The following is a 144,179-nucleotide window of genomic DNA, read 5'->3' as shown; positions in this document are numbered from 1 at the left end:
GGGCTCAAGTCCTTAGAAACCCACCTCTGCCAGTGGCACATGAGCTGGGCTTCACTGACGCCTTAAAATAAAAATAATAAAAGTTACACAGTGCAGAACCTGTGCCTAAAGAAGAAACCTGCGGTTTCAGCGTGGTGTCGTGTTGGTGCTCAAACTCAATTCCAGCAAAAGTGTCCATGTATAGATACATGTGAAACCAAATCAAAATAGAGTTCTTCCACAGGCTAAGCACCTGAAAATAATGAAAAACTATATCGAGATGCTTGTTGTAAACAAGCCTTACTTTTTTCTTCACACAGTTCAAAGGGATGCTTCACCAGCCATTTATTCTTCCCCAGTTTTTCTTTTCCTGCACACCCAGAGCGCTGTGTTGTCTCAAAATAAATGTCATTATAACTATCAGCTTTACAACAGAATGCCATGAGCCATGAATTTTTAATGCCCTGTCTGGAATTCAGAGAGCAAGTGTGCTGCAGGAACAAAGCACCAAAACCCCCCAATTTTGGTAAAAGCAAAGGCGAGGGTGGTATTTGCGCTCTGAACACTCCAGTAGGACAGAGCTGCTTGAGACAGAACTGACCACAGCCCGGGTGTGAAACACAACGGGTCTTAAGGGGGAACAGGGTTTTATTTAAGAGAATGAAATAAGTCTCTTTAAGCAGTGGGACGCTCTGCAAGGTTTTATTTGCCTCCTTTCCCTTCTGGCACATGCCAGGGCACTTCATTACCCTCAAAGCTTTATCAGTTTTGGAGAACGGTATCAACAACGCAGCCTCACAGCTTGGAGGACTTACAGAACAAGATAAGGCAAAAGACGCAGTAAAAAGGCAACAGGCAGCGCATGAAGAATTGAGAGCTGCTCCATCAGTGCTTGCACACAGCCACCATAAATACCCTTGGCCCGCTCGGGATTGCCATGATAGCTTTCACCAACAATTTGTGAGTAAGAAAGTAAGAAAGTTCCTACCTAAATCAGCTGGTCTGGAATAAAAAAAAAAAAAGATTAAAATTGATTCGGACTATGTTATGGTTTTATGGATGTTGTCTGTATTTAAAAGCTTCCTCAGCTCTGTTGAGGATGCTGAACTGCAGCCTCCTGATTGATGGGCTGGCACACACTGCACTGCAGCACTGGCTAACGAGGCCGGGATTCACTTTTCAGCTAACAAGATCAGAAAGAGACAGGTCTTTTTTCCTCTGTCCCAGAGAATTAGGATCACTGCTAGATGCTTTGGCTCTGCCTTATGTAAAGGCAAGGGGGGGTTAAGCCCGGCTCTGCAGGAGCTGGTGCTGTGGCCAGAGTCATGGTATTGGCCACCAGGTCCGTCCCGGCCCCACCAGCACAGGGGGGAAGGTGCTCCCCAGCCAGGGACGGGGAGAAGGCATTTCCACCCCCCAGTTTCAGTGTCTCCCCCTCTCTCCCTCCAATCACCACTGGGAAGAAAAGACCAAATTAAAGCTCCTGCTGTGACACCACCACTGCAAACAAGGGCTGTCAGAACCCCTTGTTTTGTTCAACTTGAGTTGCTCTCTGTATAGTTCAAATCCTTTAAATCTCTATACAGAAGTGTTTGATGTAGGGTTTTTAACCCCAAAAATGCCTCCAAAAAAAAAAAAATCTTTAAGTCAAATAGAAGTAGCAAACCATTTCAACAACAGTTTTCAGAAGTTCTCTGGTCCATGTAAGTACCACGGAGGTTTATTTCCCCCAGGCCTAACCAAGCCGATCAACAGCTGTGCCACTCATCTCACACTCCCCTCTACTCTTCTGCCTTCTTGTAATGGAGAAATGTGGGACAGAAGAGAAATAAGGCACCATTAACATTGAACAGCTCTTTGAGGAAGCAAAGGGATTCTGATTTGTCAGCAAAAACGTAGACAGAAAATCCAAAGCTGTTGAAATTACCAGTGTTGCACAGTGACTAGTCGGCGTTAATTCACCTATTGAATTTGTTATGGTGAGATAATTAAAGGGAATTATTGTGACAAGACAATTAAGGGGAAAAAAAACCACCACGTGTACTACCAGAGAAGGCTTAGGACACACTTATGTTATGGCTTGATCTATGTTATGGCCCACATTATATATCCGTGACAAGTTATAGTTGGCACAGCAGTATTTTGGGAATTAAAGAGTTAAAAAAAAATTCCCTGTCTCAGGAAGTACACCTCCAGTAAATAAAGCAACATTAACAGGCATTTCTGCAACACTAATGTATTATTTATAGCTGCTTTAACAAACCACTGTATAAATATTTCTCAGTGACTCTTCCTGAGAGGAAGGTACCACATCAAATGTACACTGAAGGGTTTGGGGGGCTTTTGTAGTGGTATTCAAAGGACAAAACCATCCGAAGTTTAGAGATTTGCTGCTAAATCTTGACTTTTAATTATACTCCTGTGAATGAGCTACCCATCTGCTCCGAGACGCTTAGTGCGGCAGAAGGGATTTCAGGGGGACGCTGCCAGGAGAAGGGCTGGGCTTTGGGGGTCAGTGGGAGCAGCAGCCCCGTGCCTGCATCACCCCCAGCTGTGGGGCAGGGACCCCCCAGCCCTTCCCCAGCCCACGTGCCCTGGGAACATCCCGTGTCAGGACAGGGAGTGCTCCCCTCGCCAAGACCTCATCCAGCAAACATCTTCAAAACCAGCTCGGCTCCTAAGTCACTTAATCACTTTTTAATTCTGATTTCCACTGATTCGCATGAACATCTGTTAAGCCCCTTCCTCTCAAGCACAAAGATTGACTACATGCCAATGGCTCTGCTTGGGTATAGATGCTAAATTCTCCAAGATACTGGGGCCCCATTTCAGATGTCTCAGCAAGTGTAAAACGCTGTATTATTTATTCATTAAATAATGGTTTCTGACTCCCTCCCCACAAAGTCAGGAGCAGCCGTGGATGCTCTTGCTCAGCACCGTGCCTGGGGGCCTCCCCAGCAGCAGGGATGGAGCCGGAGCAAGCCACAGCTCTGCCTCAGCCCGATTTTGCTCATTTTCCTCACAGGGAGAGATGGAGGGTGCCCAGGACTTCCCACATTCTATAGCTGGGTCCAGAGGCTGGGAAGCATCTCCAGATGCTGTCATTTATTAACTCTTACACCAGGCAAACCAACAGAAGTCTAACCTAGCTCTTCAAAAAGGGCCACTCAACAGCCAGGTGAGGTTAAAAGGCAGAAGGTTTGAACCGCTGCCCACAAAAAGGGCCGATGAAGCTGCAGACATGGTTTTGCTGCTGTGCCTGGAAAGCAGAAGCACAGAGCTGCAAAGCAGCACTGCGCGGGGCCCACCGTGGAAAACAGCTCTGCCCCCCGCCAAGCCCAGCCCAGCATCCCACCAGGTGGGCAAACAAGCATTGGTGAAAGCGAGAATGGCATCTCTGCTCAGATCTGATCGCATAGGAGCGCTGCACTTATTTTCATTTTCACTGCTTTTATTCTCTCTTATCTATTGCTTCTTAACTTAAAAAAGCTAGTTATAAAGCTGGCGCAGCATGGCTCTTCCCTGTGCATCACTCCTGGGCCTGAAATGCCTTTCCCAAGCAGCTCCTCTCCAGCCCATCATTGGTTCATCTTCATCTGCTCTCCCAGAAACCAGGGAAGCTACGTGCTGATTCAGACAGGGACTAACGGAAGCCGCCTTTAACCTTGCTCTTCTTTTTTCTTTCCCTTCTATGTTTGTCTTGTTAGTCCTCAAGGAAGTAGGATCAGATTTAATAATCAGCATATCAACCAGCTTTTCTTCTTTCCTTGAAGAAGGAAATTATTTTAATGCTACGACTATCAAACGGGGGGTTTCCCCTCTAAAAGCCTGGTTTGGCTAAAAGGGAAATGATAAAGGGATCCTAAAATGAAACCATTACTTAACACAAGCAACATTTTAAAAGTTTCTTTCTCACTGTTAGTTGTAGCACAGGTTTTTGTAAAAACCAGTGGTTTTTTTCCAGAGGCATGAACCAGACACATCAGGAGACCCTAAGGCACTTCTTAGCCACGAGCTCACACCAGCACATTTCACTTACGGCTTCACTTGTTCAGCTGGAACTGGAGTTTTCAACCCACTCGTCCTAAAGTGAGCAGCAGTTGGCCATGGGGACGTGGGCTCCCAGGTCTGCTCCTCCCCCAGCTCCAGCCAGTTCTGCAGCTCTCCCAGGCTCACCCCATCACCTCCAGAGCACCAGGACAGAAGTCCAGCCCATGCTCTCACCCAGACCAGGAGCACCCCAGAGCCCCAAGACCCACTGACCCTTCCTCATGGGAAGGAGGGTCCAGCCAGAGGAAAGCTCGGTTCTTGAAACCATTTCTGCAGAAACAGGAAAAAGCACCGGCATGCACAGGTCAGTCATTCAGACCAAAGTGTAGAAGACAGATGGTTGAGCTTCTGCAGCATGAAGCCCCCAAGGTGGTGGCTGGCAGTCAAGGAGTGCAGTGGCTGCAAGCAGGAGACTTCCATGAAAACCCAAGTGGCAGTGGAGGAGATGCAGAGGAGCTCTGCCCACCGCAGGCACCTGTGGCACGTAAGTAGCATAAACTGTGTTTTGCTGCTGGCAAAACAGAACAAGAACAGGTTTCGTGTCTGAATTTGGTGTGCAGAACCAAATTCCTCCTCTTCCCCACCCACAGCCGTAGAGAACATCCCTTAGAACTACGGATCGAGAGAAGCTGAGCTCCCCAAAAAGTCTCTCTCATTTAATTGCTTGACATATTTAGAATGCAGATCACATTTGATACGTTTTCTTTTTAGCATCATCATTCATCCTTTTTATTGTTGCTATTTCAATGGAAACTCTTGAAATTGCAGTCACATGAGTGAACCCTGGCTGTGGCGCAAAGACAAAGTTGGGTCCACGAGGTCGGTTTTATTTTCAGTCATTATGTACCAGTGCAAACTGCATATTGAACAGAGAAAGGCCGATTTTGCCTGTGCAATGCCTGACAAATGGTATTGCTCTACCTAGAGAGAACCGTAACTGATCCGAGCAGCCATTGCCGGAGGGCATGACGCACTTCAGAGGCTGAGCATCACCTAAATAAAATACAAACCCACATTATCAGGGCAGACCTGACATTATGCGGAGACAGATTTTGTTCCTGAAACAGATTTAGCTTGAATTTCTGCCCTTCTAAATACCAGCATTCATCAGGTTAGGTTATTTGCCAATGCATAATAATGCCATATAAAGACTATTAGGGAGGCTGCAGATAACAGATTAGCGCAGAAAGCGAACCCATGTTTTGAACAGCAAGACAGAGCATCACTGGCACATCTCCTGCCTCTCCCCATTTTTGGCCTTGCCAGAAGCAAGCAGACAGGAAAAACGAGGGGAAGAGCAGCTGTTGGGGTCTGTGGGCTCTCTTTGCTGTGCAGGTTATTATAAATATTACATTAGAAGCATTAGTGAGACCACACATAACGGCAGCTGGCCCAGAACGTTTCAGCCTCAGGCGTGAAACGGAGACGCAGCAAAACATTCTGGTGTGAGGATCAGCCCCTGCCACTGCAAAGCGAGAAATTAAGAGAAGGGAATCTTCCTTTGTTCTTCCAGCTTCAAAGCTGGGAAACTTGACACCAGGCCACTGCAGTGGCAAGAAATTGAGTGACTAGATTCTCGGGAAAATGGTTTAGGAGATGAAAGCGGACATGAAAAGCTGCTTAAGTGGGACTGCAGGGGTCAAGGGCCCTAACGTCCAGGGAAGGGTGTCAGGGGCTGGGGGGGTGTGCTGGGGCACCTGCACCGCTGGGTGCATCTCCCCCTGGCACAGCTCAGCCTCTCCACCATTCCACAGGGCTGGGAGTGGCACCTCTTCAGCTTTCCTCCATCCTCTGCTTCCCTCGAACCCCCAACGCCCTGAGCAGGGGGCAGCAGCCGCAGACCCGGCCCCACAGGGCACAGCTGGGGTGAGGGGGGATCAGGGCTGAACACAGGAGAGGAGGGCTGGGGGCTGCCGGACAATCACAAGCCACAGGTCTGGGGGTACCAGCCAGACCCCTTGTCCTCAGGGGAAACAGAGGACCTGAGCACCCCCATAACTGACAGGACCAGGGCAAGGGCTCTGCCCCCACCACCCAAGGCCCTAAACTAGAGTCTGACTCCCGGGTGATTTTTGACTTTCATTTCAAGCCTTTGCAGGATGAACGATAGCCACAAGCCAGCCACAGTGGCCAACAGGCAGACAGTGGCTGCTGCTGGGAGAGAGGAGGGCTCCTCAGCATGGCCCAACACTGGCCACCGTGGCTCAGAGCACTCCAAAAAAACCTGGCACTCGCATGCAAAAGAAGATTGGTTATAAAACATGTGCAAAAACCTAGTTTATTTGATAATCCTCATTTTTAAGGAGAGTTTTTTGTTCGGGGGTTTTCACCTGTCCATTAGTACCATCGGGTACATTGTGGTGGTCTCCCTGCAAGATCTTTCTTTTCATACTTCAACAATTATAGTTCAAGAGTGTCATGCGGAGGAATGGCCGCTTCACACATTAATGTGTCTGGGTGAAGCTTTTTGGAGTCAAGGGGAGTAATAAACAGCATAAACCCATAAAATCAGGGTCCATTAGATTCCACTGAAATTTGTCAGCCATCAATCCGTAGGGGAAGTACCAGAAGGTGCAGACTAAGACAGGAACTTTACTGCAAGCACACACCACAGACCCCCCAAAAGGTGTGCTTTATTTCCTTTTTTTTTTTTTAAGTTGAATTACTCTGTCTACAGAACCACACAGTTGCTCTAACATTCATTGCTCTTCCTCGAAAAATTGCTAAGCACAGAGTAGATCAAATTCAATGAAGCAGATAAGCCCAAGAACCAGAAGGGGAAAAAACCCATAAAAATCAAGTTTAAGAATAGTAGAATGACTTTGCCTTAATGTCCACAGGAAAAAGAAAACAATCATTCCAGAGGAGATAAACAGGAGCAAACTTCCATCCAGAATGGAACCACACAGTTAAGTTAAAGCCGGGGAAAAGGGGATTTGCCAACGGTAACAGTGACAAATGCTTACAGAAGAGACAGTGGGAGCTGCTGCAGTTTAACAAATAAAGGATAATTAATGCAACCCAGAAAGAGTCTTTATGTGATTTCACATTTTAAAGGGAGGACTAGGAAGTGAAGATTAAATTGAGGTGGGAACGTTAACGCCACAAAAGTACCCTAACCAGGATGTTTGGGCGAGCGCAGCCTGGAGGAGGAAGCACATCCCCATTCCAGATGCCAAACATCCTCCAGCAACGGCGGCGATCTCAGTGGGTCCCACTCGTTGGGCTTCAGCCCTTTTCCTGGGGGCAGGGGAAAGGCCAAATGTGCTGCAAAACACCCTTCTGCCTGAAAATTAATGATGTAATCAGATCACTAAGAGTAGAGTCCTTTAAAGTTTGCTTCTCTTCAGAAGTAATTATTAACAGGTTACCGCATTTTACCCTGAGGATCTGCATTTTTCACCTCTGCTTTTAAAATATTTTTCTCTAGATATGAGTAGAAATAGTACCAAGATTCACATGACTACAGTTTGACCTAGCCCACAGTAAATTATAATAATAATTATAAAATCCTTCCCCAAATTCTGGTTTAGACCATCCGCTACCACAGCAACGAGCACCACACTAGTGAGCTGGGAGACACCTCATCTCCCAGCCCAAGCTCAGCTGAATCAAGGCTTTATCTGGCAAGATTAAAGAACTTATTTCAGGAGAGAGGAAAAGCACTGTGCCGTTAACAGCACTGCTGCGCAGCAAAGGTGAAGGTATAAACAGCATTGAACTAGCTCTTGGTCTCATTTCTGTAATGATGCCAAGTTTGAGTTTAATTGCTCTTTCCCACAAACCGCTGCAGGCTCAGCTCTCATCTTCTGCTGCTCCTAATGAAACCTTTCCTTGTCACAAAACCCCACCCAGAGGATCACATTACCCGGATACACCTGGACAGCACCGAGACTGGGGACATTTACTTGCCCCTCTGCCTACCTGCTCCAGGAGGAGCACACCTGGAGGAGGGGCACCTACATTCCAAGGTGGATTTTCAGAGTCCCCCACCCCTAGGTCTGGGCAACCGTGTTACTGACTCGAGCCACTTCAGCTCAAAACCACTATTGCTCAAACCCACATATTGGGTTTGGAAATGATGCACGGCAGAGGAATTTCCAAGAATATTCAACTTTCTTTGCTGTTTTGGGTTGGGTTGTTGGGAAGTCCCCAGCTGTTCCTGCTGAGCAGCAGGGCTGCATTTGGAAGATTTTTATTTCTGTTTGAGATGTCAGCAAGAACACGCAGCGAGCTCTGAGCTGTGACATTTTCTCTTTGGATGCGCGTTTCCACAGTGGCAGCATCATGAGAAACAGGAGTCAGGCATCAGCGCCTTGGAAATTCAATAAGGAACATAAGGAGGGTTTGGTTGTTGTTCTATGTTACAGCACAGCTGGGAGAACCCCAGACATTTACCCATCTACATACAAATCCTGGCCTGGTTTCCTAAAGTCCTGTAGCCTGTTGAACACTGGCTGTAAGCTCAGGCACAGAGGGCAGGTAAATCTGGCAGCTCAGAGCTTGCACAGGCTGCAGATCTCTCCCCAGCTCCTCCACCAACCCCAGACCAGGGGCTCCTGCCCACCTGGGAGCTTTGCACCTCCAGTAGAGACACCCCCAGTTCCCTGCACTTACATCTCTCCTCTTAGATAATTCACTTTTAAACACATCATACTTAAATATAGGACACAGAAAAACTACTTAATACAAAAGCAATCACCATAAAGGTGCTTTTAAAACCAAAGTAATATTAAGCAAGAAAATGCCTAAGGCTGCTGTAGCTATTGAGAAGTGTCTTGCAAAAAAAAAAAAATTTAGCCCTTCCATTGTACCACAAAAACCTGGAGCATCAACACGCAACCCTGAGCACTGTGCCAGGCACCAAGAGATCAAATTCTTGCCGTGACTTACAGGAATTTAGATATTGCCAAGTCTGCTTCCATTCACAAAGCAAAAAAAGTTTATATTTGGGTAGGGATGGTAATCGATTGACTCAAGTGAAATGCTTCAGTGTTTTTCTCTGAAACCAAGAGACTAACCAAAAGAATAAGCAATGTCTTTTTTTCAGGATGAGAGAAATTCTTATCATTATTCTCCTCTTCAGTTTGCTGGTTTGGCATAGTAAGGAAGAACATAAAATCTAGCTATGAAGATACTGCTGTGGCTGCGCCCTTCCAGTTTAGTGACCAAATTCCCAACGAAGTAATGAATGTACCCATAGAACAGGAAAGAAAATGGACATAGAACCAAGGAAGAGACATCACTGGAAGTTCTTCAGAAGGGAAGATCAATGCAACTGGGTTTACTTTTATATGCTGGCAGATAGAAAGAATGTTTCTTATGAAAAATAAAGATCTCAGTGTAGAGCCAGAGACTATCGGGTCCCCCTGAGCCTCAGACTGATCTCGGCAATGCCCCCACGGGTTGGGGAGCAGCTTCCTTGCTCTGCACCCCAAACAGTCCCATTGCCACAGCCCAGGCAGACCCCTGGGACTGTGCTGCCAGCCCCCACACCTCTCCTCCAGCTCTTGATCGTTCCTTGCACAGGCAAGCAAGAGGCAAGAGGCTGCAGGAAGGGATCAGTCTAATGCAATTTATATCTGGGCTTCTGCTGACTCCCTGTGTGATGCACGTCGCAGGAAAGTCATAACAGAATTTTGTGACTTCACAGCTGCTACAGCCTTCTCAAAATAATTCCCACAACCAAATCAGTACCCATGGAAAACAGACTAGAGAGGATGCAAAAAGCAATTCCAACTGATAGGGGGTTGTACACATTCATCCACATCCTGTGTTACAGCCAAACTTCCCTCAGCATAAGTCAGGAAAAGAGGATGCGGGGGAAGTTATAATTACATCACCTTGTTAATGACCTTGTACCACTCAAGCTCCCTGGTAGCCAAGCAGAAGAGCTCTGAACAGCAAGCCAGGCTGAAGAGAAATATCAGACAAATGAGAGAAAGTAGCCCAACCACAACCACCCAGGGCAGCTGCAGATGAGGACTTCTAGTAAAAATAACCAGTACAGTGGTGAGGCTCAAAAGAGAAGCCTCCAGTCTGGGACCAAATTATCTTTCCTTCATCCAGGCCATCCTGTCAGAGCTGATGGAAAAACTCTTAGCTCCATGTTTGGCAGCATTAAGAACTTCAACAGTTCAGTACAATCTTGCCTACCAAAATCTCCCTTTACAGGAGAGTAAGCTGATGATGAACAGACAGTGCTCGACTCCCATATTTTGGCAAATCTTGAGAGCTCATTTGCATTTGATGACAGCTGTGATGCATGGCACTATGTTACAGTCAACAGACCATGTGATACTCAGCACATAGTAATAATCCGGAGTCGGGATAGCACGGTTTCATATCACAGGGATATCAATTCCACCTGTAATTGTCTATAGAAAATAACCCACATGTAACTTTCATAATACCGATTAAACCAGGACTCCCATTTATTAAACTGGATTAAAAAGCATTTTTACAAGCTCCGCTAATGGTCCTTAAGTACCTTCAATTAGAGCCTGGGCAGCACTGATTTCACAGCTCCAGATTCTCCCACGACACCTCTGCTCCCGACGTGCCTGGGACACGGCCCCACCACGCGTGCGCTCACCAGCTGGTGATTCACTGGTGCTGGTTCGGAGCTGCAGTGACAGGCTGGTTCCCCGCCCCCGGCACGCTCATTGCCACACTGATTTCTGTGAACACCTTCTGGATGAGCACATCCCTGCTTCTCCAGATCCTCACGCTCTAAGGGAGCAGAGGAGTGTGCGGAGGGAAGGCTGCCCGGACGGGGGAAGAGGCACAGTGCAGGGATACTCACCAATAACCCGCCCTGCTCCAGCGGTAACAGACCCCCTGTCCCCATGGGAGCTTCCCTTGCTCCCTTCCACCTCATGAATGATCAGGTTCTTCCTCCACTTCAAGTAACACCCTTAAGGATGAACGATGGTGGTGTTTTGTGGGGGGCAGTTACTGCTACTAACTGCTGTCGAACATAAATTAATATTGCAAACAATTCATGTCACCAAGTGCACTGATAAGGCACTTAACAGCAATAAGAATTACTCTACAGCACTAAAACATTACTTTAAGAAGTTCGTCAAGGTGCAAAAAGCCACAGAGGTATGAAATTGTTTCAATCGACCGCCAAGAAAGGTTTGGCTTTGATTTTTTTTTTTTTGGGGGGGGGTATTTCTTTCAAAATTGCCAACCAGCAAAGCAAAAACATTACACAAAACAGACTCATTTATGTTGCATTAAAATAGAGGTAGGGGCTCGTTTTCTCTGCCAGATCAGCGAGTGCAGCTGCCTGTTTTTATTTAAAGCCCTAAGTCTGGAGGTGAACAGAAATCCTCATGCTGAACACTGGCACCGACGGTTCGCTTTGGGTCCTTGAGAACAGAGGACACGGAGCCGTGAGGGGCTGTTGGCTTCCCCGAGGCACACGGGTGAGCTGACGCAGGCTGCGCTGGGTAGGAGTAGCACGAGCTTCACATCTAAGCAATGCTGCTGCTGTGAGGGAGCGTGCACAATATCAGTATTGGTACAGCCAAACTCCTGTAGAGGATATTTCAAAGATACTAAAAATTAAAATAAAAACTCATTGTGGGAAGACCTAAGAGGAGAAGTGGCCTCTCAAAATTTGGAAAGAGTGATCTGGACCAGTTAAAGACATTGCAAAGCCTTGTTTTTGCCAGCAGTAAGATCACGAGCTGGGACTGCCCAGTGTTATAAATTAAGAATGACAAGGTCTGTCTAGTTTTTCAGACTAGGAAACAAACCTTAAACTAGATCTTGTAACACAGAGGACATTTTAAAACATGCAGATTATGTGATAATGCAAGTAACATGTCTACACATCTTCCTAAAATTGGAAGCTGACTTCAGCCCTCCTGCACAAGAGATGAGACATCCCAGCTGAAGCAACAGACAACACAGACAAGGAGCATCACCTCAAGTTACACATTCCTTGCGAGCTCCTGTGGGTTGTGAGGAAGATGAAGAATTTGAAGAGGAAACTCACTGTAACTGTTCAGCAGTGGTAACCTGTGCCTGAGGAGTGACCTGGCATGAAGGCCCGACTGCAAAAAAGTGTTAAACTGAGTGACAGCAGGCATGTCAAAGACAGAAGGGAGGGAAGTTTTCCTCGGTGCCGAGGTACAATAGCGCCTCAGCATTGTTTTGCAGCCATCCTGGGATGGGAGGCCCAGGGGCCACCTTTGGGCAGCAGAGCTGGGCTGGGCTGAGGTGCCCCGTGCCAACACTGACAGGATTGGTGCTAGTGCCAGCGGACATAAGGAATCTGCTCATGATACTTTGACAGACTCCACATAGAACCACGTATTGCAGCAGGACTCTGCTTAATCCACTGCTCATTCAGTTTTTCTTTTGTACTTAAGCAGGTGTTTAATTCACCTCAGGGGTACCATAAAAATTCCCCAACAGATTGATGCAATTTCTCTCCCTCTTCCCCACAGCAGCACAGGGAACAAGGAATGGGGGCTGCTGTCAGTTCATCACCCTTTGTTCCTCCTCCTCGGGGGAGGACTCCTCACACCCCTCCCCTGCCCCAGCGTGGGTCCCTCCCGCAGCAGACAGTCCTCCATCGACTTCTCCCACGTGAGTCCTTCCCACGGGCTGCAGTTGGGCATCTGCTCCCCTGTGGACCTTCGTGGGCTGCAGGTGGACAACCTCCGTTACCAGGGGCTGCAGGGGAACCTCTGCTCCAACACCTGGGGCGGGTCCCCTCCTTCTTCACTGACCTGGGTGTCTGCAGAGTTGTTACTCTCACATAATCTCACTCTTCTGTCTGCAATTGTTGTTGTGCGTTTTTTCTCCCCTTCTTCAATACCGTACCCCAGAGGTGCTGCCGCCACCACCGATGGGCTCAGCCTGGGCCGTGGTGGGTCCATCTTGGAGCCGCTGGCATTGGCTCTATTGGACATGGGGGAAGCTTCTGGCAGCTTCTCACAGAAGCCACCCCTGCAGCCCCCCCACTACCAAAACCTGGCCACACAAAGCCAATACAGTCCATAATCCTCCTGCTTCCAGAGCATGGCCCTTGTTAGCAGATCTCCACTAATTCCTCAACAGACATCCCGCTCCATCGGGCATACATCCGCTCAGCAGTCTCACCCCCCTCGCCTCCTTGTTCCAGAGGCACAATCAGCAGCACAAGATAGAAAATACTTTTATTCTCATGTTCACCGCAGCGTATTTAATGCTCCACTACACAACCAGAAAAGCACTAGTGGGTTTCCCAGGGAGAAGCATGACTCGGGTGCATTCGGGCCGGTGCTCCCGGCTGATGGGGGAAGGCCGGTGACACCCTGCCAGACACAGCTCTGGTCTCCCCAGGAAGCAAATACAGTTACAGATGTGCCAAACCAGGTTAACGCTGGTGTGTTAAGTGCAGCCAACTCAGATCTGTGCTGCCAGCAGAGAAGAGGAATTGGGACCTCAGGGGCAGTGTGGCATAAGGCAGGTTACTGGAAATTGCATCCTCAGAAGGATGAGCTGAGCCAATGAAAGAAGTGGGCAAATATTTCACTCAAGATTTATGTGGCTTTGTGAACTAGGTGACCTATAAAGTGAAAAGTAGTCCGTGGTAATTCATTCTACTCTTGTAGCCCTAACGAAGCTGCATCTCTCACAGTGGCAAGAAGTAACCTCTCCGATCTAAGAGCTGTGTTACATCAGCATAAGATTAACGTCTGATTTTTCACATTTGAATGTTATTTCCACAAGTTTAGTAAAAAACCTAACACTTCTTGAACACAATAGAATTTTCACTGGATACCCATTTCCCTGTTTCAAATTCAAAGTTGGAGCAAGCTCAGATCAGAAGGGTACGAGGACCTGTGCCTTCTGGAAGCACACACAGTGAGGAGTAATTAAGTTCTGCTCTAAAATGAAGAGTGCCTGACTACTGCACATCTTCCACACAAATCTGAAAGCACCAATTTATTGAAGTAACAGCCCAAAGAACCAGAAAGAGCAGAAGACCCCAGAAACACCTATTTGAAGGGGAACATTTCCCTGGGGCAGCAGCACGAGGGGTCCTGCTGAAACACCTGTAAGGAAAATCTCCCTGCGTGGTGCCTGAGAAACCCTGGCGTTAGGAGCAGGATGCTGGTCTCTGCCCCAGCAGCCCCACACCATCAGCTGAACACCCCAGCAGGTCACTTCATGCCAGCAGCAAGCAAAGCCATGCCCAGAGACCTTCCTACTGCTCCTTCTAAACGTGCTCTGGAGCAGGGGGAGGCGATGGTTGGATGTAGCAGTGCTGTCCAGCTGCAGACTGGACTCTCAGTCCCTCTAATTTACCTTCAGCTACAGAAAATCTGTGTCTGAGAAGCTGCTGATTTTCAAAGTCCACTAAAGAGCAGAGAGGCATCTGTTCACCGGCTGCCTAAGCAGAGCCAGGATTGCTGAGCAGAGGGCAGGCAGCATCTCTGGGTGCTAGACATCACCACTGGTCTGGAGATGCCTTTGTGGTGACCAGAGCTGCTCAGCTGAGCCTTCGGGGATGCTGGGACCCACCAAACCCACACAGACATCAGCCAGCCCTGAGCAGAGGGACAATTCAAGTGCTGCACGAAGCTGTTCATGACACAAACATCTGCTGTTGGAGAATCAAGCGAGTCCTACGGAGCAGGGAGAAGCATATGACCTGCACATTGTCTTGCCTAGAGCTGCATTAACTCCTTTGACTTGTCCTCCAGCACAGGGCTGGCCCCCCCCCCTCCCCCCCCCTGCAGCGAGGTGACAGAGCAGGGAAGGGACACCCAGACTTTGGGGAGCAATGGGAAGCGGTACCCAGGGAAGAGCACAGACAGCAGACACATAGCAGGGGATGCTCAGTGCCCTGCAAAAGTTCAGCAACGCTTCCTGAAGGACGGGCGAAACAATCCTAAAAATGGCCCCGATGAAGTCAGATTTATCATGCATGAGATTTGTTCTCTACGTTTCTAATACATTTGATAATTCACACAGCTTACCACAGGAGACAGATGTCTCTCCACCATTTCCTCCTTAGCAGGATATATAAACATCTACTTTTTCACCAAAGTCATGCACTTGCCAAGAGAAGCAATTTTCACTTGTACTTTTCACCCAATATATCTTAATTGTAAAAGCAAACAAGCTCTTATAGCTTGTTTTACTTATACCATTTATTAATTTGTTCTTAAAAGCTAATCTCCTACTGAGTTACATCTCCTTAGTATCACAGCTATTATTTTAATATGGAGATTAGATCATTTATGTTTCTATGTGAACTTACTAGGGCACTCCGGGGTTGTTTCCACACTAATTTACATGCTTGCACAACTGATGAGGTTTCAGATGAGAGCAGCACCCAGCAGTATCTGAGGGGCAGCTTGGTCGGGGTGTCCTGGTGTGAGGTCCTCATTTACTCCACACCAGTGACACATGAATGTAAGCAAAAACGGGTTATTTAGATATTGAAGATCTTTAGGAGGAAGCCATCTACATTCCCTTCCCTACAACTTTTCCCAGCATCACCAGGTGGTCTCGGTGACTGGCCAGAGAGACCATATCATGGACAATAGTTCCTTATTTATGGTCCTTGCAGGAGCATATGATCAAGGTGGTTTTAGATAAGAGCAGAGAAAAAGCTGTTGACAAGAACAGGGAAATTCATACATGGTCAGAGCACCACAGGCCCAGAGCTACATGCACCTTCCACACGATAGGCACAGTCTGTCCTCGTTAGGGTCAAATAATCAGAAATCAGAGCAGACAGAAAGAAAATAGGCTGTAAAAGTGTCAGAGTGCTCAAAGGAGGTACAATTCTGGCAAAACATGAAGATTAGCAATGGAAATAGAAATAAGTAATTAACTGTTTCTTCCAACCTTACATCAGCTGTTCTGGAGAAAGGGGGAGAGAAAGGAACTCGCAGGGCTTAGAAATAGAGAAGCCAGACCTCCTGTCAGCTCTGCTCCTTCCTTAAGCACCAGAGTCCTCAGTCTGCACTGTCAGACACAGGGGTAGCAGTCACTGAGCAACGCTGAACTGGGTTGCCCTGTCCCCAAAGCCCACCGATGGGCACGGCTGCGGGTGGAGCAGCGATGGGGATCTCCAAGCTGCTGCAGCGCCTTCACTATAACTCAGCCTAGCTGAGCCTCTCATCCACTCCTTCCCCATACTTTACAAGAAAAGCCATCAGATTAACTAGGTGTTTTGTATCTTAAAAAAAAAAGCACTGAAGCCAAGGGATGGGTCTCCTCACAGGGTGGCACAGGAACTAGTACAGGGCAACCATCCTGTTGACGCAGCGTCCCCTGGGCAGCATCGCTGCTCACAGGTAGTGCTGTACACAGGCTTTTCCCTCCAGCTGCTCACAGGCTCCTTGCTTTCTCAGCTGGTCTTCAAAAAAACCAAACTATTTGCCACAGGTTTTCTTCAGGCCCCCTCCTTCGAGTTGTGTATCTGGATGCATTTGCCTCCCACTCTCCTCCTGCTGTGGCTCTGCATAGTCTCGGCCTCCCTGGACTCATCTGAACACCGTCACATCTGGATGGCATCGCTGTCCCGCCTGGGCCTCGGGAGTACAACCCTGGCACCGCATTTCCTTTAGCAGTCTGAGATGTCACCTGCAGAAATTCCATCATTCTTAACTGTTCCCACAGTATTTGTATGTTTTTACACCTCCCAGCATCTCTCACATACAACACCCATTACTATTCATTCTTTTTTACCCTGGCAGCCTGGCAGTGCATCCATACACCCTAAACACATGTTAAAGCTGCTATTTTTTGTTCGTCCCTCTTGAAAACATACAGGAAAACAACACTAATAGTGTGCTGAAAGACAAAATAGAAGTAAACTGAAATATTAGGTGTATTTTTAATTTTTTTTTCCTCCTTAGAGAGTATTTAAGCCTTAACAAGTCCCAAAAACTAACTTCAAGATGGAGATTTTTCATTAAATACCATCAGCAGCAGGATTCAATGCACCCACTGCCTTGCTCTGTATCACTTTTAACTTTATTTAAAAGCACAGCAATGCCAGCACAATAAAGATTATGCAATTTTAAAGAGAAAAAGCACCTTGTGAATCAGAGATTTCCCATATGGAATGAAATCCCCTCCCCAGAGGGAGCACAAGCATGCGCTGCCTTTTCACTTACAACCGATCACCTTTGGGAAGGGGCAGACAAGTCAGTAGCAGGAATGATGATGGGAATTGAAGCATCAGATGAAGAAAAAAAGTAAAGCAAAAGAACAGCCACAAAAAAAGTTTTCCTCATAGAGTACGAGGACCTCTGCTTTGTCTGTGAAACCATTCACAGTCTGGAAATGCAGTTCTCACATGCTCTGATCTGCTCATACACACATCGACATCAGTCAGTAATTCAACAGAAGTTCAGTTAATTACGTGGGGTTTCATACAGCAAATATCATTACCTAAATCAGAAGAGGACAGAAAACACCGTTCAGTTCACATATATTTTCAGCCATTTTAAATGGGAATGAAAATGCATCAGGGAGAAGTAACAGGCAGACGTGGAGATGTCATGACCACGAGAGGGGCATCATTAACATTCCTCCCCTCACACCACCATCTAAGGGAACACAGCAGAAGAGAACCAAATATTTACTGCCATTATCATAAGAAGAGGATTAACTGTTATAAAGTGTAATTGCACTGTGCATGCTGTGATCCCCCATGTCGCACGAGGATAAAAAAAACCCCAAAACTACTTTTTTTTTGCCGCCTCCCTCCCATCAGTTACACCTCGGTACCTCCCCTGAAGACCTCAGGGACTGAGCAGGGCAGCAGAACCCCCCCAGGGAGGTCCTTGGTTTCCAGAGGGTAACAGGGAGAAGAAAGCAAACCTTCCCCAGCAAACTTAGCTTCCCATTGCCCTGTACTTTGTTGCCTCGAGCACACAAACCACACTGCTGCTAAAAAAGCACTCACCAAGTTTTACACCACCTTTCAACGCCTACAGCCACAGTTTTTCTTAAGGAGGTCAGAAACTACCTGCTGAAAGCAAGCACGGGCTGTACCGCGGTCAGGGAAGGGCTCGGAGGACACAGCCCATGGTTCAAACCTGCTGAGTTGCCCCAGCACAACTCCCACAACCAACCTGCCCACTCTCCTGCCAGCCCCACGTCCCCTTCCTAAGCCAGGAGATGCAGGTGTTCCAACTCTGTCACAAACAGAAGCCTTGCAGCCTTTTTTATCCTTGTCAGCTCCTCGGGTTTGCACACACATTCTTACACCTCTCCCTCCAATCCAGCTCTCGAATCACATTAAAACACAGTAAGCTAGCCAAGCTTCCACAAAATTCCATTATCATCTCAAAGACCAGAAGGAGGAACCCAAACTCAAACCCAGCTACTGCTGAAGCACCCATTCACGTTAAGCCGTTTACTCACCCCTCAGCCAGGAGCCACCAGCACTCCCCACCAGCACCTTGCCTCAGAAGGGCTGGGGGGCTCTTCCCCTGCCTCTTTTGAAGGGCCATCACCCCTCTGCAGGTGATAATTGTCATCTTAGATTAGATGCTGCCTAATTAAGACCAGCTAATTCTGCTAGACTGATTTTGATCATTATTGATTATTAAGGATTTTTGCCGCCACAGATTTATTTAAACTGGACTCAAGAGGAGGAATTAGCATTTTAAATTATTTGGGGAACTCCCTGCCCCCCCCCCCCCCCCCAATTGCTGATTTATACATACCATCTGTACCTTACGTGCCTAATTTTATTTAAATATAAGTATTATTTAAAATATTATTTTTAAATTAACATATTATTTTAAAATATTATTTAAAATAAATTATTTAATTTATATTTAAATATAAATATAACTTATAAATATAAGTTTTATTTTAAATCAAGCCTTAGCTGCACTAACGCAGTTGTATCTAGTTCACAGGGGTCAAGCAAACTGCTCCTGTAAAGGCACATCCCGCTTGCTGCTGCAGCGCTGTCATCACCGTACTGTCGCTGCCTGACCTGGCACTTCATTATTAACCAGAAAACAGTCTTTAGCAAACGACTCAGTCTCTCTCCTACATGTGCAAAGACCCGGTGCTCTAACTCGCTGCTGGAGGCACCAGACCTCTCTGGGTGCCGCCGTCGTTGCACGGGCGGATTGCAGCGTCCCCACAGTGCCATTTATTTATGTCAAGCAAACTTCTCAGGCCTAAAGTTTCCTTTCCTGTATAACTATGAAAAGACAATATTTCAGCTAATTTAACACAAACTAAAGGAGGTGTCTGTGGGGACAGGAGGGTGGTGGAAGGGAAGCCAAAGGTTGTTTTGCTGCTCTGTTTTGGTGGTGAATGCTGCTGACCCTGCAGTTGAAATCACCCCTAACCCACGGATGCTCGGTCCCACAAGCATCTTCGGGAAGCGTTTGCAGCTTGTGCACAAGCACTCTTCTAAATGTAGGGCTCTTCAGTAAATCGTCTTTTAAAAGAGAATTAGAAAGATTAATTTAGGAACAAAGGGGCATGTTTTAATTGTCATTAGATACTTCAAGGCATGTTTCATGGGACTATTAATAAAGTGCCCCAAGGGAATGAAGACACCAACACATCACATCGACGACAAGAATTAATGACCCCATAAAATACTCCCTGGTGTACCTTAAAGCTAAACTGGCAATATTTATAAATTAATAATTAACATTTCCAAGCCTCCTACTGGCAGCAGCTGTATTGTTGAAGAAATTAGTGACAGCCTTAAAACAACAGAACAAACCAAACCTAAAACAAACAAGAAAACAACAGTGTCGCAGTGCTCACAAGATATTTTCTTCTTTATCAGTTCCAGCCCCTTGATAAATGACAGCTGTAAGCTGGTATTACCAGGCTGGCAGCAAACTTGTTATTTCTGAACTTGTTCTCAAGATGCAGTATAATATATTGTTGATATTGATGTTATGTTGACAATCCTTTGACCTTACAAAATTTCACAGTAGAAAAATGCATAGGCCATGGACCGAACTTCAATTTTTTGTTTTAATGACAGGCCAGTGAAGAGTGAAGGAGCAGTTCCCAACTATGTCTCCATCACTATTTTTCACCGTCGTCAAAGCTGAGAAAAAGTGTTTGATAAATGACAGTATTTTTAAATCTACCCAATCAAAATGTGTTTTAGCCTAAAACTCTAATGTTAAAATCTCACATTTGTACATATTGTTTTGACAAGGAAAACGTTTTGCAGAATTTACTTCACCAAAATGAAGCTCGCTGAAGTCAGTAGAACGCAAACACAAGAGTCAAAGCTTGCTCATAATAACAGCTGGCCAGGGAGCGATTCTATTTCACGAAAAATGTTGATGCTGTAAATATTGGTAAATGCTGATCTGCCCAACAGAAGTGTTTGGAACAGAAGAAGTTATGACTGGTTTAAGGAAAAAAAAATGGCTGCTTTGTGGTTTCCTCCCCCCCAGGGCCCGGCTGCTGGGAGGTGGTGTGCTGGAAGGGGGGACCTGGGGGCTGCAGCACCGTCTTCCTCATTTTGGCCAAAACCATCGGAAGAGTTTGCGGGTGGGAAGTTGGACGTGTCCCGCGCAGCAGAGTGTGCGCTGCGATGGGGTCTGAGTCAGGCCAATACTCAGTGGAGACTCTGTGGGACCCTGACTGCAGCCGCTCCCCAGCCAGGAAGAGCAGGCCCAGAGGATGCCAGATGAACGCCTTGTTTGCCACTTTCCATCGAGTTGCTCTTCTTGCCTTTCAGACTTCACTTCTCATGCACGGTTAGACAATTTTTCAAAGAATTAATGTATTTTGCCACGCTCCTAAGCAGGCCACGGTCCCTTTATCCACAGCCCCAACCATTGTCGCACTGTTACCAGGCAGAGCTTTTCCAGAACAAAGCCCACTCTCCCCTCTCCTTGGGGGTCAGCAGGCTGAGCAGGGCAGGTGTGCACAACGGGCTAGCACTTAGGGCAAAGGGGCAACGGGAGCGGCTGCAGGCTGATGCCTTGTGGGTGCAGTTAATGAGTACGTAATGGACATCTGAGGCAGGGAGAAACTTATCCCTCGAGCCTAAGCTTCATCATCATATAAATGCCCGTTACCAAGTGACCTTGAAGAAAGTGAGGGTCTTTCCTGCGAGTGTAATCTTACCAAAAAACCCCAACTCAACCTCCCTAAAAAACCAGAAGATATAAGTGTCCCGCTCTAGTCTGGCTAGTATCAAATAATTGAACAGAGGTAGCATGAATCAAATTTGCAAGGTGTTTGACAAAATGTACAAAATTCACATTAAAAATACAAGCATTCTCAGGGAAAAAACCAACCAACCAAACAACACTATACTGGATTAATAACTGAGTAGCTGATATATGGAAAAGCAAACATGAGTGAGACCTTACCCCCCGGTGTGCTCCTCACCATGCCTAGTCCTAGAGACGCTGCTGTGATATCTTCATTAACTGTCGGGGAGGAAAAAAACACTTCACATGACCACATCATTTGTGGTTAATGGCAACAGAAAAACCCTCTAAAACACTTTGGGAAAGGTGAGCCCACTCAAACACGGCACTGCCAGGGCAGCCAGACCCAACCTGATGCACCCTGTAAGAGGGGTGCAAGACAAGGTGCCCGGGGGAGAGTACAAACTGCTTTAGAATTTATTGTAATGCAGCACATTTAAAAAGGGAAGGGTATCTTTACTTTTTTAAGTCTTGCATTTTTCATTTTGTTCTTTGCACTTCATTAAAAACACAGATTTTCTTGCTTTTTCCAGGCTTTCTCTGCTTTGACACCTCGCATTCTGCCATTGTTTTAGAAACCATTGTTGAAAGCACATTTTTTGTTCCAGCTGTAGCCGTAGAGCCACGTGAACACAATACGCAGCCAAATTGCGATACCTGTCCGAGGGAGGCTTGTTTGGAGAGGAGCTGCACAGCCCCTCCACACCCCCCAACCTGCTCTGTCCCCCAGGAGGACACGTTTGCTTTGTGGCTCAGTGAAGCGTGAGTGGGAAAAGCCCCTTCGGTTCCCTTGCGAGCTGACGTGCCGGCGGATGCAAATTATTGCCTGTTTATACTGCAGCACCATCTGCATGTCCCCTTTTTGGTATAAATTATAAGCTTGAGCACAGAGCTTGGACCACAGATATCAAAACCCCATCAAGATCACTGCGTACGCCAAGAAACCATCCCGCAGAACCTCCTGTTTCCCAACCAGTTTTTTTGGCAGGGGGAAGGAGCAGCAACGCAAGGAGAGGCTGCCTAGAGTGCAGGCTTTACTATTCAATATTTTCCCTCTCTGGGAAAGCTGCTGTTTTGTGCTTGAGATCTGGCAGCATTCCCCAAGCAGAAGTGGGACTGCTGGAGAGGAGAGAGAAAGAGGCAAAGGAGACCTCGGTACCGAGGTACATCGTTCCACAGCCCCTTGATTTATCTCTCCGTCAAGGAGAGTCAGTCAGCAATAAGTTGACAGGGCCACCACACACGTCTCCGCAACTGCAGCACCTCCGGGCACACATTGAATTTTCTTCTGTAACTAAAGCAAGGGACAAAGGTCAGAAAAAAATAGAAAAATTGATCTCCAGTCACAACTCTACATGTTCCTCTGCTTTAAAAATTATGATGGCAATCAAAAGAATATGTGTAAAGCTTAAGAATGGTAATTTCCCTTGAACATCTTAAATGGGTTTTGCAGATTTCCCTTGCCAGGAGCAGGAGCGGGATTCACAGCCTGCTTGCACGGCGTGTGCTGGGGAGTGATGGCTCAAAAAAGCCCATTGGTGTAGGAAAATAAGACAGAGGGCAGGCAGGCTGTCTAAAATTACTGATAATATTGAGGGAGACAGACATAGAAATCAATAACTATAGGAGATTTATGTGGTAATAAGCAATAATGCCCAAGATACTGACTCATTAGGGAAGGTAACTTTTAGTTTGCTTATTTATGAACAGGAATGCTTGTTCATGTGGTGGTTCCAAAGAAAAACTTGCATTATTTTTTTTAAAAAACCCCAAGTCTGTCAAGTTACACAGCAAAGTGTTCAATACCAATTGGAAAATCAGGCCACCCTTCTTCTTCACTTTTCCCCTCTCCCACACCAGCTTCTCACGACTTACCCGTGACCAGAAGGTTCCTGTGGGGCAGCCAACGCCCTCATCCCCACGGCAGAAGCGGGGGCTTGAGTGCCCCCATAGCTGATGTTGCTCCAGGGACCTGGGTGAAGCCACCTGGATCCCGGCACCCTCAGGACCTCCCGTGTGTTTCCACCCGGCGCAGGCAGCGGGGCGAGGGCTAGCGGCACACCCAGAGGGATTTTAACCTCCAACGTTGGCTGTTGCAGCAGCGAAGACCTACAGGTTGGGAATCACAAATTAGGCATCAAATTTGCTTGGGGCCTGGAGCATCTCAACAGGTCTCGCGCAAGCAGGAGATGCCAACCACAGCCCTTATCTAACGCGCGGTCTGTGAAGTGGTGGATATGTCTGGGACATCACCAGACCCACGGGAGAGCAAGTGCTCGGAGCTGAACCTGTCCTCACGTGATCAGGATTCTTGCCAGGGCTGTGCATGGGCATTCCCCGAATGGAAGGGCACCTCTTTTTATATGTAAATACTGCTTGTATAATATGCTCACACATAAACAGACACACCTCTATATACACACCCTTTTATATATACAAAATATATATTTTAATATGTATATTTATATATAAAATATATATTTAAATATATATCTATATATAGAAAGAAATATTTAAATATGTATATTCACATACACAGAAACAGAACAAAAGTACAAACTGTACATACTTACTCAAGAGTGGGGGAAGCCATAAAGAACCTCTTCAAACACCTGTGTTGATTTTATCACTGGTATTTTCTGGGAAACTCAGCAGAGGGTCGTTGCCCAGGCCTGGGGCAGAGCAAGGCACGGGAGGAGGTGACACAGTGACGTGCCAGCCCCATGCCACCTCCCCACGCCCCTGTGCTCTTCGGGCCACTAACACCAGGGCATCACAGCACAGCCGTCTTGGACATAAACCAAGAACAAATCAATTTTTAAAAAAAATTTAACATTTTTAGTTTAGGAAAAGCTGTGTGAAACCTCCCGGGCACACATAATGGTCAACAGAGTGTTAATCTAATGGTAATAAAATTGAAGGGTTTGAGCCTTGGTCTGAAAACCAAGGCCTGTGAGTTTTTCTCTTCAAGGGTTTACAAAGGAAATTTGGAGTATTATTTCACAGAGGAGGTAGCGGAAGATAAAAACTCGAAAAGCAACTTCCCCATGAAATGGCTTTAACTTTGCATGTCAGGCCTCCTAGATGCTTAAACCTCTAAATCACTTTGAGTGTTCAGAATCTGGACTCTGGCACCGCTGTATGATCTGGCATGATGGCAAGTCACTGGATGACAGCCCAGAGAAGAGGATACAGCGAGCAGTTATATCATTTATTAAAGGTTTATACTGCAGACACTGTTTGCTAAGCCCATTATTGCATAGCACACAGGCGAATTACAGTTGTGATGTTTAAAAGGATTTTCATGTTTCAGTGTCTTCTCCATTCTGCTTTGTCATAGTGCTCCATTATAAATTTTGCTAAAAGGACTTGCACATTTGCCAGAGTATTTTACATCACCTACTTGCTGCTAAATTATTTATAGGAGTTAGGCAACATCCACTGTACCATATGTTATTGGGATAAAAACAAACACACACAAAATGATAGCTTGAAAACAAATTTTATGTAAAGAAAAATTATTTAACTCTAAAGAGGAAACTGAGGCTTTCTTTCCTTGTGTAGTCAGTTTATGTAAGTAGCTTCACATCCACAGCTGACGGTGCACTGACCCATAGAAACAGGTTACATGCAAAAGGGAAAAAACAGCTCAACGCAGACGGCTGAGAATCTGTAAGCTGTCCGAGATGAACTGTGCAAAATGATTCAGGCAAAATGATTCACGGGAAAAATGAACAAACAAAAAGCCCCAGAGGATATAAGCGAAACTGCTAAGGGAATAACGGCCCACAGAAACTCTGCCCTCGCAGCCTTCGCGGCAGCAAACGGGCAGCCCCAGCCCGCGAGGCACCTCCAGACGCGTTTTCGCGTTGGCCACGGGCCAAACGCAGCGTCGCGGCGGGGCAGGTGAGCAGAAGCCGTCACCGTTTTGGGGTCATTCGGTTTTTCGTCAGGTACTTGCAGTTGTGTTTTCACAACAGGAGCAGCCCCTGAACCCAGCACGCTGTACCTGAGCTCTGCAGGCAGTGCCAGCGCTCACAGTGATTTTATTTATTCCCCAGCAGTTGTAAGCGATGCCCTGGTCCCCCCATATACCTTGGGGGGGCGCTCGTAGCCCCAGCACCCTCTCAGCCTCTTCTCTGCTGCCCTGTGTCCCCCAGACGTGGGCTGAGCTCGATGGGACAGGGGGGCTGAGAGAACCCCCCAACACCGTGGTTCTCTCCATTGGGGTTGGTGCACGTTTCCCACCCCACGGCCCTAAACCCCGTGGGACACAGCTGAACGTCCCTTCACTAAGGTCCAGTTGGCACCAAAAATTTCCATAGCCTGCCAAAACTATAAGTGAAATGCCTCTAAATAACCTCGTCCTGTATTAAGGGCCGCGAAGAGACCCGCTCTACTGAAACACATTTCAGTGACCTTAACCTGCGACGGTCATAAATAGGATCGAAATGACACAAACACTATAGATGTCTTAATAAGCCCATTCTGTGGAGGGTCGAGGCTGATATTTTGTTATTCATGACCTTGAGGTGCTAATTTCTTAAGCAATAATGAGATGTAGCCTACACATTTTACAGCCAAGAGTGCAGTAATGGAGAGAGATTCTTTTCACCTCAGGAAGATTTACTCTAATTTAATACATAACAACCCGAAAACGATCCTGGATTTCACACCTTTTTTCAGTGCTACCACCTTCTGTAACAGTGCAGCAAATCTAAATATCATTTCTTATTTGAGGAATAATTCTGCAAAGCTGCTCCTTAGCAGTAAGTGCAAACTGAGCACGGATGCGCATGAACACGTAAACTGTTTTATGAAAAATCACGTTTTATAAACACAGGATTTCGGTTAAAAAATCCCATTTAAGAAACAGTATTTTTTTTTAAGGTAAATTACTTCTTTAACCTTTTCGCAAAAATAAAATGTGTTTGGCCAGCACTGCTGAGAAATAAATTTGATACAATAAGCCATACAACACTCGGAGCTCTAACGTTTGTACCTTTAGTGTTTTGACTGACACTCTCACAGGATTCATCCAAAAAGATAACAAGATTTTACTATGTTATGAAAATTAGCAGCAAACCACATAATTTAGTTTACAAATGGCTTACACAGTTCAAGACTGAAAGTATATTATTTTTTTCTATTATGTGCAGGAGTGCAATTTTTTTTTTTCTTTTGAAGTTTAAATAATATAAAAAAAACCCAAACCACCTTGATGCATTTGTGAGTTGGATTAAGAGGCAGAAGAAAGGAACGTGCAGGAACTGCAATGAACTGAGCATTAAGCATATTGGCCCCATAATCTCTTAATAAATTGCAATAGTGGGTTTTTTAATATCCCGAGTCTCCCAATCTGCCCAGCCCTGTGTGACTTACCTCAGGGGTAAGAGTTGTCCCTCTTCCCCCAACAGTGTGGCACCGCGTGCCTGTCGTCACAGCCCTGCCCGTAGTTTGACTATTTTTCCCTTCAGCATCATGAAATGGGATGCTCCTGAGAACCCACCGACGGCAAAGCCTTGCCTCCCAGCCTGAAGCCTGCATCTCGTTTCCAGTGGGACTTTCCTCCACGCTCGCCCTGCAGCGTGGTCACCCACTGTTGTAAATCGCTGACTCAGCAATCCTTCTGCTGCACCCATCACACCGGCCTCAGAATCACAGAATCAACTACGTTGGAAAGGACCTTGAAGATCATCTAGTCCAACCGTTAAATCATCATTAGAATGAGGGAAAATTCAGGTTTAAAAACTTATGTGAACGGCTCGACACGTTGTGGCATGGGATGTTGGAGAGAGAAAACTCCTTCCCATGGCCTGTGCGCCCTGTCAATGGATGAAGCTTTTGGTTTGGTCTGGCAGAGCAGGGGCAGGGGGTCCCCCTGCTCTGCACCCCCCAGGAGCCCCAGCTCGCCACTGCCCTGGCCCCACATCCCAGAAATCCAATAAAGCCAAACAGAAGAGTAGAAATCCTTTTGGCAATGAGATTGTCTGGCTATGAATAAAAAAAATAACCCAACAAAAACAACCAATCCAGCAGAACCTGTTGAATTCGCTGTGTTACAGAGGGCTGCCCATCGCCCTGGGCACTGCTCGTGTCCTTACAGGTTCTCCAGCTCCTGTGGAGACCAGACCTCTGGCACAGGTACCTCTGAAACCAGGCACACGGGGACTCAGGCCTGGGAGGGACCTGCCAAGCAGCGCTGGACACCAACGCTCGGGCAGAGGCATCGCCTTCCTCATCTCTGCCACGGCCCTTGCTGATGAACCAAGAGCTTGTCCAAAGCTCTTCATGCCACTTCACACCCAGTATGCCACTGGTCACTGACTGGCCCCAAATCGCCCACACATTAGATCAGTCTCCAACACTGATGACAAAAAGCTATTGTTTGAAGTATTGCCCAATATGTATTTCAGGCACACAAAGTAATTCCTGCTACATTCATGTTTACTTAAAACCTTTTCTCCCACAGCGCTGCTTTAACTGAGTTGTCATTATCACTCCAGAAGAAGGAAGAGATGTGGACATCTGCTCCACAACCAGCTGCTGCCTGCTGCATTTGTGCCACCGGGATTTCGCTGAGCTTCCAGTTAAATCCCTTCCAGCTCTGCCCTGATCCCTTCCCGCGCTTGCCTTCCCTCTCCTCGGGCAGCAGGGCTCTGCGGTTCCAGTGGTGGCAAGCTGAAGGACCTTGCCTTTTGCCACCTCGTTCTGGCAGAGAGGGGAGGCAATTAGCAAGGGAACATCACCACTGTTTTGCCAATTCTTTCCAAATTCCGTGCCACTTCCCATTATGGAGCCTGATGATCTGTGAAAGCTATAAACCATCCACCCAGCAGCAGTGGTGGGCTTTTAAAGCCTGAGCTGCTGCCAACTCTTCCAGCTCTGCAGCAAAACACCATTCCTTTCAGCTGCTCAGCTTCCAGCTGCCAAAAGCAATGGTTTGCATCTGTCAGTGCCATCTTGTTTCTCTAAATTCAAGTCTGTCACCATTTGGAAGCATCACAGTCAACAATAAATGGTCCGTGGGAGGCTGCAGTCCAAGAAACCACTCCAGTTAATCTTCATTTCAAGTTGAGGGTTGCAGATTTCTAACTACCTTCCCAGAAAAAGCTGTCCTTGAAGTGGAAGGGTCGTGAAATGTGCGAGGAATGCCTGCAGTTCCATTCCTTACAGAAGTGGCATGTTATTTCAATAAGGTGTCCTTTACTTTGCCCCTCATTAACAGATTGCATTGATTACAGGAGGGAAAAGTTTGGGGCATTGCCCATAGATGCTGTCCAGCCAGCTCCTCCTCTTCTGACAAGCCTTTCAGTTTTCCTAACTTTTCTTGCCCCAACCCAGACAAAATCCTGATTTTGAGTGGTCTACGCTTAACTGAAAACGTTACGGTAATTTATGTTCATCTCCAAATTTTTAAATAAAGATCTATAAACAAACCTCCTACAGAAATATTGAATTATGTTCCTCTGTCTCTGAATTTAATGAAACAGATATGCAGCGACGATTTCAATTAAGCATCCCAAAAGTCTCTTTTTCTAAAAAGTTGCCTTCCAGTTTTGGTTACAAGGCTCAGCGCTTCCCTGCCAAGGGCTAGAGGCGGCAGCACTCACCTCCCATCATGGACACTGGGGATTCCCTCCACTCCCATGGGAGCTCCAGGCAGGCTGCTCTCAGCGACCTCCCACCCAGGCAGGCAGCTCTTCCCGGTGACAAATTGGGCTGGATTGTACTTCTCCATCTAAAATTCAAGAACAGCATAGCCATATGATCTGTTTACTACTGCAAAGTTTTCTCAGGCCGTTTTCTTCCCTTTCCTGATGCTTTGGATTTCTACCGCTCCTTCGTATCTCCTCAAAATGAAGTTCAGGGCAGTGCGCAGGGCTTGGGGACTGTGGCTGGAATCCAGGCTGTGGGCTCTCAACACTTGGGACACTCCCCTGCGATCACAGGACCACCAGCTCCTACCCCAGACGTACCCTTCAGCAACAAACAGCCATGAGCTGTGATTATTCTGCCATTATTCAGCCATTCTCTGCAGAATTAATCTCTTTAGGGGGCTGTACTGAACCTGAAGCGTTGCTCTGCCTTCAAAATATCTGCAAAACCTACCGACTTGGTCTGGCTCCTCTGGAAAATTTACTAAATACTGAAATGCAGGGCAGAAATGGCTGAAGAGCTCCCCACAGGGAGGTGAAGGAAAGCCTTGGAATAGGGTTGTGTTGTCTAGAGCTGCTCTCAACCCCGGAATTACAGAGAGATGCTCTGGGAGAGGGACAGAGTGGAGGGATGAGAAACAGGTTCTGGATCTGTCTGTTAAAAATCAGCTGCACTTTCACATATCTATTTTATTTTTTTAATAATTACATAGTTATTGAGAACTGGCGGTTACGGTGTGGAACCTGACAAGGCCTTCACTCAGGTAACGCTCTGTTCTGATATGTGTGCACAGACATGTTGATCTCAAGTATTTTTTCTAATGTGATAGAAAAGGAAATCTGAGCATCCTCCCTTTCACAGAATCACAGAATCAACCAGGTTGGAAAGGACCTTGAAGATCCTCCAGTCCAACTGTTAACCCAGCACTGACAGTTCCCAACTCCACCAGATCCCTAGGTGCTATATCCCTCAGCTTTGATCTGATCTATCATCTCATCTTGTGCAAAAAACCTAGGTTTGCATAGAAGTTGCTAAGAAAAATGCTGCTGTGTGAAGGGAAAGCTGGGTTTAGTACTTACGAGAAGGGCTACGCTGGGTCCAACCACAGATCCAACAGTCCAACACCTGCCTTCAGCAGGCCGAAATGCAGACAGCCAGGTTATTGGGGACTGTATCTTAACCTTGTTGGCTACTTCCATGGTATAGTGAAGAACAGACCTAAATTTTTGTTACTTTGGTTTTAGCCTGACATCTTCTTGCTTAAGACTTCTAGGAGGAAGCATTAACTGAAAACGGGGCAAGTCACAGACCACTCGGGAGAATATAAAGCACGATGGCCGCAAGTGTTTTATAAGATAACACATTTACCTCTTGGGATCCAAGTTCCTGAAGGCTTCCTATGTGGAAATAGACTTTGAAATTAGACTTCAGAGTGCTTTCATGTCACCAGACATAAGCATGTCCTCATTTCAGACACACAGCAGTCAACGAAAATGCTCCCGTTAACTTCAATGTGTTTTGAAGCAAACCTGTGCTGTATACTAAAGACTTGTTATGTAGTTGGCAACACAAGTTTTTGCACAAGATGAGATGGTAGATCCGATCAAAGATTTCAAATAAAGAGAAAAAAGAGATGGGAGAAAGGTAACGCACATGCCTGAAGTTTCACATAACAACCACGTTTCAGAAAAGTGGTGGAGAAATTTTAAGTGAGGAGTGCATTAGAAGAACAGTAATATATAAAAAATAGTTTCAAAAATTAAATGTCTACAAAAGATTATGCATTATGAGCACATGAGTATTAACATGGTTAGTGGTTTGCTTCTAGTAAACCTAGAGATGAGTGCAAAAAGACGTTTCTTGCTATGTAGAATTGCCCTGCCATCAACTTGGGAGAAATTACTCCTGTTTGCTTATTTTCCCCATGGAATACAATACTCGAAAGATCAGATTCCAAACATGAGAGAGAAAACCACTGTCACCCACTGGCTGGGTACTCAGAGCAGCGCTGTCATGGAGCTCCCCGGCTGCCCTCACCCACAAGAACAGCCGCCTCCTCCTCTTCCTCCTCCAGCTGTGAAGACAAAGCATCCCCCACCTGCTCTGCAGCCTCTCTTTTTTGTGCATGCCACCCCGCAGCGCCCCGGCACCCCACATCATCCCTGCACCCCGCCCCATCCCTGTATCCCACAGCTCCTCTGCACCCTGCAGCCCCCTCCTCCTGCGGGTGCACAGGGCAGGGGGTGGGATGTGGTGACACGAAGGGCCCCGCTGGTCCCACCCCCCCAAACCAGGGGGTGCAGCTCCTCCTGAGTGGGGCTCTCCAGGGAGCGACCTCGGCCTTGGCGCCTGGGCCAGGTTTTGACAAAGAGGATCAGGGCGCTGGCGGCCGTTTTGTGTTCAGTCATTTGGCACTGATCATTTTTCATTACTGTGATGGCTTGCTTGGAAGTTATTAATGGCTGGAGGAAGACCAATTTTCTTCCAATTTTATTATGACACATCTGCAGTCTCCAATCTGACACACTAAATATTTATGAAGTATGTCATTTCTCAAACATACAAAGTCCCGGTTCCCTCTAATCTGCAATGAAATTAAAAATCTGCGAATTTCGCTGCCACATTATCACTAGCTATTGTAAATGCGATTTGTATTAGCAGTTCTGAACCTGATATATCCGAACTCTTCCAGTTCCCTTGGGTGGTTTTGTCAGTATCACCCCACACTTTGTGTTACTGATTAAATTGTCTTCCAGGCAGCCCAGCCATGACCGTGCTGGAAGGGGGGGAACCTGCACCCACCGTGGCCTCAGTGTGGATCCAGCCCCATCACCCCCAGTCCTCCCAGTAGCCAAGGCAAGCGTGCACTCCCAATAGCCAGCCGAGGCTGTATGTGTACCGTACACATCCATACGTACACAGCTGGCTGCACAGAGCACTTGGCCTCAGCACCAGAGGTTTCAGCTCTGCAGTGGGAACATCTGTATGTTGAGGTAGATCCAAGGCAGATCCCACCAGCAGCCAAGCTCAGGCTCTTACTCTGCCCAGTATTTGCCCCTGGATCCCAGTCTCCCCAGTTGCCAGCACTGGGGCACACAATTGGACACAAACCCCACTCCAGCAGGTTTTCTCCCCCAGGAGATGGACCTTGGATGGGCTGGTGACTCTTCTGATGGGCCTGGAGGCAGCTGGCCAGGTTGTCGATGGGGGCTATTTGCATCCTTTGTGCATACAGATATGCTGATTGCGGATCACTTACTGCTTATCCCCTCTTACTGCTTGTCGCTTCACCGGACAGCAGCTTCTCTCTTCCACAGAGGGCCCAGCCCCCCCAACACTTCTTTCCCCAACATCTCTGTACGGACCCGCAGCAGCAAATCCAGACAGATACCCGAATATGCAGCAATATCAACGCTGCCAGTTGCGGAGAGGCTGCTCTGGGCAGAAGCGGTGCCTCAGACCTCTTGTTACTGAAGCAGGGAGCTGCCCGAGGTGTGACGAGCAGGTGCCATCCCCCGGTTAGCTCCAGGGGTGCAGGAACCTCCACCCAGCTCTGCTCGCTCGCATCCCGGGGAAATTCTGTCTGGTTGTTACTCTGAGATATCAGGTAAAGAAGCAGCATTTTACCTTTGTGAGGAGAGGCATGAGTGGAGCCTATTTCTTTCCAGTTTGTGCTGTTTGGTCCCTAACTCCTCCCTCAGGCCTCCTCTGTCGCTGGCAGGCATTAGCGTATTTGGTGACTAGTCCAGAGTGACCTGTACTAGCCAACCGATTGGTCAAACAGAGCAGATACCTGCTGGGCTCACACTGAGAAATTTTCCTCAAAAAACTCCTAATTTGTATCTTTTCCTTCCTAGTTTTAGCAAAGCTGCCTGATGCTGGTTTGACTGCCAGAGATAGGCACAAATGGAGAGTGCGGACACGTGTATTTCATTTCCTTAGGAAACTTGCCTGCAAGATGAAAGCAATTTATGTGCCAGGCACTTTTCCAAGTGCTTGAGAACATTAGATAGTAATCAAGGCCAAGTCCAGTCATGTAAAAATTGCCTCTTAGTAACGCACAGGACCCAGACTTTTCTCTGAATGCTCACGCCTGGATCCAGCCTGTGGCTTGAAGAAATATCTTCTTCCTTGCTGTAGGTGATAGGAGTTAAATTTTTGTGAGCTAGTGTTCAAAAGTAATAAGATACATACAATGACGGAGATGGGTCTGGGCTGTGAAGAGACATCTTTGCTTTGTGACAGGGACGGAATTCTCGAGGCGATGGATGAGCCCCAGGATGCAGTCAGGGCCTCCCCAGCGTTGCCCCTTGGTGTAACTATTCCGTCCTGCCCCTCTGCAATAGCTCCCCAAAAATAGCATGGCCAGCAGGGTCAGGGAAGGGATCTGAGCCCTGGGCTCGGCACTGGTGAGGCCGCCCCTCGATTCCTGGGTTCAGCTTTGGGCCCCTCACCCCAAAAAGGCCATTGAATGACTCGAGCGTGGCCAGAGAAGGGCAACGGAGCTGGGGCAGGGTCTGGAGCACAGGTCTGCTGGGGAGCGGCTGGGGGAACTGGGGGGGTTCAGTCTGGAGAAGAGGAGGCTGAGGGGAGACCTCCTGGCCCTCTGCAACTCCCTGCCAGGAGGGGGCAGAGAGGGGGGATGAGTCTCTGGAGCCAAGGCCCCAGCGCCAGGCCCCGAGGGAATGGCCTCAAGCTGCCCAGGGCAGGGTCAGGCTGGCTCTGAGGAAGGATTTCTGTGCAGAAGGGGCTGTTGGGCGTTGGAATGGGCTGCCCAGGGCAGGGGGGAGTCCCCGGGATCCCTGGAGGGGTTGAAGAGTCGGGCTGAGCCAGCGCTGAGGGATCTGGGGGAGTTGGGAACGGTCAGGGGGAGGGTCATGGTGGGGCTGGAGGAGCTGCAAGGGCTTTTCCAACCCCAACGATTCTGGGATTCTGTAAGCCTCACCGGACCCGTCCCTCCACACCTTTCTGGAGAGATGCACATCTCGTTCACTCTCGCTTCACACCAGGTGGTTTGTTCCAGTTCAGTTGAAGCCTGTATGGCTCAATATAGTGTTCAAAAGCACTTTATCAACTTTTTCCACACGGCTTATAATTATTGAATGAAAAATCTACACTATTACAACACATGATTACCACTCGTCAATATTTCAGTGGTCTGAGGATTTATACTCCTCAGGGGAGTGCTGTGTCTGGTCCCCCTACAAAGACAAGGGGTTCAGAGCTGGAGCTCACAGTGGGATTTTCTGGCTGAGGGCTGGCCGTTACAATCTGGAGGAGCTCTCACTCTCTCCAACGCATTTGTCTCCCCATCACATTCCCAAAACTGAATTTCCTCACCAGCAGTGTCAGCCTGTCCCCGGGCTCTGCTGTGTCCCCCCTGATCCTTCTCTCCCACCGCTGCGTTTTCTGGTTTGTGTCCACAGCACATGGCGCAGAGGCTGACACAGTGCAAGTGCCCCACAGGGGTTGTTAAACCTTACACATTTTTCCTTCACAGTTTGAATTTCTTAGTGCTCTGAGGTATTTTCATTTCCATTTATTTCCGCCGTAATTTTCTTATTTCGGAGTGTTTTTGTCAGGCTGCTGACAGCTACTCATCGCTAAAGGAGAGCACAACTTGCTAACAAGTTAGCTGGTGCATTGCTCCGTGTGTATATTTGCTATGTGTTTTCTCCACGTGACACCTTAATTTACAGTTAATGGTTTTAAGATCTGAAACTTGCCTGGAAGGAAACCCTTACTATGTTACGTTAAACCTGTTAAATCATTAAGGTCATTAAGCCATCAAGCATAACGAGAAGTGATATCTGTGTGCCTCGTCTCTCAGACACCACCTTTGTTTTTTTTCTAAATCTGTAGAACGTATCCAAATCATAAATGATAAAGCTTCCCTTCAAAACCCAGTTATAAATCTGCTAATGTTTTAGAAATATAAGTAACAGCTGTGATGATGAATAAAAAATTGGGGGAGAGAGTTTCAGTCACTCCCTCTGGGCTGCAACAGGTCACAGTCCTACACACAAATTTAGGACATTTATAAAAACCCTCCTATCCCAGGGCTTCCCCTAGAGGAACGTTTAAGTCTTTTAGGGGCTGAGAAGAACATAACAATCTAACGTGAACCTTTACGCCAATTGCATGAACTTTTCTTACTATCCTTATTTAAAATGATATAATTATGTCCCAATTTGCTGCATACTTAGCTATTTGTGTTCTTTTCGTTTACTGTTCACATCCTATCTCTTCCTCTCTTTTTCTTTTCTCCCTTATTTTTCAGCTTACAGTTGTTTCACTGTATTCTCTGATTACTGGTGTATTTAATATTTTTTTGTAACAAGACAAGAAAAAAAACAACCAACCAACTAACGAAACATCCTACTTTGCTGCCAAAGAAAGAGAAAAAAATCAAGCACCTAATGATCCTGGGCAGCACTTTGTTCTTCCTGACAGAGCCAACCGTGAGCTTCTGTGGTGAAGCTGCCTGGTTTTCAGCACGGTGCTGTCCTCCTGCTTTTCATGGGGTTACCGACCTTTGTGCTCGCACCTTTTCTGTCTCCTGTTTCCGAGTTCCCCTCTTCTCCTTAACTCCTGGAGGGACTTTGTTTTCCACATACGGTGAACAGCCCTTAGAGAGGTAACGCCATGTTTCAGGCCCCGTTTCGCTTAGATTTCTTCTTGCTGTTTTGGTGGCGATCAGCCTGCTTGCTGTTCGTCCTCTCTGTGAGATATTTCTTCTCATCTTCAACGATTTTACCGTTGTAGTCACAGAGGAAAACGAATCAGCATCATCAAGATTTGGTATGTCTAGAGCAGGAGAAGAAGAAACGTCCGTTACCCTGGGCTGGAAGAGCTCAGGGTAAAAGGGACAAGCGTGCCTGTGTGTGCACATGCACACACACGTCACATCCGTGCCATTCAGAAATGCCAGGAATGTCAGCAGGTCCTGGCTATAATTTTGAGGTGTTTTGCAGCAAGTGCCCAGACTGGTACCAATGACAGGGAGTGTCTGGGCAGGGAGGGAGCTGTGCACAGCCAGCGCTGCCTGATGCTACGACTGATGAGTAGAGGATTCAAAATTATCCTCAGATACTGGGCTCAATACTAAGACCCTACAGCTTCCCCTAAAGCCTGTGGTTTCTTCCAATTCTGTCTGCATGCTAGAAACAGCCCAATGTCATCCCAAAACCCAGGGATCCTCCAGATGTTTGGCTGTACACATAGCCTTGACTTACCTTTTCATGAGATCTGCTCTCAAGCTGTTAATTTGTCTTCAGTATGATGAAACCTGCTAAAACCAATCCCACAGGATTACACTGTGTGTGCACAGTACAAACTTTTATCTGTTTATGCCTGTGCCAATATATGCTACATTTAAATATTTATAGGCTTTCAATACCATACGTCTCTAACACCATAGGGTTGGGGTGTTTCATCTTTATTCAGCCTCATAACAGTCACATTTGCTTGAAGAAGTCACCGTCATATGTTTAAAGATATTATCCCTCTTTATATGTGGAAAATACAGGCACAGAGAAATGAAATTATTTACCCAGAGTCACATAGCAAGTCAGAACCTGAAACCAAAACTGCTGAGTCTTGACCCGAGCTGCCCACCTGCTTTTTCAAATCACTGGAAAGGATCATCCAGCCAAGGTCTGCACTACGGGCATAGGATAAAATGTAGACACGTCCCCTGCATTTATGACCTTGTAAATACAATCACATTCTCATGCCCCTCACAGCCGCTCATCCAGCAGCGTGGACACACAGACACACACATGCACACACTGTGCTTTTCATTCGAAATGGCAGAAAATTACCTTTAAATGCGGTATATAATACTCTGATGGTATTTAATATTCTCATGCAAATGGCCTAACTTAGCAGCACTTTCTGCCACGGGCAGGACAACACCCAGCAGGTTTGGTACATCAGAAGAACCTGTAAGGATCAGGCAAACGCTGCCTGAATAAGATCTGTGCCCAAATGTGCCCAACCCCTGGGGCAAAGGGACATGCTGGGAGCTGCGCGTGAGAGCCCAGCGTAAGGCTGGTGTGCAATAGCTGCCTGCAAGGGTGCTGCTGGCCACAACACCCACCTGCGATGGTGCTGTCGCCAGCAGAACCAGCTCTACTTGTCCCATACCCACCTCTGCTGGTGACAGAGCCTGGGGCTGCACACCCCATGGTCCCCAGCTCTCTGACTTCTTAATCCACAGACGTCCATGAACCGCCCTCTCATGCAACAAGTACTTTCACCTTTATGAAAAGCAGGAATGGGAGGGGGGAACTGTGAATGAAAATTCAAGGAGAAACCACCTGAGCAGCTCAGCACCCTTACGTATTACAAATGGATTATGTGAAATGATGCATGGAGCACAGAATTATTTCTTGAAGAGAAAAAAACACCCTGAAATTTCCTTTTCCCACACATAGCATCATTTTGCAGCCACTAGTGGAGCTGTGACACCCTGTGATGTGGGACAAGGCAGAGTTTTGTGGAGCAGCTGAGGAGTGATAGCCAGGGGACAAATATCTCGGTAGGATTTCTGGGCTGATAAAGACACAGACTGTGCAGAACGTGAACTCAAGCAAACAGAACTATATGCCAAGCCCTGCAGTGTGGAATGCCAGGGGACAGAGGCCCCACCAGCCCCTGTGGTCCCCAGTGTCCATCCCAGCAGATGAGCTGTCTGCACCCAAACCTCCTCGGGCAGTGGCTGGGGAGGGCTCGCCGAGCTGTGCCGCCTGGGCTGGGGCTGGAATTGCTCTCTCTGCTTCCCAGCATCTTCCCCACTCTCTGCAGCCTCCAGCAACTCGGGATTTTGCAGAGCAGTGCCGACCAGACAGAGCAACACCACAGGCTGCCGCTCAGCAGAGGGAAAAGCCAGCTCCTCCTGAGCGAGAGGCGGGGAGGCAGCAATTCTCCCAGCAAAGCGGATGCAGCTCCAGAAAGAAATGTCTTCCTGCAGAAGTACCAGGACAAACAGGTCAGTGATAGAGGTCTGAGAGTCTCCCTGTCCCCAGGAGACAGCCGAGCTCCCCAGCAGGGAAAACCCATCCCTGACAGCGAGCTTGGACCCGGGCACTGCCACCCGAGAGGTGACAGCTTCTCGAGCTGCACATGCTGATGCCTCAGCCCAAGGCCTCTGTTTGCAGCGACACAGGGACTCTGTGGCTCCCCGGCCTTGGTGGCCCCACCCCCAGCTCCCAAACGATGAGCGCAGTGTCAGCTGCAAGCACGATAAAAGTCGTTCAATAATTCAGAACCCCCCCACTCTAATAACCCTCCTGACATTTGCCTGGGCTTCATACGCAGCATCATCCATTAATGGTATATTAATCAAGGGCCTCATTCATAAATTAGATCAATAGTGGGAGTTTTTGTGGGAGGCCAATTCAGTGGGATGTGCACGTTCCCGCTGAGGAAGATGAAGCAATTCATTGTAGCATCGGCTCAAAGAGAAAGAAGTATTGACCTGCCAGATCAAAAGCCTTCAGTGCTACAGGGTACATAATGTGCTGCTGCAGGCTCGAAACTTAAGAAAAGGGGCAGCTCAGGAGGGATTTACAGTAAATTTATCTCATTCACCTTTGCTTTGAATTAACGAACTTCCCTCTCATTTATGACAAAAAATTTAATGGAAAGGTAATTTCATAGGACTGGGCTCCCTCACCTCATATTACTTTGCATTTGAAGACTTAATCAAGACCAAGGGTGGGCAGGCGGCAGCAGGCAGAGCTTGTTAAGGAGCCTCCCTGTGCCCTGCCGCCACCTGCGACTCACCCACCGCTGGGAAAGCATCTTCCTCCATGCACGCAGGCACCAGGACCTGCTCCCGCCAGAGCCACCGCTCCCGCTCCACATCCCCATCAGCCCTGGGACGGCAACGGCGGATCCCTCGGGCACAGCCGAGCCAAAAGGGCTTTGCAAAGGAGGAGAGGCAGGATGAAGGGAATGCTTTGTCCACCCTTTTGTTTCTGTTTGTTTGGTTTTTTAGGCAGTATATGTAGCAAAAGAGCAGAAAGCTGGTTTCTGTATACACGTCCCACGTGACCCGCTGCTGCCCCATGGCATGTGGTCCATCAGCACAGATGGGCTTGCAGAGCATTTCACAGAGTGGATAAAATCATAAAACGATTTGGATTCAAAGGGACCTTACAGACCATCCAGTGCCACCCCCTGCCCCGGGCAGGGCCACCTTCCACCAGCCCAGGTTGCCCAAAGCCCCGTCCAACCTGGCCTTGAGCCCTTCCAGGGAGGGAGCAGCCACAGCTTCTCCAGGTAACCCATTCCAGTGTCTCACCACTCTCATCATAACTAATTTCTTCCTTATATTCTATCTAAATCTACCCTTTTCCAGTTTAAAACTGTTGCCCCTTGTCCAGTCACTACAGGCTCTGGTAAAAGGTCAGCTCTAATAAAACACATGAAAAGGACTTAGCTGACCATCAGCATCCATGCACGCATGGAGTCACTGGAGCCATCTGTCATTTTTGTGTGAGTATTTGCACATGAAAAAGACATTTCTCTCAACTTATTTATACATCTTAGAATAGAAAAAACTTGTTGCATTTCATGGGGATTATTTTTACCTACCTCGATTGCTGTACTGCTCACAATAACCTGAAACCATAGATAAGCAACATCTAAATTTTGGTTGAGCTCAGTAAAAACTCGCTAAAAATGTGACCTCTAATCTCACTGGTGTTGTTTCAGGGCACCTGGTCCCAACCATCAGACCTAGATGACCATGGAGCCCCAGCTGCACTCGCAGCCCTGGGGTCACCCACCATGGCTCTGGTGGGTCTTTAAGGTCATGAGAAGGCGGCTGGCGTGCCAGCCCTGATGGCATTCTCACCTGCCTGGGAAATGCAGTGGTGAGCACGTTATCTAAAGGCAGCGGCTACTCGTTTATTGCCGCACCACCACCTTTTTACAAGCACCCATAGCAGGCATGGGAAAGGTATGACATCTGCGGCAGGGGGTATTTCATTTCCAGTTTTCAAACACCACGAAACGTCATCCCCCAGGCACACCAACCAAGTGTTTTGTTGTCTTGACGTTTCATAACAGAAGTTGGAAAAACAACCGACATCAGTCCATTTAAAACATTTAAAGCGCTGAAAGTAATCGCCATTAAAACCCTGCCTGAATTGTACTTAAATGCAAAGGACCTTGACATTTTGTGAATTTAATTTAATACCATTGTACAGAGAAGCAATTACAGTTACATCATTATGTGTAATAGCCATGACTGGAGTCTCACTTTAACCAAGCGTGAAAGGATATTATTTGGAAATCCTTGCCTATTGTCAGAGTCTTTTAACCTTCCCCTCCCTCCCCCATTCCTGCACCCCCGCCACAAAATATAAGAGCTTTTCTCTCCCCTGTGCTCTGCCAAGCAACGCAGACAGTAAAGCCCAGAAGAGAAGACTTTAAAGCACAGCTGTGTTGGTATCATAGAGAAGAAAGGAAGAAAGGAACGTTTGGGAAAGGACCGGAACGTTTCTTGCCTATATTATCTCGAGACTTTTATCCTGAATCACAGTCTCAGGGAATAAGTGAGTGATATGTGTGAACCCCCATCGCAGTGGTTGCTGGAGAGAAGGGCTCGGTAAGGGATGTGATGACAAAAGTGCCGGGAGAGTGGCTGAGGGCAGAGGAGGGCTGAGCACCGTGCTGTCCCTGAGCATCACACCCAGGTCCTGCCCCAGCCCTCCCAGCCCCCCCAAAGACAGCCCTGGGAGCATGAGGCAGTCAGAAAATTGACAGAAAATACCTCTCCTCTGCCATCTCTGCTTCAGGCAGCTTCCTGGGCTTCTTTACCTAAATACAAGCACCCATTAAAAACGCACAGTTTGGGTGAGATCTGCTCCATGCCGACGTCACGAGCATGGGATAGGGGAAGAGGGTCCCCCACATGCACCTACCGCAGCCTAAATCCCTGCCTGGTGCTCCTGAGCATGACGATGTCCCAGCTGTGCCTCAAGGGACTTCCCAGGGCTCATTTCCCTTCACTTCCATTTCGGGTTGCAAAGTTTCACCATCAAAGGCACAGAGTTTCCCTGCAAAACCTTTCTGCGTCAGCGAGGTGAGCTGTAGAACAGAGGGGTGACGTAAGTGGCTTCGCTACTTCTGTCTTGGTCTAATCAAATGAAGATTTATGTAAAACAGTGAGATAATTAAAAATAAGGAACTAGGTATTAGATTATTAAAAGTCTGTAACGTCCATACGGCTTCACCTTTAGCAGCAGCCCTCCGCTCCTCCCCCTGCCAGAGTTTATGCATGGGCAACTGGAGAAGGATGCATGTGATTTTTTAAAATATATATATATATGTGGAAATAAGCATATAGGTAAATACATAGTTTCTCCTGACTAGTTATTTCACGCTAGTTGAGTAGACAACATCCTGTTCACTTGGCCAGGGGTGCCGAGTCTCTAGAACAAGGCAATTTGGCTTTGCTGGCATGTCAATACTCCTCTCCAGTCTGCAACCACAGTGCAAAAATTGGCCGGCGTTAAATACAACCCCCAAATATTCTGAATTTGAGTCAAAGATAGGAAAGCAATACGCAGGGCAGAAAACATTCCCCATTGCCGCAGGCTGGCAGCAAAACCGAAGAGGCAGGATCGACTCTCACGGCAAAGTTGAGCCCCAGCAGCCTGGGAAAGGGGCACAAGAAAATGCCTCAGGGCGCGGAGACAAGATGTTTCACAGCGTCTCTTCCTGGTATTGACAATTAGCTTCTCAGAAAGCTGTACAAGTGTTCAATGCTAAATAGTTTTGAGAAAACTAACCTGCCTCTTGCTTTCCCGTATGGAGGACTATGCTCTTTGGCCGTCAGGGCCTGACATTCAAGCTTTCATTTGTTGCTCATCAGAAATATTTTAAAAGCTCCAGTAAAAAAAAAAAAAAAAAAAGTACCTTTTAAAAATGTTTTGGTCCTCCTGAGGGAATATTTTCTCATTAAATACTGACATATCACCCATACCAGTGTCCTGATAACTCAAGAGAGACTTGTGTTCCTCAGTGGTACTGTCAGGCCCCGGGAGTTTTTCAAAGGGCACATCCTTTCACGCAGCCATTGTTTAACAGATTATTTAACAATATTATTTCTTATTAATTCTTTTTGCTAACAACATTTTCTCACGTCTTTGCTGAGATCTTGAGAGAGCATTTGACTCAGAAAACCCTTCCAAAATCCTTTTCATTTTAGACAACTATGGCACACAGTGTGAAAGATCAGATGTAGCTCTGCAACAAAGTAGTGGTTATACCTGGAAGCACCTGGATATTTCTGGTCAACATGAAGTTCCAGTCAGCCAACACCCTGAAGCACTTGTAAAAGGTTTAAGAAGAAATGTGAGTTTCCTTAGGTGTGGTAAGAAATGAGAGCGCAGAGCTGGTTTCATGCTGGTTTGAGATTGAGCATCAGAGCAATTCCCCTTGCAGCTCTGTAGCCTTCACAATTCATCTGTCCAGCGCTTTCAGTGATTTCCTACAAAGGTAAAAACCTAAAATAAAAGGCTCCCTGGGCCAGGGCATCCATCACCTCCCAGGCAATGCCTGGCAGCCTGGAGCGTCACCTCCCTGGGCTCTCGGGGGGGGGGATGCAGGTCACAGGGCTGCACAGAGCATCCCCGTGCTGGAGGGCATCAGACACACGGAACCAGACCCAGCCACCCCGGGTGGCTGACAGCACCCCCTCTGCTAACGGCTATCGACTCCAACTTTTGGGCTACTGATGCCCAGAGTGACAGAAGTCCTGGTCTCCATGAGAATGTGATCTGAGGTTTGGGGTGTGCAGCTGCCTGTTAATTTCTGCTGTCTGGGGTTACGGGGTGAATCCTTCTATGTTCGTTGTCATTCAGACCCTGATTTCTTCCCTGACAAACCGTTCAAACCCCGCTCTCCGCAAATTTCAGTAATAAATGGTTAAACAGGTACCAGTCCAACTGAAACAGAACACACAGAAGGAAATTCAGGATGAGTGGCCCCTGATTGGCAGCTCTGAGAGGAGACCGACGCTGTCACTACACAGATGACCAAGCAAATCCAATTCTCCTTCACTTCACAACTTCTCTGGAGTCACGGTGGCCCTGTTACACCTGTGGGAGCAAAATTTCTCCAGTAATCTCTCTGCATTTCAACCAACAGGCACATCAGCATGCTCCGGCAGCACTGAAGTGCCCTGGTGTTGGGGCCAGGCCCAAATCTCCAAACCAGATAATCTAAATCCTCCTGCCAGCTCTGCTACGGACCATGGCAGGTTACATTCCCCTGTCTGTAATTCCCCTCCTGTTGTCTCCAAGTGGAATACGAGTCTTAGATGCAAGACGCTTCCTAGTGTTGCTTATTTACAAATTCTTAGCAAAATTTTTTTTAGCATCAGGTTTATGTTTTTGGTAAAGTTACTGACTTGGGCAAAGGACAGATCCCCAGAAAACCACAGGAGAAACTCTTTCTGCAGAACTGTCAACTGCTTAAATGTATTTGCTATTTATTTGCTGTTTTCACCCATTCAGCGTGTGTGGGAGCAGTTCCGCATGCTGCAGCGCTACAAGCACAAAGCTCCTATGCACTTTGAGATATTTCAGTTACCTTTGTCAAGGAAATGCAAGATATTAGTCAAAATGAAGTTTAACTTAAGAAAACTTTCTGTTAAGCAAGGCTGATGGTCAATAATTGTACTGTAACCTTGTGACTTGGTATTGATTACATCGTAACATCCTAGCAAATAAGATTAGATAATCAAATATGAGATATTATCTGATCGTGCATTAGATAATCCTATATCAGCTTTCCCATAAGCCATTACCGTCATCCACATCAGACTCTCTGGCACTTCAGGACATCCCATCGCCTTTTTTAAATACTGGCATGACGTCCGTTATCTGTTCCCACAGACTTTTCCAAACAATGTCTCATGATTTGCTAAAAATAACAGACAAACAAATCCACAAGGTTAGCAACTCCCGGAGATTTCTGTCCATTTTTTAATGATCTTAGATGCAAACTGTGTGGTCCTGCTGATTCAGAAATGGTTAGCAGTTGCTCTTTAACATCCTCCTCAGTTACAGATGGAATAGAAAGCATTTAATTATCACAGTAAGACACAAATAAATCATTCTGTTTCCTTCCACACAGAGTACGAGTACACATTTAGAGCTTCCAGCCTCTCTGTATCCCAACATGTTTGGTCTCTGCCGAAAAGCAGCCCGATCACACTGCTGGGGTTTTATTTATTCAGAGAGAATCCCTCCTCATCCTGCTTAACCCCACCGCCCGTCTATTCCTACTGATGTACAGAGCTTCTCTTAGCTCCTGTTCCGATTTTCCACCTGTGGATTTGCACGTTTCCCCATATTCTACTTTTGCTTTTTTTCCTATTGGTGTTTTCCTCTTCCCTCTTAAACCCAGGTGGAGATTTTGTTTTGCTTTCAAATCAAAGAAACCTCCTTTCTCTGTAGTATTTGTAATGATGATTTTTAAAAACAGTAGAGAAAGATGCGTAGCTGTGTCTCAGGTGTTAAGTATAAACATACCTTTAGATGAACTGTGATGAGGAGATCAGCTGGGACTAACTAAGCCGTCTGTGACATCCCTCCTGGGACCAGCCTCCCCTCCAGCCGTGCTTCCAGCTGGAGCCATCCCTTCTCCAGCCGACCCGTTCCTGCTTCCATCCCGTTCCCTTCTCTGGGCTTAACTGATTGTGTGGCCAGAGGGTGAACCAGGCCAAGGAACTGGGCAAGATGGAAAAAAAAAAAAAATCTACACTTTCTTACATTCATTTACTTTATTTCCCTTTCCTCAAAATAATGTTGTTCTTTACCAGCACCAGCAGTTTTGACAGCACAATGAGGAAGAGCAAGCACTGGTGATGGGAACGAAGGTGTGTGTGGTCCCACCTCCCACTGCCACCACAGGAGCCCTCGCCTGCTCGCCTTGAGCCATAGGGGGAGCAAGTTCTAGAGCTGCAAGTCTTGGGACCACAGAGAAGATGGGATTACTATTAATTTTAATTGCATAAAAGGTTTATTATTGTTCTCCAGAATATTCCCCAGAAATGTGTGCAATTTTTTTTGTTTCAGACTGAAGGAGTTCAGTACATAAATGCATTTATCTCCCCAGGTAACTAACTTATTGTATTTGATGTCTAGAATAGCAAAAACCCAAAAGGGGCAGGAAAAGGTTTGAAATTGGAGCCTGATGTGATTTTTCTTAAATCTTAAAAAAAAAAAAAAAAAAAAAAGAAAAGAAGTTTTAGGAGGAGTGTTTGATCCTAAGCTCAGTTTCACAGAGATAATGACAGGATGTTTTGCGTTCAAAAACGCAGGCAAGTACCTCCAACGGAAGCAGGCTAAAACCAGAGGGAGCATGGAAACTAGTAAAATTTGAAATATCTTAATCTTATTATTTGTGTGTCAACTCAACTGGTCCTGTAGAGCTGAGAAAAACTTCCTCCAGTGAAGATATCCAAAATCTATAGATTTTTTTTTTTTTCCTCATTTCACATTTAAGAGCAAAGGAAAGGACAAAAAGGAGCCGTGCTGTACTATTTCCCCCTCACTTATATCCTACAACCAAGCCCTCAACCTTAAATCCCATCATTACCCCAAGTTAGTATTTTGCGTATGGAAGAAAACTTGCAGAATAGAAAGTTAACATTGTGGCTTTTCAAGAAATAAGATATAAAAATCTGATGCAAGGAAAAACTAAACACAAAGCATGGATACACTGATGTTGTTGGCAAGTGAGATTCCCATCTCAAACCTGGGGGAAAAGGTTTTCCTGAGCAACAGTCACGCAAGCAACTTCCAAAATTTCCTTCAGTTAAAGTCTAACAACCTGCTTCTCCGATTATAAAAAATAAAAACAAATGCAACCACGAAAAGATTTTATATTTCTGATTTTGTTGTCAGCCCAAGAGCAAAAAAAGAAAGGTAGATTAGATGGACCTACCCCTAGGAACAGTAATTTTATTTTAAGCCTCTGAATACCATCAAGCAGAAAAAAACTATCTCTTTCCTTTCCAGATAATTTCTAATTAATAAAGTTATATTTATTACATGCAATTAAAAATATAACCTCAGGGCATAAGCAACAATAGAGATATTCAGTCTGAGGCTTACTTATCAAAATTATTTTCATTGCTTTTTTTTCCCAAGTACTTTGCATATGAAAATTCATTTCTTGAAGCTACAGTATCCTGTTTCATAAAAATAGTGTTTTCTAATTAAATTAATTTAACAAAGGAAAAAAAAAGTATGTTAGAATGCTTCACATCTGAGAATAAAGCTAATTGAACCGAATCATCTTTTCTGTAATGGAAGAAGCTCTGATGCAATCTAATTAAAAAGGAATAGGCCCTATTTAATTATTTTATTTAATCATACCCGAGACAATTGTCTGGTTAGAACTTCTCAAAGATTTGGTCCACGCTTCTGACGTTAGGGAAGTAAATCTAAATGGCGCATTAATTGCAGCCCTAAGAGATGAACGAGACATTATAGCCTTCACCGCTTTCTGCTCAAGAGCAAAACGCCATCTCCTCACCTCGGACTCCTGAACCATTTATCCTTTTGTGCGTAAGTTTGGTTCGTAATGCTCTTCCCTCAGACTATCAGATATGAAACATCTCCTCTTCTCGGACACTAGAGGTTCACAGGATGGTTTGGGCTGGAAAGGACCTTAAAGACCATCTAGTTCCAACCCCCCTGCCCTGGGCAGGGCCACCTTCCACCAGCCCAGGTTGCCCAAAGCCCCGTCCAACCTGGCCTTGAACCCTTCCAAGGAGGGGGCATCTACCACCTCTCTGGGCAACCTGCTCCGGTGTTTCACCAGTCTCATCATGAAGAATTTCTTCCTTACACCTAGTCTGAATCTACCCTCTTTCAGTTTAAAACCGTTGCCCTTTGTCCTATTGTTACAGACCTTACCAAAAGCTTCCTGGGTAGGAAGTTTTTATCTTGGTTAGAAACAGCCACTCCAAAATTGTGAGAAGACCAGCAAAGTACCTGCTGCTTTCCGAGGAGCATTTCCCACCATGTCTGGAGGAGGATGGTGGAAAGCAAGACATGCATTAACATGTAGCTGGTGGTTGGTGCAGATCAGCTGAAATAACAAAAGGCGTCACGCTGAATTTTTGCCCAAGACCCCTTGTTGCCCAGAGCAGCTGTGGCTGCCCCCTCCCTGGAAGGGTTCAAGGCCAGGTTGGACGGGGCTTTGGGCAACCTGGGCTGGTGGAAGGTGGCCCTGCCCGGGGCAGGGGGTGGCACTGCATGGGCTTTGAGCTTCCAGCCCAAACCAGTCTGTGATTCTATGATACATATTAAATCACAAAATATTAACACTTAGGCAGACATTTATATTTTGGCAGTATCAAGCAAATGGTATTTGAAATGTCAGTCTCTGGATTCTTTTAATTGAAGTTTTAAACCCCTGGTGCCTGTATGGCTACATGAATATTAATCTCAATATTCCTGGTTTCTGACTTGGAAAAAGAAGTGCCTTAATGTTAGTGAGATGCCTGAGATTTCTATTCTATATGGGAGAACTACAGAAAAAAATGTTTACTTCAACACATTTTCATATTTATCAAATTCTTAAAACAAGTTTATCTTAAAAATGTCAGAAATACATAATATAGACAGTGTATGAAGAGATTACATATATGAGAGTATAATGATTTAGGCATTAGTTTTGGGTTTGTGGGTGGGTTTTTTTGTTTGTTTTTTGTTTTTTTTTTTTTTTTCATACAAATGCAGAAGTCCTGAACACAGAAAAAGGAGCTTGTTTTCCTGAAAATAAACAAAAATACACAGGGCTTTGTCTTCCTCACAGACTCTAGTCCTCATTTCTACCACTCTTCATTTTAAATACAAAGGGATACAACTGAATCTTGAGGCTTCCTTACCTCCATCCCAGGCATTTTCTGCAGGAAAGATTAACCCCATCAGTTAGATTTTACTGTAAGCAGCAAAATGCCGATTTCCTGGTTTCTGCAGTACAGCGTTTCAGTCCAACGGCAGAACAACTCTGCGTCACGGCGCAGTTTATGTGGGTTTAAAACTGGCTGATGGGTCTCAGCGGCACCGTGACTTTGGGGTCTGTGTACTGGTGCATGGCTAATAGGGTACCAAAGAACTGGTCTTCAGCCCAGGTTATTAAGCATTTCAATCAATGGCCTGGGAAGAAACATAAAACCACGTTGTATAAAGCCTGCAGATGGCACAAAGACTGCGGGGGTGCAGACGGGGATGACGGGACAAGAGATCTCGCCAGCTTGTTGGTCAGTTTGGCATATGCAGATCACTAACCTAAAGGTGAGGACAGTTATAGAAGCAAATTTTAACATCCCGGGTTCAAGAATGAAGGACTGAGGCCATCCTGCAGGTGGGGGATTTTACCGTGAGCACCGTGGCTCCAAGCGTGGCTTCAGGTCCGGGGTAGGTGAACATCAACATCAACTTCCAACCAACACCTCAACCACAAGAGCTGGTGCAACTTTTGTGAGTATAGAGAGAGGCAAGCAGAGAGCTGGGAGGGAAACTCCTACATCCATCACCGCTGCAGGGTGTCGGGTCCTCTTCTGAGCTTGTAAGTCCGGAAGGGCATCCATAGGATGGAAGGGGTCCCCAGGGCCGTGTGGTCATGGAGGGAGCTCAGCACGCTCAGCCTGAGGAGGGGACAGCTGAAAAGGGCTTGCTGGAAGCGTTCAGACACCTTGGCTTTTGGAGTAAAGGAAGAGGATTCCTTTGTCCTTCCTTTTTTAAAAAAAATACATTTGTCACCTTAAAACCTATGAGCATTGTTTAGCGTCAACATCAACGGTAATTCAAAAATCAAAACTGGACTTTCTTCTTAAGAGACATCCTCTAGTTAAACTAGAAATGAATTCAGGGAAGGTTTACGGCTGGTATCATGCCGAAGTTCCTTCTGGCTTTGTAATTGACTGATCTGCTGTGTGTCAAGCCGCAGGATGGAGTTTTTTAACTCCACGCAATAAACAGTGAAGGCTATTTAAATGGGAAAAGGAATCACGATTTCGCTGCTTTGTGTTATATAAGCAAGGTTTAAAATGAAATTACTGTTCCTGGAGATGAAAGAACTTAAAATCTGCTCGTGTTTTTTACCCTTAGGTTTAAAAAGCAAATAAATACGTAAACAAATAAATCAAGAATATTAAATCTCATCTAATCTGCTTTAACCAGAAAATCTAAAAAGAAGCTTTCATATTCTGCAGCTGAAAGAGTTGGACATGCAAATCTTTCCCAAGGAAAGCTTTTCTTCTCAGATAAGTGTTCAGAATCTGAATTAAGTTAGTGTTAACAAAGACAACTTCCTTTTCGAAATCCAGATTATGAACTATACTGCCTTAGATGTCCCTTTTACCTGTTCCCTGTGATACCTAACGGTTAGTTTCTCATTTTTCTGGAGAAGTCCTCCATGAAAAGCAGTCAAAATTTGGGAGTGTCATGGCTGCAGCCAGGTTTCTGGGCACTTCTTTACATGCCACAGAAAAGAAATGCAGCCCTTTCCATCCTTGCTCAGTCCCCCACAGACAGGGCTGGAAACTAAACACGTGAGACTTTCTGTGTCTTCTCTAAAATGTTAATCTTTTGATGTACACAGGAGCAGTCAGTCTGACCTTTACTCCTACTATTTATATTATTTCTTGTGTCTGCGTTTTTATGGAAGACGACTTGTCAAGTAACAGCATTTAGTCTAAGAATAAAGCAGCCTCTTCAACTATTTTATGCTTTTGTGTTTCCATAACCAGGCGCTGCCCGTGTAAATACCAACCATAAATATTCATGAGCTGCACTTTTTCCTTTCCCCAGTAAGTTCCTCTCTGAGCGTAGCGAAGGGGTGTGATTAACGTCAAGTTAATTGCGCCAGCCTGCTTGATTGTGGAGGACACGGAGCTACAAAGGACAGAGCTGCGTGGCTGCAACTTTGCAATTATCTTTGTCCTTCTCTCTGTAGGCTACCTACAGATGTCTCTGGCTTGGCCGGTTGGCTGTAAAAATAACCCTCAAGTCTTTACCACTGCAGCTGTCTTCTAATCTTCAGAGCTCTTACCGCGGTGATGGAAGCCTGCCAAAGCTTGCTCACCGTTTGTGTCTTGCTTTTAAAACCCTGCCCAACCTTCAGTCAGCCTTACCGCAGCCACTCCTGCCTTGCGTTACCCCCTGAAGATTTACGGCTCCAGGCTCCTCTCGGTTTTCTGACTGTGACTGCCTCTCAGTCTTATCTCCCGTGGGCATCCCCTCCCTGTCCACACTGTAAACGCCTCTTGCTCCCACCTGACTGCATCCTCTTGGAGACACTATTGCCTCCTTTCTCTATATGAACAAAACATATTAGAGCCTTTTTAGACTATTTCTCCTTGAGTCTTCCCAACAAGCCCAACTCTGGTTGTTATCTTCAGATTCTTCCACCTCTGCCAGTCCACAAAAGCAGGTGATTTAAGTGACTGGTCCCTTCTAAAAAATAACCCAGGGATACATGAACTCACATGACACGCTCGCTCAACCCAAAAGATATACCTGAAAATACACCTCCCCCCTTCCTTACATAAACTTCAGCTGGCTCCTGTGAACTTTTCTCAATTTGATTTGCCCCTTCTGCCTCCCCGGGGGGAGAGCTACTGCCCTTAGGGAAAATCCCTCCTCCCCATCAACCACCCCGGCACACGTTTTCCCTTCAATTCCTCAAATCCCCGTGTGAACGCTTTGGCTCACGTGGGGATGAATAAACATTGTCAAGAGTATTTGGGAACAGACATGGATTATTTCCCAACTGAGAGTTTCTCCATGTTTTTCCTCAAGGTCTGCTGCGTTTGCTATTCCGATACCGTTGGTTTCCCCTCTTGCAAGAAGTCTCCTCTTAGTTAACTGTCTAGTCAGGCTACACCACTCCACACCCAGGCAATTTCTTTTCATGCTTTTTTTCTGACAGAAGAAGAGCCAACAAAAGGGCAAAATTCTCAGGGAAACAGGAAAAAAAAAAAAAAAGTCACAGCAGTATGTACTGCTCCAGCTTCACAAAAAAAACAAGGGTATCTGAGCGTTGTGCTTCTAATTGCCTTACAGCTCTGCTGCATGGGACTGCAAGAAGGCTCATATTTTGTTCTAGGTTGCTCCCAGTATTTTCTTCCATTATGGTTTTGCACCTTATGACATTATGTGCCAGCGCCTCGTTTTTAAATCTCCCCAGGAGGCCGGTTAAGCTCCCTGGGGACGGATGTCTGCCCGCTATAGCCCACAGAAAGAGGAAAGCTGCACCGATGGGCTGGGGAGGGGAAGCTCTTCTCATAATATGAATTCTAGATATTGCTAGCAAACTCTTACTTATCTAGGCATTAGAATCCTTTAGCTTGCAAGTGAATTCCAAAATAGAAAAATATGAAAAAGAAATACTATTTCAATAAGCCCTGACCATTGGGCTAGTGATTTCAGGGAAGAAATCACCTTTCTGAAGGTTCCTTGACCTTCAGACATGCATGATGAGATAGAAGACCGGTATTTCACTTCTGCATTTGAAGAACCACATGATGGAAAATGACTCATTTCTTTGAAAATCCTGTCTTACTTGGCAATCAGTGGAATAAATAAAAATTCAAATAGAAAAATAGACAATTATACACTATAGACAATCTTCACATAGTATGTACGTGGCACAACGCTCATGAAATTATGTAGTAAGTGTTTTCTCATCACACTGAGTTTTGGATGATGGAGATAAAGCAAATCAAGCAGCAGCTATGCACTCTGGCATAAACTAGTTAAAATAATTTGCCTCTGTGCACTACAAAACATGAGCATTGAATAGAAAATGATATTAAAAATTTATATAGTATTTCCTTACTAAGCTTTACATGCATTATAATCATATCATGAGATCCATTCTGATAACATTGTAATACAAAATAAGTGGAATGACTCATCTGGCATACAGAAAGGCAGAAAGCGTGCGGTGCTGTATGATCATTGCAGTGTTTATAAGTTGTTGCTTCCCATCACAAATGGAAGCGATGTTTTCAGAATAAAAGCAAGCACTGGAACGTAGGATGTAATTTCCAGGGCTGGTGCTATACGTGGACTTCGGCTAAAATATTAATGATTTTGGCTGTTAACAGCTCAAATTAATTGCCATCCATAATTAATCTGCCCTTTAGAATCCGGCTATTTTATACACATGGGATTTATTGGACATGCCCCCTTAATTTGTATTGTAGGTTTTGTTTATTTGACAGCCAAGAATACAAAAATAGTACTTGCCATACAGAAAAATCAATATTCAGCATACTGTGTCTGCTGTCTGATCACCTTTAAACCCACCACAGAACTCCTACACAATTTAAAAAGCAGTTAGAATTAATTTCTTAATTCTAACTACGTCACTTACAGTTTACTCCCACGGCACAGGCGCTAATCTCGTCATCGGCCGAGGGAGCTGCGAAGGAGGTTCAGGGAAGCTGGTTCCCACAGGTGGCACCTCACTGTATTCAGAGGTCGTGGGTGAGCTGGGGCTAACCTCACCTCCCTGCCAGATGTGTGTACTGAGAGCTGGTGAGTAGGACACAGCAGTTTTTAATCAGCCTGGGCAGAGAGGAGAAGGGGCTGGGGTCTAGGGAGAGCTGGCTGTTGCTGCTCAGATTGGTGGTTTGTAGCAGGACAGTGCCCATTCCCAAGGACAAGAAGAGTTATTGACATTGGACAACACGCATAACTCCGGCACCTCCTCCTTCCCTGGCTGCTCGTACAGGCTGATGGCGCATGGCTGGTGTAACTCAAGGTGGGCGTCTTCGAAACTTTGATTAATAAAAAAGGCTATTTGTGTCAAAATGTTTCCAGTGAAAAGCTCCTACAAAATCTATTAAAATAAATATTTGGGTTTGCCCAATTTTTTCGTTAAATTTGACCTAGGCCTGACAAGGTGTTTTGCTGTCAACAAGACAGAGGACACGGAGAAACTACAGAGAGTTCATCCGTCATCTCCCTGGATAGCCAGGGGCCAAGAGCACATCACCTACGATGAGGGCCCTGTGCATCTAATGGCAGCCAAACCCTCCTTGGTAGGGTCAGGAGCAGTAGCTCCGAGTTGTACTTTGGTTGGCCTTAGACAAGATGTTGGGGTAGGCAGGTGTGGAAGAGGCACCCAAAGGTGATTCAGTCTCCATCCTTGGCCAGTCATCTAAACATCATGGTTGCTTCAAGGCGGGGCTTTGGTGGGATGACCTCCAGTGGTCCCTTCCAAACAATATTTCTATGATTCATGTTGCTGCTGTTAGTTCCAGACATATGAGTTTTCCAAATTATTCTGTCCTACATAAGTTGTAGCTCACAATGTTGAGTTCTATTTGCTGCCGTCTTTCAACCCTTCATTAGGGTCCCTCTAGACTGGAGAATTACAGCTTTGGCTGATCTAAATAACTCTATCATCTGCAAACGTACCACATCAGTAATCGTTCCCTTCCCCACATCGTTAATTAGCGTGCCAGACAGCAACAGTCCCCATGTGGAAATCTCTGGACACCCTACTGTTAACCTCTTGCCGCAGTCAAATGGCCGTGTATTCCTACTCCGTGTTCTGGGACTTGGCTGAAGACATTTTGAAAGCCCAAATAAATTATATGTCAGATGGTGCTCCTTTGTGCCTGCTTGCTCAAGTGAAAAATAGACTGGTATTTCCATGCAGAACAATGACACTACGCAGCAGAAGTTACACCGCCACAGCTCTTGGGGGAGGCTGTGAAGAGCCCTGGTACTGAAGGCTACACTGCATTCATCCCCCGGATTTCAAGAGCATTTTGGACGTATTCCTTACTCCTCCTATTGCTATCCTTGTTCTGTATGTCGCTGACTGGGAAAAGGAGTTAAAAATAAAGCTGTGTTATTAACAAAGAGGAAAAATACTCATTTAAGTGCTATTTATACCCCTGTGGAGACTGTTCTCGGAAATTCTCCGCCAGCTACAACTATACACAGTCACCCAGACAATGGTGAAACTCCTACATGTTATTTACACGTGGGCCACACCTCTGGTGATAATACAGATTCCCTCTCTCTGTACTGAGGAAGCGGAAGAAACACGACACAGATTCCTGCACGCGCTCCTTGCCAGACCTGGGGTTATCACTTAGGCCAAGGTCCTCAGAAGGTCTTTGTTGTCTTATTCTGGCTGAAATCACGTTAAAACCAGCAGCATTAATATGTCCAAGGACCTTGGCCTTATCATGAAACCGTCCTTCTGCATGATAAGGAGAACATTTTCTCATAGGAAGGCTGAAAAACCCATCAAGCACTGCAACATGCTCCGATGCTGCAGTGGCAGAAACCAGTAGGGTTGTTCAGTTTTTTTTAGAAGATGGGCCCCCTCTTACGGAGTATCAGTACCACTGCGAGTAGCATCTTCAGCAAAGAGTCAACTACACTTTCCAAAAGCTGTGCAACACCCTCAAACTACCCCTGCCTTCACCTGGGGGAGGGCAAAGACTAACCAAATCCCTCTGCTCCAGCAGTGGGGGAGCAAGACTGGGAGAAGCGGTACCGGTGCTGAGAGGCCAAAGGAGGGGAGAAGCAGGGATGGGGAGCAAATGCAAACGTTGTCCCAACAACCTGCGGGCCGAAGGGTGAGCTGTGACTGGCTGTAGTGGTGTCCATCACTGAGCAGCAAGGAACAGAGGCTGCAACGTGCTAATGAATCACTTATAATTATTCCTGTGATCAACTTCAATTCCAAAGCTTGTTTATATCCATCATGGTCTAGCTATCAGAGAGGAAAAAGCAAACTTACAGAAATATATTCCAATTAAGTGTTTGTATTAGCTCAATGAGGTTTCGGCTCAGGTTTTAGTTCTGCTGAACTGTGAGAGCGCCAGTGGAAACCTTTTGAAGTAGTCAATGATTATTTTAACAATTCCACTTATTTTCAAATGATTTATCCAGCAAAATAGCAATTTCTAGCTTCCTTGGATTCATTGAACCAATGTGCTATAATATGTCATATAATTAAACTAGTCATTAAGACTTTTACTGGGTAGAAAAATCAAATCTCTGAGGCATCTGACCTTTTGGGCATTTCAGCCTTTCACACTTCAGTTACCCAGTTGTCTTAAAATTGCCTATTAGTAACTGACTGACTTTATGGTCTCTCTGAACAGTTTTTTTGAACAGCAAGTTTAATACTAAATAAATCTAATACTAATAGCTTCACTTCTTATTTTTAATAACAGAGTCCTGAGAAATAATACAGCCGTAATTCTCCTGTAGGTGTGCCTTGCCATTTTAATTAATTCCGCCCTGGCAGAAGTGTGACAAATGCAACGTTTTCTTTTTGTTTTCAATAAATAGTTGGGCTTAAGGGAGCCTGTGAGAAGATCAGTAGATTCTTCCAAACCATTACCACCATATTATGTTTAGATAGAGATGACTATGTCTGAAAAAAAAAAAAAAAAAAGAGGATTCATAAATTGCATTTTCAGATAGGCCACAGTCTTTCTGTGACCTTTATTTTTGGTTTATGCAGTCATAGGGTATATCCCACACGATATACGTCAGAAATGGTGAACATCTCCCCAGCCTCTGCCACATACTGGCAAAGCACTTTATGAGTAACAACAGCATGAATATTGGTGTGATAGGCACGGACAGTATGAACCAAACTACAAGAATTGCAACAAACGATAGAAAGATCAACTCAAGGACTGTGTGGGCATGGCAAGGCACAGAAACACACACACAGACATCCATCAAGCACAGTTTGCTTTCCCATGGGGTCTGCGTTGGGAGTACTAGTTTATATTAAAAAAATAGTTCTGATTTTGGATCGATTCTTCATTAGGTGACAGAGCCACGGTGAGAATAAAACCCTCTCCTGGAGGAATTCATTTTCAGCACACTCAAGGACAATTTCTAACGAACTGTGACATCGGGGATTTTTTTTCAGTTTAAAACGACATCCAGCAGGAAAGCCCTCTGCAACTTTCTGCTCTGAAAACGGCTCGTGTTCACGCCAGCACAGGCAGAGACCCCAGGCACGAGCGCTGCTCGGCTCACCAGCGGCACTGGATTTCATACCAGTGCTGCTCTTCAGCAAGAGAGAGAAACACACCTCCCAATTCTAAAAATTACACTGGCACAGCCAGTATAAAATACGGAATGATTCTAACTGGTGTCTGGAGGTGGGTGCTGGTCTCACGTAATCTCACGGTTTCTCACCACACTTAATTACCCAAACCCCACCACCCGCTTCAGGAGGCGAGGCAGGAGCAGAGAAATAAATCCGATGCCAGGTCTGGAGTTGGGTTCACAGCGTTGGGAACGTGCATCCGACTCCAGCGCCATTGGCGGGAGAGCACACCCTCCTCCCCAGGCCAGCGGGGGCTGAAATCTGTGGTTGGGGATTATCTGAGCGGCCAGCTGATTGATTTTTGGTTGTCTGCACTGTTGCATAGTGACGGATCTGAATCTTGGCTTTTATTAACCTGCCTCCCCAGCGCCTGCCTAACGAAGCAGAGGGAGTGACGGGAGCGAGGGAAACAAAAGGCTCAGTCACCGGGAGCCGAGCAGCTCGGGCAGCTTTTGGAAAGGTCAGCGTGTTCCGGGCTGCCCTCGCTGCCAGCAATTAGAGGGGAGAAGGAAAAGCTCTCTGCTCCTGCGGCTGCCGCCGTGAGCTCGTTATTTCATGGGATCCTGGCGTCAGGCCGCCTGACAAGTATGGATTTAGGTGCCATTATTAAATAATATTTAAATTCTCCTGGGCTCATAACAACCACTGTTTGTTTTGATGGCTGGAAAGATTTATGTTTCTGCTAGCTGACTGTTCTTGACATAATCATTTGTGGGAACTAATCAGAGGAAAATACTGTAATAAAGTATATGTTTTCCACTTGATTCTAACAACGAAAGTTAAAATAACCCCAAACTCGAGGGCATTGCTGACTCTTACAGACATTATTTATAGACGTACCTAGCTTTAGTACATCAGCACACATCTGGAAGTGTTCAAAAGGAAAAAGATATTCAAGAAAAATTATACGCAGAACCATTAGTTTGATTTTTAAAAGTAAAAGGATGTTCTAGCATGGCAGACATGAACTGCCTGAATAAGAAGAGTGAGGCGAGGTGATACGTTAGTTGAACATCTATGGTACAAAGTGCTGGATCAAATAACAAGAATTTCTTCTGAAATCTTGGAATTCTGACACACAGGGAAAAAAAGCAAACTAATTTACCACAGGACAAGTACAAATCATCAATGAGAGTCATCCTTAAAGCAGAAAAGCAAAGCGTAGGGCAGGAGAGGCAAGATTTTCTTCCAGCAAGAAAAGCTGGACTATCAACTACTAATAGTTTGAAGTATCAATGTCATTTCAAAGGACACGACTCCAGCTTTTTCTGGCACATGATGTACCACTGTTGTCATACACACGGGTTTAGATTTTGCACTTGAGCTCCTGTGAAGCACAGAGCTTGTAACAGCCATGTGCCACGGAAGCAAAGGCGAGCGGAGAAGAAATAGAGCGCTTTGCAGCTGACATAAACCTTCAGCTTCTGCTGAAGACGACAACTGCCTATAACAACAGTTCTCAATCTATGCGGCAGAGCAGGACAGAAGGTCCTGCAGTGCTGGGAGGACTCTGCAGCAGGCAGGTGATGAGCCATGATGTCAACCCAAAGGACAGTGATACAGAGGGATGACTTGCAGGGGGATAAAAAGTTGAGGAAAAGAAGGTCAACTATAAACTCTGAAATGCAAAAAAAAAAAAATTAGGATCTAATTACCCAATCTGAATGAGGAATGCAGAAGAATTAAGACCCAGATTTTCTTTTTACCTTTTTATTTAGTCCAACTATATTTTGCCAACGGCTTATACTTGGTGAAACATCTTTCCATCAGAGGAAAGTAGAGAAATATTAATATTAACATCACTGGTAGATGCACATTACTTTTGCAGAAGACAAAGATGAAAGAAAGAAATGGAGTTATTTGCCTTTATCTTCAATGCTATGAAGAGCCAGACCCTACATTTTTATCAGGCAGACTTGGCTGAGCTACAGAATTCAAAATACTTGCAAGAAATGAAGGGAGCCTGCTGCAGTGCACAGACATACCCTGATAAAACACCTACTGCCTTCGCACCCCTCCCAGCTCAGGGCTGTGCTGTGACAGTCCTCGGGAGGGGCAGGATGGGGCCCAGAAAAGCTCTCAGTCCCGACTGCACAACGTGCAAGCTGAGAGTGCAGAGGGTAGCTGGTGGGAGGCAGGAGTACATACCCTGAATTTTATATCATCATCAGAATTAACCCCCCAGAATTCCAGCATTAACACCTCCAGATTCCTCTGGCCCCCAGGGAAGATGTTTTAAGCCCCCAGTGAGTTTTCTCGCACATCTCAGCTGTACGTCTCAGCAGGTAATCGGCTCCCCAAAGCACGGCTAGGAAAGGGCATTCCCAGCGTCACCTTTTCTTTGTCCCCATCCCTTGCTGTGCACTTCATAGCAAAGCGGAAAATAGGGCCAAGCGCCAAACTAACGTTGTTGTCATAATCTTGACGTTATAGGGTCATTATTCTCATTACCAAACCAGCTAAAGTAGAGATGTTCACTCTGATCGTGAAGTGCAATCTGAGATGATAATGAGATGCAACATGTAACATGCCAGTCATCTCTCCATAGAAAATTTCTGATGGTTGAAAGACTTTGCCTAATGTTATCCCTCACCTCGCTTCTCAAACTGAATCCTTCACCTTCCTTTTCCTAAGGAACTGATTTCAGTGAAGACAGTTGCAGCATCCAGCGTTATATACGTTTAATTTTGTCAGACCACTCCGAGACCTGCTGGGAGCAAGTTCTTCCGCTTCTGAAGGAGGCATGTTGAGGTTTTCTTCTCATAAGCTTTTGCTCCAAGGCCTGGGAGGTCTCGGTGTGAGCCCGTCCACTGCCATATACACCAGTTGGGTTTTGCTTTACTATAAAAATGTAATTTTGAAATACTCAGTTTTGGCCTCAGGAGAAAGAGAGCTTCCGAGTAGGAAACATGCAGAAAGAAGGTTTTCTGGAGGAAGGGCAGGTTAAATTATTATCCTTTAACAACACGGGAAGTTGGAGGAATTGGTCCGGTGCCGCCTCATCACGGGCAGTGCTGAGGACAGTGGTGGGGGGAGCCGGGTTCATCCCATGGGAGCTGCAACTGGAGCATGGGAACCACAGCGGGATGGACGGGGATCCCTCCCCAGGGCCAGGCCAGGGGATTTGCCCGATCTTGATGTCCAGACAGCTGTGGGCAGGGCAGGGTCTGACAGCTCCGGGGGCCATGCCCAGGACAAGCCTTTGCAGCCAGGAAAGGCTCCCGGGAGCTAGAGGCACCCCGGGAATCCCGTTACTGAGACGCGTCTGAACCTGGCGAGAGCTGCAAATCCTTCAGGAGGATTCGGCTGCCAAAAGGCAGAGCTGAGGTGAGAGCAGAGCAGAGTCCTCGCCAGCTTTCTCCTTCACACACGTGTCTGTCCCATCTCTGTATCTCCAGCTGCTCACGTTTGATTGCAAAAGTACCCCGTACTCTAAAGAAACCTCCAAGTAGAGCTGGACGAGCATTTCTCCACTTGCTCTTCCATCAAAACCATCTCCCTTCATCACCATCACCACTAAAATCTTGCTTTATGATACACTTCTACCGAATCATTTATCCCCAAGAATCACACTTACCTAACCAGATCCCCAGATGCTGTTTGTGTTTCACCTGAAACACATACTGACTTACTGAAGTTTTTCTGAGGAATTTCTATAAAATTACCCTAATGCGGGCCCATCTGTATTAGCTTTTATCTAATAAACAACTGCCCTTTCACTTATTTATTTCCTTGTGAAAAGAGATAGATTACCATGCTCTCTTTTTGGTATTTACCCTCATATAAAGAAAAACCACAAGGCGTCATGTGTATCCCGTTATCCCCATTGTGATGCAGGATCCAATATTAACGATCTGTGAGCTACCAAAAACCCCATACTTTTTTAAAAGATTCTACCGCAAGTCTTTACTACTTGAGCAAAAGCATTTGACAGAGCTTGTCAGCCAAAAAACGGTCTTTGCGGGGCTATGAGAAGTGCCCTATTTCATACATGTTAAAATGTGCCCCTGTGAGATAACTGCGTTGTTTCACAAGAGACAATCACTGAACGCTACAACAGATTTTTTTTCTATTGCAATTTGACTGTGTCGTGCAGCTAAAGCAGAAACACGATCAAAAAGCTATTTGAATCTAACAAAAAACTGGAGTTACAAATATAGGCACGAGCAGCAGGGGGGCAATACATGCAGTCCGGAGTTACATGGTGCATCCAAGAGCACCGTGTTTTCGCATGATACGAGCTGTTGACAGTGATTAACCACCCCACTGAGATCCATCACACACACAAGAGGCTTTCCACGAGAGCTGCCCACGAACAGAAAACTGGAGGGACTGAAAGATCCGCAGTTCAGCTCTTCTGTTAGGATGCAACTGGTTGCTCTTTTGGTGTAGGGAAGTACTACAGCAGTAATTTAAAGGCTTCTTTGGGGCTCGATTTGCAAAGACGCAGTTCCCTTTGAAGGAGCGTGACAAGCAGCAGGGGCACAGGCTCATCTCCACTGCTGAGGTGCTGCAACTTCTGGAAAGGGTCGCCCACCCCACCAGCTTCCAGCGCCTGCCCTCGACCATGGCAGTGCTTCTGCACCCCGGCGTTACGGCCACCGTGGCTCCTCCTTCACCAGGCAGGAGTGCCACGGCTGCAGCAGGTTTTGTTCCAGGCTATTTCTGTTTAAGAGCTCTTAGATCATGAGTTTTGCCTTCCAGAGGTAAAATGAAAACGGGAAGCCAAAGGTCTGAACAAAACTAGGCCACTCTAATAAAGGTGCTCTCAGAGAGTACAGGAAGAAACACAGAATTGCCAGGACCTCCGAAGAGGATGTCTGAAGACTTTAAGGTTTTAATTCTCTCCTGCTCCCCGTTTTCCATCTTGCAATTTATTGCAATTTAGTTTCCCCTCATTCTTTCCCTCCATGCGGTGCCACTCACTTTTCATCCTTCTAATCTCCAGTTTTGCTCTGTTTTGAAGAAAATAAATCTTTCAGACACTGCTTTTCCCCAGCAACCAAAGGCCCAAGTGCTTCTCCAGCAGTCCAAGCTGGCGCAGCCGCGCTGCAGCCCTGACGCGGTGGGCTCAGCCCATCACACCTGCAACACGCTGACACCCAAAGAAACAGAGCACAGGGCTGGGAAACCACCCACCACAGCTGGGAGGTGCCTTTCCATAGGGCAGGAGGCAGCCTTGGCCTGTCATCCTACAGGGAAGGTAAATAATTCCCCACCACCTTCCTCCCGAGGGGAACGTGGCCAGGGGCTCCATTAGCAGATCACTAGTTCTGCCTCTGGAAGGGACACGTCCCAGCTGCGCTGCCACTGCTCATTTGTGAGATGCTTTTACACACACACGTTACACACAACCGTATTATACACACACACTTTTTTTTTCCCCAGCAAACTCTCTGAACAGCCTGCAGCTCTCAGTTCAGGTAATAAAACTCTTCCAACCCCCCATACTAATTGGGCTCGTGACAAGTTGGGAACTGCAGATATCTGCTGGCAGTCAAAAATTTTACCTTGTGTTGTTAAAAACCACTTAATTTCTAGCAAAGAACTGCTGATAACAAATGGACAAGCAGGGCTAGGTCATGATGTTCTTATCAGATTGCGACTTGGTCTCTGCTTTCTTCCATTGCTGCCAGCTACACCCGGCTGTGTACACACAGATTCATGCTCCAAAACTACCAGGTTTAATCAAAAGGAGGAATTCTAACCTAGCTAAGGGCATGGAGGGAGAGAGATTTAAGTACTGTTCTCCCCCCCCACCAAGCTGCACCGGGGAAGCACCAAGGACAGAGAAGAGAGAGAAGCTGCGGCCATGACGATTATTCCTTTGTGCTGATAAAACTCTCCCATCGCTGCTGCGAAAGGGAAGGGGCTGGTGACACTCCTTGTTACTTCCAGACAGCAAGGCAGCATCCAGACAGCTTCATCTGAGCACAGGCCAATGCCCAGAATCTCCCTTCCTCGATACACAGTGGCACTGTAATGCCCATGCAATGCCACAAAAGGCTGACGATGAGCCTGTGCGGCGCAGGACTCCGCTTTTTCCTACGCTGAAAATGCACTTTCAGCGCCAACCACATCCTCACCTTCGTTTCACCAGCTTTCCTGCCTCACGTCTGACACTGCACAAGGCTAAAACAGAAATTCGCCTGCTTCTTCATAGCAGGTATTGACACCCCTAAGGGTCTGTCACTCTCTCATGCTCTTCACTGATGTATAATATTGATAGGACACGAGTGAAAAACAAATTAACAACACATTTGTAAGCCCCTGTGACTGTTTTCCAGGTCCGCCTGCCTGAGCCATTGCATCCTCTGGAGCACCGAGAACCACAGAGTGCTCAGGGCACAGAATTATTCCTCCCACCTCTGCCAGCTGCAGGTTGTATTTGGCTCCCCCACGAGATACAGAGATGTTGTCACAAGACCTGTAGGCCTAGATATTTGAGACAGAACTTCCAGATTCTGCGTTACACATATTTTTCCTTTAAAATGTTTCAAAAAGGTCATGCTAATGATGTTTACTATTGAGTAATAAATGTTAACACTTCTCCTCTTGCTGGATAGTGCTGAGACTGGAGAGGTGCCTGTTTGTTTTCCAGTTAGGGAAAGTGCACTAAATCAAGCGAGGTACAAACACGTGCTATTTAAAAACAGTGACATTTGCTGTTACTTTACTGTGAGATGCAATTATTATTTTTTTCCTAATGACTGTTTTCTGAAACCTGCGATAGGAAATGCAGTTTAATGCTTTTTTGATAGCTGGCTTTTCTGTCTTTAATAAACCCCAAACACCCCTACCCCTCACTCGCAGTCCCCTGCATCGACGCTCAATACGAGGCGGCAGGATTCAGAGTTGTTAATGGGAACAAAAAGCCCCATGAAAAGAAAAGCTAAGCTATTAGTGAAGTAATTACTTTTTTTTTCCTTAATACAGATAAGATTGCAAGCAGGAATAATTAAACTAAACCTTGTAACCCCTTGGATGCATGCACCTGGATCATTAATACTGAGTGCTAATGAAAGTGTGTGGGTCTGGAGCAGGAAGGGGAGGCTCTGAGCTCGGGGAGCCAGGCCCATGAACAAGGGGTTTAAAACACTTCAGGGCAGCAGCACCCAGCTGGTGTGGGGTAGGTGCATCCTTACACTAGTTACTGTCAAATTACACTGAGATGTGTGATGCTTGTCCATTAGAAATGCTTCAAGCTTCAGATGTGGACTGGTGCTATCCGAAGAGGGAAGTTAAGTCACCTTTGATACTGGTTCTGGGTTTTTCACTTGGGTGCCAGGAAGGACACCACCACTCCCCAGACTTGGGAAACGCCAGGGCCAGCCTGGGGTGGACGTGGGAAGCAAATCGTGGGTCTTGTTAGCTGCTTCGTCAGTAACTACAGATTGCAGTAACCCTGTAAACAAGGAAAATATTCCTGGTTGAGAACATTTCCTGAGGAAACCACGAGCTTTGGCTCCCCGATGGCGTTTTGGAAGCAGCAGCTGTGCTGCTGACCGGGTACCGCAAGCGGGCATTCGCCGCTGCTCTCTGTAACCTGCTGAAGCTGTTGCATTAACACTAATGTGCCGTTCCACGCTCGCTAAGCCTGGCTGCACAGAGTCTAGATTTATCCCAGGAGAAGGTCACACTCGCCCCAGATCTGCCTGACAACAAAAGGAGTTGCAACTCCTCTTCTTGCTGCAGGAGCCCTGGTGTCATGGTGCCAGGGGAGCCCCCGGATCACCTGAAGGCAAGCAGAGACGAAGCTCTGCTGGAGATGACACTGTCCACAGGGGAAAGGCATGAAAAAACAAAGACAGAACGGCAGCCTGCTGAAAAATGATGATGGAGAGAGTAATCTCAGAGAACCAGAGGGAAGTGTAATTAAGAGATTAAAGGACTGATATTGGTGGCATAAACACAAACTCCTCCAGTACAAAGGAAGGACAGAGGACCACCTGCCCAGATCACCAGTGATGCTCAGGGTGGAAGGACAGCAAGAGCAGAAACTAGTCCAACCGCCACTAAGGGCAAGCACTGAAAAAAAGGATATGAGCACACAGGGAGAGAAATCAGGAGAGCCAAGGCACTTAGAGAGGTAAATCCAGCCAGGGGCAATCAGAGTAGAAGGAAACATTCTGTGAACTGACCTGCGGCAACAAGAGAGGGACCAGAAAGGCAACAAATAAACATGGAGAAAAGCTTATGGCAAGTAATATTGAAAAGCCACGCTTTAATAACTTTTTGTTGCTGTTTTGCTTCACTCTTCAGTAAAACGACAATAGCAATCGGCCACGTAACACAGTTAGCATCATTGACAGAAGGGTAATAGCTCAAGGAGTGACGGAAAAGGACAGGGTAGAAGAGTTAAAGGTTTTCAGATGAGCTGAGCCGAAGTTTTCCTGAAGTTCTTAGGGAACGACAGTAACTTCAGAACTGCCTGCTGCTATCTCTGAGACATTCTGGAGGAAGAATGAGAATGAAAGACTTAAAAAGGGCAAATGGCTGTTTATCTTCTACTTCCTATGCAATGCTCCTTGGGTGTTTCAGTTCCCGGGAGCAAATAGTCAAACCACATGTTTGCAAATTTGCGGAAGACCCCAAGGAGATAAGTAGCGAGAAAGGTTTGGTCTAGAATGATTCATGGCAAACTCACTGTCCTCCTTTCTCTGACCGTGGATTCTGGGAACAGAGGGGAACCTCAGATCTCACAGGACTGAGTTTAATGAATGTGTTAACACTCTTTCGCAGTAAGAAAGGCCAAGAAACACACACTTGATAAACCATGTAAGTCTGGGTGTGTTACCATCACCCCAAAAGCAGATCAGAAATAGGAAGATGGAGCTGGTGGGGTCCCACGGGTGCTACTCCATGTTATCAGCAGAGGCCTGGCTGATGGGAGACAGACTACGGTTATTGCATTTGCAGTGATTCCTAACTGGAAAGCAACGCAGGCATGCCGGAAAACAAGATTAGACTTCAAGGTTGTTCTTCCATATTAGAGAATTTAAATGAAAATCAGGATGAAATCCAATAAGCAATAATCCTACCCAGATGAAGGGGAAGTAGCTAGGCAGAGCTTTACAGAGAGGGGTCCTGGGGATACGTGCAATTACAAACTGAGCCAACAGCAACATTCTGGTATAAACAAGGCAAACAGCAATGGGATTATTTTTCTTTTCCTGACACCACGTTTTCAAAGAAGACATGGTCCAAATGAGAACCACAGATGATCAGATTTACAAAAAACTTCACCTACAATGAAAGGCCAGATGAAGTTGTGTTATTTAATTAGAGAGAGAGGGCAACCATGGCGATAGTCTTCACATACATAACATGCAGGAAGAAAACCAAAGCACAGGTTGCCCAGAGACGGTTTGGAGTCTCTGTTGTTGAGGACACTCAAACCCAAGTAGAAGCGACCCTGGGCAGCCTGGATGAGGCCGCCCTGCTGGAGCAGAGGCTGGGCAAGGTGATCTCTAGAGCTGCCCCCCACCTCAGCGGTTCTTTGAAACAAACTGTTCCCTGGGTTCAACCACAGGCTGGCTAAATACTACAAAAAGCAGTATAAGAAGCAGAAGACTGAAAGACTGAAATAGATTTATTTGAAAATTTATGGAAGCTCTTTCCCCCAAAAAATAAGTAAGAAAAGCACCTGTGAGAAAACTGAGGTAGAGCTTATCAGGCCTTTGGTTGGGCAAAAAGACCAGATGACCTGCAAGAACTCAGCCTTATTTTCTTAGATTAGATTTTAGAGTTCCTTGGGTTCAAGAACTAATAACGCAACTCAAGGAAGCAAAGGGTGGGAAACAGGCAAGGAAGATGGGCAGAAAAATAAATGAACAAACAGTCTGAAATCTCCTGCCATTTAATATCACATTCCTAGTTAATTCTCTGTAGGAGAGCAATGTGCTGTAATACACCAACAAAAGAAGAAAAATACATTTACAGCCTGAAAATGAAATTCATGGCAGGGAAGAGGAAATGGAAGGCACATATGTTCCATAACTATCCACTGAGCTTTCCAAAACCAGTTAGCAATGAAACAGCACGTGTGGAAAAACACTCCAAAGAAAATCTTCCAGAGAACCTTGATTTGGCAATATCACGTACTTTACACAAACAGCAATTACTTCAATAACAAAACACAGCAATTCTTTACAGAAAAGAATACCTGCTTCATTAAAATCCCCTGGCTGAGGCTCCTCGCTGCGGTACAGCTGCACTACTGTTGTGTTTCCTGGTTACTCACAGGTCTGGGCTCAGCTCTCGGGGCTGCAGCAGGTCCTGTGGCTCCACATGTAGGTGATACTCAGCCTCAGCCCCACCCCTCCCCACAAACAATTAACACCTTTGAAATTAAATCAGTGCCAGGTGGTAAAACTTATTACTGCATGTGAGATAATGAAGGGAGATTTCCCTGTCAGCTCTGTTACTGCATTGGCAACTGTTTTCAGGCTCAGGTGCATTTGCCCCATATGCAAAATCCCAACCAACCTGCAGCCATCGATAAGCCACCAGGGATTTGGAACAAGCCGTTGTATGTTGCAACAGAAATGATTCCAAAATCAGATCTCAAAAACAATTAAACCCAACCCTAATTCTATCTTTGTTTTGTCCTCAAAAGTTTATCAATTTCTCCATATCACGATTTATAAAACCAACTTTACTTATCTACGTGACAGGAAGGTCGAGAATACGATGTCTATAAAAGATTTTGGAGGGGGGGGTTGTAACAAAAAGGTATTATCAGACCAGGAACAGCAATGTTATCATTTTGCAAGATTAAAAGCAGATCTAGTTGAAAAGTACCTACTTAAATGCTTCTTTGACAGAAAATCTTCTTTCCCCGCCTGCAGGAGTTTTTATAGGAAGACAGATTTTACCACAGCATTATTTCTTCCTTAGGGAAAGCTCTGTAAATTGCCAGGCTCCGCGGGAAGGTTTTATTTCAGGGTGTTTACTGCTGCTTCTGCCCGGGTGAGGGCTGGGCTGGGTGCTTGGGGTTTCCCTTTGCTGCCTTCTCCTGCACTGGGGTAGGTGTGCACAGAGCTGGCAGGGATGGGATGGGATGGGATGGGATGGGATGGGATGGGAATGGGGATGGGGATGAGGACAGATGAGATGGGATGGGGATGGATGGAATGGGAGCCACAGCTCTGCTTGCTGGGCTAGGACTTCAGGATGCACCCAACAGTGGACAACATCCCAGGACACTGTCCGGGGTGACACAGCCAGGGCAGCCCAGGGGCTAACCCCAAACACTCGGATATTTGGGAGCTCTGCCAGAACTTTCCAGCCCATGAAAAGTTTCACTCATTTTGACATCTTGTGGTTTGCCTGAGCTGGGGTTTTCTCTCCCGGACTCAAATCTCTTGCGGTACAGACCTGGCTGGATTGAATTGGCTCCAGTTAAAAGCTGTGTTATCTTCTCATGCGCAGCAAGGGCAAACAGCAAGGTTCAGACATCTCCACTGGGAATTACAGCTGACAATACATAACTGAGCTTTAAATTACCAGCTCCTACCCAGGGCAGCTGTTTGCTACCATTTCTTGGATTTATGGAGTTTAAGCCTAGACAGGACCATTAAATCCTTGTCACCTGCCCCTGCCTGTCACAAGACATGGGATTTCATACGTTTATCCCCCAGTCTGAGTCCGGTACCTGGGCAAACCCTAGTCCCAGAGCCTGACTCAAGGGCACGCTTTGGAAGTGAACGGGAGGGTCTCTCATCCATGCGCTTAGCACCAAGAAAGGTGTTCGCTCACCAAGCCCATAGCCCCACGCCGAGTCTCTAGCCACCAGGAGACGGCAAAGCAGCCACCAGCAAAAACGTCCTTTAGCCTGCACATCCAACTCGCTCTCCTGGAAGGACCACAGGGCCGAGGCAGTGACCTTGTTCCCCAGAGTGCCCGTCCGGCTCTGGGCTGGCGGCTGCTGTTTACATCAGGTGTCTGTCTGTTACAAACGGGGCTGAGTGCCCAGGAGGACATTTCAGCTTTGTCGTGGCCTTAATGTAATACCCCAGCAGCAACCCACCGCGCCGGAGAGAGGCCGGCAAAGGCTGCGAGGTGACGCTCAGGTCAAGTCTGAGTTTCTCCGATAGCTCTTTGCAGGGAATCTGGCACCAACTCCCATCTCACCGCCTTCTGCGAGCACTAATTTTTCATTTTAAGGGGAGCCATGACTGCAGAGAGCAGCAATTAAGTCCGCTGTGCTCTTTCCCCAGCGTGTGCCTGTTGGCTACTGCACAAGTGATAAAAGGGTGACTTAGTTACAGGAACAAGGGTTGCAGAAATAAACCGTCCCTAGTCTGTCATCCCGACCCGAACAGATGTACCTTATACATTAAACACAGGATAATATATGGACAGAGAGTAATTTCACAACCATAATTCAATCAGAGGCACGTTGTAACATAATAAATCGGATGAATGATAGCCCTCTCCATAATATATTTCATTATTTCTGTCTGCTTTACAACTTACGAATACCTGCTTAATGGTTTCATGGAACTTAAATTACGCTGTCAGAGGAAATGATGGCACACCTGTGTGAAACGTGGCCTTTCCGAGCAGCCCGTGGCTCTGGGTGCGGCCCTCCCAAAGGCTGCACCCCAGCTGCAGCAAAGCACCTCGGTTCCCTCGGCTCTTCTTAAAGGGTCTCCTGTGCCCCCCATACCCCCACCCCTCCAGGTGCCCCCCACACCTCTTGGGGTCACCCTGAGCGGGGCACCTTGCAGCCACCCAGCCCTGCTCCTCTTTGGCTGCCTGACGTGAGCTGACTGACTTCAGTATTCACACGCACCTCACCCTGCTACAATTCCATTTTGCAACACTAGCTTTTTCAATTTTTTTTTTTTTTTTCCCTCTCTGGGCCCTCCATATTCTCTTAGATTGTATCTTATTCGTATTTTCTATTTGTTTCCCTCCTTGCAGCTTCCCTTTTACTGCATGGCATTATGGAGTTATTATGGGACTGCTGATCTGAGATACACGTGAGTACATTTTAAAAACCATAAATCTCCCCCTTGCTGTATGTCAGGAGTCATAAGAATATACAAAACGTTTGCACGGCAGAAGTTAGAGATTCCTGTCACAACCCTGTCACAAGTCTTGAAAAAATTTTTTTAATTCTTTCAGCTGATGACTTCTGAGGAGTTTCATGCCTGGAAGGAAGCTGATACCCGGGCTCACTGCCATTCATGGTCTGGACCTGATAAAGAAGGTCAGGACTCTTTTAGATAATATTTTTTTTCATTTGAAAATGAGAATTAATTGAATCAAAACTATTAGAGAGTATAAAATATTTCAGCAAAGGTTTGGTTTGGTTTTTTTTTAATGGAAAAAGATGCTCTAAAGTTTGAAACTGCCATTTTGACCCTATAAACCCACAAATTTCATTTTAATTATGTTTGGAAGGCAAGCATAAGGGCAGAGTGACAGTGACCTACTTCTGATGCTGATGTGAGAGCTGATATTCGTACTCCAAGCTCTCCACAGTAAACCTTCCAAATCTGTGCCCTATCCAAATGTACAGTTTCCTACGATTGCAAATTTTTGCCCCTGCCACTGTGATGCACCAACCAGAGCCGCAGGAAAACAGGGGCTTCCTTCCACAGAAAATTCTTATACTTTGAATTCACTTGCATGCCAATCCAACAGAGTAAAACAGAAGAAAACAGGCTTTTTACAATGCCAAGCGTTCAAGGAAATGCTATCTAGAAATGTCAAAATGTTTGGGGAGCCTGTTCCAGCTGGAAGCGTGCAGGCATGCTGCCGTGGCAGGGGGGCAGTGCCAGCGCTGCCCCTGCATTGGCCATGCCACTGAAACCCAGGTGAGCTGCTGGCACCGGACTCTTCATGCCTCGGCAGAAATGAAAAGGGAAGGGAGACAGGTGCCCTATCATCAGTGAGGGTCGTGCCTGGCGCCTAAGAAGGGCTTGGGCTCAGAAATGCATGTTCTAAAACTGATGGCGCGGGAATAGCCTGACGGGCAAATGCAGGGGATGCTGAGCCCATCCCATCCTACGGCTTGACATCCCTTAACTCACCAGGAGGAGAATGGCCAGAATGAGGGGAGCAGCATCCCCTCCGCCCTGGATGCTGCCTCCTCCACAGATTTCCAGGACAGCTTTGGGTTCCTCTGCCCTTCTCCCAGGCATCCTCCTGGGTGCCCAGGGAGGATCCACCCCACATCCTTCCATTGGATTGGGCAAAGGGTCGAATCTCAAGTGCAGGAGAGAGCAGGCCGCCACCTTCTCCCTTCCCCACTACACCTGCACCTTCCCCTGCTCTTTCAGAGCTGCCATCTCACCAGCTTTCTGGCAGTTTTAGTGTCTCATCGCGGCCAGGAGGAGATTCACCATACCCCGAGGAGCCTCCCTCCACTCATGCTGGACACTCCTGAGCAGTTTTAATGAAAAGCTATCACTTATTTTGCTGGGTGGGTTTCTTTTCTGTACTTTTTGCAGGTCAGTGACCTAAATCAGCTCACAGCAGGCTCTGACAAACCCCGGAGCTGGCAGAAAGTGAACAGCAAGAGCGTATGGTTAAAAGCTGGGGGTGAAGGGCACAAAGGAAACCTCTTCTTTCAGGGGTGGCAAGTTACCAGGTTACCTTCAGCATCTGTAAAATCGTGCCCTGAGCTGGCAGGGTCTGTGCCAAAGCAGGCAGCTGGAAGGGTTATCTTGGGCAGGCAGATGCTGGCCGGCACTGCCAGGCTTCAGGGGCTCGGCCACCTGCATTTCCCTTGGAGGGGAACCAGCCAGGAGCGGAGGATGGGGTCAGCTGAGTTGATTTTTGCCTTTTGTGTGCTTGTTTTCTTTTGTCTTCAGAAAAATAGGGCTGGGTCTCAAAACCAGTTTCTGCCCAACTCAGAGAGCTTTTCTTCTCTTAAAAGACAAATAATGCATTTGAAATCCTTTCATTTACCAAACCCTTTGTTTTAAAGGGAAGCTGAATGAGAAATCACACTTCGGATTTTTTTGAACTTTCTCTGTCTTCCAAAAATAGCTTAAAAAGTAGTGGGGGTTGCTGGTGTGGTAAGAAGGAAACCTGTATTTCTGCTGCTCTACTTCAGACTTGCTCCAAGCATCAGAAGTCGCGTGGTGATGGCATCACGACAGCGCTGGCAATGGAAGGAGGAGAGAAGACAAGCTAATGAAAAAGTTGTGTTGCTGCAAGGCAGGGAAAATATTCCATGCAAACCACCATTGGTGTAGACGTGATGACAGGCGGTTTCCAGCCGCAGAGAGCCGGGAGGCACGACGCCCCGAAGGGGAGAGGATGACAAACTTCCCACCTTTACCTGGGAAGAGCAATGATCGCAATGAATCGTTAAAGGGAGAGCTCAGGTATCTGTGCTGCAGCCATAGCAACAGGTTTGTTAAAAAAAGCTGAAGACAATAATGCACTTAGAGAGTCACAGCCAGATCTTCCCTCCTCGTTATCTCCCTGGGATTTGCATGCCGGTTCCTTGTCTTCCAGTTTTTCTGTTCAATTAATACTACAGGGGTGGACAGAATAGGGTGGGTAGGAAAGGGGATATGGTGGATACAAATTATCCAAATTTCTAGTGGTTTTTCTCCAATTTTCTAGTGGTTTGGAAGAAGTATTAAATATAGCTTTTCAATAAAATGTGTTTTGATGAAAACAGAAACATCTGTGACTTTTCTTAAATAAACTACCAATAAAATCCATCCCGATATATTGCATCTTGCACAGACAAAATACCTAGATATTCTAGTCCTATTCCACTTCAACTAAAAAGTTTTGTACCTTCTTTGGACACTTTCTGGTGACTCTTATACAAAACATTGGGCTGGGAACCTGCAGCATCCCCAAGGGGATTTAATGGTGACCCCACGTTGTCAGATTGCGGCCACTCTCTTTTCAAGAAATGTGAATGTGGGATCTGATCAGTGATCGCAGGTGGGTGTCAGATGGGCTGGGCTGTCCCTGTGTGATTTGCATTTCTTTAACCCCTCTAGTGAGTTTACCAAGAGCAGAGTTTGGGAAGAGGCACAGAGAAACCATCACTGCCAGTAGAAAAACCGTGTTGGACAAAATAATGGAATCACAGACTGGTTTGTGTTGGAAGGGACCTGAATGATCATCTAGTTCCAACCCCCCTGCCCCGGACAGGGCCACCTTCCACCAGCCCAGGTTGCCCAAAGCCCCGTCCAACCCGGCCTTGAGCCCTTCCAGGGAGGGGGCAGCCACAGCTGCTCTGGGCAGCCTGTGCCAGGGCCTCACCCCCTCACAGGGAGGAATTTCTGCCTCAGATCTCATCTAAATCTCCCCTCTGTCAGTTTAAACCGTCACCCCTCATCCTATCCCTCCCCCTGATGACGAGTTCCCCCCCCTTTCCCGCAGCCCTTTTCAGCCCTGGGGGGCTGCTCTAAGGTCTCCCCGGAGCCTTCTCTCCTCCAGGCTGAGGACGATCACGGACAGCAGACTGTCCCCAGACGTCAGGGCTTTCACAGCTGTGTTAGCACCAAAAGACCTGCTGGTCAGAAAATTGTACCTAACGGATCAGGGAGGGACCGTGGCCATCCTACACGTGCTGGGCTGCAGCAGATGACAGAGTCTGCGTTAAACCTCAGCCCTTCCCGAGGTCTGTCCTGACGGCTCCTCTCAGCAGGAACATGTCCGCAGACACCTGCCCAGGGCTGCCAGGGCGTCAGAGAGGACCCCTGGGAGGTTCATTCCCCCCAGACGAGATTCACCTGGTACCTCGGGGGAACGTGGCACCCAACGTGCCGGGAGTCCCCCCTCCAGCGCCCACATCCCCAACCAAACTGTGCACTGGCACCTTCCCATGCCGCCGGGCTGCAGAAAGGCCAGCTCCACCGCTCTAATTCACATTTCCTTAATTTGCAGAGTTATTTTTCCCCAATAGCAGTGAGCAGAGCCGGGAAAAGAAAACCTGCTTCCAACAGCCTCTGTTTGGATGACAGCCTTTCCTCTTTCCTCTCCCCTGCTCAGCAATATCAGCCCCCTCCCCGGCCATGCCCCCCTCCCTCACCATGCTAACAAGTTTATATTCACACGCTGGGACTAGGCATAATTTGCATTAGTTCAAATGAAAGAGCTGCATTTAGCACCGTATTTTCAATCAACTCACATGAAAGTCAGAGATGCAGACAAGAGTGAAGGAGAAATTAACTGTAGAATAGGGGCTCTTTAATCTGCAGAGGTTGAGTACAAAGCAGGAGAAGGGCATGCTGAAATCCTTTTACAAAGGAATGACAGTGTTTGCTCTGTTCTTCCAAGCCCTCTGTGGTAAACTCTGAAAGTAGCATGCCAGCAAAAGGGAGAGAGATTAATAGCTATTGTTTCATACAAATGGGTAATCAGGAAGGAAATAACTCAGGCCTAGTAGCTAAATTTGATTTAAGGATATACAAATCTATGCTTAACGATGCACTGGCAAATATATTGCATGATTAAATAAGAGATCTGATGTCAGGAAAGAAATCTTTACCAACTCAGGCAATGGAAGAGGCACTGGTGGAAGAGGACACGTATCCTTGTGCAGTTTTGCGGAGCCCGTTAGTGATGAACCCTCCGGGCTCGGGCTGTGCCAGGCAGGGGGGGCACAGAGGCTGCAGCCCCCTCTGGGAGCAGAGCACACCCTCTGGTCTAAGGGTTTCCCTCTCCCATCTCTGAGAAAAAACATGGATTTAGACTCAGGATGTTGTTAAATATATCGGCTCCTGCCTGCCTCAGAAACCTGGAGAAAAAGCCGTTAAAAATTATCTGGATGGGGAGGAGAGCGAGCTTCTGCTCCCGCAGCGGGTCTGTGCCGAAAGCACAGCCGTGCCAGGGGGGACCCTCGGTGTCTGTGCGGGGAAACCTCAGCGGCACAGCAGCATGCCCTGTGTGTGCCTATTCCCCACGGGGGGGTCATGGCCGGGGAGCTGAGCACTGTCCTAGCGAGAGAGGGACAGGCATTTCCAGCCCCGACTCCCACAAGCCCACTCGCATCTCGGGAAGCAGCACCACGGAGCAGATCCGGATAATATCGAGGAATAACAGAGCTTTTCTATGCCAACACCTGCTTAATATTAAACTTGCAAGCACAAATCACTCCCCGTCCTGGCCCCAGCACTGCGCTGGAAGGAGGAGAGATGCTTATGTGTGTAGGTGGAGGGAAAGGCTGTTCTCAAAGCGCCAAAGGGTGCTGGGGGATGATACAGAGACATGATTATTTGTTTTGAGATGTATTTACTTATTTACTTATAGCAAACTGCTTAGCAGCTTATTTACTTACTTATAGCAAGTTATAGTATTACTTACAGTGTTTTTGAATATTGCTAAGAATCCTGCTTGCCCAGACTGTTCTGTGGAATTTTACCCAGGACTGCTCTGTTCATCAAAACAAAGCAGTTCACTGGGAAAATCTACCAAGAACGACAATGTTCAGCAAAATATCAGGGTTTGTCCTTGGGGAACAGGTGTGCTCTAACTAGTTGGGTCTTGGCAATGAGTAAAGATAGCCAGGTACGGATGGTAGGAGTTCTGTTGGTTCTCTTAGGTAAGATAGAATGAGTAAACCGGCTGAAAAACACTCTTGTTATCCAAGAAATTGGCCAAGGGAATCTGCGCATGCGCCGGGGAAAAAACAAGGTGAGAAAGACTCTGAGCCTTCCTCCCAAAGCCCCCCGGAGACGCCCCCCAGGGGCAATGGGCAGGCTCAGAGAGAACATCAGGTGCTGACAGCAGCCTCTAGAACCGACCCAGCCTCACCCTGCACATGGACGTTCGTGTGATGGAACCCAGTGAATGTGGGCAGCCACACCCCATGAGGTTTTGGTAAAATGTGCGGTGGGTGCGCAAGCTTTGTGGAGAGAGCCCCTTGCACCCCGGCTGGAGTAAACATCCCTGCTGTGTAACTCTATTCGAGTTGTAGAGTCTGTTTTTCTGGGAATCAGGGAGGAAACAACTTGCGGGACCCGTGCAGACATCCGAGTGTTTTGAGTGATGTGTGTAACAAGGAACAAACAGCTCACTGAGGCCAGCAGGAGCCGGCGTGAGGGACGGCGTGTTTGGGGAGATAACGGGGTGTTCAGCAGAGCTGGAGGGACAAACTCAGCACATCCTCTGACCTTCCCCAGTGGTGTCAGGACGGCAGCTCTGCGCACCCGGAGTTCACTGGCGGGGAGGGGGTCCCTGCCCTCTCCCGAGCGCGCACAGGCAGGCACGGGGCTGGGGGTGCTCGAGCTGCCTGGTGCAGCACACACAGGTGCTGAGGAGGGACGCGGAGGCCGGTCCTGTCGCTTGGGTTTAGCATCCATGCAGGAAGCACAGCAGCGAGGTGCTGACAGCTGCTTTCCCTGGAACGCTGCGCTCTGACAGGCGCCTTGATGTGTAACATTTGATCTCCTCCCAGCACCAAGCCCATCAGCTCATCCAGCTCTTTGATGATTCGCTTTGTGAATTTTTGTCTTCCCACCATCCAAGGTCTACACACTGACAGAGGGGCCTTCTGGAAGGAAAGGAGGATAATACAGCCGGCGCTGTAATGTAATTTGTGAGCTCAGCCTCCGGCTAGCTCTCGGCAGCGCCTGCCCAGTGGGTAGCTGCTCCCCAGCCTGCAGCTGGTGTGAAGTAAACAGAACAGGGACGTGGAAGGGGTAAGAGAAGGCTGCAGATGTTGGGAGGGGAGCGGTGCTGTCCCGCCGCCTGCTCTGAGCACCAGCCCCGCCAGAACCATGTGTCTCGCCCAGCAGCATCTCCTCCTCCCCAGCATTCCAGTCTTTGCTGAGAGAGGAACACCCTGCCAGGACATCAGCACCCGATGGTCAGACCGGGGCACTGCTCAGCCCACAGCAGCAGCCTGAGACCGGACTCATCGCACAGACCATCCAGACTTTGCACAGAAGATGCAAAACGGGTGCTAATTCCCATTCCTTTTATTTGTTCCTTGCACGCTGTTAAATTACAGAAGTTTTGAAGTGGCTCCTTGTGCAGCTTGCTGCGGGCACCCGGTGACAGAAGAGCTTTGTTCACACGCTGTGGGTACTGTCCTGAAGAGAATCATGGGGTTATTCTCACGGCAGGTTTGTACAAGTGCTGTGATCATGAGATTCATGGGGTGAAGTTCAAAGGCAGAGCAGGAATCGTGTCTGTGTAATGTGCTTCTGAAGCCAAAAGGACATAATGCAATATCAAGGGAGTAGTTAAAATGAGGAAGCTTTGATCTAAGACATAAATAGAGCAGAAAAAGCTTGCTTTTTTTTTTTTTTTTTCCACCTCAAAAAATGGTTAAATATTAGATATTAGCAAATCTAAACGGTGAATTTTCCCATTCAAGTCACTCCATAGAGACCAATAGTTGTCCTGACACTGCACAGTTCCTCCCAGTAGTTCAAGAGCCTTCCCCACAACCTGAGCAACGCGTAATTATCTCCTACTCCTGCGCACACAAGAGTGTAAGTTGGTCTTCTGTAAATTTTCACGCAACTTCTGCACAGTCCACAGCCTGTACATACAGGATAAGACCCACATGCTCAGGGTGAGGTGGGGCTGAGGAGGTGACAAACCCCTCTCCAGCCCTTCAGCATCGCCCAGCAGTGGGCAGGGAGGACCCGGGAATAACGGCGGGTTTTCCTCTGATGAAGAGCAGTGGAAACCAAGCCGAGAGCCCACATCACCCGGAGAATGCACAGGCCTTGCTGATCTAAAAACGTCATAAGAATCTTCCTTGCCTAGTAGCTGGCTGTCCAGGAAGAGATGGATCCCTGAGATTGATCTGTATAGATTAAGGCAACAACATCCTTATTTTTTCCCAATGAAACACAATAGAATAAAAGTTTTAGAAGAGAAAAACAAGAAAACAAACCAAAAGCAGTTCTTCATACAGGGACTGAGCAGCCTAGACCTGAATCCCTTCTGCTCTGTGTCCTCTCAGCAAATCAACCTACGAGTGAAGGAAGTTTGCTGTTTATTCCCCCAGGCTTATAGATGTGCTTGAATAAAACACAGCAGAGACCAACCACAGAAATTCAGCCAGCTTTCAGGGCACCGCATATTAGCCAAGAATTTGACGTTCTACACTTTCCATTGACACCACAGAGCTGAAGCAGGTAACGCAGCAGCAGCTATGCCTTGGGAGAGGCTTTCAGTGAGCTTGGAACGGGAGAAGCTGCTTTATACTTTTGCATACACACACACACACACAGAGTCACGTACACTCCCTCCTCTTTGCAAACCTTCGCAGGATGCCCGCGGGCAGCAGCGTCCTGGCGACTCAATGCTGTGAAGACGCCACTTTTGTTTCCTCTTGCAACGCCTGTGTTAGATGAATCAAAGAAATACTCATTTTCTGGGTCTCCCACCGCTCTGGTGAGGCAGGTGCAAGGAGGTCACACAGGTCGGGGGCACAAGGCACCGAGCCCAGCACATGCCAGGGCTGCACCTCTGTACTGCATCACTCCTCCCCGCAGGTACTGCTGTCCTGGAAGCCTTTTTCATCCATTTCTAGGCTCAACATAATCACACCAGTAGAGGCGCACAGACTGGTGCGAGTCAAGTTCCTTCCCCCTTCACACCCTGGATGTCAGAGGACTGTGGGACCCTGGTACTCACAGGTACTTTAAGACCACAGCCCTCATCACGCCTTCTTGAAGTCCTTGGCAGAACATTTTCTCTTGTACAGTAGCAAAGAGCAGTAAGTGAGAGCAGCCCTGGGAAACCATCCCTGCTGGGAACAGCGTGGGGAGCCGTGGGCTGCGGACACGTCACAGACACTTCCCACCTGACCTGAACCCGGGTTTCATGGAACTAGCAGGTTTCACGGAACACGTGAGTTTAGTGCAAGGTTATAGGGATGTTTATCACGCAACAGCCAGACACCGGGCAAACGCAGCTGCAGAGCATCAGGTCAAAAAAGAGAAGGGGGTTGTGTGACACGGGAGAGCCAGCGAGGCGTGGGGGCAAGCACAGTGCGGGCAGCGAGCAGGCAAGGAAAGGAGGCAGCGCAGGTATTTAATCATAAATATTTCAAAGCATGGAATTTCAAAATTCTGCTCAAGTAAGCCTTAGACTGGCAGGCGATCGGGGGGGTGGGGGGGGGGGGATGCGTAAGGCACAGCCCTCTGATGCTTTACTGTGCTGATTGTTACAGGATTTGTCAGGCAGATGCTTATGTAAAGGAAGCCACGAGCACCTCCTTTCCTCCAGGACATCTCCAGCCCCGTGGGAGCGGATAGTCACTCCCATCAGCGAGCACAATAGCACACCATGGCTACGGGGCACAGCTGCCACGCAGCCGAGAGCTCCTTACGTGGGCTGAGACCTCAGATCACAGAGACACTGGACGTGTTTCTAAGGGCCGGTTTCAGAAAGGGATTCGTACTCACCCTTGTAAAATCTGATGCCTAACAGTGCAGAGACCTTTACTAGGGCTTGCACGTAAGTCTCTAGGTGTTTGCATTTCTGTTTACTCCTGGACAAACCCTGGAGCTGCTGCACCCCATAGCGGTGAGGGCTTTAGCAGGATCCCAGCGCCTGCCTTCTGCAGGGAAAGCCTCCGAGTGCTCCATCCATTCTCCCAGCTGCTCCCCACGGCAGCTATTTCTGTCTCCGGCCTCTTCTGCCACCCCACTGAGCTAAACCATCCTTTCAGCAGCGAGCACCGGCTGGCAGCCAGGAGCAGGGGAGAAAACTGAACAGAGCAGGGACCCGCAGGCACGGACGGGCTCAGAGACACGGCTGACCAGAAGCTCTGAGATGCAACAGCAGGCAGGCAGATGCACATATCTTGGGACAAATTATTTGGAAGTGGTTAGTTCAGCACCTTTTCGGTACTGCCAGCATGCTCCTGCTTGGCACCCCAAGGTGGGTTGCTGCCTCCCATCTGCAGAGCCTTAGTCCTGTCACGAGCCGTCCTGGCCTCCAGCTCCCCTCTTGTTATCAAAAGGGAGCAAGATGATGATGTTACCTGAACCTATGCTCTCTTTTTCTTACAGCTTATGCTGGAATAGCCGCTGTCCCAGGCCTGGGCATGCCAGCCACAACTTGAACACCCAACATGTCTCCAAGTCCCTGTGCCACCTTCTCCTGCTGCCAACAACAAAGAAACAACCAGCCTTGTCAATACGGGACAAACCCCCTCACCTTACCCATCCTCTACCACCTTACAGAGCTAATTCCTGTCCTTTAGCAGCAATTCATACCTTGGACACTTCCAGGAATAATAATTTCCTGAGCCAGGGGTGGCACCTGTGTCACCAAACTGTGCTACAGCTGGCACCAGAGCTAGAGGACCAACACAAGCAGTGCCTCTACAAGCTGGCGCTGCAATCATCTTATTTTAGAGTTCAAAGGGACCGAGGGGGCTGAGGATCGGAACCCCCATCCCTGCAAAGCTGACCCCATGCGGTGCAGAAGTCTGTATGAGCTCCAGACTCAAAGGCTGCAGCTGCAATGCCCATCCCTGCCGGGACCCTCCTTGGGGCTCTGGGTTTCATGATGACATTCCCAGGAGGGTGTCCCTGGGAACCTGCCCGCTCTTCCCGGCACATGGGCACTGAGGTTTTGTGAAGAGAAATTCGCTGAAGATGGCGAGCCACAGAGCAAGTGTGGCCAAGCAGAGTGTATAAATGCGACAGCGAGCACAGAAACCCACGTCTGCTCTGAATTTCCGTGACGTCCACTAGATAAGATTAGCCATAAAGACTATGGTCTATCAGTGCTGCACAAATCCAGAATACCAGCTTGTTAATGCTGTACAGACAAAACGAGCAGAACTGCTTTTCAGACTGGAGAAGTGTCACAGAAATGTTGGCTTTTAAGTGAAAAAACTCCATAGCAAGCACAAATCAAACTTCTGCAAAACATGTCCTTCTCTCCCAAAAGATAAAAAAGAATCCTGGTTTTCATTTTTCTCTCTGTGTTAAGAAACACACACACACACACACACACACACACACACACACTTGATAAAATAATAGCTATTGGCAGTCATACTAGAGTTACTTAGAATGCTTTTGTCAAGGGACTTGAATAAAGGCCATGGCACAGGGCTAGGAATTAGGTAGAAAATGTCAAAAGGCTGGCCTTAAGCCCATTAAACTTTATTTTTGTAGAGCTGACTTTCAGCTTTTCACAATAAAGTGTTCCCTTGAAGTTCTTAACTTGTGTGACAATTCCTGAGAACAACTGAAACAAACTACAGAAGTATTTTGTCTGTTGCTGCATTCTTAGGTGAATGCTGACCAGAATTACACTGAAATCAAATGATCTTGTTACTTAAAAAACAACCAAGCCCAGGAAAAAAAATCTAGAAGCAAGCTGGGAAAGTTGCATTTTTAATAATCCTATAAATAATTTTGTAAATTAATAATGTTGCCCAGGGAAGGAACCCTCCGATTTGATGTGAATTCATAATTTATAAGCAATCTGCCTGTCCAGGAGCGTGGCCGAGGCCAAGCACGAGCCGTTGCACGTGGATGGGAGCAGCGGTCCCTGCTGCCTCCGTCCCGGGGCTGCCCCGGGCGTGCTCATGGGTTTCCAAACACCAGCACGACCAGCTTGGCTTCTTCCCCAGCTATTCCCACCCGGGCAGGGCTGGGCCAGGCCCTGGTGCCGCGATCACCATCTGCCAACACGCCCCAACTCCTTCCGCCGCGCAGCCCCGCGGGCAGAGCAGCAGCGTGCAGAAATGGTGTTTGTCGCATCAGCACTGCTCCATCAACTGCCTAAATTTAATTTTAAACAACCTTTGGCTTCTATCAGCCACATTTTCAAATTTGTTCGCAAGAGGAATTTTTGATCTGCTTTTTGTTTGGGTTTTATTGTTGGGTGGTTTTGTTTTTTGTTTTTTGTTTTTTGTTTTTCTTCTGCTGTTATAATTTTTTTTGTTTGGTTTATTTATTTATTTTTTTTAAGTAAAATCTATTTAAACTTTAGATTCCAGCCATGCCAAGGTCCCTTCCTTCCCCGCTGTGCCCAATGCATTACAGCCTGTTTCCCCATAGACCCTGCCTCATGCACCCAGCTCTGCTGAGTGGCAACAGCCAAAGCCACCAGTACACTCAAAAAACCAGAACAACACAGCAAACCACAGTCCGTGACCTAATGATGGGTCATGGCGCCTGAAAAACCACCTGTCCTGTCAATACTGTCAATCAGCTTTGCATTCTGAAAGGAACCTCGCAACCCCTTAAAGACAAAGGTGTTATTCAAAATGGTTGAAACCTCATCAGTTACACTGAAACACAGTTAATAAAACTGGAGGGATGTACTATCTGGTCACATCCCATGCATTTTATGATAGATGGTGATAATAACACTTCTCCAATCTCAGCTGTAATATTCATCTAACCAGGCAAACTCCTTTATATAACCTACAGGGCAACCTTTCCTAAAGTAATTAAAATAGCAAAGTCATTAGCTATTCATTTTACTCTGCAAAATACCCATCCTAAAATGAGTTAATGTTCTCAGTTGAATATTATAAAACTGATTAGTTTTCACCTTTCTGTAGATTCACCTTTGCTATCAGAGCAAACTACCGCACTCTTCAATAAACTCCGGGGCCGGCTGTGCAGATTTGGTTCACCAGTGTCAGCATACGGCATGGAATGAGTAGCCCCCATCACAATAATGAAAATACACTCCGCCTTTTGTGCAAAACATTATCTTTTTTTTTTTTTTTTTTCCCTCTCAAGTTCTTTGGCACAGTGAAGCCACGCTGACTGTTGGTTGGGAAGCGCTGCCGTCGATTTGTGCTGGGGACTGAAGGGTGATCCCCCCTTTTCATGGGTCCCCCGGGGTGTTGCAGAGGAGCATAGCACCCAGGGGTGCTGTGAGCGGGTCACCATGCCCCGTCCTAGCCACTTGGCAAACCAAAGGCTGGACCAGCTTTTCAGACACATCCCACCCTCTCCCACCTGTGTCTGAGACCAGCCTAACTGCAGCTTTAGGAAAGAGTAAACTTTTTTTTGAATTTTCTTCTTCACTGCTTGGAAGAAGCTGGGATACAATTAAAGACCAGGCTGTCGCTGCAGCGGCAAGAGAGGCAGTTGCCAGTCACAAAACCTACCAAGATAACAGAAAAGACCTAGTTGGGAAAAATATAAAGACTGCAGTTTGCCCAACACCCCAAGGAAGGGTGTTTGGATGGGCAATACCAGTGTAACCAACATATTTAGATGAAAACACTGAAAGGATAACACCAGTTCCTAGTTTCATAGCAGCAAAATGCTTAATTTAAAATTATTAAATTTTACTTAGTTTTAATTCAACTTTTATGGTGGTCAGCTTTGATTCACACTTTAACATCCAAGCTTCGTCTATCGCTGAATGAGGTGATGTTCGTAACGCAAAACTATTGAAGAAATCCCCCAAACGGCTGTGATTTGTTTTCCAGCTATACTAAGGAGTTGTACTCTTGTATCGGAGATAAACTGAGCTTTCTACCAACTGTAACAAGCATCATCTGACAAGCAGTTGAGCCTGTGCCGAGCCCTGGGCTGCGGCACGTGTCGGTGCTGAGGGCTGTGGGCTGCTCTGCAGCGCTGCACACAAACAGTCTGTCTTCAGCTCTTGGGCTGGAAAACCTCAAGGGGGACGTGCAAGATGGTGCCCGTGAAAATAACCTGATTTCAAATGCTGCAACTGAACGTGGGTTAAATGTTGCTTTTTAAAGGCTTATCTTATAATTTCACAGCCAGCTGTGAAAGGGCTGCAACAGTCGGAAGTATTGGTGGATTATCAAGGGAAAAGAGAAACAATTCCTTCTTGTACACGTGGATTAAGAATGTGCCAAAAAGGAAAAAAAAAATCCTTTATCTCATCACAAGGTGTGAGGATGTCACCCACCCACGCACCCCCTCAGTTCTCAGGTGAGGAAAAAACCCAGAATTCAGACAATATCCTCAGCCCATCTTGTTTTCCCTTGGGCTGCCCATCAGGACCCAGGATGGGCAGTGCCCATGGTAGGGACCCCCCCGAGCTTGAGCACATCCCCTGGCACTCAAGACAGATGCAGAGAAGGCACTGCAGTGCCCACAGCTTCTCCGGGCTCGGCTCTGCATCTTAACCCACAGCACCACCTCACAACTGCCATAGGTGGGGATGTTTACTACGGCAAGGTGCAGCTCTCGCCTGGGAGGCGAAAGCACTCATCTCTGAAGGCCTTACCCAAGAGCTGCTTCCCAGTTAGGCTCTGCACCATCCTAAATGCAATTTTGAGAAGCATGAAGTCACATCAGAGCGCGGTATTTCAGCACGTAGAAATGCAAATCCCCCCTTACTGCTGTTAGCACTTCCCTGGGGGTAACATCCGGGACAGCCGCAGGTTATCCGGGACCAGGAATCGCTGTGGGACTTGATGTGTCTGCTGCAACTGCCAACCCACTGCCAAAATAGTGCCCTGCAAGGCTCGGCCCCCTCTCCTGTGAGCACGGCTTAGTTTGCTGGTGTGCAAGCACTAAAGTGCGTTTTGCTTCCTTTCCATCGTTTACTTCCATCCCCGTCCCACCGTCACCACTGGGGCACCTGCGCTATAACCGCGGGGATGCACAGCTGGGGATGACCAGGAGGAACCCAAAATTCAAAGACTGAGGTACAGAACTTGCAAACAACAAAGGGGAATAACAAAGTTATCCGTTAACAAAGAAATCGAACATCAAATGCCATGGAAAAGGCTGAATGTGTTTTTCCACCTGGGACAAAGAGTATTTGCTTTAGGAGGACGGCAGCTCAGGCTCGAGTAGGAAAAACACCTCAGAGAAACCAACCTGAGGTTACTGTCAATGATCTAAATTTGTCATAAAATACTAAGTTAATCAAAGCATTATTATTATTATTATTATTGTTAGCAATTGGTTGTGAGAACAATTAGGTACCCAAAAACACAAGCCAAAAGCTGCTACAAGCAGTTCTCTGGCAAAAGACACATTAGATGCCATTGAGCAGGGACCCTACTGGTTGTGCTTCTATTAAATATTAATGAGTTCAGCAACACAGGTGAGGAAGCTGTGAATGACATCAGTATGGGAATGATTACAAGTGCTTTGGCAGATAGGATTAGAATTCAAAGTGATCTTGATAAATTGGAAAATGGTCTGAAATCAAAGAGACAAAATTAAATAGAGACGAGTGCACATACAAACGAGGGAAAAACAAATATTCAGATACCAGAATAGGCATCGCCTGCTAGGCAGCAGGATTGAAAAAAGCAGCAATGGTGACAGCTGAAAACAAACTGAACATGAGTTAATAATGTCATCTTGTCACAAAAGTAATATACCGGCATCTACAAAAGCTGGCATAACGTGTCAGATATGCAAAGAAACGCTCCCGCTCTGCTCGGGGCTGATAACACATCAGGGCACCACGTCTTCAAAAGGGATCTTGAGTTGGAGGCAGCCCAGAGGTGCCCGGGAGGTGTGGGAACGTGCCCTTGCACGAGGGCTGGAAGAAGCTGGGATGGCAGAAGAGGCTGGCGGACACGCGGGGGGGGGGGGGGGGGGGCACAGAGCCACTGCTGGTTAACGCCGCCGTCAGCGGCTGTTGGGAAGGAGTTTTAACTCTCTGGAAAGTTGCGGAAGAATTTAATTAGGGAGCGAATGGAGAACCTCTTGTTTGCGAATTTTGAGACAGATGTGGCAGGGTTTGGTACCTGTCAAACACAGTCTAATTGTACCTAGTCCTGCCTCGGACCGGCAGCGCTCTCAAACTCCGCAGCTGCAGGATTCCTCTTCCACTGCCTTGTGTCTAGTGTGTGACAGCACACGTGTGGGCAGGCCAGCAAAACAAATCCAGAAGAACCCTGAAATGGCTTAGGATCTTAAAATCATCCCTCATCAATATGCTTCCCCTTTAAAACTTCTATTTTTGAGATCTGCCTTCCAGCCAGCTTTTAATCCACGCCAAGGTGCTTCACCGCTATTCCGCAGTGGTATTTTTGTAGTACCACGCTGTGCAAGACTGGGTCAAATCAATGCATTTCTACACACTCGCTGTTAAGATCAGCTGTATGGCGGGCTGTGCTTATGTACCTGCACGGGGGAGATAAGCTGCGTGTTGCTTCCCGTGCCATCTCACGGCGGCAAACAACTTTACCTGGTTCTTTAACACCTCCCCGAACTGCCGGCATTGCTGCGAGAGGTTACAGAAAGCTGTGATCTCTGACCCGTTGTGTCCTGCACTGGTGCCCCCAAGTCTTTCCAGGAGATGAAGAAATCTCTCCCAGTCCCCTGGATGTCAAACCCATGTTGCGAAAGGGCTGCTGAAGGTTCACCCCACCAGCACACAATTCAACTCCAAACAAAAGGGATCGTCACCTTCTGTGGACACATTTACAGTTTTCTTTCTGGATCACCTGAGTGTTTGTTTGTTTAGTTTTGATGTAGAAGCTCAACAGGTTATTTTATTGAGGACACCAGCATTTAAAGCCCTGAGCTACTCACGGCACCCCAAAGCCACCCAGAGAGCAATTACAGGTAAGATAAACGATGAACTGCCAGCTATGCTAGCAAGAAGTAAATTGGCCCAGAGAGGATGAGTTTCCTGAACAGTCGGGCAGGACTGAAAAGACATATATTACCAGAATGTGCACTGAGAGAATCCAAGAACCACAGATCAGCTGATCCGATGCAATTTCCACACACCCCATCTCTAATCACTGGAGATACCAGGGCAGGGATGTGCCCCTGAGCCATTTCTAACTGGGCTTTGTCAGGTCGGTTGGCAACAGCTGCAGCGATGCAGGATCCGTGATTTCCTCTTAGGGGTGTGTTTCATGAGGCACTGGATGATACGAAGAGAGCGTGTATGTGGCAATGTGCTTCCTCCCATCATCCTTCCTCTGGGGACCACTTTTTCCTACTTCCCAGAAGAACAAACAAGGATGGAGGTGCTCTCCAAGCCACCAAAGCATCCAGAACTGACCCACAAATATCCTCAGTCTTTCCTGCACGTGTAGGTTAATAAATCACAGTGTCAGAACAGACAATTGTTCAGACCACAGAACCTTTTTAAATCACAGGCGGTTTGAAATAATGCACAACTTGCAGAGGAACATTAATCCTTTGCTTTTACATGCCTCCAGCTGAGCAACTGCTGCAAACCTTCCTGAGCTCTTCCGAAGACAGCTCCCATCACCAAAACATCTCTCATTTCAGGTTTGAGCTAGGCTAGATGTCAAATTCCCACTTCTAAGCCTATCTGATATGGGGGGCATTGGTGTGGTGGTGCTGGTTTTTCCCCCCCTAAAAAAGCCACCCTTTTTCCACAAAAGACATCACTGAGTTTGGGGTTTGTGACTTTGCTCATTAAAAAAAAAAAAAAAAAAATCCAAATCTAAATATAAAAGTCATGGTTGAAAATGTAGATTTTCTATTTGAAGATGGAAGGTGTTGCCAAAATAAAGCCAGGTCACATTCCCCAGCTGGATGTCTCTAAAGTTCCCATCTGTTTCTTGCTATTAATCTGTTATTTCTTTGCATGACACAGTAAGCTCACTGCTTTCTTTTCCCCCTTCTTCCATGCAGGTATGAGGGAAGAAAGAGGAGTAGCTAGGAGCAGGTCTCAACACCTACTTACCCCTCTTTTCGCAGCACAGTAACTTAAGGGTTTTTTTGTCATTCCCTTTCCTCTGGTTGGTGGCAGAACGTGGCACGATTTTGTCACGGCAGAGCTGAAGGGAGCGTGAATTCCCCTGAACTCTCTGCATGCGCAAAGTTTCCCTTGTGAGAAAATCTGAGGACAGCGAAGCAGCGTGAGCTAAAACCCAGCATGTTTAGTGGAGTTATATGAGCTTTTAAAAATAGAAACAGGGCTCAGGGCATGGCTCTTCCCCGTGAACTGTCCCGCAGTTTGTATTCAACACAAACATGTATATTTAGCATTAAAAAAAAAAAAAAAAGATTGAATCAGAAGCGAAGGATTGCTTCTGATTCCCAACTGGACTGCTGCCTCAGCTGCAGGAGATTCACGTCAGCAGATTTTCAAAGCCAGCTCTTTTACAACGTACTTTTTTACCTACCCACTAGAGGCTACAGGATGCTTATGGTAACTGCACAGAATAATACCATATAAAGTACATTTTCCTCTCTTGCTGAGGTATTTCTGTACCGATACAAGAAACACCTGGAGATCCTGTTCTCTCATTCCTTCCTCGTAGGCTGACAATAGGAAAGTTGTTTGTGCCCTGGAGGTGCGGGTGCTGTCGGCCCACAAACAGCAAACCCATCTCCTGGAGGATTCTCCCAGGCTGTCACCATTTGAAATCTTCCCAGCTGAGAGCGACAGCCCTGCTGCAACCGCCCTGCCCACGCTGGCCCCGTGGGCCTGTGTCGGGGCAGAAGCAGGGTGACACAGGGCAAGAAACGTCCTTATCGCCCACGCTGGGCACTGACAGGTGCCTGGGCACGGGTGAGGAGCAGCACGGGGCTCTCCCACCGCCACACTCGACAGGTAGTGCTGGAGCTCAGGTCGTGCACTGTGGGAATGCAGCAGGAGCTGGGAAACGAGGGCATTTCCCAGCATTGAGGGTAAGGCATTTTAAACTCCTGTAGCTCTCTGCTGGCAGAGAGGGGAAATCGGAGGCAGTCGGGTGCTTGGAGACCTTGGCAGGAGCTGAGCGTCAGCGTCCGGATGGGACGCGCTAACTTTTGAATCAACATGCAGATTAAGCTCCTCAGCACAGCCTGGAAAACCAATTTGAGCTTCTTTTATCATGAAGTACAGGATAACACACAAAATGCAGCTATGCCCAATTAACCTGTAGGGGCATATTTTAAGTTTATAATTCACAGTGATCATCCAGAGAACATCTACTTTAAAAAACAGGTTTCACTGCAGTAGGGCTAGGTCTGAGCCAGGATAAACAGGAACAGAATTTCCTACATTCGTTCTAGCGTATGCATAAAAGATATCTTCCTTCACCTTTGCAAATAGGGGACAATGGTAATTTGTTATGTGCATTAAAATTATAATAATGCTTTTCGGTACCATCAAGATTATATTAGAAAGCTCTGTGTTCCCAAAGGGAAGATTAAAGTGCAAGTCTAATAGCATGATTTGTTCTTCAGTGGAGCGCTCTTGTGCAGCTTGGAACAAAATATTCCCAGCAGAAAATATCTGAAAGAGCTTGTGAGAACAGTTTCTTTGCTGTACCAGATCTGTGGGAAGGTGAAAGCTGCGTTTTCTATTTTTGTTGATGAGTTTTCGTGAATCTGTAGGTAGGTGACCTGTTACGGAGGGAGTCTGAAGTAACTTGTGTAAGAAGCTGCGGACAGGTAAGATGACAGACACATGGCTGAGGTGTTGGTTTTAGGGTCCCGTCCCCCCGGGAGCACCAGCCACCCTGCCAGCTGCCCGAGACAGCAGTGAAGGCAATGCTTGCTGCCAGGATTAATTCAGAACTAACAATAATAGTACTAAGGGAAGAAAATGAGGCTTGGGCAGCAGCACAGGACCTGCTCCAGCCCCGCAGCTCCCAGGAGGCGCTGGGTGAGCTTTTCTGGAGCAACCTGGTTGTGTCTACTGGGAGAAGCAAAGGGCTTTGTCTGCAAAGATGTAATTGAATCCAGAAAATAAGAAAGACAGAAATATAGATCCTGCTGGATCTGTCCGGAGAACAACTTCACACGGAAGCACACATCTGTTTTTACTGCAACCTGTGCTGCTTGACCAGATCATTTGCAAATTCACATTGAACTCGAGTAGATAAAGCCCGATAAACACTGTAGACAGTAGCAATCCCCATACGTACAGCCCTAGCCCTTTGCATGGAGGAATTTCGCCTCGTCATTTAGCACAACCTGCATCCAACCACACGCAAACGCTCAGTGAGGAGCTGGAGGAGCCTTCAGCTGGCCAGCTACCCACGGAGAGCTGAATCAACACTTCTGACCGAGGTAGAACTGTATTCACCACCTTCTCTGAGCTCTAAAACTCGGTGTTTGTTTTTCTGGAAGATGAATCACGCAACCTTCTGCTAACTCTGCAGCTGCACTTCCCACCAAGCCCAAAATCAACACCTTGAGTTTGCTCTGAAAATCCCTAGAGAATCCGAGAAGCCAAAGAACACACAAAATTGTCATCCCAGGCTGCAGACACTGGACCCCGAGTGGCAATGTCTTGTGTCAATAGGTCTCATTTTCAAGATTAATCACAGGCATCACACAATAAAATGTAATATGCTGTTAGAGGGGCATTACATTGCTTCTGATTCTTTGAGAAAAATGCTTTTTTTTTTTTTTTTTTCCTTCTTTTTCAACACTTTCTAAATTTTCATTAAGGGTTGCTTTCCCTGTAATGGACTACTTCCACTTTTAATCTTAATTAGCAGAGAAACTAAACCCCTGACAAGCTTTGTGCTGCTTCATTATATAACTGAAGATGTATTGGGAATACTTGTGCAACACCAGAACCACTTAATTTTTTTCCTACCTCTACAAAAATGATGGAAAAAATGAGGGTTCCAGACATCCAGCAGAAGAATGCCCAAAAACGCGTGTAGCGGAGCAGTCGACTGCTGATGCACAGCACAGCTCCTCTGCATGTCCTGAACACTTCAGGCTTTCTCCAGCTACTATTCTTGGAAAAGACAGACATAAAGAAGCAAAGAAATGACAGACAGTGCTACTAGCAGAGTGCAAGAGGCAGACAGCACGGAGAGAACAATTAGAGGGCCAATTAACATACAAGCAATATATCTCCTGACCAGAAATAAGGAGGCGTGCTGAAAGTGAACTTTATTGACTCAGCATTTTCCCAGTTAATTTATTTTGGAAAGAAAACAAGGTATGGCGCTTTTTTTTTCCTAGCTTATTTACTCTCTTTTTGTCATGCATCTACTTGTAACTTGTGCTTTAAATGGGCAAAGTAACAGAGAAATGACCAACAAGAACCAGGAATACAACATTTTTTCATTAAAAACCACTTCGTGCACAGAAGCAGAAATTGCAGAGGCACTAACAGCAGACTGGGCTTTGCTGCTGTCTCCTCGTGGCCGGAAGAGCAGACCTGGATATGAGAAATGCTGTGGGGTGAGTACGAGGCTCTGCTTCGCTCCATGCCCTGGGCTTCAGCAGTGCCTGGGCAGGGGCTGCGGGGGCTGCAGGAGCATGGGATTCCCTGCAGAGAAACTCCTCCTGCCAGGCATCCCGCCTTTGGCAGGGCAGGGAATTCCCTAGCCAGAGCAAGGGCTTAGTGAGCCAGAGGTATAACTTCTGCTACGAGATGGCAGGTGCCCTGCAAAGGCACCGGGCGGATCAGAGAGAGCGTGCAGAGTGCCCTTTCATATCATGAACGCAAGTAAATTGAGCAGCCTCATCCCAACGCTGTGCTCAGCCCTAATCACCCTCCCCGCGTGTTCTCCTTGTTCACTGGAAGGTCAGAGATTTCAGCAGGAATAACTACAGACCTGAAACACTCTCAGAAAAAGACAGAGAAGACAGGTTTTTTTATCAGAAAGCAGAGGGAATACAAAGAGGAACATCTCCGTGGCACGGTCCTTGAGGCAGAGTGAGACCCTTTGGTCTTTCAGAGAGCAGACGCGAGCCGGCGGGTGCAGCGTGCACAGACACCACCCGGCACGGCCACTTCCACCAGCTTCACCTCTACAGGAGCTGCGAGGCCAGAGGCAACACGAGCCGTTCCTCTCCATCGTGCCTCTGCCCTTCCCACATTTAACCATCTGTCCGCTTTGAGTTCTGTGTGTTTATCTCCATTGACTAAGTACCTGAAAATCCAGAGTCAGTTGTCTCCCACACTCCCTGTTCTTGTGTATTGCCAAAGAAATTTGGCTTCTCTTCATATCTTTAAATTATAAACTGTCAGTCCCATGGGTGTTCAGACCTTGGCTGGGACACCTGGCACTACCAGAGTATAAAGTGTCCTATGTACTAGTCAGAAGAATAGCAACCTAAAAAATGGGTCTAAAGAATAGGGAGACAATAAATGAGGGAGTGCAAATAAAGGAGAAAATAATTTAATCAAGAAGGTGACAAACTCAGGGCAATAAAATGATTATTTTTCCCAAAACATATAATTAGCTCTAATCCTTCACTACAAAATTATATTGAAATCAGGGACATGACAAGTTTTAAAATGTATAGATTTTTTTTTTTTTTTTTCCAGTTAGAATAAAACATCCAAAGCTGCCAGAGAGAGGATGAGAAGCTGGACAGGCATTCAGGCTTTGGAGAGGGCTCCCTCCGCTCGCCCATCAGGCACGCCCACCCTCAGAGCGGGGAGGTTTTGATGGCCTGTACCACAGGGCTGCACCTTTGCTTACAGAAGGGAAACGTCATCACAAAACACTTGGCTAAACTGCAGAAACAATTAGCATGTCTGCATTTTGTCCAAATAACTGAAGGTAATGGACACAGATGATAGAGACAAGTGCTGAAGCACTTTTGTCTGCTCAGTCCCCTACAATTATGCCCGCTCCTCGCCCAGCAAATGCCTACCCACATGTTCGTGATTAATGTTATTAAAATCCACTCAAGTACGTCACCTCCATTTATGCTTACAGAAACAAAGCACGGGTCACTTGTCTGCTGCTGGACACACGGGGTTGCTTTCCCGGAGCAGATCCCACACGTACTCTGGCAGAGGAATGCCTGATCCTTCCTGCAGGACCCGCTTGTGCATTGGTCTGGGCCTGCCCGGAGAGTCTCTCATGCTTTTCATGAGGGTTGTCAATGACTAGCACACCACGAACCTATTCCTACCAGCCTCAGAAGCTTTGGTAAGCAAAAGGTTAGAAGTAATCCGAAATTAAATCAACCCTTTAGAGGAGACAGCAAAGAGAAATATCTTTCACATGCTTCCACACCCACCAGACACTGATTTTAAAAGTGTTTACCAAAGCCTCAGCAAAGGCGACCGTCCTGCTCAGCACCACCAAGCCCTGGTGACCCACAGGCTGCAGCCAGGAGCCCTGAACCGGCCCAAGCACCACCCTCCCCAGAAAGGGAACCCTGGTACCCTTCGACCCCAGAGAAGATTTGCAGAGCTAGAGGACATGGGTCAGCATCTGCAATTAACTGCACTGAACCGCTCCAGAAAACAAGGCATTTACATGAAATTAAAATGGATCGACCTATGACTATTTTGTCAAGATGGATCTCATCAAGACTGGTTTGCATAAATATTCTAATCAGTGCTCTCATCCTGCCCCTCTCCTTACAGTCAGTGATAAAGTTAGGCTTTTCTCAGAAAATTATTCATGATGTTTATTCATGATAGCGTGTTTTTTCAGGGAGCTGTGATCCTCAGAAGAGCTGAAGCACCGCGGTGAATACCAACCGCAGGCGTGCTCCAGACAGGACGCGGTAGCTGCGGCTGGTAAGGGATGTAAGCAGGGGGTGCCGAGGGAGCAGGGGTGGTGGTGCGTTACTAAGACCTTAAGTCCAGCCCTTGGGCACCAGGACGCAACCTGACAAAGAGAGAGTCGAAGCTTGCAAAGGCGGTTTTGTACAAAGAGACGGGTTACAGGCACTTGACCTTTTTAATTTATCCAAAGGAAGAGTAACAGCCAATTCTGTGTGTTCTTTAGGGCCATCACAGGGAGGTGATTCGGATACTAGGCAGCTCTTTAATCTAGCTAAAAAAGTCATAATGAGAGCCAAAGGGTGCAAGGTGAAACTAAACAAATCCAGAGTAGGAATAAAGTTAATTAAGCGGTGAAGCAGCTAACCTAATATGGAGCAGATTCTCTATCATTTGAAGACTTAAATTATTATCCTTGAAGAGGTTCCCTAGCTCAGGGGTTGCAGGTTTCATGGGGAGCCCTGGGTGGGAGGTGTGTGCCAGCACAGCCCTCCCTGGGTGCTCTCCCCCCTCGGCAGGGCCCTACACACAGCTCAGGACTGGGCTCAGCAATCCCCCCCTCCCGACAAATTTCCCCTTGTTTTCTTCCCAGGTAACTTTTACGGTACCTTTCAGGGAGAGCCTACCTCTGCAGGAATCTTCTCTGTCTTTAACATGGGGATAACGGAATTGCACTTTTAATTTGCCGAGATCTAAACACTGCCAAGTATACAGACATCTCGTAGGGCCAGTGGTCATCTGAGCTTCCCAAAATAGCTCAGACAGGGACCTGCAGACACGGAATAGTGAAAGCTCCTGAGAGCAGAAATATTTCAGATATGCGCCTGAAAAATAAAATAGTCTGGCAGGATTTCTTTTACCGCAGGAAGCATTTCAAGCCACATTGCACAGTACATAGGAGAAAAGGCAAAATAAGAAGCAATCTTGAGACAACCTAGGCAGAGGATGCTCTCCTTGTCAGCAGTGTAAGATGGTCCCTTCTACCACTCCCCTTTCCAACACGGGACAGTGTTGGACAACTCTGAGTGTCCCCACAGCATCAGAGAGATGCTAAGACCCAGTAGAGCAGCAGTCCCACCTGCTCTGAAAGACGAATAACCCCTGTCTGTCAATGGTTTTGACAGAAAGAGCAGACATCGCTGAGCGACAGCATCCAACCCTGCCTACAATCCCATCTTTATCACCACAGGCACACTAGAAATAGGTATATTTTCTAGTAGGGAGCAAAGAAAAACACAAAAATTAAAGGCTAAACAGAAGGGGCTTGGAAAAAACAAACCAAACAGACAGACCATGAGGAGAGAGCAGAACCTGCTCTGCGGCTCCTCAACACAAAACCAACTGTTCCGAAGGATGACAGACAAACGGGAGTTATAATAAAAGTGGACTCAGCTGTCGTTAGCACGGGGCTGAAGAAAAGTCCTATTTTAAAACAGACTGAGGACAAACAGAAAACTGAAGTCTGCTTAGGTTAAACTGGGATGACACACACACACACACCCCCCAAAGCAATCTTTGTCTAGGCACAAATTAATACAGGGATATGTGGTACATCTTTATAAAACCTCATTAACTGGAAAATCTGGAAAAGTAACAATAGAAAACAAAATTGTGAAAGGATACACCAGCTCATCTGACTAAAAACAAAACAAAACAAAACAAAACAAAACAAAACAAAACAAAAAGCCATCAGTAAAACATTAGCTTTTTCCATATGACATTTACCTGGAGACCTGATCAACAGGTGGGACCAAAAAGTCCCACGGAGCAGGTACTGGACACAAAGGACACACACCCCACACCTGTAGTCCTGCTAGACTTGAGCAGATAGCACTGCTGAGTTCAGAACCTGCCAAAAATGTCACAAAGGAGATTCACCAGTAATCCAAGGGGACAAAGTGGGCAAGATTCGGACACAGCAAATATAACTGAGACACGGCCCAAATGACTTCAGAGGGGACTCGCGTGAGAAACTTGTTGAAAATCCTTACACAAGAACAAAACCACTCAGCGTTATCGAATGCAACTTTGATGTTCACGTTAAAAAGGATGTTGACCTCCACGTGATGTATTTCCACATCAAAGAAGATGGAGGAATTATTAAGAATGGGATCAGAAGACATATGAAAAGAATTGATATGGTGGAAAGAAACTATGTGTTTCTGTAAACAAAAGGCATCTGCATGAATTTGTGTAGCTGAGAATGGTCAGCGTGAGTTAGTGGTTGGACTGGATGATCTTCAAGGTCTTTCCCAACCGAGATGATTCTGTGATTTGGTGAATCCGAGAGCTGTAAAGGAGGTATCAACATATGTGCAAGAGACGTGCCCAAGCCCTCTCTCCAGACACCACAGAGGATTTCATACCCGTTTGTGTCAGGGCTTCTGTTCTCATCACCATTCCTACCAAGCTGCTGGTGCAGTAACCAGACTTACCGGTCTGCAACTCGCAGTATCATCTTTGCCATCTTTTCCCAGAGGATGTGTGAGATCTCTCTGTTCTCTGGCATCGAGGCTGAAGTAAGCAACAGCTTATGGGCTAGTTTGCAGCGTTAAAACGTGGCGCACCTTGGTTCCTGCAGCTCCCGGGAGAACGCGTCCAGCCCTGGATACTCCGCCGCGCCTCCAGCCCGTTCCCAAAGGTCTCTCAGAGGACTTCAGGTGAGGCAGCCCCAGACTCGCTGGCTGCAGAGAGCAGCTGCGGGGCTGACACCTCACCTCTCCCAGAGCACTCGTCGCAAAGAATTCATCAAGCTTCCCTGCTTGCTTCCCTCCGCATCTTCATTAACTCTTAGCCCCACGTTTCTGCTACACCTCAGTTCTGATCCCCATCATAAGAGTTTTATTATTAGTTCCCAAGCCTGTTGCTCCTCAGAAAATTTTCAGAGCTCTGTTAAATGCAAATCTGCAGTAATTAGCTGGTGCTTATGCTCTTCTCTGTTTTCCTCCTTTAGGAAGGATATGCACTTTTTGGAGACTGCCATTTCACTTTTGCTTTCTTATGAAACACAGGGCTGTCACAGGAGCAGAGCTGGAAGGAGATGTGATAGGGGAGCGTGTCCTTGATGTCCTTGGAGGGCTCTGTGGCTCTCAGAGCCTCCTGCCTGGCCTATGCCCCGTGATCTCTTTTTTCCACAAGCATTTCTGCTGCATTATCTTACGCCTTAGTGATTTTAATTTTGTAGAGCTCTTCTTCTGAAGTATTACTAATATATATATATATATACATTTTTACTTTCTGCCCTTTACAAGAATGTTTTAGGTTGACTTGATCTCTATGACAATATGGCTCTTCGATAGCTTTATCGTATAGCCCCGTCTTCATGCTGCTCACCAGTAAATTGCGGTTGCTTTTCTTTTTTCTCTTCTTCAACAAATTGCAGTTGTTTACTGCATCTAAAAATGTAGCCTCTGCGTGACACTGCTGAATAACTGAAATCTTTTATTATCTCTTTTAAATCCTTGCAACCTCTCTAATCCTCTTCAGCATTTTACAGTCCCAGATATCATCCTGGTCAAAAGATCGAAACCAGAGTATGATTTTCCCATTTGAGCAAGGGATTTCAACCCACAGAAATGCTGTGAGGCAAACGGATATCGCTAGTCACGTACTTGACTCTGCTCTTTTTCAAAATATCGCGTCACTGCACATCAGCACGATCCACTTTGCCAAGGACGGGGGTTGGTTTGCTCAGCTGCTGCAGGATCCCGTGGGGTCTCTCCCCCCAGCTGTGTTCGCAGGCATCTATCGCATCACTCTGTCCACCTCAAGCTCTCTCAGCCAAGCACAGCCTCCACCAAGCTCCACAGCAGCTATGAAAAGGGTTTTTGTACCCGCCCCATGCCAGCTAACCTGGGCCAGCACCAAGTCTGCAAGGCCTGTGCTGCTTTCTTTAAAACACCCATCGACCCCACTGCACATTTGGTTGCATTCCCATCCCTAGGTGGATGTTCATATTCCAACAGGAGCTTCCTGCTCAAAAAATAAACTTCCCTTCCTCCGCTTTGCTCTGCCTCTGTTATTCTGAGGCTGTTCTTCCTCCCAGCCCTGCTAGTGCTGCGTCATCCAGACAGCTCATCCATTGCTCACAGCTTCTGTGAGCGGCACTTTGGTTGTTGCTTCCACATTTCTCACCCAGCAGGCCAGCTGCCAGGTGCTGCTCGCCGCTGCCTGAATGCTGTCATCTTCTCTTCCAGCTTCGAACTGATTTCGCTCGTTTTGTTTTGTTTTCCACCGAGCTCGGAGGCTGTGATTTCTGTAAGCTCCTCTGGGCAGGCGAACAGCCTCCTTATTTCTCCGGCTCAGTCTCTGCTAAGTTGCTGTAAGACTATGAGGGAACTTCGCCCGGGCTGAGAATAATCAAAAAATGCCACATCGGTGTGAAGGAAGCTCCCAAGATGACAGTGAGAAGGCTTCAGCTCTAACAGGGTCCTGTTCAAAGCACAGGAAATTTGAAAGCATTCAACATATAGGAACCACATTTTTTTACCGCTGGCAGGTGATAGCCATTTGGTGATAGCTCAGGTTTAAGAACGCCTTTAACAAAACACCAGAAAATATATTTTGCAGAATTTACAGACTTTCGCTGTAAGAGGAGTTTCATGAGTAAGCACCTACTTGGAAAATATAATTACCAGAAGTAGGGCAAATAGAGGAGGAGTGGATAAAGGTCCCCCCAAGGGTCACATCCTATATTCCTGTGTTTATATATAGATGTCCTAAATAGCAAACTGAATTAAGCTGCATTCGTCCTTTCCGACAGCCCGGCTACGGGGGAGTCGTGAGCATAAAACAAGCAGTAAAATCGGAGTTTTTTGCTCTCCTGTGTAACCAGATCACACGTAACGTTAATTAATCTCATATTTGACTTTGGAAATACTTCCCGTTTGGCTTGTAGCGTTACTCCTAGGAGTTGTTAATAAGCCTTGTTCTCTCTCCCCGTCACCATTTGCTTTTACTAGTCATTAATTTCCCAGGAGCTGCTGCAGTTTTAGAGCAGCAGAGCCCCCACCCGCTGTGAGCAGAGGCACACGCGGGGAAAGGGGCAGCTCTCGGGCCGCGGGACCAACACGACGAGTCGCTGCTATCAGTTTTCCCCATCTTGTGATTCCCTTCCATTGTCAGAAACACGGAACCGCTCGGTAGGTGTTCACACCCCCCAGCTCCTGCAAATGGGGCCCTTTTATGAACCGGTGCTAACACGCCATCAGCACAAGCATTTCAGACAATTTACTTCGTGGTTTGACTCAAGTAAAAATTACATATACTTCATATCTGCTTTTACATATCCACCATGAAATGACTCAAGCTAAGGCTTTGTTAGAAGAATTTCCTGTAAAATAAAAGTTTGTCAATAAAAAGCTATTTCTAACCGGCCTCCCACAGCTGCTTCTTCTGACAGATCCATCATGAAATGCTGCATTTGTGGGCCTTGCTAAAAGACTTTCCTCTAATAAGAAAGCTTGTCAATAAGTTCACTTTTTAGCTGTTCTTTCTAAAGCTTTTGTAAAGATATAATTGTCAAGAAGATATAGATTTATTTGGCATCCCTAGCTAGGCCTGAGAAATTACAACTGTGTCTTTCTGACAAACATGCCTTCAGCCAAATCGGTCTGAAATTGTGTACGATGCTTATAGGGGAAACTGCAGGAGACAGCTTCTCCATGAACTTCTCACTAAGGAAGAAAAAAAAAATAAATTAAAATTTAACAAATAGTGTTTAAAGCCAGGAGGAAGAGAACAAAAAAACCCTCTTTTCCTTGGGAAGCTGTATTGGATAGCCAGGTCTGACTTTGTGGGGCTTGGGGTTTTTTGTTCAGTTGGGTTTTGTTTTGTGTTTTGTGGTTTTTTTCTAAATCTGTCTAGCTTTTCTCGTGTCCAAGGGTACGGTGTTCCATGGGTTATACATACTCACTGTGTAAAGGACAGTTTTCTTTAAAAGGGACAAGTTCAAAACCATGCTTCTCAGACTAAAAAGGAGATTAGCCCCTCCAAGGATGGAACTAGAAGGTCACACTGGGTCAGGAGTACCACAGTACGTAGGCAGTTGACTGAAGTCTGTAACATTTCCTTTATTTCCACATCTATTAGTATTTTTATTAGTGTGACAGGCATGACATCTGAAATACCCCCCTGAAATATCCCCACCTTTCATTGTTTTAGTGCCAGCTCCTTCATTCCAGCTGCTACTGTAGCTCTGGGACCACCATGAGCCCACTTATTCTGGTGGATTATGTGCACACTTGGTAGTCCTGAAGAAAAATAACTGAACAGGGACCTGCCGTATTTTATACCCCGGACTGGTACCATTTAGTTATCAGTCTTGTCACCTGATCCAGCAAAAGTCCAATGACTCGGGTGGCAGATAGAACCAGCACTATCACACCCATCCGAGCACATTCCATCTAAGGAAATCCTTGACACAAATTCAATTAAAAGGGTGAAGTCAGAGGGGGAAAACCCCTACAGATCACAGATGTACCTCGTGCAGCAGTTACTTTTAAGAGGCATAATCAGGATTGCCAAATAAAAGCAAAATTGATTTTGGATTAATCTGGGAACCTTTCTGAGAGCTGCCCATGTGCACAGCAGAGAATATCTTTTCTGCTTGGCTCCCACCTGAGCTTGAGAATCCTGAAGTTCAGCCACTTTCAGAGATTCCAGAAAAATTGTTTTAAGTGGAAGAGAAGGATTTCTGTACCCTTCCCCCCTTGCTGTTCAAATTCTTTCTTTTACTTTAATTTCTTTAAGCACTACCCAACACAATTCTCTGCAAACTTGATCACTGTATATAAAAGCTACTTAAAACTCTTTGCTATTACTGATAAATTGCTCAATACATGGAAGCCTAGCAATTTTAAGCATCTTAAGTATTTGTTCTTACAAGAAGCATGCAGAATTTCCAGTTACTGCATCATGGAATTAGCCAGTTGTTCCTTTTGCACAAATCTCCTTCCTTCATTGCTCCATTATTGGAAGTTTCAGCACGTTAATTTCGACCTTTCTTGTTGCTTCAGACAAGCTTAGGGACACAGCTTGAATGCGTCACAGACTATTAAAAATAATGATATTTTTTCAAAACTTTTGTGCATCAATATCTAACTTAGGAAGGAAAGTCCACACATCATCTCTCATTGCAGGGGAAGGAAGGCAAAGTGGTCAGAATGAGCAAGATGACTCACAGTAAAGTTTTAGATCAGCTGGTTGTATCGTATCAATGCAGATTATTGACCGGAGCATCTCCTCAAAAGGCAACATCTATCCCAAGAGAGACAGATGGAGCAGAACCTCCTCAAAGTCACGTCCAGGCACACGCAGTACAAAGACGATGGGAACACCCGGTACAGATTTGCTAAGGAGAAGTTGTGCCTGGCCAACCCTTATAGCCAAACTGGAGAGGTATGGACAAGATTGGGAGAACACTCCTCTCTGTCTGGCACTGGTGAGGGCCCATCTGGGCACTGCTCCTGTTTGACCCCCGGTACCAGACAGGTTCACTGGTGCAAGCCACATGGGACCATGGAGGGGTTGGAGCTGGGACAGGAGAGGCCAAGGGGGTCGTGCCACCAGGAAAGGGTGCAGCACCGGGGCTTGTTGCTGCCTGTGGCTGAAGGAAATTCTTTCTCCTGAGAGTGATCAAACGCCAGTAGATGAGCCCAATGAGGATGTGGGATCTCCATCTTTGGAGATGTTCAAGACGCAACTAGACAAGCCCTGAGCAGCCTGCCTGGCTTTGGCGTTATCCCTGCTGTGAGCAGGAGATGTACCTGACACCTCCAGAACCCCCCTCCACCACCCACTGCCTCCGGCAACACTTCTCCTGGTTTCTCACTTCACGAGTTCAGAATGTGCCAGTACAGACCAGTAAGGTAACAAGTATAGTACAGACTCTCCAATTAGACATCCCTAAGCTATGAGTTGCCCAAACGAACCATGCTCTTGTAAAACCAGGCAGGTGAATCACAAACAGCTCATAAAGCACACACCAACTTCTTAAAGACTAATCCTAACCTCAAACAGTAAAATAACAAAAGGTTTTTCCTTCCCTGCATGGAATAAAATTTAAAAAAAAAAAAAAAATCAATTAGAAGTTTTCTCATAAAGCACAGGGGTGATGATGGAACAGTGAAATATCTGAGGATTTCATCTTGCAGATGATGAGACCAGGCCTGGAAGCACCGTGCTACCCGTTGTTCATTCCAGACGTGCAGCCAGTGCAGAATTATGTCCTGGGAGAGTGCTTTGCCATTATCAGGCCTGGCATAAAGGACGCAGCCAGCATCAAGATGAACCAATAACCAGATTGTACCTGACACAAAAGGGTCAGTACATGGGTGAGCGCTGGGGGCACAAACAAGCCTATCAGGTTATACATAACCGACATCAATCCCAACGACCCCAACAACGACACCGCACGACCAGCAACGGGGGCAAGAAACAGTGAAATAGAGTCTCCCAGAGAAGGGACGGGAGACAACCAGGGCAACAGCCCAACACATCAGACCAAGGAAGCCCCATCACGAATCTCTACAGAGCCCGCGTTTACAAAAGCCAGACCTGCCTGGAGCCCAGTCCCAGGGAGGCGGGAGGTCCTTCCCCAGCAGGGAACTCTGCACGGGGCATCCCCCTCACACACAGACACTGCCCCTCCTGCCAGGGGTCCCGGCTGTTCTCCCTGCGTGGGACCCCTGACCTTGGGTTACTCACTGCGGGACCCCTGGGGCTCCTTTACCCCATGGCTCTGTCTGCCAGGCCGCCCCACCCTGGGGGGGAGCCTAAAGGGAAACTCACCTCCCTTTGGGAAGGGCTGGGGGAATCACCCAGATGTCAGCCTTACTGTGGGGCTGGGGGTGACACCCCGGCATTTCAGAGAACAACGGTGTGGGGAGGCCTGGAACAGCCCTTGGCACTTGGGAAGAGGTACAGGTGGGGTCTCATGAAAGTGGAGTAGAGAAGGAGTGGAAAAGATGGGGTACTCAAGCACTGAGGCGGGCCCGCCATCACTCCTTGCCTCCGTTCCACATTCTTTTTATGAACACCACAGCCCCGGTTGTAACGCGTTTGCCCGCCAGCCTATGCAAGCTCAGTGTCACAAGTTCAGTAATATTTCACCCCATCATGCTGCAGGGGATCCCTGCTGAGGGGTGAAGGACAGCTCCCCTCCATGCAATAGATGTCCCATGGTGACCCAGCGCCAGAGCTACACCCCGAAGCCAGCATCCGCTGCAGGCCAGAGGCCAGAGGGGATGGCACAGCTCCCCTCGGCCACGCATGTCCCCAGACACCAGCGAGGGGTTCCCAGGCCCCTCACCCCCTTGAGAAGCTGCACACAGTATTCATGAGCAAGACCTGAGGTAGTTCCTTTACCTATTAACAGGAGCCCATTGCAAGGATATTCAAGAGCTGGACATTTTAATGCCTCCTCTGCATCGGCGAGGACCGTCACACCCTTAATGGTATTGCTTAACGTTTCCTGTAGAAGGACGCTGCTTGTCTGGACAGCTCTGGAGAATTTAACGGAGGATTAGTGTAGCAAAACTCTGAGCCAAGAAGCTTCTTCAGCTTCTGCTAACTTAAAGTATTTCTTTTTAATCAGAGCTACTCGGATGTTGAAACCCAGATTCACGTGTAAGTGCCTTGCTGGGCTGCAGCCTGAGTCGTCTTCTTGCTGAATAATGTCACTGCAGTAGTCTACAGAAAATTATTTGAGACCGGGGCATTTATCAGTTAAAATTAATCCTCTTCCAAGTGAAAACGCCTCTGCCTTCCAATTAGGCTGCTGTGAGGAATGGAAACAAAGGAAAATTGCTCACCTTAATTAGTCCCTTTGCGGTGCTTTTTGCAAACTCATCTCTCATCACCATCTCGCCGGGGCTGCCAGGGCAGAGCCGCCAGCGCTGACCGCAGGGGTGTCCGCAAGGAAAGCTCCCTGCTCCCTCCCCGGCCGTGTCCCACCCTGGACCCGGCTCCCAGGACGCCAGAGGCAGCGGGAGCATCCCACTGGGCAGAGGAACTCACCGGCTCAGCCTTTTGTTCTTTGATATCCCCAATCAGAGCTGGCAAATGAAAAATAAATGTAAGTACGTACTTATTTAGGAAGTGTCACGCTGCTGGTGATCCTTGTACAATGCATGCTTTAAAGTTAATTCTTCTTTGAAGACAAAAATCTTAAGGACCTTTTCATTCTGCTACTACCTTTTACAGCTGTTATGAAGTTTGAATCATGAAGACTTTCAACACTTCATATTATCTAAAAACATGAAGAGTAAAACCTGTCTAATAAGCCCATCTTTAAGACTAAGTTCAGCTAACCACTTTAGCGCATCCTTTACGTACAGGCTCAGACCCATCCCTCTACAGCAAAGCCATATGCTTTAAGCACTGTTTCAGATCCGGTGGTTCTGTGGGACTTAGGGCAATTGAGAGTTCTGCTGGATAGGGATAAACTCGGGTACTCATTTTAAAAATGCAAGTAACTGCATTGCGAGACTGATGCCCACGAACCTATAAAAATGCAAGGAGAGACATTTTAGCGCCGCCATACTGAAGACCATTAAAAATGCAGGTGCAATACCCTTGTTTTAATGGCTCCACAGACTGACTCATACACCGATTACAGTTATCTTTAGCTCTTTAAATGGAAAGTAAGTTTGTTGTCATCTTGCCTCGTAAACAGCTTGAACATTCATAATTGGGGAAAAAACGTACAGTAGCTTCCATTTCCATTTTTAACTTCTTCCACAAGAAAAAAAAAAATTAAACCGTTCCTCATTCTTGCCTTCAGGAAGCTGGTTTCTAATTCTGCTGTCAGCTATGCAAGGACAATTCATTTTTCATACACAACGTGTATCCCAGCGTATTTAGTGTGCAGATCAATACATTTATCTCCAAAATACACAGAAAGAGTGTTTGGACCTCGCTGTCCCGCTGGAGATTACACTGTGTTAGCTGCTTGTTGCTGCGAGACATGACATCATCCAGCGTGGGTCTGCACCCCTGGAGAGCAGGTATCACAAGAGAGATGCCACAAGCTCACCAGACAGGGTGGGCCCAGCTGAGCACATGCCAGCCGGGCATCTTTTGGTACCTTTGAGCTCTGGTACCTTCGTCACATGAGCTGTGACAAAGACGCTGCCCAAGTTAGTTCTGGAGTGTCTTAGCGGGGGTTGGAACGTGCAGCTGTGAAATGCTGCACTTGGATGCCCCTGCATGATGCTCTACAGTCAATATTTTACATTTCCTCCAGCAAGGTGCCTGGTATTGTGCAGCCTTCAAGGTCATTTGACATCACTTCACCCAGCAAAGGTGCTTTGGGTGGCAGGTACGAGCTGTCTGTTGACAACGGAGCTGCCTGGGATGGAGGCTGTGCTCTGACTATCAGAAGCTGCTGAGGCATCAATCAACACTTTGTTCGTCGAGGCTAATCAACCAACATCCCCGTCAATTCTACTATCAGAGCATCAGGTTGCAGAAGCCCCCCAGGAGGTCCTTGCACACACAGAGGGCCCCAGGCAGGTTCAGACCAGATTTCCCCAGCTCCAGCATGGGGATGCAGCTCTGGGACATGACTTATCTGTGGCCTCAGACCCCAGCTCTAGGAGGCTTTAAACCTGGGCGAGACTTGGGGAATCAGGCCGAATATAGGTAGCTAATAAGAGATGTTACTTTGCTTCCTTACATCTGCTTTCTAGACCCAGCAGCCAGCTTCTCAGCTTTGGTATTTCAAGGAGAAAAAGTCTCGTTTTCAAATAAAAATTCCAAAGAGAAAGGCGAGCACACTGCCCCTCTCCGTGCAAGCGCTCCGCTGGCTCCGTGCCCCCGCATCTCCCAGCCAGGCACGCTGCGTGTCAGGAGCAGACCCTGTGACACACACGCCAGCCTCCGCACCCTCCCGAGGCAGGTTGGGGTGACACAGGACACTGTTCTGCTGTTACTCAAAACAGAGGCCACTCACAGCTTCAGCACCTGTGACAAACACCCCTGGATTCGCTGTGGGGATCCCCATGGAGATGGCTACAGACCCCCCCACACACACTTTAGTTGTTAACCGGAGGAGTGAATGAATGATGCACTGCTGCTGATGTAATGTTTCAAAAATCCTGCAGAAACTCTTTACAGCATGCTACAACGTTATGACTTAGAAAACACACTCCAACTTTAATCACTCCCAACATTATTCCCTACATTTGAGACGGGGACTGCAGCCAGAAATAGAAACATCTCTGAAGACGGAAAGGAGACCGTGCGCATTCCCAGTCCAGCTGAAGGACAACTGACAGCGCTCTGCATCAGGAGTTCTCCAATCACCCCCAAAGAAAGGCAATCATCTCATCTTCTCCCCCACAATGTGCTTAAATTAATAAAGATGTCATTCCATTGTTGAATTGTGATAGTAATGTCTCAAACCACAAGAGCAAAGCAATTACAGAATTGTATATTCAAAAACTACCCTCCTAACTCAGCCCTATCTGACCCCCCTCTCCAATTAGCTCCAGATACTGTAGGAAGATGGGACTCACGTCATAGATATCTGCTGTGATCCCAGAGGTCCCTGACTCCACACACAGATTTCCGAGGAGCTGATTCATTACACATTTTTACTACCCCTAGTTGGGAGCTGGACTAAAAATCCAGCTCCACTTCAGTCTATCAGGGCCCCTCCACTGGGCCACTAATGGTTTCAGAGCCTGGACCAGCAAAGTCAAGCTGCTGCCCATCAGAAAAAGGAGCAAAGAGGATGGGTGGTGAACCTCTGCAGGTCCTCCTGTTCTTGGAGGAGCTCCTGCATTCCCCAGGAGTCCCCCTACGTACGCACACTGGGTCTGGGTCTGCCCCTGCAGCCCTTATACATTTAAGTTCTTCGCTCAGAGGCTACCTGGACTCCAGCGATGTCACGTTCTCCTGGGGACAGCCAGAGCATTCCTGAGAGTTTGTGACCTTTTGAAAAGACCCAGCGACTGATACTATCAGAGCTGAGAAAACCCAGTGCTGAACGAAGAGCACTGGCTCTCTGCACACTGGGGTCCCCACGGCCCTTGGGGGGGTCTCACCCGAGTCAGAGCTGTGGGAACGGCCTTACCCTCCATGGTGAGATCCTTCAACTTCCCTGCTCTCTCTAAACCCCTTATGGGTCCTTCAATCACTTTGAGTAGACCTGCCCCAAGGCCCTTGTGTCCTTCCCATCTCCCACCATGGTCCTGTACTCCTTGGAGGCCACACCAACGGACAGATGGATGGATGGGTGGTTAGTTCAGCCTCCCAAGCCCCACACCTCTCTGGATGTCTGCAGAGGTTTTGGAGTTGACAAGAGCCCTCCCAGGGTGATCCACTGATGACCCTCAAGAGCTGTGTCCTATTTGGAGAGTACTCCCATGCTATGAGACAAGGGAACAACCGGACCCCATTGTCCTGGCGGTCCTCTGGGCCACAATGAGAGCAGAGAACACAGGACTAAGGGGAAGGGAAGGACCCTCCTCCCAGTCAAGGACTGAAACTTATGGAGGTTACACAATTTTCTGAGCTTCCAAGTCCCAGCTATTGCTGGAGCTACAGGACAAACATTCCTCTCTGCATATAAGGTCAATGCTTGGGTCTTAGCACCGCTTCCCAGCTGCTCACATTGATAAGAGTTTGAGGGCAGACCAATAGGAGATAGAGTCTGTAAATAAAACATTTTATCTCCAGACTTTGTCCAATGGCACCGCCTCTTCACAGCTTGACAAAACTTCCATCAGTCAAAAGCAGGTCTTGGCCAGCTGTACACCAAATCGTGATTGTGGGGCTGTAACCCTCTGAAATATTTAGACCTGCAGCTGATGAACAACAGTGTTTACTTAATTCCTTGCCAGATTTTTGGTGGATCATAAAGTGGAATATTTTACACCAGCCCAACTGTGCTTGTCTACATAACCTGAGTATTTCGTGTCAGTGACATGAGTTATACACAAATGAATTTGCCTTTTTCTTCTAACGTATGTGCTGTTTCCAGCTGAAGTCAGACAATATGCTTCCAAATCGGTACAGAAAATGTGCTCAGCAAAGATAAAATTAATTCTCCCTGTTATGCTATTTGTGTTGTTCCCAGCCATGAGCACACTTAGCACAGAAGCAGAGAATCGGACGATTTCTGGGAGGAGTTTGCAGAACCAGGCTGATGCATTCCCAATCAGTTCTGGTGCAGAAAGACCTTAGGTGAGTCTTGTCTCACCTCACCACATCTTCAAATATGCAGAGGTTATGAGAAACAAGCCACCATCACACACACACACACCCCCGCTCCTCCCACTCCTGTCCCCGTGCACGCTCACGGCCGCTGCGTTGGCTCTTGGCTTGGAGCCTGGTGCAACATGAAGCATCATCCACTCGGTGATGCCATTCCCAGCGGGATGGCTGCGGGAGGTCAAAAGACTAAGACACACCAAAAGCTGTAAGGTCAGGCTCTGGGGGAGGAGGAGGAGGACTTCATCTCCATTGGGCTGTGTCCTTCCTCCCTACACTCCCCCGTGACGAGAGGAGCAGAATAGACACAGCAATAGACAACAGCAAAGATCTAAAATGAATTAGCCAAAGACCTGCAGTGTCCTGGGTGCTTCCACATCACCCTTCTGCTCCCCAGATGAAGGTCAGGGCAGACACTGGTTGTACAGAGGCCACACAAGGTGGATGGGGTGAGGGGGAGGGAAGGGGGCCAAGGCCCTGCCTGACCCCATCAGCGCCACTCAGCATCGTCCACCTCCCGGCCCACATCACGCACCGCAGAAACGCCGGGGCACAAACATCCTACAGGCTTGGACCTACTAAATGTTTTCTTTAAATATTAATGAGGTTTTCTTCACTAAATGCTTCCACAAAAATCCTATCCGTTCTCAATCGTTGTCTAATGATTTCTTACTACATACACAAAGTATAAAATATTCCAAAGAAATAGAAACTATGCAGAATTATGGCAGTGTATTTCAATTTTAAGAGCCTGATGATATTGGCTAAACAGATGCAGGCTTTATTCACTGCAGCATCTTCACTCTGACATACAATCTCTTTAAAATCCTGAGGGAGTCCCATTTTAATTCACAGAAATTTAATGACAATATTACTTTGGAAATTAGAGTTAACTTTTTAATGGCATATATTCCTTCATCTGACTAGTAGAAAGAGTGCTTGCATTAATAATCATTTAATAGAGCCATGTGGGTAAATATCAAAGTATTTGTAACGGTTTATTGATGTTATACTCACAAAATAGTTCAATCGTCTTTTTTTTTTTTTTTTTAATCTTATCTGAATTTTCAGTGCGTTTTACCTGCATGGCATGCTAGCATGGTAAACCAAAGCATTTGCAATCCTGCCATTCCTCATTTAAACGAAAAGCTTTAATCCTTTTCTGTGAAACACAAAAGATGTGGGAGACATCTCCTAGGGGCTGGCACCCAGCCCCTCTTACGGGCCACCAGTGGCGAGGATCTTCGATAACATTTCATTGTCTGAATCGCCAAGAAGAAAAAAGATGCTTGGGGCTCTCAACATGTGAAGGATTTCATGCGTGTCCATACTGAGCATCGGTACTTCTGGGCTGAGGTATTTCATCTCAAGCCATGCTCAAGCCCCTCCTCCTGCCCCACAAACATCCCTTGCAACTCCAACAATCACAGCCACCCTTTCAGCATCGTACCGAGAGCTCACATTGAAGCCTCTGCTACGATCCCGCAGGCTCCAGACCTCCAACCCTCACGTAAATATCAGCCATTTTGGCTGCTCAAGAGGCACCCTTCCATGCGGCTGTGCTAAAATACTCCTATTTTTCAAATAAGCTTATGCCATGGTCTAGTCTACGTCTATCTGTCTAACTGACCCAGCCCCAGTGTTATTTACAGTTCTCTAAGGTTTTCTTTTTATCATCTGCAAGTAAATTGCAGCTACTTTCTTCCAGCCCAGACAGCCTATGAGCAGACAGATTAAAGGCATCACCAAAACCCATGGTATTTACTTGTAAATGTTCTCCAGCCCTTCCAGAGATGAGAAAATTAAGGAATTCATATCTAATTATAAGCACGGAGAATTTTCCCTGTGGTTACAGCATTCAGAGGAGTTCACGCTTTGGCTCAGGACCATGCAGGGCTCAGCCCTCCCACAACAGACTCAAGGGCTGAACCTGATCAACCTTCAACCTTCCCATTGTACCATGAGACCGGGACCATTCTACCCTCCGGATTTTCATGATCAGTTCAACCTCTTTTCTTTAAGTTTTTCTATGTGGTTTAATACCTGCCTGCTGGCTAAACTCCCCACGCCAGGCTGAAATACCTTCAGGCTCATGCAGCACCCTGCTCCTCCATACTGACTCCCCAGTAGAGAGTGGAAGTGCAGGAGCATCCCCTACTGATTTTTCACTTCCCCCAATATTTGATGTTTTACAGAAAATCCTTGTGCTCAGAGACAACTGAGCATATAATATATTTAAATGAAATCCAAAGGTTTTAACAAGTGTATTTTTAGCAAAGCCAGCTGTGGTTTGAAATTTCAGTTCCAAGGGAAATCCTGCAAAAACCAAGGAGTGAAAGGAGGAATATCAATCAGACAGGAAATCTTTATTTCAGAAGTTTCCTACAAGGAAATAATAATAATTTGGGGGAAAAAATTGGAGGATATCGAAACATTAGGAACTGTTTCAGTTCAATGTTATTTTCACTTATATGATCAGTGTAGATTTAATTTAAAAATGTTAAAGTCTAATGAAATTAAGCACACCATTTGCCACAGAATAAGTGGTCTGAGTGAAGACATGTCATTGAAAAGTTTTTAAAAGATAATATTAAAAATTCCCTTTGCACCTCCCTAAAAGTTTGCGTCATATTTTTTATGGATAACCAGTCCCCAGCTGGCTCCTGCTTTCAGTTCCCAAGGCTGCAGAGTTGTGATATCAGTGAGCTCAAGATGTTCGCTGAACAAAAGCAAAGCAAAAAAATAAAAGTTTTCTTTCTCTTTTGCTAGAACCTTCTGATCTATAGACTTGCCCACGCATTTTCAGTGTTTGGACATCCCAGCTCCACTCTGGCATATGTAAAGCATTAGCACAAAAAGGAGAAACTAAATGTATTTGCAACCAAACGCCTATGAGGGACACAGTCGAGGAGAGCAGCCACAGAGACCCCTGTGGAAGAGGCATTGAAAGGTGGGTGGAGGGGCTCCAAACGCTCCCATCCCCACGGGGTGGTGGTCATGGAAAGATGTAGGAGATCTTTAGCAGCCTCCTGCCCCGCTGTTGCTGAGCTGGTCCCCACACCCCGACCCTCTGATCTCAGGGACCTGGCTGACCCAGTTTACACAGGTATTTATACCCACAGCAAAAACAACTTTTGCATTATCAATCACCCCAAGGTAGCCCAAGAGAAGGCTGCGTGGTGGCATGGTCCCCAGCAGCAGCATTGTCACAGGCAGAAGGCACAGCCCCCTGAAATGCTGGGGTGTCACCCCCAGCCCCACACTAAGGCTGACATCTGGGTGATCCCCAGCCCTTCCCAAAGGGGGGTGAGTTTCCCTTTAGGCTCCCCCCAGGGTGGGGCGGCCTGGCAGACAGAGCCATGGGGTAAAGGAGCCCCAGGGGTCCCGCAGTGAGTAACCCAAGGTCAGGTGTCCCACGCAGGGAGAACAGCCGGGACCCCTGGCAGGAGGGGCAGTGTCTGTGTGTGAGGGGGATGCCCCGTGCAGAGTTCCCTGCTGGGGAAGGACCTCCCGCCTCCCTGGGACTGGGCTCCAGGCAGGTCTGGCTTTTGCAAACGCGGGCTGTGCAGAGATTCGTGATGGGGCTTCCTTGGTCTGATGCGTTGGGCTGTTGCCCTGGTTGTCTCCCGTCCCTTCTCTGGGAGACTCTATTTCACTGTTTCTTGCCCCCGTTGCTGGTCGTGCGGTGTCGTTGTTGGGGTCGTTGGGATTGATGTCGGTTATGTATAACCTGATAGGCTTGTTTGTGCCCCCAGGGCTCACCCATGTACTGACCATTTTGTGTCAGGTACAATCTGGTTATTGGTTCATCTTGATGCTGGCTGCATCCTTTGTGCCAGGCCTCATAATTGGCAATACATCCCCCCAGAGCCAGCCCACAGCCCATCTTCAGGGCCTGTAGATTGCATTGCAGGTAAGAAGAGTCCTGGGCAAAAGCAAAAACCTTCTTTACAGTCTTTGGGGAGAAGAAAAAAAAAAAAGAAAGAAAGAAAACCAACACACAAAACAAACAGATCAGGAAGAAACAGCTGTTCAGCAGTTGCTTTTGTCTTCTGCAGAGCCTCAGGCTTCCTGCAGGACCAAGCTTTGGTGAAGAGGCTCCCAGACCTCGTGTAGAGCCCCTGCCCTGCGCACCGCGGGTGCGCTCCCCGCAGGCCCCCCGCCCGAGCACACGCCTCTTGTCACCCATCCACGCGCACAGAATGAGCCTATTTAGGGACATTCATGTTCCACCAAGGGGCTGTGGCTCCCACCCAGGGGAGCAAAACCCCACGTGCTATCGCCGCCTGCTCGCAGGGCTGCCGAAGCGGTGGGGGCAGGAAGAGCTGCTCTCCAGGGACGTGGTGGGAGGACAAGGTGTGAAAAGACACGAGGACATCCCGGAGATCCTCGCGGGGAGCCAGGACCTGTCCCTGCCCACCCTGCATGGGCATGCCACTGCCACCCAGCCTGCACCGCCACACCTTTGCCTTTCTAACTGCTGTTTTGCCTCAAACAGTCCATTCTGAACCCTCTCCGCAGAGTTCTAAATATCTCAGACAACCTCCTCTTGTGTTTTTTCCTGGAATTTCCTTTAATTACATTTTCTGTGGATCCCTTACGATAACTTTTCCCTAAAGAGATTTTTTTTTTCCTCAAGATATCAAATCCAAACATCCTTCATCATTACCACTTGTCTCCTTTGTCTCTTCTAGAGCAATCGAAATTAAGCCCAAGAAACAATTATTTCAGAGGCATCCACATTTCTGCTTTAAAGCCCAGGTGTGCCCTGCAAGGAGATGCACTCCCAGGGGCCTTTTCTGTTCACGTTTGCATTCATACGGAGCAGCGATAAGTCTGTTCAGTGCCTCCCACTCCTTTAGGGTGGGGGAAAGAAAAAAACTTAAGGCTTGTAGTATTAATTTTAAAGCTTTCTTCAAGAGTCGGTGACCTAAATAAAGCTGAGTTTCCTGAGCTTATCCTGATGCTATTGCTCCCAAGAGATGCATGAGCAGAGATTTGGGTCTCTTTTGCCCTTCCAGTAACAGGAGAAATGCTCTGGCTACTAGTTCAAAAGCAATGACTAGAATGATGCACAAGCACAGAATTATATTTTAGGAGTCTTTAAAAGGTTAATTACTGCTCTTCCGTTAGTCAAAATATTTGACAAGGATTTCTGAAACACTGATGGACCATTTCTTGTTGCTACTCCAAGTACAGCTTTAAACCTGGTCTGTAAGACAGCGCAGGCCCAGCCTCACAGCATTGCCCACGTGGCAGAGTTGGGCTGGGACTAAAGGGAGATCGGGTTCATCTCCAGCTGATTTCTTTTGGAAGGGAAAAGTCAGAGAAAATAGGTGCAGCTGGTGAAATGAACTCCGGCTACTACGGGCAGAGCTGACTGCTGCTGCTGAGTGAGGTACCCCACGGCCCCCACCCAGGTGGGACCCCAGGAGGGGCATGGGCAGCACCCCCTGCTCAGGCCCATGATAGCCAAGCGCTCTCCCTACCGCCCTCAGAGCTCAGCTGGCTGCAGCAGCACCTTCTCCCTCCATTTCAGGAAACTGCTTGGATCGCAAAATGGAGTAAGTTTGGAAATACCGAAAATATTGCATTCTGACATTTTTGCTGGACAGAGAACAGTGATGTTTTTTTGGAAGTGGCATAACATTCCTGAGGACCCTTTATTAAAAACATAAATAGATCTAAAAACATAAGAGAATGAAAGCTGGAAACAAAACTAAGGACTATCTGACCCACAATTGCCTCTCCCCTTTCAACAATGTTTCACTATTTTACTTTTTAGAACCGATTAAAAAAACCCCAAATATTTATACTGTGAATTTAGTATTGTGTCAGCTATGATCATAAACTAAATATATTTCTAAAATTACTTTTTGTGTAAATAGAGAAAATACTTCTGCTGGCGTTACTCATGCAAATAATCTTATTTCTTTCCACAGAGCCTGATAACTGGGTTTTGGATCTGAATATACTGTCAAAAACCCACTCATGGTGGTTTAAGAATCACTCATCAGCACCTTTCATAAACCCTTTCGTAAAACGTTTCCTTAAGACGTTTTAGGAACTTGTGTTAACGTAGCATTTAGAGGTAGAGTTGAAATAAAGATGGCTCTTGCTGTCTGCCAACACTCATTTTCAGCTCAGCAGCAAGGAAACAGTTCATATGTGCTATAACAGCAGGTCCAGCATAAAGACACATTAATTCATGGAAATCCTGCCATCAGCTCATTTTGTGAAAATTAATTTAATTCATTACCAATACATCAGTTACTTCACCTACACAGAACTGCGTGTGCATTGACTTTTGACAAGGGCAGCCTTCCTGTTAAATCCAAAGATTATACGAAGATAGCGATTAACTGCGATGCGCAACATCACTTTCATTTAATTGTTGGTATCGTAGATAAAAATAACAGGATCAGAAAGCAGCCCTGAACCATCAGCCACATCCCCATACACCCAAAAAAGAAGCATAGAAATAACCAAATCACTTTTTACCTCTATCCCCCTTCTCACATGCAGAAATTTGCAGTTACTAATTGCACAACAACAATTGCACGATAACATGGGCTATTTGTTCCGAGCGCCATGTCCAGCATGTTGTATCTTATTAGAAGGAAACTCTCCATGCAGTAATCCCATCGCTGGGAAAGTAGAAGCAGAAAACTCCCAGGGAAGAGAAGGATATAATTCACCTGGAGACTAGATTCTTGGAAGCTTTTCAAAATAAAGAGGTTCCCTAAATTCCTGAGGTTTTGGTTTTTGTTGGGTTTTTTTGTTTGGTTGGTTGGTTTAGGTTTTGGTGTTTTTTGTTTTTGTTTTTTTTTAAAGTATGTCTGTTCTAGCCTGAAGCTTCTTGGGAGGTGGAAAGGGGAAGGGGAGAATTACTTAAAAAGAGGGAACACATATTTGCTGAAGCTCCCATAGACTCCTCCACTGGGCAGGTGCCACGTTTGAACACCATCTCCCTCGTCCCAGCACCTCGATTTGATCAGGCAGAATCGACCACCAATTACACTACTGGCACAAATCCTGGCTACAACCCTGCTTGGGAGGTTGGAGCTGCAGGTCTGATCCTGCCGTGGTGCTGAGGCTGGGGCAGAGGGTGCAATGGGACCACAGTTTGTATATGGGCATTGGGAAAGAAACCTGCTTCCTGCAGCTCTAATGAAATATGTGTGTAGCCTCTTAAATCTGAATTAAAAAAAAAAAAAACACAAGAGACTGATTTTCCAGGTCTCTCAGAACCCGTCAAAAGGGTCAGTTTAGTGCCCTGAAGGAATAAAAATCTTCTCATTACTGCACCTGTTCCAAGAAGAAAAATAAATGAGGATCCACGCAAAAACGTCCCCGAAGTGTTCATATGTCCCAGCTGCTCAGGGTGAGCAGGGAGGGGAGGATGTCTGCAGCAGAGCACTGCCTCGCCACACACACTACTGGAGGAGGCTGCTGGGAGCTGGGATGCCTCAGCATGCATCCGTGTCCCACAGTGGGTTTTCTCCTCTAGCCACCACCCCAAACCACCCATCAAAGGCCTGGCCTTGGCTGTGCTTCAGGACCTGCTAGTATACAGAATCGTGTTTATTTCTAACAAGGTTTAACCCAGGAATGCACGTTTGACAGTCCTCTGCAGTCCGGTTTGAGGCACAGAAAGTCTCTCCCCTGGAGCATCCACCCAGTGGATCCTCCTCTGAGGACTTGCCCGTTCTGCCCCACGCAATTCCAGACCCCGATTCCTCCTGCTCCTCTCCGCAGAGGTCAGGGAGCTGCACTCATCCCTGGCCCAGTGCTGGGGGAGGCAGACGGCGGTCAGGGGACGCCCAGAGCTGCCAGCACGACTGCTCGAGTGCGCAGGAGGCATCGGGGCACACATCAAGGGCTTTTCTCACATATCTCACTGCAAAACCAGGCTGTGCCGAGCCCTTCCATCAGGCCTTGGTGGCTGCACTTCTCCCAAGCAGTGCTGCCTACAGCCCTTGCCCTTCTAACAGTCAACTGTGAAAGGAGCCAAAGGAGAAAAACTTCTTCAATAGTTTCCCAGCTGGGATCACAGAATAGCCAGACCTTGAAAAGAAACGGAGGAAGACCTGACATTCTTGTTGTCTGTACTCAGGAGGAAAGTACGGACAAGGCTGCAGTAGAAGACACCGTTTCCTTGGCATCAAAGTGCTACAAGGCTGCGTGCTTCACAGGTAGAAGGGAAATAAGGACAAGTAAAACATTTTATCTACTCCCTCATAATTTTCCAGTAGGGAAACCTTACCGTAGGAATAATCTCAGAAAAAAAAAAAAAAAAAAAAAAAAAAGCTGTTTTGTACATTCCTACTGCAATTACCAGGATAATTACCATCAATACTGTTTACCAAGAGCCCCAGCTGACTCGCTGCTACTTAAAACCTTTGAACAGAAACCGGATTTAAGTCTTAAGACATGCTTTCACTTTATCCTCCAGTGACATGAAGGCAGGCACATCTCTGCTCTGTCATGAAAGGACTCCAAGAACAGGATCAGAGTTGATATATCTTCTCCTAAAATCAGCAGTTCAGAGGAAGTTTCCTCAGCTGACCAAACCTCAGGCTGCTACAGCCCTCGTCTGTCCGCTGTTCCCTGACCCTTGGCTTTGGCACTTCCTCTCGGAGAATCTCAAGCAAACCAAGAGTTAAGGTAAATTTGTACCTATTTATGCTATTGAATTATGTCAGAAAAGAATGAGATTTGGAATATATTAAAAAACCTGAGTATAATAGTGTATTGTTACTGCATTATTGAATGTCTTATTAAATGTAAGACAGCATCAAGACACATAGCAGCATCTAAAGCTCTGGGAGGAAACAAAAAGAAGAGCCCCCATGTTGATGGCAATTCCAGATATAATTGATACCTTTACAGAGATTTTGACTGTTCATAATGGAGGTAGATGATGTTAGAACAAGGCTGTAGAACAGTAATTTAAAGATGAAGCTTTTACAAAGCTGTGTTTCCTTTTGAAAGAATAATAGTCTAGTCAGCTGTATTTGGTATATAAAATCTCCTCCTGGCTTGAAATGTTCTATGTTTAACTGACATGGGTGAGTTGTTTTAGAAAAAAAAAAGTTTTTCCTACCCTCGCCTATGTAAGGTTTCATTGCAGCCACGAGGGCTAAATTTCAAAATAGCATCTCAAGGGGTCTTGAAAGTGCAAGTGGAAACGATTACCATAACTTGCTCAGGCACTTTGAGCATCCTTAGTCGCTGGGAGCAGTTTCACAAGGAACTTCAGCCCCAGAGGAGCTCCGTCTCCACAAAGTCCCTGGCAGCCTGGCGCCACCATGCCAACGGTGCAAGCGTTGCTGCCCTGCTGCACCGTGGTGGGTATGGAAGCAGAAATAAAAGCTGGGCTTTCTCCAAATTCCTCTGCGACTCTGCTGCCTTTAGAGCAGAGTGGTGTAAAACAGGAGCCGTCCCAACACCTTTAAAGCCTGCTCAACCACATGTGAAGGCAGCGTCTCTCCAAGGTGGGGACCCTCCTCTCCAGGTGTCGCCTCCTGTGATCTCCCCACATCTTCAGCCCAGGCGGAGGGTGTCAGGGACCTCTGCCATGGCAAGAGGCCTTTGGAAAAGTGTCCTGGCTTAATGTGTCCTTGGAATCTGAGATGGCTGAAGCTTTGAAACAACATCCACAACCTTTGCCGTGCTCTCTGCGCAGAGATTACCTTTGTTTAAGTGCTGCTGGAAGGCGACGTGTGAGGAACACCAGACTGCAGCTCCGTGTACAGAACAGCCCTCCCTGCCCCTCTGCACCTCCCTTACAACGCTCCACTCTAATCCTAGAGCAGTGTGCTGCCTGGGCATGGCAGGAATAAGTGCTGGGCCACCGCCGAAAACCACACGTTACCAGAGTCAGCAGCTGCTGGGGCAGTACATGGTAGCATCCGAGATTGCTACGGTTTTTCCTGCACTGAAGTTAGGAGGTGGAAGAGTGGCAAGTGTTACATTTGCAGCAGCTCCTACACTACACCAGGAGGAGAAGCAAAGGATAAGTAAAAATAAATTAAAGCGTTCTTGCTAATATAGCGGGAATAAACTGAAAAGAAAATGTTTCCACATCTGGTTACAACTCACCCAAGGGACTAATTTCACAGATGACTGTGGGGAAGGGAAGGAAAGGAGCTATCTCCCTACATCTGCTCGAGCTAATACTCCTAACACCTTGAAAGTTTTCGCCTTCTGCTTGTATATAACCCAGAGCAAGGACATGAGGGAAGCAGTCCCTTCTGACTCATATACCGTGGACAAATATGAGCCTTTCCCTTAACAACAGCATTTTGATTCAACACACATTTCCATTTCTTTGAGAGAGAAGCCAGCCAGTCATGCTCCAGCAGCAATTCCCTCTCCCCCTTTTTCAGGGTGTGCCATTAGACCACCTGGCTCTGGTTGGGCCTCCAAATGAGTTCAGTAATGGGTACGACCAAAACTGGAACTGGTACAAATACAAGGGATATAGGATGCATTTTCTAGCAAGGAGCAGCACTGCCCTGCCAGCACCAGCTGGGACGACTGTTCTCCATCACCCACGTACATGCCAGAGCAAAGCACCACCCTGGGCTTCCCTGTCTCCAACTGCAGAGCACAAAAGGCTCCTGGAAAAGTGGCCCAACAGGAACCTGGTAGAGTAGAAAGGGCAGGAACAACCCCATGCACCAGTACACGCTGGGGGCCAACCAGCTGGGAGAGAACTCTGCAGAGAAGGAGCTGGGGTCCTGGTGGACACCAAGCTGACCATGACCAGCAATGCACCCTCATGGCAAAGCCAGCCAGCAGCCTGCTGGGCTGTGTCAAGCAGAGGGTGGCCAGCGGGTTGAGGGAGAGAATCCTGTCCCTCTGCTCAGCACTGGTGGGACACAGCTGGGTGCTGGACATAGCGCTGGGCTCCCCAGTACGAGGCAGATACAGGCTTCCTGGTGCATATCCAGTGAAGGGCCATAAAACCAGTAAAAGTACTGGAGCACGTCTCACATGAGGAGAGGCGGAGAGAGCTGGGGCTGCTCAGCCTGGAAAAGGGAAGGCTCAGGAGGATCTTATCCATGTGGATAAATACTTGATGCAGGGAAATGTAAATACAACTAAGTCTGACTCCTCAGCTGCGTCCAGTGGCAGGACAAGGGGTGATGGTTTTAAACTGACAGAGGGCAGATTTAGATGCGATCTAAGGCAGAAATTCCTCCCTGTGAGGGGGTGAGGCCCTGGCACAGGCTGCCCAGAGAAGCTGTGGCTGCCCCCTCCCTGGAAGGGCTCAAGGCCAGGTTGGACGGGGCTTTGGGCAACCTGGGCTGGTGGAAGGTGGCCCTGCCCGGGGCAGGGGGTGGCACTGGAGGGGCTTTAAGGTCCCTTCCAACCCAAACCATTCTACAATTTGATGAGAAGAGGTAATGATTGCAAATTAATAAACCATGAAATTCCATTTATGCATAAAAACATCACTTCCTCCCCCCGGGCACTCCGTAAGGTTGGTCAGACACTGTAACACGTTGCCTAGAGAGGTTGTGGAGTCTCCCTCCTCGGAGATATTCAAAACCTGACTGGACAGAACCCAAAGCATCTCGCTGTCACTGACAGTACTTGAGCAGGGGGTTAGAGATCCCTTCCAACACCAACTATAACGTGATCTCCTTAATGTAAAACTCGTCAATGTAACCGATTACAAAAATATTTTGAAAAAGCTTTAAAAATTAGGGGGGTTGATTGGATATAATTTTTCAGACAGACACATGTTTCTGTGTAAAGTTCCTGATGGTCCAGTAAACAGTGTCCAACATGCGTTGTAGTTTACATATCCTTTCTTCTGAAGAAACAATTTTTGTGAAATATAGTCAAAACAGTACAGGGTTCTTGATCTCCACTTTCTGAAGAGAAACCCATCCATCAGTGAGGGCACTACCTAAAACCTATGAAGTAATAATAATAGAAGTGTTCAGAAGAGAACTGTCATTGTTCTTCTACAAAGAATGAGCTACAAAACAATTAAGTAGTCATATGATGTCTTACAGGAGTCTGCAGCAGAACTGGCAAGTGAATTTTAAGTTTCCCAAACTGTTCTGCTATCTAAACTCCCCATTTAGTAACTTGCTATGGTTACTACTTAGAATACTTAATATACATAAATCCATGCTGGGCCCATTTTCAGTGAAACAATCAACTCCCTAATTTAACAATCATCCCCCTGGCAGCTGCAACACACAAACTAAACGTAAAAACAACTTCAGTCTTGGCAAAATATATCACGGAACCTTTACTGGTATTTTCTGATGCGTTACTGATATTTCCACGCAGGAGTCGCTGTTGAGGATCCCACCCTACAGCCAGTGTCCCCGCTGCCATCACCTTCCTGCTGGCCCACCATGATGCTTTGACTGGACCAGTTACCCCCGTCCCCAGCCCCCATTGCGGGGCCCGTGGTGTGGCCTGTTCACTCCTCTCCACCTACCGCAAAGCTCCCTGCAGCCCCAGCAAGAACCAGCGTTTAATTTGTTAGAGGTCATCAGCACTTTGATAGTGAAGCTACAATCCTTTTAAAAATAGATTCTAAAACAATTCGTCTTAACCTTGCTGATAAACTCTGAACTGAGCAGAGTGGAAGTTAATTATTCTTTTAAAAGCAGATTTTTCTGCACGCGCTTTGAATTATCTCTGCCATCCCCGCAGGAATCTTTGATAATATTAATGAACTTCAGAATCAGGCTGCGGAATCAGTTTGCTGCATCAAACTACAAGCGGTGGGAAAAACTATTTTCAAGCGATAAAGGAGGAAACAATGGTCGATACCCCACTGTCAATATCAAAGGCATTAAATCAAGTTCAGAGGAGATCATTAAAAATTATGCAGCCCAAAATGCAAATCAGTGTACATATAACTACTAAACTATAAGCTTTTGTAATGGTTTAAGGTAAATTCCATGAAAATCTGTGCTTGTAAAACATACGTATCCCTTCTGCCGTCGTTGGATGCTTCCTCATTTGATAACTCTGTGTCTTTCTTCTATTAGAGAAGCAATTCTTTTAACTAATATATCTTTCAAGAGTTCTAACTTAAAAATAGAGTTCCAGGAATACCTAAGGTGAAAAGAAGCTTTCAACAATTTTCATAAAGAAAATAAATATTTTTTTCCTTAGTTACTTTGAAACTTTCACTTCGCTATTGAAGAAATTTCATATTTCACCGTTCCCTTCTCCTTTCATTCTTTACTATTGCACACCATCTACTCTTCAACCTTTGAAGATAAAATTCTGGGTTTTCTTTAGCTGCCAGATGGAGTAAACCGCCATCCCCACAGTTCAGAAGCTGCAAATGCCTGCACCAGCTCAAGACGCTGTACTGCCCGCTGCCACCTCCTGCAAGAACAGTCTCATGCTCTGAAAACTCCGCCAGGTTCCTCAGGTGCATGCCATACATACCACCACTCCAGGAACTCACCAGGAAAAATGATTCCGATCTTTCCTGGTCTGAAATACTTTCTAAGTCTCCTATTATTACTGCTGCTTTATAGTTCTACCTTATCCTTAGATATTTTTCCCACAGTCTAGTTCCCAAAATGTGATGCAGCATGCCAAGATTAACTACATCAGAGCCACCTAATGATATTCAGTTCCTCAGAGAACTCTTCTATTAATACCTTCTAGAACAAGATTTATTTTTTTTTTTAATCATATTTGCTGGGATCTATAATTCTCTGATTTTTTCTATCGCCCTGCTGAGGTGAGTTAGAGACAGACCAGACCACCTGCAGCAAAGTATGAAACTTCTGCTCTTGCATCAGGTATGAACCTGGGATGGGAAATGTCCTCCTAAATCATTTAATACCGTTGTATGAGCCTTTCCATGAAAGCTGGGAAAACATCACTTTATTTTTTTTCTCCTTATAAAACCATACAGGATATCTGTAGCTGCCCAGGAAATCCCCATAGACACAGGGGAAAAATTCAGGTCTTCCTAGGTCAGGCCAAGCCTGGTGGGACTCCAAGCCAGCCCTTGGAACCATCTTCATCCCATCAGCAGGCTCCACTCCTTCCAAATATCGAGGTTATGACCAGTGACTGCAGAGTACTGTTGGGTGTGAGCACAATTATTGTCCCATGTTGAGTGAAAAGCCTGACACAAGCAAAATCTCTTTCCCCAGGATGTAATTTTGCCAATTTTTGTGACAATAGTGACAGCGCTGCCTCTGTAGAGTTGATTACAGCCCATAGTAGCTGTATATATAAATATACACACAGCCCCTTCCCTATAGGAGGGCTCTGCAATGACTGCCGAACCATACGATCTACTCACATGCAGGGAAGCACCTACATCCCATTAACAGGAAGGGAGGCATAAGCTTCACAAGCAGATTTAAAACAGGGAAAGAAAAAAAATATTAAAAATGGAAGCATTCAGGAGAAGCTGAGTGAGAGCCCCACGTACTGCTGGGAAGGAGGGAGCGTTCAAAGCCATCTATGAGCTGTTGGCAAGATGGCATCCTCCAGCAGCACAGACCAGCACCAGCTGGACAATTTTTCTGGCAAATAGTCTCATTTGTTAATTTTTTGTCAACAACTTTATGACAGAGCTCGGAAAAAAAAAAAAAAAAAAAAAAAAGGGTGTTTTTTGAAATGAAACATTTTTCCCCCAGAATATCATCTCCATATGCAACACTGCATTTGTGGTGTAGCACAACGTTGTGGTAAGTCTCTCTATAACCGAGGAGCAGGTTTGGGTTTTTTTCTGCTGAGACCTGTGAGTCTTCCATGGCTGATCCTGTGTGGGCCCAATGGATGAGCCAGCTGGGTGGCAGCGAACACAAGGGGAAAATTGCTGCTGGGCAGCACCAAAGCCAGGGCTGCGTGGAGCCGTAATGACTTCTTGGAATGAGTTTCCTTCCAAACAGGCCTTTTAGTCCTTTTCTTACAAAAAGGACACCCGGTGGAGCTACTACACTCTGCTACAGCAGTAGACACAGGGAAGTTTGTTCCTTGCCTTTTTTCTTATTTTGTCCAATTGCTTTGTCAAATTTTCTGTACAGGGAGCGACAGCACACAGCAAGAGTTCAGCTGCTTCGGGCAAAAGGGGGAGCAATGGGCTGTGGTTCGTTGTCAGCTGGGCACAGCGACAGAGACCGGAGCCATGTGCCAGCACCCACCGCGCTGCTCCGCCGGAGACAAGAGATACAAACCCCTCAGAAATCACTGGGGGGACTCTGAGGGATTTAAACTCAGTCTGAGACATCTCCTACCACACGTAACCTCTTCAGGCAGCTACAGTGAGACAGCGTCCTGCTTGGCCTGGGGAACTACTACAACTCTCAAAGCTACTAGAGAGACGCCCGCCACTACTAGGGAAACGCGCTTTGATTTCTGTTTTCACCCCCCAAAATAAGAGTTGTCAGAAAACAAAACGCAAGAAACCCCATATAGTCCTATCACTGATATTACCACTGCTTCAACATGGAAGTGATCATCAGAAACCGAGTAGCTTTCCCTCCACTATAGATTAATCACAGCTGCCTCTGTACATCACTAGATTAATATCAAATACATGATCTAGATTTACAGAAACTTAGAAGTTTTTTTAACCAGTAATGGCTGGAGCAGCCCAGCATCATGGACTGGTTGGACCCGAGTTAAGCATTGGAGCATGTGCTACATAATCTCTGCTTGTACGGTGGAAGAGGCGGGTATACCTTGTTGCTCCAACTCCAGGTATACGCTGTATGAAATGCATCACCCGTCTCAGCTGGTGGGCTCTGCGGGGCTTTGCCAGGTCTGCACGAGCAGGTGCTGCTTCTCCTGCAGGGTCTCAGGCAGGGCTCAGAGGTATTTATGAGATTGCCAGGCAGTGACAGAAGCAGAATTTCTCTTTATTAAAGCATTTCTACCCTGTGCTCTGACTTACAACTGAAGCAGATGTTACCATGCTGGAAGGCTCTGCGGGACAGGAGGCTCCTTGGTGCTGGGCTGAGCCCTCCCGGCCATGCTGGTGGGACACGGTTTTGGGCAAACTGCCCTGCCTCCAGCTTGTGAATCAGCCAAGACGAGAGGGCTATGGGAAGGGGAGCACGGCACGCTTTGTGGTGTTTCTAGGACCATTGCAACCATGTCCTGCCTGCGCCTCAACCTCCTTCCGTTTGGCTCAGAGTGCGTTTCACACACTCATCACTTTGGGCAGCAGCAGAGAAGGGGAGGTAAAAGAGAGCAGATAAAGCCAACGGAGTCAGTGCGAGGAAGGCCCTGGGAGCGGATATCTATGGGCTAGTGCCAAGCTCTCCATCACGAGGACGGTGTCTCAACACACCACACAGATGTTCACCTGTCTGAGCGAGAATGGCAACGGCATTACACAGCTACCTGCACCCTGCCCGGGTCAGGCTCTGATATATAAATAACTGAACTGCTATCAGCTCTACTTAAACAGTTTAAAAGAGAGTCAATTCAAAGCAAATTTCTGTCCAAAAGGCAGCAAATGTTGAGGGTTACGCAGGAGATCCAGCTCCCTGGTACAGTAGCTCTTTCTGTGTTTCTAATCTGCAAAGCTAATATGGGGATTGAAATCTACACAGTGTCAACTTCTAAAATAACAATAACAACCAAAAAAAACAACCCACATTAAATTTAAAAGCAAAATAAAACTCCCTGACTCTCTCCGCTTGGCAAGGCAGCTAACCTGCTCTCAAAACTCATGCATCCATCTGAACTGGCTTCGTCTCTGAAAACATTATATATACAGAAGTCATTTGATCCTCTTAAGTGTTACGTGACTGTGGTGCCTCAGTTTCAAAAACATGGTGCAAAAAAGCAGTTTTCACCTTCAAAAAAATTTCTCTGACACATTCTCCATATGCACATGTCCTTCTCTTTATGCATCTATATATACACACACACACCCCATCACACTATGTACTTGTTTGTGTCTAAACTAGACTACAGAAATAGTTAAATCTATTTTAATTGAAAGTATTAGACAAAACCATAAGCAATCTGCATACTGTATTCACTTACAGCCAAAGAGAACCATCGTGTTTTCTCAGTATGTAATAGAAAGATTAAGCATGCTCAATTCAAATTCTTAACCTGTTTTGTAGCTTTTTTTAAAAAATATCCATCTATGCCCATTGGCAGCCTGCTATTAAACTCTTGCAAAAATGCTTTAATAACCGCATTTAAAAGATATTTTTAATGATACACGTATTCTGTTTTCGCATTCCTTTTGTAACCTCATCTGTTCCCGATTTAAGCAGTTCCCTAATGAACTTGAAGATTAATGCATAGACCGAGTCACTGGTTTGGCTGGAGCATTGCAGCAGTTCTGCTGATTTAATGTCTGCGATTCTATGTGATAAATGCCAGAGAGACCTGCAAGGGAAACTATTTTCAGACAGCTCCTGCAGTCTCTACTAAGCTGCAGGAGTGGCTCATTCTGCCTGTCCAGGCAAAGCATTTCAAATTGACAACAAACAGCCAAAGCGTTCGAGGAAAGAAAGAGGAGCTGAACACATCGATTTCTTCTCTGAACTTCTGTTGTGTAGAAACACAAAAAGCCTTTGATCCTGGAGACATAGAAATAACCCCATAGATCCTTACATCTAAGAGAGGCTGGCAAAATGTTCCTGTACCGTCCCCCAGTGGCAACCCCATCACCACCCCACCAACTCCCTTGGGCATTTACAGGCTACAGCGAGGAACCAGAAAGTTTAACTTTCATAAAACTGCACTTAAGGGATGCTTTGGAGTTTTGCTGATCAGTATTAAAAAACCTCCAAAAGCAGTTGTGGATCCCAGCCAACATGCAAAAGGTAAACATGGAAATCTGCCATTTTCCCCCAGGGTGGGCTGGCCCCTGGGCCCCCAGGCAGCCGTTATTTGGGCAAACGGGAGATGAACCCACAAGCCTCCAGAAACACCTCAATCCCCCAGGGCGTGTGGGAAAGGCTGAGCAGAAGCTCTGTCCCTATTAGGCACCATTTATTTTGCCTATTTTTTTGTGTGGCATTACAGATGTTACTGCTGCCTGGAAATGGAAAAATACTGAAAACGTGAAACGCTGCTTGAGCTGAAGAACAAAAGCGGCATAGGAACAAATATAAAACCAAAATAGAAAATTCTCACAGCTCTAGTCTAAAAACCATACATCAGGTAGAAGCTGTCCAAGAGGAATATTTAAAGGTGGAATATTTCCAAATAGAAAGCAACAGCGCTTGGAAGAACACAGAGCCGCCACCACCACCACCACCACCGTGCATGAGCGGAGCTCACCTGCATCAGCCAAGCGTTACCAAGCACCTGGGAGCTGGGGCTGCCCGTCAGGGAGCACCTTCACAGAGCTAAAATTGTCCTTGCACCGATGAATAAAGGTGTAGGAAAGGGCCCTGCTGGAAATACAATGCTGCTCCACACACACCAGGCTGCTGCCTCCCTGCTTGAAGCACCAACCACTCAGTGCCAGGGCCCCCGAGCACAGTAACTAACCCTGGGAATGGGACACAGCTGTGTAAGCTCCAGGAGAGCTGCTTTTACCCAGCCTCTGGCTCCTTGGGCTCATCAGAGTTTGCAACCCAGGTTTAGGTTAGGTCACTTTGCTTTACAATGTGCCATATCACATATATATGGGGCTGTGAGCTTGTGTACATACATACTTACATGTAGGCATGCCCATATTGCCCCTGTGAGGTTGTAACCTCCCCCTGTCTGACTTCCTTCTTCTCACAGCTGCCAGCCCACCAGCTACTACTGAGCCTGTGGCATTTTTTCTGAAGATAACCGAACTATTCTATTAATTTTACTCGTCCTTTCTCTTCTTCCCTGCCCTAAAAAAAAAAAAAGGAGGTTATTTCTCTTGATATTCTTCCCAAATCAATAAATTTATTCAGCCCATCTGCTGTGACTTCAGCATGTGCTTCTTTAATTTGCAACTATTTGTTAAAATACCAGAAATGTAATTATTCAAAAAATGCCACAGGTGTAAGAGATACTTAACATTAAAAAAATAAAAATCAATCAAGGCAATGTTTGAATAGTTTAAAATCAAAGTTTACCTTGTTAACCTGAAAAAAGGCCTGGAGAAGAGGACTGGCAAGGTTAAGTGAAGGTCTAACAGATGGTGGTGGCTCGGAGGGACTCAGATGTTTGAGATTGCAGTGAGGAGGCAGAGGGCAGATGAGTCTTCAAAGCAGACTTGGGGAAGCAGGCTCAGCCAAGAAGAATAAATTTCAATTAAAGCTGCAATATAGTGGCCATACCTGTGTGCGGAGTCCCCAGTAAGCAGGGGACAGAGGAATGGGGGTGCGCTGGCAGGCGGCCGTGCAGCTCCCCACGGGGCCAACGCGGATGCTGGGGGCTGGCAGGGGACAAGCCCTCCGGGGACGGCCAGGCTGGCGTGGGCAGGTTGCAGCCCGGGTGGAGGGGAGCAGCGCTCCTTGGGGGAGCGTGCAGCCCAGCAGACAGGGGTTCCCGTTTGGGGGCAGGCAGGACAGCCTGGCAGCACTGCCACAGCCCCCAAGCTCTTGCAAAGCTTTCAGCTTGTCCATGCTAGGTGCTGGAGGTGGGGTGGGGGAGAGCATCTTCTCTGCATAGACCATCCCAAAATAACCTCACCAGTGGGTCAGAAAGCACCACCAAATCCCTCTTGAGAGACTGAACTTGAAATTTTTCTCACGGAAATGCTAAAGCACCATGAAATACAAAAAAGTTCATCAAAGTTGCGCATTATGTCTCGGAGAGTAATTTTTCATGGTCAGAGCACTGCTGATTTATTGCTGTTTCCTTTGATGTTTCTGTTCGTACAGGTGCTGTAAATAAACATCTATATCTCGTTGCGTATGAAAAGGAGGACACGATAATACATCAGTAAGATGCAGGAGCACTGCACGGAGGCTGCGGGGAGCTTTGGGGCTCATCTCCTCTCCCTCACCCCTTCCATCAACACTTTCCCAAACCCCGACGGATGATTTCCCGTCTCTGCAAACCAGCACAGAGCTGCTGCTCCGCGCGTCCGTGCTCCTGCCTGTGACTGGAAGGCAGCTGGAAAAGAGCGACCGCGAAGATTGTACCCTGGGGAGGGGTCAGACAGGGGCACTGGCGCAGAGGGAAAATCCTTATCGCAAAATGTTATCGCTTTGCACTTTTTCAGTCATTAGCCCAGAGCGGGACGACCGACTTGTGCCCCTGCTCCTTCCTTTAGTCCTGAGCTCTGCCTGTTTCTCAAAGGACTCTTGAATCACATCGATGCAGACGTTATTTTTACAGACACACTTCTGGCATTACGAGCAAACATCGTATGGAGTGCAGACTGATTTTAATGTTGATTTTTCTGTTCTGTTCCGTTGTGTTTTCTTTTTTCTCCCAGCTAAACTGCTACCTCTTCCATCTAAAACAACTGGATTTAGATCAGATTTAGTTTCTTTTTCAGCATACATATTTTTATGAACAGAGTTTTCATTCCCCAGGCACTTCTGCTGGGGAGAACTCTTCAGATTCCCTAGGAAATACACTTTTAAAGTCAATTCCTACCCAAATATGTGGGAGGAGGGCATAAAAGGTACCCTTAGTCATCTGCCAAAAACTTAATACAGATTAGAAAAAGGAAAAACCTGAAGCAGAAAGTTCAGGTCCCTTCTCCAACCACAGTAGAAAGTCATGGGGCAGGGCAGGTTCAGTCTGAGCTGCCCCTCGGGAGCAGAGGGCAGAGGGGGATCACCCAGGGGTGCTCCCCAGCCAGCCCCAGCCCAGGCCACATGGTCCCTCCTTCATTGCTGCCTTGGGCTGAGGGCTGGGGGGGATCCAGGACATGTGTCCGGGCATCAGATCCCGCCCATGTACCAGCCCTGGCCTGGGTTACAGTCTGTCAGCGCTGGGTTACTGGTGTAACTGCATGCAGGATGCAACATAAAAAAAATAATTGTTCAATTCATTCCAATTTGTCTCTTAGAATAGCTTAAAAAGATTGTGTCTCATATTTCAGAGAGAGAAAACAACAGTTCTCTAATTAAAATATTTTTATTCATGAGATGGAGGCTGACTGTGCTGGTGTCGCCGTGCTGCAGAAACCTCCACAGCAACTTACTCCATACCTGAGGAATTACCCGAACTGAGTAAACATGATAAAACTTGGACACAGCAGCTCTGGGCAGGGGCTGAGAAAGACCACGGCTGCCCAAGGCTTGGACACGGTGTTTGGAGGAAGGGGAAGCAGGCGTGAGGGTGCTCACAGGGACCCGCTGCAGAGCCGAGCCCCGGGGTGCAGGAGTCGCATGGGTGGTGCTCACCCCCAGCAGACCAGTCCCACCAGTACCCCGGGTGTGAGGAATGACACCCACCATCAAAAACTGGGCTGAGCTGTGCTTCAAGCATGGGGGTGTGGGGTGTGGGGGGCTGCCAGCGGGTCCCCCCGGGCAAGTGCTGCTGCGGGGGTGGCTCCAGAGCCAGAGGTCCCTGTGTGGGATGACGCCACGGAAAGTGGCAATGAGGAGCACCTGGAAGATGCCTCAGCATCATGTTTCTGCAGTATTAACACCTCTTGGCAGTAGAAAAACTAGTAGGTGTTCACCCTCCCCAAGGAATAAGAAATCTCAGTGTTTATAGCGGAGAGGGCTCAGACTGTGCCCTTCACTGCAGCTCTCACTGGGATCAACTCCCCGAATTCCTACTTCATAACCTTCCACACGTCTTCCTGAGTACAGTGTCGGCACGTTTATTTTGAAGGGATTACTGCAACTACTCACAAACGGGCATTTGGCAGCATTTAGCCCTTCTATACAAGAGGCTGATTTACACGTTAAGTGCAGAAGTATAAATGAAAACTGCAAACTAATTCCAGCGGAGCACTGAGGCTGGGGCTCATGCATAATTAAATTCCCGAATTCCAACGTTAAAATGATCTTAATGCAAAATTAAAGGTCCCATTTTAATAATGCCATCGATATTTTGAAGCTTTGGGGCTTGGTATTTCGATGCCATTCAGCAAGAGAAATAGCTGTTGGTCTCAAGGAGAGTTTCAACTCACTGGCTCTTTTTCTTTTTGAGAGCTTCACATCAATATTTATGTTCTGCTGATGTGTGTTAATGCGGGTGGTCGGGCGCTCTCCTGTAAACAAGGGGCTCACTGTCCTGCCTCTGAGCTTTAATCCCAGCTCTGGGCTCAGCACCCCGCGGGACAGGAGGGAGCGACAGCCTGACCCAGCACCACGCAGCTCCGACCGGCCACGCTGCGCTGCTCAGCCCCCGGCTCTGTGGCGGGTGCTTAAATCCCAAGTTCATCTGGTTTCCAACAACATTTGCGGAAATTAGTTATTTTTTTAAATAAGTATCAACAGCCACAGATTGCTGCTCTCCCCTTTTTTCTTTGCTGCAAATGTTTAAAACTGGTGTGATCTTCTCTAGTGTTGTTTCCATGGTTTTCCAGCATTATGCAGCTTTTACGTGAAAAAATATAATGGTTTGATATGCTGCTCATTATGTTCCTGATATCTGGTTGGGTTTTTTTGTGTTTTGGTTTTTGGGTTTTTTTTTCAGAGGATATGAAAGTCCTTTCTTTGTCTTCTTCTGGCCTTTGCTATTATTCTTTATTTTAACGCTCAGTTAATTTTACTCGTGCAGTTTACCTCTGTCCAAGAGAAATGGTCAGCAGCTTATGGGGAATGACACGAAGGAACCTAAATGCACCCTGGGTTGTCTTTTAGCTCCATTTCCAGTTTTCGCTGCTGGAGCCTGGCAGTCCATCAGAAAATGCCACTCAGACTTACCATAAGGTATTAACTCTTATTCCCCATTAAACCCCCCAAATCTTCTCACGTCATGGCAGCTGCAGGGGAAGATGAACCTCGGAAACCTATTTCAAAACTTGTAAGGGATTGCAAAGGCTTAACGGAGCGGCTGCCTCAGGGTTTAAGGCCTGGGCAGAGGGGTGTGATCTCCAGGGAGGGCTGGCTGGGGTCGGGCCCCCGCCCCGGGTAACCGTGGGGCTGGGACCCCAGCGCCGCCCCAGGAAACTGCCACCGGGCACGGACACGCCTTTGGGACTCAGAGTGACAGGAAAAATATAAATAATAGAGCTAAACCGTTGTAAAATAAATAGTGTAAATAATATACAGTGGTATTCTATAATGTACACATAAATGATGCATACAAATAATAAACAGAAATAGTACCTATGAATAATGTTACATACATTGTGTTGCATTTATCTATAATACATATACAAATATACTTTTTTTTTTCTTGAAAATGCCCATTCTAATATATATCTTTTTCGTTATATGTTTCTTCTTCCCAAGAAATAAAAATATTTCTATTTCAACATACATATATAACATATAAAATATATAATGCATAATGCACACAGTAACGCAAACCCATTATGAATATATTACTATATATTTCTATTTCACTATAAATATATATCAAATATATATATAATGCATAATACACATAATAAAGGAAACCATTATGAATATATTACTATTTATTTAGATATAATTTGTGCTTTATATATTACATATACTAGATAAAACTGATAGCTACTATATACACCATTCTATATATTAAAATATAACGCATACAGTTTGGGGTCACCTATATTAAATATGTATATTTATATTGCCGAAATTATTTTGTTTTCTCCTGAAAAAAACAAAAACAAAAAACCAAACTTGTTTTCATTCAATTCAGAAAACTCCATGTTAAAAAATGGACATACATGAAATATTGTCCTTTGAACGGGATTTCACTATCTGAGTGGCGATCCAGTGCACCAGTACTGGCACACTCAGATGAGCGCTGAGCTGACGTTTTATTGGATTTATTCAATAGTCTGAAACACTTTGAAGACTTCGCTGTTAAAAAATTAAAATATATTTATTGTGTTTAAAGAAAAACATTCCCATATTGCCAGTGTGGGGTGTTTTCCAGTTCTTGCATTCTATGCGAATTTGAGAAATTTCCGCTTATGTCCGTTCAACAGAAGTAAGTAATGTCTCTTATCCATATCTGTGGATACAGGTAGGTGTCTTATCAATATAGATATGAGCTATGTAGATATATACCTAATGGATTATATATAGATACAGTTTATATCTAGATTAAATATAGAGATATACATGTTATATATATATATTTATAGCTAATACAACTATATTTTATATATATATATATATAATATAGCTATAGATAGCTGCACTGTATAGCTATATTTTTAATACACATGAAATACAGCTGTATATTCTAAACCCCACGGGCTTTACCGGAGCTGCACACAAACCCACACCTCCTCGTTCCCCAGACAGGCACGGGCCCAGTCTGACCCATGTTTTTGAACAAACTGCCAAAGAACACTTCAACTCTGGCCAATTCCTTTCCAATTTATGGTGCCCAGGTTTGCTGATGAGCCCGCTCCGTGGTGTTCCTGCTGCGGGTTCATCACTTCTTTTTTAAGAAAAAAAACCCACAGAAACAATTGGCCAAGATATTTTCGTCGCTGTGCTAAGAACGTGAATTACTTCCAAGCTGGGGTAAAACTCACAGCACCTAAGGTTATATATTATATAAATAGATATCTAAGTGTCTTCTAACATGAATAAATGATTATGCAGCAGAATACATTTATCGCTCCTTGCAATTCACACCCAAAAAAAAATAGCCTTTATTTTTCACAGCGATGACTGCAGTGTGATGCCAGCTCTCCCCTCAGTTCACGGGGGTGTTTTCGACTTCTCCCAATTTAAATAATCCATTAGCCAACTTGTACTGTTTCTGCCCTTTGCTGGCAGCTGGATTTTTATGGGCTCCTTAAGCATCCTGTGTTTGTTGCCTAATTGGACTCGGTCCCCGAGGACACCCGATATACGCTGCGGTAGGAACGACGCGCGTTGAGGCGGCTCGCGGGGCACACTGGAGTGGGCAAGCTGCAAGATGATGCTGTAATTTGTCAGCTTAATCATCAGAAGGTCCATGCGAGCATAAGCTATTCCTGCTACAGCTTAATGGGTTTTGGCTGCATATCTGCAAGACTGTACACTTCTAAATGGTGTTTTACTGTCATTAGACCTTTCCCTGTTAAAACACCCTGCTGTCATGGTGGGGACAGGCAGTGGGGAAGCAGAGGAGGGTGGAAGGGGCACAGGAGGATGGATGGGGCAGAGGAGGACCCAGGCACTGGGGGTGCACAGAGATCTCACGAATACGAGCAAATGTCAGTAACTGGCACGTCTTTCCTTTTTCTTTGGGTCTAAAGCACAAAACCAAGCAAAGTTGCCTGGATGCACAATGAAGATGTTGGGTGACTGCTGCAGCTGAGGATGAGACAAAACTAGAGACACATGGTGCTATTGTTGGGTTTGCATCTTTGCAACCCAAATCATAGAATCCCAGAAACATCTCGGTTGGAAAAGCCCCTGAAGCTCCTCCAGCCCCACCATGACCCTCCCCCTGACCGTTCCCAACTCCCCCAGATCCCTCAGCGCTGGCTCAGCCCGACTCTTCAACCCCTCCAGGGATCCCGGGGACTCCCCCCTGCCCTGGGCAGCCCATTCCAACGCCCAACAGCCCCTTCTGCACAGAAATCCTTCCTCAGAGCCAGCCTGACCCTGCCCTGGGCAGCTTGAGGCCATTCCCTCGGGGCCTGGCGCTGGGGCCTTGGCTCCAGAGACTCATCCCCCCTCTCTGCCCCCTCCTGGCAGGGAGTTGCAGAGGGCCAGGAGGTCTCCCCTCAGCCTCCTCTTCTCCAGACTGAACCCCCCCAGTTCCCCCAGCCGCTCCTCATAAGACATGTAAATCAAAGGCCAGAAAGGAAAAAGGAGCTATTTATATCACTTTGGCAGCATTACAGACACCATAATTAGAACAAATCACTCCTGGGACATGGGTGTCATGACCCATAGAGCATATCAAGTCAGCGTTATGGAAAATTTGCCAATCACTGGTAAAAAGCTCCAGCAAAGCACTAGTGAAGCTGGGCTGATGGAGGCTGAGGACTCTTACAAGCTGAGGGTGCTCCTGTGCTCAGGGAAAGCAGTTTGCTCTGCAAAGGCCAAGCAGAAGGAAAGATGCTGGGACAGAATCGAGAATGAACAAGGCTGATGTCTAGGGACTTTATAAAGAGTAGCATGGAAAAAGCAGAATCAACCTGGGTACGGGTCTTGCTGTGGAAGAATTATAAAAACATTTTAACAAGGTGGCTGCTGTTGCTGGATGCTGCTCCCAGATCCCAGGGTCAGGGTTGGATACCTGGAGGAATATGTACAGCGGTGTTAGAGCAAGACACCTCAGACAACCGCTTTATTGTGGAAAATCTGCCATTTCAAAAGGCATATAGGCAAACTAAGGGAATCGGTCAGAATCATGAGTTTAAAGACTAGAAAAAGGACAGCAAATAGAACAGAAAACTGTCCACACCTCCATCTCCCACCTGGAGAAAGGACTGGTGAGCAAGGCTCCGGACTTCCCCGCCTCAGTGCTGACACACAGGTAGATGGAGCTTGGGATGCACAGCAGCGTTACCCCAAAGGGAGAGCAAATGCTTCTTCTGTCTGGGCAAGAAAAATCAAAATTATCTAATTGTAGAATGGTTTGGGTTGGAAGGGACATTAAAGCCCATGCAGTGCCACCCCCTGCCCCGGGCAGGGCCACCTTCCACCAGCCCAGGTTGCCCAAAGCCCCGTCCAACCTGGCCTTGAACCCTTCCAGGGAGGGGGCAGCCACAGCTTCTCTGGGCAGCCTGTGCCAGGGCCTCACCCCCCTCACAGGGAGGAATTTCTGTTTATTATAAGAAGGTCCGTGTCCTTCTGCTGTTGGTGCCCCAGAGCTGGACCCAGCCCTGCAGGGGGGTCTCCCAGAGCGGAGCAGAGGGGAGAATCCCCCCTGGCCCTGTGCCCACCCTGCTCTGGGTGCAGCCCAGCACACCGTTGCCTTTCTGGGCTGCCAGCGCACGGTGCTGGCTCACAGGCAGTTTCCACCCTCCGACCCCCCCAAGCCCTTCTCCTCGGGGCTGCTCTCCAGCCCCTCCTCGCCCAGCCTGGGTTTGTGCTGGGGATTGCCCCGACCCACGGGCAGGACCGTGCCCTTGGCCTTGTTGAACTCCACGAGGTTTGCAGGTCCCCCCTCTCCAGCCTGTCCGGGTCCCTGGGGATGGCACATCCCTGCCCTCAGCGTGTCCCCGCACACACAGCTCGGGGCCGGCGGGGAACTCGCTGAGGGGCCTCCATCCCGCTGTCCGTGCCATTGATGACGATATTAAACAGTCCCGGTCCCAACCCTGAGCCCTGAGGAATACCACTCCCAACTGTTCTCCACTTGAACATCGAGCTGTTGTCCGCAATTCTTTGAGTGCGACCGTCCAGCCAATTCCTTATCCACTGCGTGAACAAATCAGTAAATCCATGAAATCCACATCTCTCCAGTTTAGAGACAGGCATGTCAGGCGGAACGGTGTCAAATGCTTTACACCAGTCCAGGTAGATGACGTCGTCAGTGAATCTTCACTCATCCACCCGCACTCTAACCCTGCAGCAGAAGGCCATCAAATTCATCAGGTACAATTTGCCCTCAGTGAAGCCATGTTTCCTGTCACCACTCACCTCCGTATTTTCCATGTGCAATGAGGCAGAAAATTAAGTAGGTCTCGCAGATCCGGGCATCAATAAAACATACGATACAGTACCACACTCAAAATTATTATGTTCAAAAGATGGTATTAATAAAAAATTTATTTGGGGGTAACTAGTATTTGCATGAATCATAATAGCCAGAGATGCTGGGAGACCACAAGTGTGCTGAAGAACTGCCTTAAGATTGGCAGCGTTACCAGCTTTATGCTTTCCCTGCCAGAAAGATCCGGAAAGCATCGGTGTGGTCTGTTGTCAGGGTTGGAAAGTGTTACTGGTGGGGAAGAAAGTCTGACTCTCCTCTAAAATTAATCTGGGGACTGGACCATCTGTAATAACTTTCCTCTAAATCAGACCGGTTTTATCTATCTCTCCATCCATCCATTTATTTATTTTGCTAGGATTTGCTTTACTGGGCCATAGGACAGATCTTTCTGTTTTGGTTTTTTGTGGATCAGAGATTGTATTCAAAAGTTCACATTTTAGACAGAGAAACACCATGAAACAAAGTGCTTCCACGATCGCCAGCAACGTCCTTCCATGCCAGCTTGTCCTACTCAAGCTCAAGCTTTTCCTGGCTGGGTAACAGCGTCTAAACAAAACACACCAGTGTTCGTACCACGAGTCTTAGCCCCTTACTTGCTTCTGCTTTATATTGCATTATATAACAACAAAAAGAATATATACATTCGTTGCCATATTATAAAACTGCAGACATACGTTGTTGTTGACACAAATCCCTGATTTTTGGGTAAAGACCTTGTGTCTCTAATTCACCCTAGTGGAAAAGGGAGAATTTGCACACAAACAGACATTTATACCTATTTGTCCCCCGGAACAGTGACCCCTCAAGCCTCATGAGCGATCTGAACAGGCGTTGGTCTCCTGAACACACAATTTTCCCCAAGTTCAACATGTTTGTTCAACACTGTTTCTAGGAGCTGAGCATCTGCATTTGCACAGACCCCACTCAGCGAAGGGGCCCGTTTCTAGGTGAGGGAGAAATGACTTTCCTCACTGCTAGAAACACCACAAAGAGTCATCTGCACACCTTGAGGACGGGCACCAAAATGCTTTGTCTCAGGGTGGGAATCGCCTACACCTAGAAGATGGTTTCAGGAGCAACCCAAAAATGAACCCAGGCTTCACGTGGAGCACCTGAGGCCAGCTTTGGGGAGCAGGTCAGCTTTTATTGTCTCACAGAGAACAAACCCCCAGCTTGCATTGCAAAGACTTCACCCAAGCGAGCAGAGTCAGGAGGAAATGATGGGGAAAAGAGACCAACACCAGGAGCTGTCAGCACGGGTGCAAACTGTCTTCTCCTCTAAGCAGAATGAGTTTTTCCTTCTTTATTGCTCCGGACTTAGCTCTTCAGCCACCAAAAAATGATTTTTTTTAATTTTTTTTTTTTATTTAAAGGAGAGGGAATTACGAAAGTAATTGCCTATAAATGGTGTTTTCCTCCCAGCTGCTCATCAAATTGTGGACAACAGATACTTCAAAGCAAAAGCACCTGCATCATTTTTTTATTCCACCTAATATTACCAGGGATTGTCTCCTCACCCGTAGAGACTTCAAACCATCTTAAATGCTAATAAACTCTCAGCTCCAACAGTATCTCGCTGCAACGAGGCTCATCAATAAAACCACAGATGATAACAGTGCACTGTGCAACACATCCTTCCTTTCATCTACGCTACACGTTCCATTGCACAACCGCTTTTTGTCCCTTTGCCTTTCATTGCAGACAGTGTCTTCGTCACAGTTTTCTGAGCTGGGGAAACCCAGAGAGCTCTGTTTGGACTGACAACTGGGATTAATGATACATGAAGGAGCACAGTGAGAACACAAAAAATACGACGATAAAAGGAACATTATTTTGAAACACGTAACGAGATTACTATGCAGGTACAATCTTTAACAAGCCTTTAAGCCTGGTAAATGCTGCTCCTGCCCCCCTTGTGGCTCCTTCCCAGCTTTCTCCAAATAAGCAGAGTTTTGCTTTGCTTGTTTGCCCCTCCCTTTTCCAGAAAGAAAAAGAGGCAGGACAAAGAAAATAAATCCTTGAATTAGGCTTTAGGAGAACAAATTGTGCATCTCAGGTAGAGTCTATGGTGAAAAGCCACAGAGTGTTTCAGCTGTACCCTGGCACTGCCAACACACGAGGCAGCATGGGAAGCTTTTCCCCATCGTCTCTGCCCAGATATCAAAGCTGTCTCACCTGGTGATGCCTCATCTGGACAAATTGACCAGGGGCCATCTTCTCCTGGCTAATAGGAGCTGGACATGTTGCTCCAGGCCATTGGCTTTCCTTTTCTTTTTTCTTTACTTCAGTATTCATGAATTTCACAGTGAGACTCAAACTTCCAAGTGTCAATGCAGCAGCCTAATAAAAGGCCAACAACCAAAAAAAATCGACACCCGAAGTTCTAAGCAAAATGTATTAACGAATAACGATAGAAATGCAGACAGAAATCCTGAACGTGCAACGTGCTCCTCCCCGCAGTGAGCTGGTAGGTGTACATGTGAAAATGAATCAAATGTGCTTGCTGTCACCTCACTTGTCACCTCATCTGCTGTGAGAAGACGTTGGCTTCCCCTCAGTGTGTGCAGCCTCCTGCAGACCCACGGCCCTTTCTCTCCCGCGGTCCCTGGGCTGTTACAGCCACTTCCCTGCGCTGCCCTTTCCCTGGCAGCTCACTGAGACAAAAAGCACAGAACTGCAAGATCTGAGCATCCTTCTCTGAGGCTGTCAAAAATATTTATTTATTTCACTGATAGGAGCAGCTGTCTGTTTGTGGAAATAACAATATATGCTTTAAAATAAGCACGCGTTATTTATCCAATGTTGTATATTATTTTCAGACAAATAATACCATTCAAAAGGCTGTCTAAATATGCGCTTGGAAGAGTTGCTGTTCTAGACACCTGGATGAAGCAATACACATTTTAAAAGACACTTTCACAAAGGATATTTCTTTTAGACAGATACTAATAAAAAGAAGCACCTCCAAAGAGCATTCAGCTTAATGACAATTTAGCAACAAACTTGAACTGCACCAGCCAGAGCTCAGGGGGAATATCACTGCTGTGTGACCCGTATCTTCGCTTTAAAAAAAAAAAAAAAAAAAAAAAATTACTAATTTTAGCATCCTGAGACAACTTTTTGTGGACCTGAGACTGGTGCTCTCATGTCAAGCTGTAGCAAGCATCTCCCCACACAAGGGCTCCCCAAGGGGGCCGTGGGGCAGGGGAGTACCCCAAGGTGGGCACATGAGCACACCTTCCCCTCGCTCTGGTGGGATTTGGGGCGTTGGTGGGTGAAGCGAGCAGCTGCACCAGAGCTATTTCTCCACCCACCCGCCCCAAAACATGCTCAGGGAGCTGAGTGCTGTGTCTGGCACCGCTCTGCCGCAGCCACTTCGGTTTCATCCTGCGTGGTGCTCAGCAGTGAGCTGGGTACCGCCCGCCCCAGCCCTGCTGGGACATGTTTAGCCACGCAGCTCTCGCTGCAGTTTTAATTTTAAACGTGACAAGGAGTGCAATACCCTTCCCCTTTCAACAGCCTCCAAATTATTCCCAGGGCTGAATCTCAAAACTATTAATATAGCAGCTCGCCATTATCTAACAGGTTTTCCAGCATAATTACTGTTTCTTTAGCAACACATACCCCAACAGAGATGCACGATCAGAAAACAAGATAACACATTCATCAGTAAGGAAATAATTACGGGGGGAGTTCAAAGAAGGTGTTTCTGGTGAGGATAAAAATATGCACCAACCCCCAAAAACCCAGGCTTTAGCACCCTCTTATAAATGCCCCACGTAATTAGCAATTTCTAGTTGATAAAGCTACTGTTTAGAAGGATAGGATAGGATAGGATAGGATAGGATAGGATAGGATAGGATAGGATAGGATAGGATGGATTTTGCTATAGTATGAGGAGGAAGAGCTGGGTCCCCCAAGCAGGCATCACCACGTGTCCCAGAGCTGCCTGCAAATAGATTATTGACCCCAAAGCCCAACTCCTTCCCCTTCCACACCAGCTGTAGTTAGCCCGTCTGCTCTTGCAAGAGGCCACAGCAGCTTTCACCAAAAATGCTGCATCCCCTCGGTGTTCTTATTGCTCAAACACTCCTCATACAGAAAGAGTTCTAAAGTATACACCGTTGAGTAAATTTTTCAGTGGCTGCTATTCATCGAGTGGCAGGGCTCATAAAATACTCACTTTATCTCCAGCTGCACAGCTTTACCGTTATTTTTATTAAGGGGAAGGAAGAGTGAAGATGGACTAAAGACACAGGAGGGACGTGGGGAAAAACCATCCCTGTCATCTGCTTGCGGCCGCTGGGATTCAAGCAGGAGGGGGCAGAACCGCGAGAAGCAAGGTCACGTTCCCAGAGCGCGTACAGCCACTCACAGCCTTCAGCCGCCTGAAAACCCCATAAATCCAGAGTAATTGATTGGTCTCATTGGGATGTTTAAAAACTTTAAAGAAAGAGCAAACGAGAGACTAGATTTGATCCTCAAACCAACAGGGTATTTGCATGCATTAAGTCAATCTTAAATGACTGAAAAGAAATCAAGGCTCCGGTCTACCGCTCATAATCTTTTTCCACTCCAAGGTTGAGTGATGCTCTCATAGAGAGTTCCCAAGGGAACGGGCCTGGATGCAGAAGGACAGTGCAGGTCCTGTGCAGACGCACACCCTTCACTGGGCACCGGCTAGAGCAAATTTCCAGCATCTAAAAGTGCCTGTTTGGAGAGAAAACCGCTGTGACTGCAGCTGGCATTCAAGCTGTACGCAGGCTTCTCCCTGCTGCATCCCATTCCCCATCCCCGCAGCTGCCTGTGCCCTCCCGCAGCCCCAGCAGCGGACAGCGGGGCCGGGAGGTTTCAAAGGTTCACGGCCTCCACCATGCCCAGTCTTCAAGTGCCTGATAAGGGAAACCCTTTTCTTTGCAGAACCCGTGGTTTCCAAGCCTCACCAGTGCTGCAGGAGGATGATGCTAAGAGCTGCTGCAGGAAAGCCTCACTCAAGCACACTTTTTTGCAAGAATAGGTTCCCCACCTCTCCAGAGGGCTGGCTCATCTGGTGTGTAGGTTGCTAGAAAGTGCTTAGGGGACAAAATCTCCTATACCTGCTGCAGTGCTTGGCCGTGCTTTGCTTTGCTCCAGCTTTCTTTTCTCACTAATTATCTATTCCACTTAAAGCCAATGTATCTGCAAAGAAACTCTTCTGGAAACGTGCTCTTCCCCCAGGAGGGTGTTGTGAGGAATGGAGTTAAGCGCAGCTCACTGAGCCTGCACAAGGGTCTGGGGTGCCCAGCCAGCTCTCTCTGCAGGAGGAAGGACCACGGCAGGGGACAGCAGTAGTTTTACTTCAGAGGACAAAAGCTGAGATGTTCCTACCTCCCATCACCTCTCTTCTGCCACTCAGCCGCAGCAACACAACCGCTGCTTGAGAGGAGGCGGGGAAAGTCGGGGCATGACCTTCTGAGGGACCCCAAGGGGCCCTGAGGCTTGAGGTATAATTATTATTAAATTGTTGATGGAATTATCACTTCAAGGAAAAAATTACAAACACCCGTAAGTCTTAAAGCACCCAAAGATGAGCGAGCCTGTTATTCACCAACGCGCAGCACAGACGCAATCGGCACGAAGATCAAGCGTGTTCCTCATCCGTACCCACCCTCACCACTTACGTCTGCCACCAGAGATTTTATGATGGCATAAAAAGCCTGAATTTCCAACTGGAGTATTTCCCCCTGGGATTAAACTATCCAACTGGTGCAATATAAATTTGAGACCATAAAAATCTGCTGTGAGTTTACAACAGTTAAGAAATAAAAGGCCATAAAAGCACATTATGTTTGAATAAATGGATAGGTGAAAGATTTCTTTGTGGCAAGAAGAGCCCCGAATCCAGGGAGAAGCTGTGCCGTGCCAAGCAGAAAGGAGCAGAGCCACACGCCAGGCGAGATGAACATGATTTTGCCATCCTGCAGCGCTGGCACAGGGTGATGGGCAAGTCACGATGAATCTTCCCCTGGCCCTTCAGGTAATTCCTGGAGCTAAACACCTCTTGGTGATTAAGCATGCTGAAAGTTTCTTAAGACATCAGTGTTTATGGCAAGCCGATAATTCCTGACTTCATTGCTCCACATATCTGCAAACAACAGGAGTCATCAATAAGGAATAAACAAAGCGCTGTGGCCATCCCTGTGATAAAGCTTCTGTGCAGTTGTACTTTGCGCCTGTGACTTTTCCCAGCACTTGCTCTTTATGTCCCTGTTTACTGAACAGATCTCTCTTTTAAAAGGTACAAAGCTTTAAATGTTGTCCAGATAACAAACTATTTGCTAGCACCTGCAAAAAGCTGCTGTTTTCCTGTGGGAGGGGGTGCAGGAACAGGGACAGACGATCCAGGGCTGGCACACGTGTCTAACCGAGCGCTCCACATCGCACAGATCAGCCAAACCTCTATCAAGCTTCTCCCATACTCTGTAATTAACGCAAAGCAGCCCCTGGCTCCTGTTCAGTTTAACCTGACTCCTCTGCCAGCAGATTTCCACAGGAGGAACAACCATCACCTCACATCCAGTTTCTGAGGCTTCCATGTGTTTGAGCAAAACAGAACGCAAGCAGACTAGAACTCCTTCAGAAACGTCCCCGCAGCCCCAAACCTTTAACAAAACAGCAGGACAGGGATCAGTAGCAGATAATTAGTGAGGAGGGTAAGAATGGAGGTTTGATAGGTCCTGAAAAGCAGGATGACGTCTGTACTTGCAGCAGGCAGGGCTCCACAGAGGTTTTGGGAGCCAGAAGTTGCACAACAGACCTCCAGGCCCGATGGTCGCCGGTGCACCCATTGCCCAGGAATCTGTCCATCCCCTGTCATTAAGACACTGCTCTTCGCAACATCCCGTGCAGCCGAGCTGGCCTTACGGCTCAGCACTGCGTGAGAGATACCTCTGGGGGGAATAATTGTTTCCTGCTGTTTCCTTTCAGTCAGCTCCTTGGTGCCCGTCCTTGGCACCATCGCAGCCTCCAGCAACAAGCAGGGATGAGCTCTTCCCTGCTGAGCCGCTCCAGAAGGATTTCAGACCAGCCTTGTCTTCCCTCTCCCTATTCTCTTTCCCAACAGGACACATCTGCCGCGGTCCAAAGCTCAGCCCGCAACCACCGTTGGCTCTGCTGTTCCTCACCACCCAGGTTTTACTTCTCCTGGAGATGTGGTGACCTGAATCTTTCCTGGTGTTACAGATGTGCCGGCACTGCTGGCTCACAGGGAAATGGTTTATTTTTCTATGCAGGAAAGATCGCTTTTCTGCATAATATTATCCAGAGCCCATCATTGCAGATGTACAACGAAGGTTATTTTTCTCTCCTGGGCACCACTGTTTATTGTTAAATTAAATTTCATCAGCCATTTTATTTCACAGTTATTCAGTATCATAAGAGCCTTCTGCAACACTTAACATTCAGCTGTAATTTTGATTAACCTGAATAATTTTGCATTTGATCTGTCAAGCATCAGAAAAAAAAGCAGTTATGTTTTCACTGCAGTAAAAAAATAATCAGTAGATTGTTGACCATTAGGCTGAAGATTTTATAAATATGTATGCCCTGTATATGCAGGTATGCACATGCATATATATATATAATATTAACAGAATATGCATGGTTTACTTGTGCATTACACAAACATCTTGAAAAGATGCAATCATTTGGGTTTCCACGCTCAATGGGTTGCACACTCGTGTGTTTGCTTCATCACAGCGATGCTGCCGTCTGCTGAGCTGGCGTCTCCCTTCCTTCTCTTTCCCAGGGCAGAGCAGGAGATATTTGAGGCAGGAGGAGTAAGGAGAAAAGGACAGGCACCATCTCACACTGCTGCCGTGTGCCATGGAGATGTCCTGCTCCCTCAGCAACACTCTGGTTTGCTGCAGATAGTGGCACACAGAGGAATAAAGGAGGCAGCACAAAGCATGATTAATGCACCTACTCTCCAATAATTAAGAATGATTAATCATGGAAATAACCTACCTCGATTGCCTGGATCTCCTCCTGCCTGCAGTCTTCAGGCTGGACCCGTACCTGCAAGATTGCACCCTGGCTGCGCAGAGGCTGGGTGCTGGCGTGGGGCTCGGGCTGAGCTGCTGCCACAGCCATGGTGGGGAGTCCAAGGAGAAATGTGCCAGGAGAAACCACTGTCAGGAGAGGTTAGAAAAGGGTGTGCTCCTGATCAACCTCAGCCAGGGAGCAGGAAGGAGAAGGATGAGACTTGGTGGCCACCAAGGAGCCTCCTGCGGCCAGTGCTGTACCCACAGCAGCAGTATCTGGGCACACCATGTACACGAACTAACCCTTTTCCCAGGGGGCCCAAAGGCTGAGTGCCCACAGCAGCACTAGTGCGATTCCTCGAGAGCGTACCCCTGATGTTACATTTCAGCAGAGGATGTTATCTCTCTGCGAAGCTTGCTCAGAATTTTAGGACATTTGGCTACAAAGCAGCTCCATGAAAGGGGGCTGGTGCGTGAGCTCAGGTTACGGGACTTGATGTCAGGCCACGAAGTGCTTCAGGACAGTGGTCTCATCAGCAGCAAGGGGGTAGCTGAGGGTCAGTGGTCCAGGCATCCCTCCGGGGCATGAGCATCCTTACCTCTGCTCTCCCACCCCGCCCTTCCTGCTGCCACACAAGAACTGAAGCACGGACAGGCTGAATTACTGCGTCCCTCTGCCCACTCCAGGTAAGCAGAGAACTATGGAATGAAGCGTGCTGTGAGCACACAGCACGTACGTGCCTGGTTTTCCTCCCCATTAGAAATACACCGAATTGTAACTGTGATACCTTACGCTTTTACCGGGGGATTGAGCGGAGACTGCAGAGGGTATTCCAGCCTTACGGAAGGCAGCGCGCCCAGGCGTTCACTTCAGATGCTCAGGAGACACCAGTATTATTACTTATGCTCATTATAGCTCATGCTCAGCGAGTAATGTGGAAGACAGATGAAATTGGCCTTCATCAGCCAGTGATGAAAGGCTTTTCATTTCAGCCAGTCTGACTCACAGCCCTGTAGCAGCTCTTGCCCATGGTGATTTGATGCGCTGATGCAGGATGGGGGAATTTCACAAAACACAGAAGCAGAACTGGAAAGAGATAGAATAGACTAATAAATATATTTCAAATTAGTTTTCATTTTCTGGTTTTCAGATTAACGTTACCACTTATTCTTCCTTTTCCACATAATAAAATAGTAGACTTTAATAACAAGATAAAATTTCAAATTTCATTCTTTCCCCTTCTTCCATCTTAGTACTAACAGAGATGTGTGGGATGAAGAAGAACAAAAGATAAGAGAGTGATGACTGCAGTGATAAAAAAATGGAGCAGAAGAAACTCCCCGTTTTCATATTAAAAGTTCCAATAAAAGGATGATATCTTCCTCTAGGTAAGGAAGAACCTCAGAGAGCCATAGGATTGGTTTAAGGCCTATACTAGTCTTTAAATTTGCACCAGCCCAACAAAATGCTTTTATCCTGCTCATGCTGGACATTAATCTTGTGTGGCTGGAAGGTCAGGTGTAGAGGGTCTCAAAATAGTATGTAGGTGGGGTATATATGGTCTCTTTAAGTAATTTTAGTGATTTTTTTTTTTTTTTTAATATACCAAATCCAGCATGAGAGACAAACATAGGAGCTATCTTATGCAAGATGGAAGAGCCGTGCTTATGAAGTGAACTGTACACTTTAAGTGCCTTCTCTTTTAAAAAGAGTTTATAACACTATGAAGTTGAAGCCCAGGTTCAGTGATATATTGCAGTTATACACGGGCAGGGGTTTCCAAGCCTGGTTACAACAAATGGAGCAGCAGTGAACCAGAAGACCTCTTGCCCTGGTGGTGAAATACACGTGTGCACAAGCCCACCAAAATAGTTATCTGCATTAATTTGTTCTGTTAAAGCCAAATGAATGCTCTGTCCCCAGCGTGGAGAATAAACCTGGGCTGTGATAATTGCATTCATTAGTTCACTC

This window comes from Athene noctua, chromosome 6 (assembly GCF_965140245.1).
Source record: "Athene noctua chromosome 6, bAthNoc1.hap1.1, whole genome shotgun sequence".
In the NCBI taxonomy this organism is placed as follows: Eukaryota; Metazoa; Chordata; class Aves; order Strigiformes; family Strigidae; genus Athene; species Athene noctua.
Note: the sequence above shows the minus strand (reverse complement) of the source record.